General features: G+C 44.0%; 1 protein-coding gene across 2 annotated transcripts; it reads left to right on the top strand.

Moving 5' to 3' along the window:
* Positions 1 to 61,726: 61,726 nt before the first annotated feature.
* Positions 61,727 to 135,590, top strand: LOC137156569 (uncharacterized). 2 transcript variants are annotated; one of them, XM_067553454.1, is made up of 10 exons: positions 61,727 to 61,801; positions 73,885 to 73,934; positions 85,376 to 85,481; positions 86,928 to 87,053; positions 97,679 to 97,794; positions 115,065 to 115,170; positions 130,220 to 130,363; positions 132,426 to 132,556; positions 134,586 to 134,756; positions 135,165 to 135,590. In XM_067553454.1, the coding sequence occupies exons 4-10, from the start codon at positions 86,945 to 86,947 to the stop codon at positions 135,288 to 135,290; spliced, it is 903 nt and encodes a 300-aa protein (XP_067409555.1). In that variant the 5' UTR covers positions 61,727 to 61,801; positions 73,885 to 73,934; positions 85,376 to 85,481; positions 86,928 to 86,944; the 3' UTR covers positions 135,291 to 135,590. The 2 variants fall into 2 exon arrangements, with proteins under 2 accessions (XP_067409555.1, XP_067409556.1); XM_067553455.1 differs by lacking the exons at positions 61,727 to 61,801; positions 73,885 to 73,934; positions 85,376 to 85,481 and having other exon boundaries at positions 86,896 to 87,053.
* Positions 135,591 to 144,179: the final 8,589 nt, after the last annotated feature.

Genomic DNA, 144,179 nt, shown 5'->3' with positions numbered 1-144,179 from the left:
CTTCACCATTTAGCCATGCGCTACCCATCAGACCTATTATTTCATAATCATAACGTTGACCTCCACCTTCTGTCTGCTAAGGACGCTAGCCTTTACTGCCTGCTTGTACATTTTCCCACAAGCACCTTTGAGCTATCTCCCATGCTGACTCTTACACATGGGGGAAGCTAACATCTTGCCACTTAATATTCACCTCTGCCACGATGCATCAGAAAACCACTATCTGCAAATGGCAAAGCAGGTGGCAAGATGGGTTTGCTATTTATTACACCTAACGTTCATTTTTCTTTTACAGCTACTTCATCCTACCATCCCATTCCCTCATCCTTTGCTGTTACTTCCATCTCTTGTGTCTTGTCATAGTCCTACACTGTGAGTTCTCTGGGGCAGTGTCACAGGATTTTGTGCATTCAGGGGGGAGGCAGAAAGGAAGGGCACCCCTGCTTGGCCAATGCGTGGTTGATACACCTTGTCAGACAATCATCAAGATTCTCAGCTAGGTCAAACAAACACAATCAGGGACTCTGGCCCTCTGGGCAGGTCATAGCCAAAGAACAGTGTGTAGTTCCTCACCTCCTGGTTGGAGTAAACAATAGCAAATAGAGGTATCAGCCACCTGGGAGGGGCAGAGCAAATGAACTGTCTATAGCCAGGATCTCTGGCATTTATGCCCATCTGCCAGCACAGGGTGGAAGGTAGAGGAACCCAGGCTCACCCTACTCCATCAGGTTGCAACCCAGGGCCCTGTGGATTCAAGTACTGGCTCCCAATACATTCCCTGGGTCACTTCCAACCCTTAAGTTCACTTTGAGCTTGTCCTCCCCAGGCAGCAGCTTGACTTCCCCATCAGTCTCCACAGCTGGTGTGGCCTCTGTAGCATAGTCAGGGATACCCGCCTCAGTCGCCTGGAAGGCTGACCATTTCTCAGCAGGAGCCGAAAGCACAGGTCCATCCTCCTCCTCAATCATCCCACACTGAACTGACCAGATTCCTTTTATCTGCTCCCACCACCTGAAGCATGTGCAGCAGAGGTGAAGGGGCATGGCCTGTTGGGACCAAAGTGACTGGTTAACTCCCGTTTGACCAGTGCAGGATTGACACACCCCATCACAAGCAGGGATGGAGTTATTTATATATTTGCACACCACTTATCATAACAGGGCCCTGATCTTTGCTTGGGACCTCCATGCACTAGCACAATATATATTCTAAAGGATTCAGGATCCATTATTATTAATTAATATTATTATGTCCCCCCAAAAAAACCTCCATTACATTTAGGCTTTGATACAATTGCCAAATCTAATTCCATTTTCAAAAGCTGGTATTAATTACCTAAAGCCACCTTTCTGTTCACTCCAATAAACATCTTTACCATTGCTACCTGATCATGTTATGGCTTCATTCTGTGTTTCATCTCGAAACCTCCAGTCTGAGATGAAATAATGAGAGAGAACGGCCCTTTATTGCCTGCTCTAATATTAAATATTGATTAAAAATGCTGTGAAGAATAATAAAAAATGTGCTTGGGAAAGAGAAGTCAATTAGATCAGCTTTAAAGCTTTGATCTGAATTTTATCAAACTAATTTCATGAGTTTTTCTTGACACTCTGTTACAATTAAATATAGACCAAGAGCCTGGTTCAGTTTTACATTACCTTGTTATTTCCAAACTGTTGAGCTAACTATCGTCCCATGTTACACAGCAATGAAGCGATCATTTATAGGGATGACTGCTGAACTGACCAAGCCGGTTCTACTGGTACCCTAAAGGCAGAGCTGAAATTCACATTTGCTGCTTTCTTAAAATTACATTGTATTACAAGCTACTGTTCTGCTTTTTAATTCTCCCCGTTTGTGTTATCAGAATAACAGCATTTACCACGTCAGAATCGGTTTAGCCCATTCTATATAACTATTGTGGCTAAGCAGACTCTGTGTTATATCCATCCACTGTTCTTATGTTATAAGGTAGAATGGAAAGGGACTGATCAATTTTCACAATATCCTTCATAATTTTAAACATCAGTAGTCTCATATAGACAGGTTTTACACAGATGTAACTCCAATAATTCAATGGAATTATACCAGTGTGAGATCAGGATCAGGTCCCAAATCCTTGCTAACTTCTTTAACAGGTTAAATAATCCCAGTTTTAACAACCTTTTATCAGTAGTAAATCTTGCCCATCAACTCTTGTAAAGTGGCTTCATTTTCAAATGAATTAGCAAGATTTCAGTTTGACAATCTGCAAAGAAAAAAATGGCTGATTTTCAACATATCATCATGAAACAGTAACAAGAAAAATATGTAGATTCAGTTGGCCTGATTCTCAGTTACACAAAGTCTCCTTTACATGACTATGGCAGTGTGAAAAGACCTTAAAATGAGAGTAAGTGTAAATTGTGACCATTTTAAGCACCTGTACACAGATTGCCACTAGAGACTGGGCATAAAGGGGCCATAACATAAATGAGAACCAGACCTCAAAAGTTCAAAAAAAGCTTGCATTGCTGCAAAATTAGTTTGGTTACAAATGCTGGGTGGCAGAGGCAGCAATAAAGCAGTCAGGGCGAGAAGCATGTGCCTCATGAAACTATTTGACAATTCCAATAAATGATGATAAATGATGGTGTGGAATAGCAGGTCCCTAAGCTGCTGCTTTCAAAGATAGGTTTTTAAGGATAATTTTCCCTGAGCTTCATACTTGGAGAAGAGGTGTTTTGACTGAATGCCATTCTTGACAAAAAATAATGTTGTTATTACCTCATTAAGGGTGAGAATTTAAATGTATTCAGCTTTTAAGCAAAATATACCTCCCTGGTGGCAATTTTTTCTCTTCTTTATGTAAGAGTGTTTTTGTGATCCAAGGTATATCTGTAATAAGCTAGCTTGGAAGGCTTTTCTCATTACTGCATTATGAAGTTTGTTAAGGTATCTAGTCTAATAATAGCATAATTGGCAAACCATTCCAAACTACCTCAAACAGAGGATGGACTGGCAAAGCTTTCTTTACAATGGGTTATGCAAGTGTAATCTATTTGTACAACAACAAGGATAACCAGTCTTCTCCGCTCCTTTCCATTCTTTTATGTCATGTCATAAACATTTATTTCTTTAAGATAGCTGTCATCATATCCTGCAAGATATGAAGAATGAGCCCTAAATGTGTAGCTATAAAAGCAACTCACATGAGCTGGTGAGAGGTAATGTAGTTCAGTGGATAGAGCAATAGGGTAACGTCTAGAACACGTGGCTGCCAGCCACCTGCTGTGTGACCTTGGGCAAATCAGTTCACCTCTGGTTTCCCTCCTACCCTTTTTCTGATTTATTTATTCAGATTGTAAATTCTTTGAGATGGGGATTGCTATTTAAACAGTGTACAGCACCTAGCACAATGGGGCCCAAATCGTAGTTGGAGCCACTTAGTGCTACTGTAATATCAATAATAAATTAATCACAAGTAATGCCATTGAATGTACATATAGATAATAATAGGGAGGGGGGTAAACTAAATCTGAGGTTTCAAAATTGTCATCACTACAAAATGCACATATCCCATTTTACTGGTGATCAGTGAAACAATAATGCCATTGCTGGATGAAAGAAAGAGAAAATTAAACAAGTTTCTGCATGGACTACATGCTGAAATTAGCTCTAACCTGATCATTTCTTTTCTCTGCAGTAGCATATACACCAATCCTTCATGACAGAGCTATGACTGTGGGGACTGAAGTAATTTTTATTTATCAGCCACAGCCATCCCATAGGAAAGGGCCCTCTTTATAATATTTCTGCCAGAAAAAATATTTCTGATGTAGAACTCATCATAATAGACACTTCCTTTTCTCCTTCAGTGTGTCCATTAGTGAGTCAGTAGAGAATAGTAAAACAGCTGTCACCATTAAAAAGTAAACATTTACTCCAGCACACCCCAATTACTTTGTTATATTTAGAACAGGAAAGAACTACATTCTTTTGGATACCTTTGAACAGTAATGGTGGGTAAAAGCTGACTTTTTAATGACTAATACTGCATCAAAAACAACATACACAGGAAGGGAAATAATTAAGCTGCATAAATCAAGATCAATTTAGGGTATGAAAATAAAACTTACATCTTCCATTATTAGCTTTAATTTTTATCACATACCAAAAAACTACATTAAAATAGCATCAAGTCAACACTCAAAGTCAACACTCAAAAGTTAGAAAATGTCAGAATTAAGATTGCCTTTGAAACTTCATAAAATGAATTGCATGTGGGTGAGATGAGAGAGATTCTGCCTGCTCCCAAGTATGTTGCAGAAGGATACCACTTAAATCTGGAGAATAACAATTTCCATGTGAATCTGCATGCTTTCTTGTAGAAATATTCCTATCTTTCTCCATCATGGGTCTCTCTCTCTCTCTTTCCTCTCCCATTACCTATGGCTTAATTATAAAGTATAATGTAGAGTATGAAATAGTTTGGAAGAGATATCCTTCTTGTGGCGTACTGTAAATGTGTTAAAATTTTGATATATCACTTTAATTCTCAGGGGTTTTCCTGGTCCTGACTGCAGACAGGGGACTCTGTAGGGTTTAGAGTCAATCTGGAGACAGCCAGGCAAGAGTAAGGTGAGTTGTGCGTTTCTGTTTTAGGGAGCAGCTTGCTTTGTCTCCCTCTGATTTGGGGTTCTGTATATTATCATTCTGAATCCTAAGAAATAAAATAGTGGTACATTGCAAACTTCCAGCAAGAGTATTTTATGTTTTATCTAACTTCTCTGTTTGTATTCTGGGAAATATAACACTGCTCAGAATATCTTCTTTTGCCAAGGTTCTTCCTTTGAATAGCCAAGCTAACATATTTAGGGTGGGAGATTTTTAATGCAGTGGACCCCAGAGAATCATTCCTCTTCATAAGAAGTAGAGGAAGAAAGTGCTAATGTTGCTACGGATGTTGAAAACAGCAGTCTGCAAGGCCAGTTTGGCATTCCTGTGTTTTTATTTCCCACGATGTCGTCATCAGAACAAGGTGGGTGGGAGAGGAGAAGCATATAATAAATGTTTTGACCTGACCTGCAATATGGCATCCCTCCCTAGGTATTTGTACTGTTCTATAAAGCTGTAAAAAGATGCTTTTGTGTTCCTAGCAATTTCAAAAAGATGTACTTGCAGGCGTCCTTTCATCTGTGTGATCCAGTCAAACAACTCCGAGTACATAGCCTACTCTCCTTAATGAAAACCAGTCTGTTTAGATACTGACATCACATTTTATAGGTCTGGCTTTTAGCGAATTAAAGGTGTTTTGCTGCATACAGAAATAATTTTCTTTCTTTCTGACGAAGTGACAGTCCCCTAGTTTTACCTTGTTCGTCTATGGACCATGATGAGTTTGTCATGTTATGTGCTCTTAACAGCACATGGTATTGTTCCAACTAGCTCTGTAGGGATATGTGGTCTTGGTATATAGCTGTTAGCTCTAGGAAATAGTATATTTATTGCTGATCATTTTTGTTTCCTTTTTGGCTCTTGATTCCATCTTGTGAGAAATATTGCAAGCAGAGATAGGCCTAAATCAAATCCCAGATCTCAGGAGCTCTGAATTTTGAAGGGTTCAAATTGTGGCTTGGGCTCATCTTTTCCAAATGTTAATCCTTGCCTCTGTTGTTTGGATGTAATGGAATTTGAAAGGAGGTCTCCTTTAACAGGATGGGCCAGATGCAGTGATGATGTAAGTGATGGTGTAAACTACATATCAGGCTTACTTTGGATCAGTGGGTGTGAAAAATGAGTACAGTTCAGTACCACCTGGTATTCTGTGTCAGCCAGATTCAGCCCTTGCACAAACAGGTTCAACAGCTCATACCAGGACTAACTTTGGCCCTGGCAGCATTGGGGACAGAGTGGGACTGAGGCAAACAAGGCTCTCTATTTTAATTTTCATCCTCCCGCTACATGATTTTCATGCTACACGCTCCATTTTGCCTCAGTGGGGCCAGTTTCTGATCTCAGTTACACCACAGTTAAATGTGGACTAACTCATTGCTTTAATATAATTGTTCCAGATTTATACTGGTGTAACTGAGAACAGAATCTGGTACCACTGGTGTGTAAATTACACTAATTTTGTATACCCTCTGAATCCCAAATCAGTTCATTTTGTATTACTGCACCTCTTGTGACAAATTTACACTTACCAATTACATTATCATTTACATCACTGTTGAATTTGGCTTATGGACTTCCATGGAAAGATGCACACACTGTCTCCAAGTTACATGTGGCTGAATTTGGCCATAATGTCCTTCATTGTCTGCCAAATCAATAACTGGGTCAGTGAGTTTGGAACCGCAAGGTACTTACTCTTGGTAAACATTGTGTATCACACTATGAAGGATTCATATACGTATTCTTGTCCATGGTACTACATCCAGACTGATTATCCAGACATCGATAACATCAAGAGAGCAGATTTTGCAGAGGTATCTCTGGTGACGCATTTTGGAGATCTGTAACTCTTTCCTGTGGAAGAAATGCTCCCTAGACCACTGCCTTGCAGAACACTTGATGTATTCCACTACAGTGCAATCAGGCTACTTTTGCTTTTGTGGATAATGAATCTGTATCTCTTTAACTCCAGGTGTATTTCATGTGTTGCTTTGATGGAGCTGGCTTTTATCAAGATGTTGTCTAAGTAAGGAAAAAGATATGCATCCCATGATCTTACAGTCACTCCTACTACTCAGAAGATCTTGGTAAATAACCTCTGTGCTGTTGTGGGACCATAGGGAAAAGTCTAGTGTAGAAATTGTATGCAAACTAGCCATTCTTCCTGTGCAAGTTTGTTTTGAATGTGTATGTTTGTGTCAGTAAGAGTTCTCAGAAGCATGTACCACGCAGGAATCAGAGTTAAAGGATGAATGTCTTCATCCTGATCCTAGACGGGTTTTTGCACTTATTAAAGACAATCACACATTCATAGAGAGTAGTGACAAGCTACTGTTTTCTGACCAAGCGTGCCTCACATTCCCCCCACCACCTCTTGAAGTGACAGTGTCTCGCACATCCCCACTCTCACCCCATAGTGACAAGACACAACCTCTATTTTCAAGGTCCTCTTATTTCATTGTCCAGGCAAATACAACATTTCAAAATCGAACTATAAATTGCACCCAACACGAAAATGATCCCAAACTGTAAGAGGACACTAAGGAAATGGGCTACACAGCAAGGTGAGACAAGGTGGGTGAGCTAATATCTTGTATTGGACCAACTTTGTTGGTGAAAGAGGCAAGCTTACCCCTCACCCCTCTAGCTCTCTAATATTCCGGGACTAACACAGTTACAATACTGCAAATAAAATACAAGGTTCTTTTTCCAGTGCTTATTACATCTTGCCATTGCTGCTTTTGCATAGTACAATTACTGGTTGCATAGTAACCTAATTTCAAAATGGAACAAATTATCAGAATTAAACAGAAGGGAACAATAGGTCATATTAAACCATTAAATTAATGCAGATACAATGGAAGAGTTAAAGGCAAGAACAGTACATCAGTCATCCATAGGTATTTACAACAGAAAAACATAGTCCCTGAGGAACCTGCTGGTGGTAATTGAAGACTGTGGAAACAAGTGAATCAGCAAAGCCTGACAATCCCTATCCATGTATTTGAGAGATAATGCTGGGGTTAAGATAATCCACTTGGGAAAAAAGTCATGACTGAGGTAGATCTGACCTAATACCTCCTTGTTATTTACTAACTGTATCCCAGTTTTCAGTGTTATCTAGGCAGATGTCATAGCACTGAAAACCTCTAAAGCTTCTCAGACAAACAATAACGCCAAAGAATTATGATAAAAAATTTCAAAATGAACAATGAACCTAGTTAAACAATAAACAATACTAATGGGAAAGGAAAATGCATGCTGCTGTATTTTAAGTGAAAGTTTTGTGCTTTTAGGAATCTCTTCATTGCGGACTTTCTCTCTCTCCTTTTTTTTTTTTTTTTAATGATTCTTCTTAGCCTGGGTTACAATAGCAACTTAATGGCAAAAGCCTGCACATCTGTGGTAGCCTTTTGCTACACTGCAGCCCTGCCCGTACTGGCCACTAACATGGCAATATAAAGGAAGAAAGTTGGGAAAGGTCATTCCTCTTATTTTCCTTATCCATTCTTAGTTCACTTCTCATTCAGTGGAATACCGTGTTTGTTCTCCTGCACAAAACTAATGGTCAAATTAAGTAGAAGTGAGATTTTTCCCTGAAAAAAAAAAACCACGTTGTGTTGTTCCAGGCTTATTGTGCTGCACGATTCCATGCCAAGTCTCCTCCCTTTAAAACAAGAATGTACTTTTTTCTAAACGCCAGCCCTTCAAACTCACGCTGCTCACTGGAGCTGCAGGCACCACTGAAAAAATCAAGCCGTTCAAGCAACTACCATTTTTAAGCTTTGAAAATATTGGCCCGTTGCCTCAAACGCCAGAAATACCCAGATGATGCTCACAGCCCACACAGTTAAAAGTGATGAGAACCCAGCAGGTCCCATGGAAAACACCCGCAGCTGCTGGGCATCGAGTGCTTTTGAAATCCTGGTCCCAACAATACCTTAAGTACCATCCACATCATTCCCTAGCTATCCACATGCCGGGAGGAAATCAGTTCCTGTATGAGGAGCAGCTGGCAAAAGCTAAGCCCAAGGAAAGACAGAGCTGTTGTCAGTGGGTAGAGGGAGATGCTTTGAAGAACTAGCCAACATCATTCCATCATTGTCAACAGAGAACAGATGCCCCACCACCCTCACAGTGGTACACCATCTAGGATCTTTCTTAGATTCCTTTTTGATATGAGACACCCAAATAGCTACTACAGAAAAGATCCTGCCCTGCACCTTTAGCTGGCCAGACACCGTTGTCCCATTCTGCCTGACGCAGACCTGGAGTTGGTGATGCCCAGGTTTGTGACATGCAGGCTCATTTACTGCAACTCATTGTACCTGGAAATGAATCCACAGATATTGAAGTTACTGTGGCTGCTGCAGAAGCCTCGTCACCATACTGAAAAATGCAGACCAGCGTAAGCACATCTATCTATGTAAGGTACTTGTACAGACCCTGTCATGGTAGTAGCTGAGCAGCTCATAATCTTTAAAGTATTTATCCTCACAACACCCCTGTGAGGTAGGAAAATACAATCACCCTCATTGGACAGATAGGGAAATTAGGCACAGAGAAACTAAGTGACCTTTCCAAGGAAACACATGAAGTCTGTGGTGAAGAAGGGAACTGAACCTCAGTCTTCAAACCCCAGGCTATCCCCATTAACCATTGAACCGTCCTTCTTCTCCCAGTAGATTCTTTCCTCTTGGTGCACTTTGGCACTCCACTTTGCTGACCCTCAACTACTATATCACAAGTAAAGTCCTAGGGTACACATTTTTTAAAGCGCTTAAGTAATTTCATTTTCAAAAGTGACTTGTGCACTCAGGAGTCTAAATTTAATTGAAAGTCAATGGGACCTAGGCTGCTATGTCACATGGGACTTAAGCCTCTTAAGTTACGTAGGCACATTTGAAAATTTTACGCATAGTCTTGGTCTTTCAAGCTCTCCATGGGCTGGGAGTGATTTACCTCAGAGACTGACTCTCTCTCCACAACCGCCAGAGGAGGCCCTGGCCCACAAGAGCAATGAAACCTCACAACAGTCAGAGCAAAAAAACCCATAGAATTACAATTATTTTTATCAACCAAACTTGTAATCTAGTCAAAGAACAATGTCAAGTTTAATTTGACAGAACCTATTTTCCATGAAACCATTCTGACTGGCATTAATTATATTTCATCCTTTAATTCTTTATTGATCAATTCCTATATCAGCTTTTTAATTATTTTACCTGGGATCAAAATTAGACTATAATTCCCCAGGTTATCCCATTTATTCTTTACAACCTTCAAAAAGCAGATTTTTATAAATAGGTCCAAGATTACCTGAATGTCAGAATTGCCTGGATGAGTATACAACAATCTTAGTCCAAATTTGCAAGTGAATGTCAAAAACTTAGAAAAGCAGGTAGACCTAATATCTAATACCATTTTGTACACAAGTAATGTCAAAATAGACAACTCACAGCACATTAAAAAAATATGGAAAGCAGAATTCCACGGTACTATAAAAGATGTCTTTTGGATAAATGTGCTCCAGAATTCACACACCACCATCGCCTTACTATCATGGAATGAATTCAAATGGAAAGTAAACACATTCTACAACATCAGCAAAATAAACTCAAATACCCAAAGCCCTTGCTAGAGGGAATAAGGACAAGTGGATCATAACACATACATTTTCAGAGAGTGTGCACAGAACCAAACATTTTAGTCATACATTCATGAAAGCCTACAAAAAACGCTTTGACATACACTTAAGTAAAAAAAGCCAGTGTGTTATCTTCTGGCAGACTCTCCCCCAAAATCTACAACACAAATGAAAAGATGTATTCTGAGTATTAACAATAACAGCAGGAAAAATATATCACCACAAGAGAAAATCATGCTATTACAAGCTGGCAAAACAAAGTAAGTTTAAGAGAAAAACAAAACAGATTTGAAAAGCATTGGGCTCTGATCAATGATAACTTGCAAGAAACAAAAACAAAATTTAATGACCTTGAGCTGCAGCTACACTGTCCTCTATCTAGAAAGAAATTAATCTCCCATAACACCTGCCTGCCATGTACCTACATGTTTATAAAAACTCTACATCAGCTTCTTATAGATGCATTCATTTATAACAATATTTCACCAAATAGCTGTGTATAAGAAATCTGCATCAGTTGCCTCTGTACATTCTTATGTGGAAACAGAGTATCTGTATTCTTATCTGCATATAAGCCTGTGTCCTTACCTGGGTATTTTATGTGTATATATTTACCTGTAAGTAAAAGGATGTACAAACAAAAAGAAGTAAATAAGTTATAATAAGTGTTGGAAAATCACAGGCTAGACAAATTCAGTATTTGATTTTTCACACTATTTATCTTAAAATAGCTCACTGAGGTTCAGGGCTCAAGATATCAGAACACACAAGCATATACTTGGAGTTGTGCTAGTTGAAACAAAGTGCAAACTAGTGGAGCTATGTCACCATTTTTAAAGTTCAGGACCCATTAAAGCACTATGGTAGATTAATTCACTCAGGATCAAAAGGAGAGCTAGGAAGTCTTGAAACCTTAATTAAGAGAGACAAAAGGTGATCAAACAACTGAGAATGGTCAGGAGATTCTTTTGAGCCTCCAAAGCAAGGCTAAATATATTAATGTGACATTACAAAGGGATTTCTGAAATCAATACCTCTGCACAGAAATCAATGGCTATTCTGTATTATTAACACAAATATTGAGTTTCTTCAAAGAAGTGACGAAAACAAATGTTCCCTGCACAAAAGAGGAAGATGAGAAAAATATATTGTCTTTCTTCTATAAATATCTTCCTTATAAATGTTTGCTATGAGTCACACCCATAATCAACCAGGTTGAGTCACAACCAAACAAACAAGCAAACAGAAAACTAACCAAGCGTGGCAAGGGAAACTTCTTTCTCTACATGCTCTTGAAGGCTCTGATTTTAGGCAAGCATCCTTAGTCAGGAAAGCAGTGAAGAATGTACTTAATTTTTCACACACACTTAAATACCATGGAAATCCATGAATCAGATAATTAGCAGCACAAGCATTCTGATAGGCACGTGGAATCAGGGGAGCAAAAGTGTGGCTGCTACTTGCACCCACAAAAGGGAGACTTTTTTGAAAGTTAACTCAATAGACTGATTTAGTCTGCACATTCAATTATAGAGCAGCATAGCCAAAATTTTCAAACCTAGATGCCTAAAGTTAGGCTCCTGAAATTATAATTAGGCACCTAAATAAACTAGAATGCATAAAAAATCATATTAAAAACAAATCAGTTCAGTCTTCTGTATATTTTTTTAATTTTATATTTAAAAATACTCAAGGAAATGTTTCCTTTGATGCAGGTTGCCCTTAAATTTATATTCCTATTCCCTTTCTCTATCTTTCTTACAATTGTCATTCCTTTGAGAAATTCTCTGCATGTAGAAATGACAAGACTTTTCTCCTGATCTTTTCAACTGCTGTCAATAAATAAAAATATTAACATGTATATGGGGGGAAAACACCCTTCAGAAGATCCCAAACAAACTGAAGTGTTGAAATCCTGTTTCCACTGAAGTCAAAAGCAAAACTCCCACTGACCTCCAGGGGTAAAGATTTCACCCAAGATGAACAAAGATACTGGAATGCAAAACATGAGTCCAGTTATTTTCTGCTGTACTTTATGCTTTTTCCACTTATTTTTTGGGGAAAATATTATGACGCCCTTCTAGGATTTCCTGGGCCGGATCCTCTGCTGGTGTAAATTAGCATAGCTCCATTGAAGTCACTGGAGCTCTGTCAGTTACACCAGCTGAAGAACTGGTTCCCCTAAGCATACAAAGGCCTTATGTAGCAGTGAGGTTCCTTCTGGTTGGGAGAGCTGGAAATGGCTACTAATATCTGCTAGTCACCAGCAGAGACATTCACTTTCCAGCCCTTCTTCCTTGGCACCCACAGACCAACCAAGCTCAGGTCAAGACCCATACTGACGTGTTTATATAACAGTGTGCTGCATGGACACTATGGACCTGCAAGCTACTCCCACTTTTCTCTGCTTTACTAAATAAGGGTAGGATGTTCAGAGCTACCTAGGGGATTATGATTGCCAATTCCTATTAATTTTTAATAGTGACTGGGAGTCCAAAAGAAAAGTGAGCATACAATCCCCTAGGTGGCTTTGAAAATCTCAACACAAATTTTTAGACTAATAGTCCTTTGAAATGTTTATTCCTCTTATGCTGTTAGTGTTCAGAATGTCTATTAGAAAATATCTTGCTTTCCAGATGTTGACACTTTTAGTAAGATTTATGTCTGCTTAAATATGACACACAGAGTCTTTTGAACTGTGTATTTATCAGTGTGCTGTCAAATACCTAATCTTTAGCAAGTGATCTGTTCACCTTGAAAAAAAGTATCACTCTTCATATTTAATCAATCTTTTGAAAGATATTAATCATCTGAGAGCCCCACAACAGCTCCACTGATATAGTAACTGTCAGAAACATTCTGTACCTCTGGAAAATACTCTCTAACCTATCTCTGCTACATGTTTCTTTTATTCAAATTGATATAAAAGGAAGCTCAATCACAGGATCTCATCACCAGCTGGCAGAATGTTAGCAGTGAGGTAACTTATGACTTTCAATAACCTTAACAATCATTCAGCTTACTGTTAATAGAAAGGTACTATGTTTTTCTTTTTAAAGACTAGTGTTTCATAGTAAAACATAATCTCACCTTTCAGAAACTATACATTGTTATTATTGCTATTTTATACCTGTATATATATATATCTGTTAAAATATATATTTATTAAAAATGGTGAAAAACCTTTGATCTAAAAAATAAAATGTAAAAATCTCCTTTAATTAATATACACAGAAGCCTAAAGATCCAGCAATGCAATGTTCTATATGTGATAAGAGAAAAATCATTTCAAAATAATGTTCATTGATATGTCACAAAAGGCCACTCCATTTTCCGATACAATTTGTGCTGAACTGTAATCCTAGCTTGAAGAGCTACTCCTGCTGTCCATGAAAGTCAATGGAAGTTTTGCTGTTGACTTCAATGGGGATTTGAGCAGACCCTAATGTAAATTACAAGTTCAAACACTTTCAAAATCCTATCAGATAAAAAATAATTTTGCCCAATATTTTCAGGATCAGCTTGTTCCAAATATTTTAGAGTTCTAATGCAACACACCCTATGTATCTAGTAAAGCCCAATCCATCAGCTGGAGCATCCAAAAAAATTCCACTGATTTCAGTGGGATTTATGCATGTTTAAGGCCTTAATTTAGCAAAGCTCTTCAAAATGTGCTTAAGACCCCGATCCAGAAAAAGGTTTATTCGCGTGCTTAACTTTAATGTTAGTCTCATTGTTGGGACTAAGATCCTGCCTCTGGCCCACTGAAGTCAAAAGCAAAGGCCCATTGACTCCAGGGCAGCAGGATCAGGCTTTAAATGCTACATGGTTAAGCTCCTTCGTCAGATCAAATTATTTATTGAAAATTAGCAATACACATGACGCCCATGGTCAATGTTATCCCCACCAATGGCAGAAAAAATTAACACATCAACATTTTTGTTAATAATGTCCATTAAAGACCCCAGCTCTGCAACCCTTGCTTATGCGATTCACTATTTCTCACACAATTAGTCCTTTTGACTTCAGTGAAACAACTCACATGAGTAAGGGATACAAAATCGAGCCCAAGGTGATCACTAGAAATAATGGATTTTTTTGCTTTTGGTTTTTAAAATGAGAGAATTCTGCCTTTGCCTTCATTTGCATATTGCTGTGAGATTAGGGCAATTACTCATGGAGTAATTACAAAAAGAGTACCATATTTCATTTTGGTGCAATAGTAATATCCTGCATCTAAACTGCTGGTTTTAAATGGCTGATACGGTTAGTAATAAACCTGGCCATTACAAAATAACTAAAGAAAATACTTTAAATGTGAAAAATGATCATTTTAAAAAAACCCTGTTATTGAAAGGTTCTCACTGATGCCAGTGGCTTTTGCAAAATATTTTAAATGATAGATATTAAGACATTCTGATTTGTTCCACTGGTGGATGCAATCTAGCATCAGTATATTTTCAATAATTATATCTTTTTCAGCTTTGAGGACAATAGAATTAACTGTTCTTCAGCAGTTACTAATGATACAGCTTAGCAGAGTTAAAGAACAAATGTGAAAGATGAGACGGAAACAGAATGTAACAATCTTGTATATGGTATGGTCTTGCAAAAGGACTGAATGTGTTTTAGACAACTGTTGCAAAAATTAATTGAGTCCATATTCACCTGTTCTAAATCTGATTCTCTTCTTCTACTATACTACCAAATGCTCTTTTGCGCAAAGGAAGTGTATATATACATATAACCGTTAAAAACAGACAACTGTTCCTGAAAGAAAGTAGGTGGTTTACAATGAATTCTTAGCTGTTGCCATAAACAGACTTATCAATAACATGATAAAAAACAGATGTATTACCATTACAGGTTTTGAAAACTCATCATAAAAATATGTTTAAAAAATAGCGAACAAATGCTATGAGGATAAGCATTTGAGAATCCAGGCACTAGAAATACAGACTGCATAGTCAACCAAAGATCTGATCTTTGATTTCAGCAGGAATTTTGCCTTAGAAAAAGCTGCAGAATGAGGGCCAAATATATCTAATAAAACATAGGCATGCATTTAACATCACTTTGCTTTCACAATCTGAACACTTTTTAATGTATGTTACTGAAAAAAATTATATATATTGAAGCCCGTGGCCTGCCCCTTCCCCATAGGTATATACTCCCCACATTGCAAAGGGCATGTTGCACCACATTGGCAGACGCCCTCCCTCCCCAAATTCCACACAGCCCTACATGGTTTAAGAGCTCCCAGAATCCTTCACAACTTATGTCAAAGATCTAAAAACGAATATGACTTTGAGTATGTTAAGCTTCTGTTGCTTATAGAATGGAAATGCATGACTTTTCTGTGATCTACCTTTTCAACCTGCTTAAAGTTATTTCTGTGGTTGTGACTGACTAGTGACCAGATAGGAAATGTAAAAAATCAGAATGGGGGCGGAGGGTAATAGGTGCCAAAGACAAAGCCCTGAATATCAGGACTGTTCCTACAAAATTGGAACATGTGGTCACCCTATGATTGACTCTGACTACTGGAAGAACAAGTTATAAAGTTGTAATGGAAACCACAAGAGAAGAATAAGTGGATAAATATATTATAAAAGGAAAAAACAGTGAAAGGCAGACATGACAGAATATGACATTTAACAATGATTTGTTTTGAACCCATGTTAAAGTAGTTTAAAGCTGTTTTTATTTTTTGTAGCTGGAAATATGGAGAATAATGGAAATGTAACTGTCTATATTTGGTGCTGATTGATTGATCCTAAATAACCTAGTTAAAACCGCAAATTGTAATATGGGAAAAACACCTTAGCTTTAAAGATCCATTGAAACTGTCATAATTCAGAACAAGATGAGCGACAGACTGTTGCCCCAGAACTGGTGAGTAATTAATAAATAATCAAAATAACCCATTATTTATAGGCTCCTCCATTGTGTGAGTGTGTGGCGGGGGAACAATCTGGCCCATAGTATTTCGACTTTGCCCTCATTTCTCCAGATCACATGCTATTTTCTATAGTTTGCAGATCAAGGTTCTTATGCAAGGAACCACTTTTGTGTCATAAGTTGCTGTGGGAGACATTCGTTTGAAAAGCGGATTGGGAGCAGGTTTTGACACAAATTGCTATACGTTTCTGTGGGTGCAAGCCTTGGGTGTATAAAGCACAGTCAGTCATGAGACACGCTGAGAGAATTTTCCACAATCTCCATAACAAAATGACAGGGATCTTAAAGTCTGTAAGGTAAAAACAAGGTTTACACTAGTTCACTCTTTATAGTTTAGTCTAACTAAATTCAGTGAAGACATACATTGCTGATATTTAACTATATATTATTTAACTTGCCCATAAAATGATAAATTAAGCATATAACCACAGGGAGGAAGCTTGAGTTAATATACTATTTCTCTCTATTACAACAAATTTTTCTTTTATGGTGTGCTATATACATTGATCAACTGAAATACCAGTTTATTGGGGTATTTTAAGATAGATATTACTCGTGTCTATGACTGACTTTTTGTTAAGAATGTAATAATCATGTTCTATTTAGAAGTGACTCTCCTTGCTAAAGATGATCTTGGTGTGAGGGCAGCAATATAGCAATGCAATTCCAAAACATTGCATTATCATAAAGTATGACACAGCTGTCTGTAGACATAAAATAAACATTCACAAGCTCAAACAAATAATTACAACCATTACCAGAGTGCAGTAAAAACACCTTACCAATAAGAATTAGATTGCAACCATTATGCAAATAATATATACAGGTTATTTGAAAGTATCTATTTAACCCTGGTTCCTTAGTCTTGTTTGCCCTCTAAATCCTTAAATAATCCCATTTCATGTTCACAAGTATTCCACTGTATCTTGAACAGCAGCTGACCAAATATGAAGAATGTTTTTGATTAATTATGAACATTAATTTATTGCTGAAGAAATTGATCTATGCTTAGAAAGCAATTGCTACTTGTGGAGCAGTATTAGAATTGCTCATGAAACCATAGAGACACAAAAGAGCTACATGTACACAACACACTGACACATTCTGCTTGCTTTACTCACACAAGTGGTCCAATTGAAGCAAATGGGCCAAATGCAGAGATGGAAGTGCAAAACAGGTGTAATTTAATCATTTTCAAGGGTGTGAATACAAATGATGATTCATAGTGGCCAGATCCTATAAGATGCTGAGTGCCCACAATCCCCAGAAAGAGTCGGATCCTACTGCCACTGAAGTCAACGTTAAAACTCCTATTAACCACAAGGATGCAGGATGGGACCCAGTGTGAACAGGCATTGAATATATGCAGCACTTTACAGGAGGTGCAACATTGGTCCCTGTATGCCTACGCTGCCCTGTGCCCGCTGACATGGGCTCACAGGGCTCGGGCTAAGGGGCTGTTTAAGTGCAGTGTAGACATTCAGGCTCAGGCTGCAGCATGGTCTCCCACCTCACAGGGTGACCCCCCTCCCACCTCACAGGGTACTAGAGTCCAGGCTCCAGCCCCAGCCTGAACATCTACAAGGAAATAAACAACCCCAGGAGCCAGAGACCCACAAGACTGAGTCAGCTAGCATGGGGCAGTTGTGGATTTTTAATTGCAGTGTAAACATACCCTAAAACAGGTGTCAATCCAAAGAAAAGAAGGTGGGTGGGCCAGAATAATGTAAAGGAGAAGGTAGGAGAACTATAGAATCCAGCTTGCAGAGAATGGTAGGAAAGTTACTGACTGATACTGAAGATAGCACTTGTGACAGGAGGGCAGCTAAACACAAAGAAAACAGACCAGGCAGCTGTTGAGGTCACGGCACATAAAAAATCCTATATGGGTCACACATCCAGGTCTGATCCTGCACCCATTGAAGTCAAGAGCAAACCACTCCCCTTGGTACCAGTGGAAGCAAGAATAAGCCATAACTCCAGGCCTTCGTCAGTGCCTATGCAGTATTTTTAACACGTCAAATAATATCTTTTCAAAGATAGTTAATTTGGGTCACCAACCTGGACACCACGATCGGCTTCAACAATGGATCTCTACAGAAAACTATTTACAAGAAATCCACTGACCACCATTCTTACCTCCACACATCCAGTAACCACCCCAGACACATCAAGTAATCTGTTATCTGCACACAGGCACTCAAGATACCACATAATATGCTCCCAAGAGAAAATCCAGGATACACCCATCAACACACATAAAACTGCTTTTACCAAAGAAGGAACTCCACCAGAGAAGTAGATCGGATCATGGAATGGGCAAATCAAATATCCTGAGAGAATCTACTTCAACACAGGGGAAAAAAAACCAAAAAACCACCAGCTGGAACCATATGGGGTATCATCAAACAAATCACAATGCATACTTGATGAGGAACACATCCTGAAAGAAATATTTCCCAAACCCTCCCTTCTGGCCTTCACCCAGCTTCGCCAAGATCATCATCTGAAGCAAGCTTCCCGCAGAATGGGACATACTAACTCAAAGCAGCACCAGACCCTGCCAGGACAACAGATGTAAAACCTGAAGACATATCTCCACTGCTGCAATGATCAATAGTACCCACAACACACCTTTCAAGATCCATGGGTCCTACACAGCCCTATCACAATATGTGGCATGTCTCATCTACTGCATCAAATGCTGCAACAACAACCGTGTGGGCGAAACCAGACAATCACTACGCCTACAATGAACTCATACAGAAAAATGATAGACAAAAATACTCTCTCACCCATGGACAAGCACTTTTCACAGAGCGATCACTCCATATCTGACCTCTCAGTCCTCATCCTCAAAGGTCTTGACAGAACAAAGAGCAACAGTCTCAAATTGCGGTGGGGGAGATCTAGGTTGGACATTCGGAAAAGGTTTTTCACTCGGAGGGTGGTGAAGCACTGGAATGGGTTACCTAGAGAGGTGGTGGAATCTCCATCTTTAGAGGTTTTTAAGCTGCGGCTTGACAAAACCCTTGCTGGGATTATTTAGCTGAGGTTAGTCCTGCTTTGAGCAGGGAGTTGGACTAGATGACCTTCTGAGGTCCCTTCCAACTCCATGATTCTATGAAAGGAAACCTGCTCAACACCTTCAAAAGACAAGCCTGGGAATTTAAATTTGTAACTCTGCTAGACATACAAAACTATGGACTTAACAGAGACACTGGTTATATGGCTCATTTAAACAATTTGTAACACACCCTGCTGCCTACTAACCTTCCTTTGTCCTATGACTGAAGAGGTGTTAATTGCCCACTTCATTTTAAGAGGTCTCCTACAACATGTGTGAGCCCCCTAGGCTCAACAATCTATCCCACCATGTATTTAGCTTGACATTCTGGGTACCTTCTCCAGACCTGAAGAAGAGCTCTGTGAAGCTCGAAAGCTTGTCCATTCCACCAAAAGAAATTGATCCAATAAAAGATATTACCTCATCCACCTTGTTAATTTGGGTAACATTTCTTTACGATTATAAAATTGGAACCATTCTACATCATGTCAAACATGGAATATACTGAAAAAGTATTAATTATATGTGAGAGAGCGAGAGAGAGATGTCTATCCTGAGCTTTACATATAGTACCTTTAGATTCTTTAAAGTGTCATTGAAATAATGTGAAACAGACTGAAGTGAAGAGAAAATCAGATTTCAAATGTCTTTGAAATACCTGACTTTCCCAGTACTTATTGTTGTACGTATATATATGATGTGTGTATATGTCCATCTGTCTATATATGTACACTTGATATAAAACATATCATTTATATAGGTATAATGTTGATATATAAATAAAAACTAGAAACTGAATATATAAAAATGAAATATGGCTTCAATTCAGCAAAACATTTAAGCCTGTGAACTCTGAACAAGTATTTCCAGATAGTGATGTATATCTTCTTTCTTTAAAGAGACACATTAATTAATCTTATCAGGCCACAAATTGATGTTTATTCATAAAACCATTTAAAATGAATTACTAATATAGTTTATTTTCAGTAATTCCAGGAATAGCTATAACAGTGACAATAAGTACCAGGGAGAGCCAGGTATTTTACATTTTAATTCTCATATTTTTTCTTAACTTCAATCTATTTGTTTAAAGCGGCATTGCAAAAACATGAATCCATTTAAATAGTAAGTGCGAGACAGATATTCATATCCTTTGCTCCTTTATTTGATTAGAAATATGTACAGACCAGTGAGATGCACAGTGTATTATTTTGATTCTTTAGACAGGGCTATCAACCTCACTGACATGATTTCACATCTTTGGGGATTGTATCTAACCTCTGTCTATAAGAGGGTATGTATGTAACATCCATTAGAATAGTTTGTGTGCAACCTAACGTATAAAGAGGAAAGTATGCTCCCATGTGTGAGAAAACAGTAAAGCAACTATTTTTAACTCAGCTTCAAATATGTTTTTAAATTGTTCATATTTTGAGGTGTTTTCTAATGTGACTATATTTAAGTTTTACTTAGTGAACTCAGATGAGAAATTCTTTTGGTGTTGTATTGAATATACACAGTATAAAAACTAATAAAGTTACATTTCTCAGTAAACTAAGTGCTTCTCTCGTATGATTAATTTTAGACATCATGATTTATGTGTTTAAACATAAATTTTGGTGAGGACCAGCATATTACTTTGGCAAATTACATTTGTGCATACATACATATAACACCATCAAATAAGCTGTTGCTATTCTTAATGCTAATCACTTAATATAGCTTTGTAAAAACCTCTTTAATGCTGAACAGAAAATCCTCACAGCAGTATTTTAATGTGAATATCTGCTTATGGTCAATATACTTTAAATGCCGTTACACATATAAAGTGCTGAATGTTATATATAATATATAAATTGAATACAAGTATCTCAGAACGTATGAGAAAACAGCTCTACACACAACTGACATACATGAATACAAAGCTGATACACGTTAAAATTATACTGAAAAATAGCTCCTATATACTGTAGCCACCGCTTGAAGATAGTAAAATGTATTGTATGCATAATGTTTCTCTAAACAAAAGCTCATTGTTGTAATTTTTGTTTTGTCTCTGATAATTACATGGAAATGATTTGTGAACCTTTAGAACTTCCTAAACAAATTTAAAAAATGAACAGTATGAAGATTTGATGCTAGCTTTACTTACAAAATTTTGGCCAAATAAAAAATTGTTGTGCATACGTTTAAAAAGGAAGTACATAGAGAGGTTCCTTAGATCAAATGGAGCACCAATCCTGGCTCCTGGGGCCGGACGGTACTCCTGTAATAAATGTACAGCACAGTCCCACCCTTTCCCAGACCCCGCTGAGGAGACATTCTTTGGCATCTTCATGGGAGGAAGGGACGGGGCTAGGAATGAGGGATACATGCTGAGAGCTTCACTTCACCCCCTTCAAGCCTCAGGCACTATCTAGGAAAGATAAAACAGCCTAGGCTGTGTCACCTTTCCCCCATGACGAGGATACCATTGTAAGGAGAGCAGTCATGGTCTAGGGAATTCCCTGGTAGCAGGGCCCTATTGGAGCCTTGTTAACTGTAGGTGGCAGTGGGGAGGATATTGGAGGTAGAGAGCCAGGGCAAAGGCACAGAGACTCAATGCAGATGGGTATTAGTCTCCTGTAGATCCCTTGGGATCTGCACAGATCCAGGAAGCTCCACATGGCTCAACATTTCACAGGGGTCAGGTAGACCAACTAAATGCCACAAAATGATCCCGACTGAGCTTTGCTCCCCTGCTCCCCTCTCCTGTAGGGTCTACCATGGCAGAGGGCAACATGGTCCCCTTACGCACGTGAGTTGGCCTTTACCTTTGAAATCAGTGGGGATACTTGTACAAGTAATAATTAATCATATGAGTAAAATGTACAGAATCTGCACATGGGGATTAGGTGCCCAAATACCTTTGAGGATTTCGGCCTTAATGACTCAAGATACTACCCACTGGAACTCAACAGAAGCATTTACATGAGCAAAGGCTACTTGGATGAGAAAGAGTTTGGCCCCATATTAGTAAATTTCAAGATATTTCAAGAATCAAGAGTACTTGTTGCTCAGTCCTTCTTGCACTGAAGTCTGGGAAAACTGCTATTGATTTCATTGGGAACAGGTTTGGGAGGAGAGAAAGCAGTGTGGTTTTCAAAATTGAAGTAAAACAAAAGGGCAGAGGGCCAGTTCCTCAGATGGTGTAAACCAAAAGGGCAGAGGGCCAGTTCCTCAGATGGTGTAAAACAGTAAATGGAACTAGGCCAATGTACACCAGCTGGATCTGGCCCAGAGACTGAAATACTCCAGATAAAATCCTGGCCCCATTGAACCTGGTAGGAGTTTTGCCATTGAGTTAAATGAGGTTAGGATTTTACTCTCTGTTATTCCCAAAAAGCAAGTTAAAAGTCTTTAGATAATACCTCCAAATATTGTTACATTAACCTGACATTTTTAAACCTGTACAGATCATCTTCATTTACATACAATCACTACAGTGTATTATTGCCTGTGGTTTATTTATAGAGAACAAAGTCTGGGAGTGCCCCTCCTATTCCCTGCTAATCTTGTTGATCATTCAGTAATTTCCTAGCCAGAGAATTTATTCCCCACCTTCTCTATCTTGCTCTATTTCTGTGCTATGTATTGTTATTTACCAAATATATTATCACTGAATATTTACCCCAGTCCTCAGTTTAAAGAGAGGTAGTGCCTCGAGTTGAGACTCTGTCATGACTGTGCCTTCTGCACATTGTATCCATCACCACAGAACTGAAAAAAAAATGTTGTTGTTTTTTAAAGAATCAGAGACAAGTATTTGAACCCTATGAAGGCAAGGGCTGAGCTCACTTCTATATAGAGTACTATGCCCCTCTTTTTTCTGGATTTCAGTGCCTATATACTGTGGGAAAAAACACCATGTAAATATGAGTGAGGGGGGAAAGGTTTCAAAAATAAAGGTACAACCCCTATCTTTTTACCCTTGGGAGTAATCCCACTAAAGTGAATGGGGTTATTCACATGAGTAATGGAAGCAGCATTTGACTCCAAGGGGCAGCTTTATTCATCCCACAATTTAAGTCTTAAGTAAATGTAAAATAGTATGTGTACCCTTTAGCAGACATCACAAGACATTTTCTTAAGTTCAAATGCAGCAAGAAGGTAACCTATAATTTACTTTGTATTTGCTAAATTGCATGCTGAAAACAAATTACTTAAATATTACTCTAAATATACACACAAGTTCCACAGGTATAGACGAGAAACAGCAACTAGATCCTTGACTGTTTTGAACCACTGCGTTAATTGGTGTTTGTATCGCCTTATTTTCTCACTGATTGCTCATAGTTTCAGCTGCTTACAGCGTTCTGCAACTGCAGAATTGCTATGATTGGAAAACATAAGCACAGAGCAATGCTCAACTACGAATTTCCCCTTCTTAGTACAATAATAAAACGAGGCTCGCAGAGATAATATGGCTTCTCTGTTTCAAGTAGCCATTGAAGACTTGCAGGAAATTGACATGAAAATTTGAAACTCTTTAGATATTGACACTGTTATAATGTTCTGAATCAAAACGATCCTGACAGCGAATGTTTTGCACAATGATTCTTGCCACACAAGTTTCAGACCAATATCGACTTTCTATATACGGTTCTCAGCTGGGCCTATTCTGTGGCTAAAACAAAATCTTTTCTGTGTGTATTTAATCATATCAGAGTTGTTATTACAGAGGATTAAACAGGCATGCTTTCAAACTCTTCAACAAGAGAACACAAGCTGCTGTCTAGTATTATTCAGCTTGTATGTTAGCTAATAAGACAGGTCCCTGAAGAGTGTTTCCCTTGTTTTACAGTGACATCTATCAGCCAGTGCTGGGGAATCCCAACTTCACTCGCTCGTGTTCAGCACCACGGCGTGTGAACAGCTCCCCTCTGCACACTGGGGCAGCTTTACATTGCTCTGGTGAAAGATAGAAGAAGAAATGTCTGACTGTGGGGGGAAAAAAAGTTGAAAAATACCGGAGCTAAGCTGATAAGCACCTCATCCTAGCAGCCTGGGCTCTAGCAACTCTTCGTGCCCCGGCCACACAACAGAATCACCTTGATACATTCAAATGAAAGAGGAGTGGCAGACTGTAAATTACAGGTGTTACGGAACATGACAAGGTGGCGAGAGGAAAACAAATCCGGTTAACCCCCACATTTCACATGGAGTGGCTGGATTCTAAAGGCTCCGGGAGATCTGATTTGTATCCAAGAGAGTGTTGTCATGTGCAACCATGGTAATACCAGGGCTGGGGAGAAATCTTGCCTCCTCTCCGTGATAAGGCAATCAACGGATTGCAGCGATGATGCCAATCTGAGTTGAACAGAAAGGACCGAAATAGCCATGTCGCCCTAAGCAAGATAGGTATCTGATCTGTCAAGCCACCAGAGCCCAGCGAGGCAGAGCGCTGTCCGGGCCAGCCTGGCAGACTTTGATTTGCACCCGGGCTCCTCTTTATTTCTCCTTCGTGGCCCGAGGGCTAAAGCTCTGCTCAGCCAAACTGGCCACAGACCAAACCTGAGCAGCGCACTCAGGCTTTGGCTGCCCTGACCCTCCAGAGACCCCCCGTTACTTCTAGGAGGAGAGGCCTTTACCATGGACAGCTCCCCAGCTCCAGGCAGCCTGACACTTCACAGCATCTCCTGCCCACCCCCACCCCAGCTGCCGTCGACTTGCCAAGCCCAGGCTCGGCCCAGAGATCCCACACCCCGGCGGAACACGAGTGGGACTGAGAAAGTTTCCCCCTTTCTTCCCACGCCGCTCTCTGCTGCCCAGTCTGCCACACAGCCAAGGGAGGGAGGGAGGGAAGGGGCCAGCCCCGCCGCGGGCTCACTTACCACATCCCCGGCACAGCGCCCGGCTGACCTCCCGCTTCGGCTGGCGGCCGCTCTCCAGGGGCGGCCAGGACGCCTGGAAGAGCCCGGCGCCGGCCTCCAGCGGCTCCATGAAGAAGAGGTAGCGGCTCTGCTCCTTCGGCCGGCCGCAGGCGGAGCCGGGCTGGCCCCGCAGCCGGAGCAGCGAGTCCTTCCGCAGCCCGCCGCCCTTCGCCGCCCACACCTGGTGCACCCGCACCCGCGCCACCCAGGGCGGGGGCGCCGGGCTGGGGCCGGCCGGCGGGGGGGAGGCGGAGGAGGAGGAGGCGGAGGAGGAAGGCAGCGGGCCGGGGGTGGGCGGCGGCGGCTGCCCGGCTTCGGCCAGCCCTGCCCCGGCCGCCGCCTCCAGCTCCAGCACCTTGCCCTCGATCACCACCGCGGCGCGGCGGGCCAGCTCCTGCACCGGCGCCGGGGCACACGGCGGGGCCGCCGCCGCCAGGGCCGAGGTGCCCAGCAGCAGCAGCAGCAGCAGCAGCCGCGGCAGGAGGGGCGGCGGGCGGCGGGGGCGGCAGGAGCCGGCGGCGGGGGGCTGCTGCTGCCGGCGCATGGCGGCCGGCGGGGGGCGGCGAGCGCGGGCAGGCGAGGCCGGGGAGCTGCTCCGGAGGCTGCCCGAGCCCGGCGCTGCCGCATGGAGCTGGGGAGCGCGGGGAGGGACCGGGGGGGGGGGGGTTGTGTGAGGAGGGGGGGGTGGTTGTGTGATGAGGAGTGGTGGGGGGGGGGCCCGCCGCCGCCGCCGGCGCTCAGGGCTCCGCCAGCCCCTCTGCCAGCCAGGCTGCGGCGGCCGGGGCTGAGGGGGGCCCCCGGGAGGCGGGGTCGGGCGGCTCAGAGGCGCCGGCGGCAGCCGCGCGCGGCCATGTGTGTCGTCCCCCCACCCCCGCCCCCCCGGCCTCGCGCTGTTTACCTCGCGCGCGGGCTGGCAGCGCGCCCCCTGCGCCCCTGCGCCCGGCCCCTGCCCCTGCCCCTGCCCCTGCCGGGCTGGCAGCGCTGAGCGCGGGAAGGGGGGGAGGTGCCTCCCCGGCCGGGGTCCGCCGCCCCCTGCCGCCCGCCCCGCTGCGCGTGGCAGCGCGTGTGTGTGTGAGTGGGGGGGGGGGCCTGGTCCTCCTCCTCCTCCTCCTCCTCCTCCTCCCAGCCGGACCCTCCCCCCCGCTCCCCCGCTGCGCGAGGGAGTGTGTGACGGGGCGTGTGAATGGAGGGGGGGTCCTCCCCCTGTCAGCGGGCGTGTGTGTGTGTGTGTGTGTGTGTGTGTGTGTGTGTGTGTGTGTGTGTGTGTGTGTGTGTATCCTCCTGCTGTCACCTGTCCCCGTGTGTGTGTGTGTGTGTGTGTGTGTGTGTAGGGGTATCCTCCTCCTGTCACCTGTCCCCGTGTGTGTGTGTGTGTGTGTGTGTGTAGGGGTATCCTCCTGCTGTCACCTGTCCCCGTGTGTGTGTGTGTGTGTGTGTGTGTGTAGGGGTATCCTCCTCCAGTCACCTGTCCCCGTGTGTGGGTGTATAAGGTATCCTCCTCCTGTCACACTGACCCCTTCCTCCTCACTGTGTGTGTGTGTGGGGGGGAGTGAATCCCCATTCTGTCACCCCTCTCCTCACTGTGTGTGTGGGGGGAGTGTTATTTCCGACCTCTCTCTCTGCTCCTGGCTCCTCACTGTGTGTGTGTGGGGGGGGGGGGTGAATCTCCTCACTGTGTGTGTGTGTGTGGGGGGGGGGGTGAATCTCCTCACTGTGTGTGTGTGTGTGGAGGGGTGAATCTGCTCACTGTGTGTGTGTGTGTGTGGAGGGGTGAATCTGCTCACTGTGTGTGTGTGTGTGGAGGGGTGAATCTGCTCACTGTGTGTGTGTGTGGGGGGGTATCCCCTTTCTATCACCCTGCCTCTTGCTCCTCGCTCTGTGTGTGCATGTAGAGGGGTATATCCCCTTCGTGTCACCCTGCCCCTTCACTCCTGCTCTGTGTGTGCATTAGGGGCATGTGAGGGGCTGCACCAGGCCCTTTGAGGCCCCCAGCTGGAGGCCAGAAGGGGGGAGAAGGACTGGAAGGCTGCAAAACTGCACTGGCAAAGAGGCCTGGGAGAGACCCTGCTCGAGCTGTGAACAGACTGAGAAGCCTGAGGTAAGGGTGAAGAGAAAGGGGCTACATGGGAAGTGGCCCAGGGAATAGCAGTAGCAATGGGGTTAAAGGAAGCAGCACCAAAGGGGCTGAGAACAGAGCCCAGAGACAGGGCTGCAGATACCAACCAGGGCACGTTTCTTACTCTGGAAGGAGTTTGTTTGTTCGTTCACATGTTGACACTGTGTGACCTGGCCAGAGGCCTCTGAAGACCCACCTGACGAGTTTAACAGCCGACAGGGGGCTGGGAGCAGAGCGAGAAAGTGTGTGTGCAGGTTCACACCCAACCAAAAGGAGGTGCTCACGAGGGTGAGTGTCTCCCATCACAGGGGGTTATCCCCTTACTGTCACCCTGCCCCTCCATTCCTCACAGTGTGTGTGTTTGTGTGGATATCCCTTTCCCCCTTTCCTGTCATCACGCCCCTTCGCTCCTCACTGTGTGTGTGCATCTGTGGGTTATCCCCTGCCTGTCACCCTGCCCCTTCACTCCTCACTCTGTGTGTGTGTGTGTGTGTGTGTGTGTGAGTGCACACGTGCATCTATGGGGTATCCCCTCTTGAGCGATAACGAGGCACATCTGTAAGGTTTGCTCTGCCTGGAGGGGGACAGAGGGGGGCTTAAAAGGAAAAACCTGCCACAGAAAGGGGAGGTGAACAGAAGGGCTGATCCACCTCAGAGACCACTGACCACAGAAAAAATCAGCCAAGAGGGAGACAGTTGCAGGCTGCACTTTCCCCAAAGCTGCACGGACCAGCTGCAAAGCAGGACACCACAAGAGGAGGGTCTGGGGACCCTAATAAAAGACAATAGACCTGTTTATAGACCAAGCCCAAAGAGCTGAATCCAGAAAGAGTGTCTGAAGGCCAGGCCACCTTTGCCCTTCTTTGCTTTCAACTGGATTCTCCTCTGTCTCCTCTGTCCTCTGTCTGTTTGTTTTATTTAGAGAATCCCTCCTATGCTATAGACTATGGGGAAGGACATTATAAATGACTTGAAGTGAGGGCTGGAGAGGACTCGGGGAAACCCCTATTGCCCACAAGTGGTGGAGAACGTGGGCATAACTACGCCTGATACAGGGGTTTAAAAAAAAAAGTCTTAGATGGGATAGATCTCTGCTGCTCCATGCAAGAAGGGACCGGATTGGTGATATAAGTGATTAGTGAAGAAGCAACAGCAGCTAGCTGCTCAGCAACAGCAGTTCCGGCATCAATTACCGCAACAGTGGACCACCCACCAGCAAGTTCAGACTACACAACAACAACAGCTGCTGAGGGAACTGATAGCCCAGCATCAAGCGTTTCAAAAAGAAATGATACAACAGAAAGTGCCAACCTTACACCCCCAAGGAGTCCCAGCAGGTCACGCTTCTGCTAAGTGGGTTTCCCACCAGTATCAGTAAAGCTAACCAAAATGGGGATGGATGATGACCCTGAAGCCTTTTTAGTTATATTTGAAAGGATGGCACTAGCAGCCCAGTGGCCCCCAGAACAATAGGCTTTTATTCTGGCCCCATACATGACGGGTCCTGCACAGGCAGTCTATCATAATCTGGATCTGGAATGTGCAAAAGACTACAAACAAGTATAGCCATTTTGGACTATTTGGGTATTTCCAGAGAGACTCGCTGTCAATGGTTGAGAGCCAAGAGTTACCTCCCAGGGGGTGAGACCCTGAATCATAGCAGAAAGGTTGAGGGAACATTGTAGGAAGGGGCTCCACCTGGAGAAATGATCAAGGGCCCAAGTGGCCAAGGCCATTGTGACAGAATGGTTTATCAAGATATTACCTGTGAAAGGCAGGGGGTGGGTACTACGGCACTGCCCGGGACCTTTATGAAAGGTGGTGAGGATAACGGAGGACTTTCTAGAAGCCAAAGGAGAATACCCCAAAGCATTGGCCAGGCAGGGGATGGAATGGTGAGAGACCTGGGAGGATGAACCAGAATTAGTAACAATCTCTCTGAGAGGCCTGACCCCAAAGGAGTCCTCCCAGATGGTCAGATCATCTCTGAGGCTAGTCCAAAGGGGGTACTGGGGCTGGGCACAGATACACTGCCACCAGTGGGACTGCCAGGCACCTCCAACAACTGAAGCAGGACTCACAGGCCAGCGTCCAGCTATTACCCCACAACTGGGCTCACCCCCACTTAGGAAAGGTGCCAGTGGTACCAACCTTTTAACGTGCTATTCCTGTGGGCAGATAGCACACCTAAAGGGGGGAGTGCCGTCTTATGGACTGGATGGCAGAAACCTGGGCATGGAAAAAACTTCCCCTAAGTTGATGGTACTGGTGATGGTCCAAGGGACCATCCTGGCTGGGAAGACCACCTGCAGTACTTAAAGGAGGTGCTAAAAGCCTTCCAAGATGCGGGACTTATGACCAACCCTGCAAAATATAGGTTAGTCATAGATGAAGTAACTTGTTTGGGGTACTGCATAGGAGGCATCCTTATGAAATCAGTGGTCAACAAGGTACAGACCCTGAGAGCGTGCCCAATCCCCCAGATGAAGAGGCAAGTGAGGCATTTTCTCAGCCTGGCAGGATAAACTGGAGGTTTATCCCCGGTTTCACCTCAAGTGCAGCCTCTCTGACAGACCTCATAAAAGGCAACAACTCTAAAACGATCCCATGGGATGAAAAATGCAAAGAAGCTTTCAGTGAACTGAAAGCATTGCTATGCCGGGCACCCATGCTCTTCAGCCCCTATTTTTCCCAGGAGTTCATACTACACACAAACACCTCAGACTTCAGTGTTGGTGCCATACTCTCACAAGACTTTGGAGAAGAACAGCCAGTCCTACATTTAAGTAGGAAGCTATTTTCTAGAGAAAAGGCTTACTCAATTACTGAAACGGAGACATTAGCAATTAAATGGACCATGGATGATTCTTCAGGTATTACCTGTGGAGTAGCCCCTTCTCCCTGACCATGCTCTCCTACGCTGGATCCACACCATGAAAGACACAAACCTACATATAATGCAATGGTTCCTTGTGCTACAACCCTGTAGCTTCAGAGTACAACACTGAGTGGGAAAAGAACCGTTCTAATGCTGATTTCTTTGTACGGGAGATCGGGGATGGAGATAAGCTGCCCCAGAATGGCCTTTCCAACTTGAGGGATGGTGTATGGGAAGGAGCACACTCTTATGCTGGTGGAGAAGAGACAAATGAGTTCTTTTGGCTCTGTTCAGCACTAACAAGGTGCACTTGTAGGGCTTGCTCTGGCTGGAAGGGCAGGGGTGGGGTGGCTAAAAAGGGAACACCTGCCCCAGGAAGGTATGGTTAATAGGAGGAGGGCTGCTCTACCACAGAGATGGCTGACCACTGAAAGAGATCAGCCAAGAGGGAGACAATCGCAGGTCTCACTGCCCCCAAAGCTGCATGGACCAGGCAGGATGCTCCAAGAAGAGGGGTTTGAGGTAGACCCTAACAAGAGACAATAGGCCAAGCCCAAAGAGCTGAATACAGAAAGACTGCCTGAGGGCCAGGCCACCTTTGCTTTTTATTTTTTCCTTTCACTTTCATTCTCCTCTGTCATAAGGGAAGGGAAGAGAGGAAAGGACCTTTCTTTTGTCTGTTTGTTTTACTTAGACAACCCCTCCTATGCTATGAACTGGGGCAGAGGGGAGGACATTATAAATGACTTGAAGTGGGGTCTGGAGGGAACTTGGGGAAGCCTCTTTCCTCCTGTCATCCTACCCCATTACTCCTCACTGCCTGAGTGTGTGTGAGATATATCCCATTCTTGTTACCCTGCCCCTTTACTCTGTGTGTGTGGGGCGGAGGGGAGGGGTAATTGCTTTCATGTCACCCTGCACCTGTATTTTATGTGGCATAGGGAGCGATGGTTGTAGTTGTTTGCCTAGTATGTACCATTATAAGATCCTGTTTTCAAGTGTTTAAAACTTTGCAAAACTTTGTCTGAGTTTGAAAAATTTGAAACCTTGTCTGAGTTGAAAATTTACACATTGCCTGTCTGCCTCAGGCTGCATTAGTTTGGAAAGTTCCAGCCACTTCCATGAGTGAGTTTAGGGACAAATATGTTAATTTGCATATGTTAAATTTCTTACTACCATTTTGTTGAGATGCTTTAGCACCTCCTTGCTTTGGAGAAGGGCTGGCATTTGTCAGAGGTTGGTGGGTGGGTTGCCCTGGTGTCAGGGATGTTTGTTTTGCTTTTCCCAAGAAAAATGGCCCAAATTTGGCTAAGTTATGAGCCTCTGCATGCCTCTCAGTTCACATGTGCTCAGAGATTTGTTAGAGTTTGGCAGCTAAATTAACCAAAGATTCATCTGCAGTGAGCATGCTCAATCCCCCACAACTCCTACCTGTTGACGAGATGGCACATTACCCATCCACACAAAGTGGCTGAATATGCACCCTCTCAGGGTTCCAGGGGCTCAGCAGAAGAGAAATGTCCTCAGAAGCCAATGCACTGAATAGGGGGAAGCCTGAATAGGAGAAGAGGTAGGAGGTAGTTCAGGGAGTAGCAAGAGAGTGAGAGAGTTTGGTTCTGGCTGATCCAAACAGGAGCCCTTAGCTGGAACCCAGTGGAGTGAGGGGCCTGGTTCCTCTACTTTTACTCCAGACAGGAGCTTCTGGAAGAGGAAGCTCCTAAACCGAGGGCTGATTAATGCCTGAGGGGTTCTCAAACTTTTTTTTTCTGAGACCTCCTTTGAAAATATTTCAGGCTGTGATGACCCGCCAAAAAAGTGACGAACCCCCATGCCATGCCACCCTTACTTCTCCACTACTGCTGGGGGCGGCGCTGCCTTCAGAGCACCCGGTCAGCAGCTGCTGCTCTCTGGCCACCCATCTCTGCAGGGTCCTGGCTGTCAGCCATGCACAGCCTGTGTAGGGACTGACAGCTCGTGATGCCCCCAGAATAACCTTATGGCCCCTTGAGGGGTCCTGAACCCCAGTTTGAGAACCCCTGCACAGCTAGAGCCACATAACTTCTGATTCCCCACCATCCTGAAGGGGACAGAGACTACTGAGGACCCGGCAACGAGAGCTCAGGTCATAACGAATGACTAATGCAGACTTGGGTGTGGTGACATAAAGGAGATGGAGCCAGGTGCAACTTCCTATCTTGCTACGGGGGGGCAGGGGAGAGGGGTGCTAACAGACAAAGGTTCCATATTACTGTACCCAATTGACTCTCTTGGCTTTAATCTCTGTGTTTAGATTTTTTTAATGTAAAATAGGGGTGAGAATGACAGGACCACATCTCACAGGGGTGTTGTGATGTTTAATTCATTACTGTTTGTCATGGATGAAGATGCTATAATGAGAACCCTGTAGAAAAGCCCAGGAGGGAATTCTATGCCCAATATTGTGTTTGGATGTTATACAGTAAATAATGCATGTGGTCACACACTGCACCACGAGGCTAAAAAGAAATATGGAATAGCTACCCATTCAGTGAGCACTGTCTATCCTATGCACTGAAAGAGACAGGGGTCCTATGGAAAATATGCATATGATCATGTAGTTAAAGACTGTTGCATAATGCAGCTACACATGAGGCCAAATTAAGGTTTCGCAGGCAATCTTAATTCTGGCATTTTCTAACCAGTGGATGTTTGATTTTGCAACCTTAATATTCTTTTAAAGTAGGGGTGTTTTTTTAAAAAATAAATATTTTTAAGTAATGTGGGGGAGGAGGGGAAAGAGTGTCGTCTCATCCTTTCTCTGTCACTCTTCTCCACTGTTGCAGAGCAAGATCTGTACCAAAAATTCACTGTGACTCTGCCTCTGCAGACCTTGCTGTCTGCGTTTGAAAAGGTGGAAATCCTTAATACACAGTCTATAATACTGAAGCTCCCTGCAGGGCACTCTAGCAGGGGGTGCTTGAATAACACCTTCCCTCTGGGTATCTTTAAAAAGAGGAGCTAAGCCTCACAGTACACCCCAAGGTGCTTGTATAGGGGATACAGTGTCCATTGCCACTTGTCTACAAAGAGTAGGGGAGCTGCCACTAATTCTCCCCCAATTTGGTTCTCTTTGAAGAACTTCAGTGTGCAAACAATGCCATTATTATGGGTGGAACTTAATAATATGCAAAAGGCAGTCTACATCCCTCCATAGCCCATCCAGTTCTTTTAGGAGCTGCCATCTTGCCCTCCTGTCTCATTGTCTTTGCTCTTTTCTGCTTCCCCTGCTTTCAGCCGTTGCCTTTGTGCCTCGGAGGCTCTCCAGGAATGTCATACATGGAGCTGTACAAAACTTGGCAGCTGTGCACAGAACACAGGAGGTGGCTGGGTGAGGGAGGATGACAGCATGGAGGCCATGTGTACATTATGGTGAATTGACATGGAGGTAGTGGGAGGGTGGATGATGCAGGGAGAAGCAGCATAAGGGGACATAGAGGGCTAGACAAGGACTGACATGGTCATATGCATACACGTAGGGTATGTCTATGCGGCAATCGTGGGCTGTGATTGCTGCTCATGCAGACATACCTGAGTTAGCTTTATTCTAACTAGCTCAGATAGTGGATCAGCAAAGACACAGCAGCATGGGCTTCAGTGAGGACTGCACAAGCCAACCAGTGGGTGTCTAGCCTGTATACAGCCTGCTGCAACTTCACTGTTCCGGTACCTGAGCTGCCTACATTAAAGGTAGCGTGGGTGTATCTACACATGCTGCAATCACACCCCGTGACAGCTGTGTAGACATACCCTTAAATGCCTCTACACACACTTCTTATAGTATAAGTGCAGGACATAATCATAGAATCAGAATCATGAATCATGTTATGGGAGAGGAGGGGGGGGGAGCTTTTAGGAGGAGCGAAACAACCTCATCTGTGGAGCCAGCTCCTTGTCAACCATTATTGTGCTACAGACAGAGAAGCAGAAATGCAATCAAGTTGATTGCAAGTCCTTACTTTGCTCAGCCAATTAAATGACCCATAATATCAGGGATAAAAAATAGCACGCACACATGCGATGTGGCTGATACTCATCCTGAAAAAAACCTTTCCATTTCATGACTTTTAAAAAATATACATATAACTGCATTCTTATCAGAGTAACAGTACTTATTAAAGTAACAGTTTTGCATTTAACAACTTAATTTCTAGAAGCAGGGCAACTTGATTATTTAGCGCAATAGAAGTAAAACTGTCTATAAATATGCATCCAGACAGAAATCCAAATACCCTGAGCAGTCTAAAGTGCAACTACATTAGATATTGTTTGACTTCATTCCCCTGATGCAAGAGGATGTAGTTGAGGTTGAGCACACTTGAAGTAATATTTACTCAATGTAAACATGTTATTTATTTTCTTACAGGTTGAATGCAATTAAGAGAAATAGACTAAGACATAGCTCATAGATCAAATCTGTTAAATATGTCGTAAAAATTTCACTAGACAGTAGCTTTGACTAAAGCACTGGGTGAAATCTATGGTCTAATTTTATGTGGTAGATCAGACTAGATATTCACAATGGTCTCTTCTGACCTTAAATGCTGTGAATCTATGACATCATTTATATTTCAGTAGCACCTAGAGATCTCAACCACAAGGTCCGGTTATGATAAGCATAGAGATGGTCAAATTTTTTCAACTATACTTTTTTCCATGGGGAAAATGCCTTTTGGTTGAAACCAAAATGTTTCATGGAAATGTATTCATTTCAATTACAATTTTGTTGAGGGTGTCTCAGGTTCAGAATGGAATTGCTGGAGAGGGACCCACCTCGGAATAGCCAATAGCCCAGTGATTAGAGCACTCACCTGGGAGACCGAGGTTCAAAGTCCCTGCTCTGCTTGTTTCAAAACAGGGACTTGTACCTTACGCTCCCACATCCCAGGTGAGTGCCCTAACCACCAAGCTACTCTGGGGTGGGGCTTTTGCACTTTCTTTTTTCTTTCTGAAAAAAATCAAAACGGTTTATTCTGGTTCCCTATCGGAATAAAAACAAATTTGGAATCTCTCAATTTTTTACCCAAATGGAATAATTTTCTGGCCAGCCCTAGAGATGGCCTGTACACACACAGTAAGAGATAGTTGTTACCCCCTCTCCCAATGGGTTTTCAATCTAAGGAGACAGCACTGGCAAAGGATAACAGAATCACAGAGAAGCGAAGCAACTTGCCCACAGTCGCACAAGCAAGCCAGTGGCAGAGCTGGCAAGAGAATCCCAGGTCTCCCAATTTCTAGACTAATGCCTTACCCACTAGATCACATCACCTCCTCCAAATGCTTTCACATTCTTGCTATCTTTTTATTATTTACACCTGTTGCAAGTAAAACTAATCTATAAAAAGCTCATGGATGATTCTTGCCATTCTCTTCTCTTTCCAAAGCTGAAATTCATCAGTGTTAAACCAGGCTTGTGAAATGTACCCTACACCCAACAGCCTGTGGAATATACCTCTTAGCTGTCCACAGAATTTTAAATGGCCACAGAACAAACTGATAAGATTCTGACTGATTGATAGAAAAGCTGTGAGCTGCAGCAGAGACACTTCTGCTAACTGCCTGCAGACTTGCAGGACAGAACTGCTTTGTTTCCACTTTCTTCACATTTAGAAGGTCGTCTTCACAACCATGAAGAGTAGGGCTTTTTGTTTAAAAAAACCCAAACAGACTTGAATTCTGCAGAAAACAATGACACTCAACCTGAGGAGTAGGAATCTTTCCCAACTGAGTAGAGTTTCTCACCTTGATGCTAGATATTGGCTCAGTTAATATTTTTTTGAACTGGACACATAGACTGTCAGACTTCCCACAGTGAAGTTAGTGGGAGCTTTGCTGGAGTAAGGACTTCAGGATTGAGCACAGATTTGTTCAGGGCTGGACTCAGCCCATGCTGAGTAAGGGGCAGTATATAGCTGCACTGCCCTAGGGACTGAACTGTGACTCTGAACTGTGGGGGGTGTATGTGGGGTTGGCCCTTTTTCTTCTGTATGATGGCTAAGCTGTGCTGGCCAGAACTTTGGGGAAGGTGGAGGGCTCCACCCATTTCCCACCCTTCTGCCCAATCACTTGCTATCCTCTTGTGCTGGATGCAGACTAGTAGATGGGCAGTGACTGATATCTTCAGATCCTGCACAGGGAGGAAGTGGCTAGCCCACATTAGTAGGATAAGGGAGCTCCCTGTGTTCTCTCCTTCCCCTGTATGGTCCCATGATACCCGAGCCCTTAGCAAGTAAGAAGAAATGAATAATCTTTGAAATCTGCTGAGAATTCCAGTTTCCTAAATGACTCCATGATTTGAACAGCACACCACAATGAGGTCTGATTCACTCGGAAATCTGATTGGTGAGGGCCTATTTCAGGACAGCACAGCTTGCCTGTTATTTTCTGCTTTGTAGAAAATAACATTCTAAAACTTTCCTTTATGCCACATTGCCTTTCATGTGCCAAGCATACTGCCCCAGCAACTCACGTGGTGCTGATCTAAATTCCCTGGAATTGTCCCTGATCTTACACCCAGGTAGAAATGTGGCTTTAATACCAGCAGTGTTGCAGACCTCAAAGTCGTGTGTATTCCATTTCCAGCCTTTTCATTTATTTTAACAACTGCACTCTTGTTTCTGCTTTAGGATGTCAAGATGCAATGCATGAAGTTTTCCTTTGATATAAGTATGTGCTCCTCATTTTCCTATATTTTTCTCAATCTAATATGTGTTAAAAATGTATGTAAATGACCTCCATGTTTCCAGCATGTGGTCACTAATTCAATACTGAGTACCACCAACCTCATGTTTCAGTAAGTATTTTATTATTATATTTTCAGGCCCAATTTAGCAAGGCACTTACTGTGCTTCATTTTCAGTACGTGGTTAAATCCAGCCTTATTCAGCAAAGCACTGAGAATAGGCTTAAGTCCTAAGCCTGTGCTTCAAATTAAGCAAATGCTTAAGTGCTTTGCTGATTCAGAGCCTTAGTCCATCAGATCATTCAGATTCAGAGCCTTAGTCCATCAAATCATAGGACTGGAAGGGACCTTGAGAGGTCTTCTAGTCCAGTCCTCTGCACTCAAGGAAGGACCAAGCATTATCTAGACCATCCCTGACGGGTGTCTGTCCAACCTGCTCTGAAAAATCTCCAATGACTGAGACTCCACCAATTTATCCCAGTCCTTAACTATGCTGAACCATGTGAGCAACATGTTTGCACTGCCTCATTGGTTCTTCAGACCCCATTTTAGATCATAGTAAAAGAGTATTAGGTATAACATTGTGTGACATTCTTCACTCTGTAGTTTGTACCAATATTTGAAAAAGTTTCCAATGTGTTGCACGTGACTGCTTTTAAAGAGTTAAAAAGTTAATGTTTTGAAGGTTGACGTTAAATGTGTTAACTATGCTACAGACATGAGGTTCAATAACTATGGTTACTGATGACCTATATTATGTCATGATGACAGAATGCTGTTTTCCATAGGAACTATGATGACACAGTGTAGCAGACATACAGGTTACCATGACACTAGAGGACCTCAGAAGAGGTGACCCATGTGACTTTGTCTCCCTCTAGTGCCTAGACCAGACTGTTTATGGATTTACTATTGACCCTGAGCTAATAGACTTGGCCCTTTAGCTCAAGCAGCAGACACCTGTGCTTTCAGAACCAGCTGTTTAGGGTTCAGTGGCCTATGTGTGCATTCGGTGCAAGGAGCTCCTGGCCCTCAGAGACCAAGTACGGGCTGTGGAGACCAGAGTGGCTGGACTGGAGGAGCTAAGGGAGACAGTGAGGTACATAGTAAAATATGGTGCTGTGGAAACGTGGTTTCTAAAGCATCTGTTCTGCTCTGATTTTTAATGCAGAGTCCAGGTGTGCTCAGGAGAGCTGATGCCCCTATAGATCCCCTCACCCTTTCCTGGTGGACTGACTGGATGCTCTATGGCCATTAAACACACGGCTGACAGGGAGGATATGCAATGTGGATGACCCTATGAACATTAACGCCCTACAGATGGGTTTGGGCCTCTGTCTGAGAGGGGTGTTCTGAATGAGGCCGTTAGGGGAGGCTGAGCTGTTCTTGAAGTTGGATGCAAGATGTGTCAAGTATCATGTAAAGGCACTGAAATAAAAAAATGACTTCAATCTCAGGCAATCGTCTTGGAAACAGAAACCAATATACCCTCCCAAGCAACGAGCTCAGCAGGAGGTGATGAGAAGGACCTTTCTCCACCTGGGGCGCTCTGCAGAGGGGTGGGAACAGGCCTCGTATTGCTCAGTTCTTCATCCATAGGCAAGAAACTAACCTACTTGCCTCCCTGTCCCGGTGGGCAGAAGGAGGATCCGTCTCACGTCCTCTCTGGAGCTCAGAAGCTCTTCATGGGGGACAGTACATCTCAATGCTGACAGTTATACACAGGGAGAGTTATCCACAATGAGATGGATTTACTAGAAAACCTGGGCCATTAACTTTTAAGATCAGCAGGCTCCCTGTGCCACCAACCAAAGTGTAGCAAGCAAGACACAAACTGTTCTCCAGCGTGCCACCTCCACTCCACTCAGCAGTTCCCCATCTCAGCTTCATCACCTTCACCATCACCCCGAGCCCACTAGTATCTACCATCATCTTGGAAAATTAATATGCAGGCTCACGGAGCACCTGAGCAGAGTGTTTACTACCTCAGACTGGGGACAAGGGCAGCAGGCATGTCTCGATCACTTTGCATCTCTCACGGTTTGCTGCCTCCCCTCACTCAGAGGGGAGACCAGTGTCTGATTGATTGCAGTCCACCTGGGAAGCCTGGCCTACAGAGTGGAATGGGAGCATGAAGCACATCAACTACAGCTCCAAGGAAGCACCGTGGGGCATTTCAGAATCAAAATATTTTGGGTTTCAGGTGTAACATTTTGGATTTAAATTTTTTCATTAAAAAATATCAACTTTTTTGGTGGGGGGAGGATGTGGAAATACATTTTCTAGTGCGAGCATTTCCAATAGTAGCACACTCCAACCTCTATGGGCTAGTCACTATTGGGGAACAAACCTGTCAGCACGGGTTACAAGATCATCATTGCAACAAGGAAGCACAACTGATAATCAGTTACCTCCTTAACCTGCAAAATATTAAATACTTCAGACAGAGTGGAAACAAAAGATGGGTCTTTTTTCCTGAACACAACATGTTTTAATTGGCACATTTGAAAAAGTTCAGTCAAATCACCATGTTATATTTAGAACACATCACACCAGAATTTTTTTCTCTCTTTTAGAAGTCTGATGTTTTTTTCTAAACATTCTCTGCAATTAATTAAAACCATTTATTCTTCTTAAGATTTGTTTACTGTATTTAACACTCACTTCCTGTCAACTAGCTGAGGATATTTGACTGCAAATAAATTGTACTTTGTATGCAGCTATCCGACGCACAATCCAGTCATGCATTTAGCCTTCAGCCTGCCAGAACTTAATTTGTTTTTAAAAGCAGAACAATTCTGAAGTAATCTAAAAAAACCTAAACATAAAAGGGCAGATATCTGTTTTAAAATGTGCAAAGCGGCCTTAGTGTAAATGAGAAACAGGCTCAGAGCTTGTAACTCTAAAAAAAGATGTTTTAAGGAATGAGTGAGCAATTCTTAAATGAGCCAAATTAATGTGCATCTGGACAGCATAAGGCCTATGCATCACTGAAGTCCATTCCTTCAGTGTGTTTTAGATCAAGCCCTTAAGATTTACATAGTGCATAGGCGTTGTGTTGGTTCTCTGCACAGAAGTGAATTTCACACTATAAGAGAGCAAATAAAAAGTACCCTAGCTGCTATGAAATGAGAAGCAATTAATAAGTGACGTGGGAAAAAAAATCACAACTAACATTTCTACATTTAGTTGTCCAGATTTACAGTGTGTCATTTTGTTGTTCTGCTTTTCTAAGCTGTTCTAAGAATTTTTAGTCTCCGATCATAGTAGTGCTAGGCATACATATAATCAGAAGTGTTCAAGCTGAATGGTCTAGTGGTTTAAGCATAGATTTAGAAATCAGAACTGAGTTCTCAACTAAACTGCCACTGTTGTCTTCAATGAGCTTAAACACAAAAAGGAAGCTTACAAGAAGTGGAAGCTTGGTCAGATGACCAGGGAGGAGTATAAATATATTGCTCGAGCATGCAGGAGTGAAATCAGGAAGGCCAAATCACAACTGGAGTTGCAGCCAGCAAGGGATGTAAAGGGTAACAAGAAGGGTTTCTACAGGTATGTTAGTAACAAGAAGAAGGTCAGGGAAAGTGAGGGCCCCTTACAGAATGGGGGAGACAACTAGTGACAGATGTGGATAAAGTTGAAGTACTCCATGCTTTTTTTGTCTCTGTCTTCACAGACAAGGTCAGCTCCCAGACTACTGCACTGGGCAGTACAGCATGGGGCGGAGGTGAGCAGCCCTCAGTGCTGAAAGAACAGGTTCAGGACTATTTAGAAAGGCTGGACATGCACAAGTCTATGGGGTCGGAATCCAAGAGTGCTGAGGGAGATGGCTGATGTGATTGCAGAGCCATTGGTCATTATCTTTGAAAACTTGTGGGGACTGGGGGAGGCCCCAGGTGACTGGAAAAAGGCAAATGCAGTGCCCATCTTGAAAAAAGGGAAGAAGGAGGATCCGGGGAACTACAGGCCACGGTCAGCCTCACTTCAGTCCCTGGAAAAATCATGGAGCAGGTCTTCAAAGAATCCATTTTAAGGCACTTGGAAGAGAGGAAGGTGATCAGGAACAGTCAGCATGGATTCACCAAGAGCAAGTCATGCCGGACCAACCTGATTGCTTTCTATGATGAAGTGACTGACTCTGTGGATGTGGGGAAAGTGGTGGACGTGATATACCTTGACTTTAGCAAACCTTTTGATACAGTCTCCCACAGTATTCTTATCAGCAAGTTAAAGAAGCATGGGTTGGATGAATGGACTATAAAGTGGATAGAAAGCTAGCTAGAACATCGGTCCCAATGGGTAGTGGTAAACAGATTGATGTCTAGTTGGGAGCCGGTAATAAACGGAGTGCCCCAAGGGGTCAGTGCTGGGGGCTGGTTTTGTTCAACATCTTCATTAATGATCTGGGGGATGGGGTGGATTGCACCATCAGCAAGTTTACAGATGACACTAAGATTGGGGGAGTGGTAGATATGCTGAAGGGCAGGACTAGAATACAGAGTGACCTAGACAAATTGGAGGATTGGGCCAAAAGAAATCTGATGAGGTTCAACAAGGACAAGTGCAGAGTCCTGCACTTAGGATGGAAGAATCCCATGCATTGCTACAGACTCAGACCGACTGGCTAGGCAGCAGTTCTGCAGAAAAGGACCTGGGGTTTACAGTGGACCAAAAGCTGGATATGAGTCAGCAGTGTGCCCTTATTGCCAAGAAGGCTAATGGCATATTGGGCTGCATTAGTAGAAGCACTGCCAGCAGATCGAGGGAAGTGATTATTCCCCTGTATGGAAGAGGTAAGAGATTGTATTTCCAGGTTCTAAGGGGATAGTGCACAGAGTTGGGTGGGTGGGGAACTGTAAAAGAATATAAATATTCCTCAGCAGCATCCTTGTAAGCATTGTTTGATTTAAATGTGGGTGTGTTTTTATAGCACTGGTTGGCCAACAGTGGTATTATATGTATATGTGTTTATACTCCTGTTGATTTGTTGCACCTATCAGTAATCTCTCAGTGGTGACTTTGCTACATGTCCTGAGCGAGGGCCGGTGCGGCAGAGCAGACCACAAACAGCAAGTCCTCATCTGGTCCCTGGTTTCCCTTTTGCTCTAGGTGGGTAGCAAGCTGTACCAGTTCTATACCTGGTGCATATTACATCTCCTGGTGTGTTGGCACAGCTGTATCAAGTCTCTGCTTACTCTCCCTCTTTGCCAACCTGTGTTGGAAGGGGTATAACAGCCCTTGTAGATCTTGCTCTCCTCTTCCCCCCATCACCTGGGATCTAAGTAAACAAAGGGCTGCCTTTTCCCCTACTGCCACTGCATGGGAATGTAGCCAGGGCTACAATCTGTCCTTAGTGCTTACAAATTATTTTTAACTGATTCCATTAACTCAGACGTGTCAAAACAGTTAAATATGATCTCCCTAAACGTATCTGTCAAGCACAAGACCAGAGTGACCACTTAATCAGCCCTGCCAGACATTTGAATTCAGCTCCAGCATAATGAGTTCAGAAGTACAAACCAGGCTGATCTTTCAGCAGAACCAGTTTAGAAAAATGTCTCTGCACTTAGTCCAGGTGCTACCTCGCTTTGCACAGGACACTTACTGAAACATGAGGCTTTCATAATGTTACTGTGTCACGTTGACATTTGGAAATTAATTAACTACAGATGCTGTAGAAATATGCTGCATGAGTAATATTTTTATTTATATGGAAAACTGAATTGATAAGGTATCAGATAGGAATGTAATTTACTTTTTGCTGGAAACCTCTCTTGTTTCCCTTGACATTTCAGGCAATTCCCCCACCCCCGTACACACAAAATAGCAACAAATACAATATTTGGATATAAACCTTGATCATTAGTTATGTCTCCATACCATGTTGACATATAGTTCAGATGTATTTAAGCTTATTTCCTCTGCACTGTTTTGATTCTTTCATGCCATAAACAATAAAATGTTTCCCCAAAGAGGAGAAATAATTTGCCTGGAAAGCAATTGCATTAAGTAAAACATTTTCTCTGGCTGATACTTGTTTTCTTTCCCACTTTGATACAATTATCCCCGCAGCTGCCAGGAAAGATTTAAGATAGTGAGTTTACTGGTGTAAATTCACGGATTTGAATGCACTTACAACACAGTCAATCAGAAGTATGTGAGAGGGAAATTAGGCCCACTGTCTCATTTTGCTCTCACTCTGTTTAGCACGGGGGGCTCAGAATGTGACTCGGCTCCGCAAACAGACTGCTGTGCACCGAAGGGAAAGGTGTTTTAGTGCAACAGGGCAGTTTGGAATCCTGAGAATTAAGCCTTCTGCTGATCTGACAGTCCAGTGGGGACTCTGAATGGCTTGAGACGTTGATTCCTGAAGATGACTGCTTTTTACTGTCACGGAGCCTTGCTTCCTGCAAACTAGCAGGTGAATATTTCATGTGCGGGTGATGGAGAAAAAGTACATTTCTGCAAAGCCATGTCCCATGTGCCCTGCCATGTTCTAGCTGTGGTGAGAACCAGTATTTCTTTTTCAAGGTTCGTGGAGATTGCTGCCATCTTCATCTGGAGTGCTGGCAACCAGTGTTGACACTCAGTGAGTTAGTGTGCACCCATCGGCTCTGGAAGAGAGCAGGAGTTTGGTGCCAGCATTGTATAATATGGAAGGAAGATTTTCACAGTACGTAATGTATAATAGTTATCTGATATAGATACCCTCTTAACAGTCCTATAGGCACATTCATAGAATCATAGAGGGATTGCAAGGAACAACTAGTCTAACCTCCTGCCAAGATCCAAGATTTGTTGGATCTAAACCATCCAAGACAGATGGCTATCCCATCACCCTTTTGAAAACCTACAGTGAAGCAGCTTCCAGGACTTCCCTATGTAGTCTATTCCATTGTCCTACTGTCCAACCAGTATCAGGTGGAGTGCCCCAGGGGTTGGTCCTGGGTTCGGTTTTGTTCAACATCTTCATTAATGATCTGGGGGATGGGGTGGATTGCACCATCAGCAAGTTTGCAAATGACACTAAGCTGGGGGGAGTGGTAGATACGCTGGAGGGTAGGGATAGGATACAGAGTGACCTAGACAATTTAGAGGATTGGGCCAAAATAAATCTGATGAGATTCAACAAGAACAAGTGCAGAGTCCTGCACTTAGGATGGACGAATCCCATGCACAGCTACAGACTGGGGACCGACTAACTAGGCAGCAGATTGGCAGAAAAGGACCTGGGGGTTACAGAAGACAAGAAGCTGGACTTGAGTTAACCATGTGCCCTTGTTGCCAAGAAGGCTAATGGCATATTGGGCTGCATTAGTAGGAGCATTGCCAGCAGATCGAGAGAAGTGATTATTCCCCTCTATTCAGACTGGTGAGGCCACATTTGGAGTATTGTGTCCAGTTTTGGACCTCCCCACTACAGGAAGGAGGAGGACAAATTAGAGAGAGTCCAGCGGAGGGCAGTGAAAGTGATTAGGGGGCTGGAACGCATGACTTATGAGGAGAGGCTAAGGGAACTGGGCTTGTTTAGTCTGCAGAAGAGAAGAGAGAGGAGGGATTTGACAGCGGCCTCCAATTATCTGAAGGAGGTTCCAGGGAGGATTATGCTAGGATGTTCTCAGTGGTGGCAGATGACAGAACTAGGAGCAATGGTCTCAAGTTGCAATGGGGAAGATGTAGGTTGGATATTAGGGAAAAACATTTCACTTGGAGGGTGGTGAATCACTGGAATGGGTCACCTAGGGAGGTGGTGGCATCTCCATCCTTGGAGGTTTTTAAGGTCCAGCTTGACAAAATCCTGGCTGGGATGATTTAGTTGGGGTTGGTCCTTCTTTGGGCAGGAGGCTGGACTAGATGACTTCCTGAGGTCCCTTCCAATTCTAATATTCTATGATTCTATGATTCTTACAGTTAGGAAGTTTATCCTGAGTTTTAGTCTAAATCTGCTATGTTATACTTTGAACCTCTTTCCTCTTGTTCTCTTTTGCCACAGAGGACAGAAGAACATTTCTCCCTCTTTTTTATGGTAGCCTTTCAAGTATTTGAAGACCGCTATCATGTCCCTCCTTAATCTCCTTCTCTTTTCCATACTAAACATACCCAGTTCCTTCAACCTTTGCTCATATGGCTTGCATTCCATCTCATTGATCATCTTTGTCATTCACTTCTGGATCCTTTCTAGTCTTTCTACATCCTTTCTACACTCTGGTGACAAATTTGGACACAGTACTCTAGCTGATGCCTAACCAGTGCCGAGCAGAACAGTATTGTTACCTCTTGTGACTTGCATGCTATGCCTTTATTAATGCAACCTAAAATTGCATTTGCTTTTCTTGCAACAGCAACACATTATTGACTCATGTTGAGGTTGTGATCCACCACAACTCCCAGATCTGTGGTCCACCATTCTGTATTTGTGCATTTGGTTTCTCTTCCCTAAGTAAAGCACCTTACATTTGTCTCTGTTGAATTTAATTTTGTCGTCTAGAGCCCAGTTCTCCAGTTTATCAAGATCCCTTTGAATTTTAGTTCTATCCTCCAAAGTGTTGCCCCCCCCCCCCCAAAGCATTATATTGTCTGCAAATTTGATCAGTACACTCTTTATTCCTATATCCAAATAAAGATGTTAAATAACATCGGACCCAGAACAGATCCCCGTGGAACCCCACTTGAGGCTTCCCTCTAATCTGACATAGTTATGTTAATAGTTACTGTTTGTGGTTGTTTAACCAATTATGTATCCGCTTAATGGCAGTTCTGCCAAGCCCACATTTCCCCAGCTTACTCATCAGAATATCATGTGGGACTGTGTCAAAAGCCATGCTAAAGTCCAGATATATTATGTCCACTACATTCCCCCCCTCCACCAAACCAGTTACCCTGTCAAAGAAGGAAATCAAGCTGGTTTGGCATGACTTGTTCTTGGTAAATCCATGCTGGCTGCTAGTATTCACAAATTGAATGTTTTATATGTTGCTCTAACAGCTTCCCACATATCGAGGTCAGGCTGACTGATCAACAGTTCTCTGGCTCCTCCTTTTTAAAGATGGGGCACTACGTTAGCCCTTCAGTCTTCCGAGACCTCTCCTGTCATCCATGAGTTTGCAAATATTATTGTCAGTTGCTCCAAGTTTTTTTCAGCTAATTCCATTAGCACCTGGGGTGAATAGCATCAGGCCCCAGTGACATTCAAATTAGTCAGAAGATCTCTGATGTGTTCTTTACTTATCCTGATCTGCATCCCTTCTCCTTTGTCTATGGTAACTTCATTAGTAGTCCAGTCACATGTTATCTTTTGTAAGAAGACTGAAGCAAAGTAGGCATTGAGCAACTCTGCCTTTCTATCATCTTCTGTTACCAGCTCACCTTCTCCACTGAGCAGCAGGCCCGCACTGGTGCAATTCCTAAGTCACATGCCCCCTCTTCCATTTCCTCTATGTATCCCTTTTGGTTTATAGATAGCTAAAAAGCTCCTTGTGCAGTCACATTGGCCTCCTATGGCTCTTATCTTTCCTCTGCATAGGAATAGTTTGATGTTGATCCTCTAGTACTACATCTTTAGGAACTGCCAGCCCCCTTAGACTCCTTTTTCCTCCTCACTGGTCTCTCCATAGGACCTTGCCCACTATTTCTCTAAGTTGGTTGAAATCTGCCTTTCTGAAGTCCAGTGTTCATGTTTTGCTGTTCTCACATCCTCCTTTCCTTAGGATCTTGAATTCTGTCAGATCACAATTGTTTCCTCCCAAGTTTCCAACCACCTCCAGGTTTGCAACTTATTCATCCCTGCTGGTCAACACCAGATCCAAAATGGATGACCCTATAGTTGTTTCCTCAACTTTCTGTTGTCCCCTACACATGCTAAGAACTTGCAGGACGTATGTTTTGCTGTAATAGTCTTCCAACAGATATCAGGGAAGCTAAAGTCGCCTATTAATGCTAGCTCATGTGTGTTAGCTTATCTTGTTACCTGCTTGTAGAATACCTCATTCACTTCCTCTGCTTGATTTGGTGGTCACATTGACCAACAAAACGGGCAAGGTGGAGCCCTGAGGAACCCCACAAGAGAAAACCCTCAAAACAGAAGAGAAATTGCTCAAGCTACTCTCCTAGATCCCTCAGGGGCAGGAATGAAGCAACTGAAGGGTAGTTGTGTCTCCTCCTGCTTAAATTCTCCGCCTCATCCCTGGAGCAGGTTAGAGCAGCAAAAGGGTGGCTCTAATATGTGCCAGCTGGTGGACAGTCCATAAGGGCTGAAGAAAGCTGGAGGGCATCACACTCCTGTCGTTACTCCTCTCCAACCCTGACATATTCCTCACTGCCTCTGACATGCCCTCCTATTCTGGGAGCTGCAGGAAATGTGATGTAAGAGCTGCTGGGGAGTCTCCCACACTGAGGATATGCTCATCCAAGGACTTACAGGTAGTCTCTGCTCCCTTTGCACTCCTCAAGTGGTGCAAAGGAAGTATGGGCCAGATTCTTGGCCCTGCCATAGAGTATTGTTATTTAAAACAGGCTTGAAACCACTTATCAGTAATACATAAATCTAAAAGTAAATTTTTACAAAGTACACAGAAAGCCCTGACAATTTATTTCAGTCCCCATAAGTTTAAGTTGTTTGTCACTCATGAGTTTGTGATTATCCAGTACATGGTCTGCAGATTAGACATATAATGGCTTTTGAAGAGACATTTCACTCACTTGATTGAAATACATGCAAGGAATAAAAATGTCCATTCCCTGCGTAACTTCCCACTGAAATCCATGCTTTAGGTTTAGGATGAGACACATGGAAGTCTTAGTCTCTATTGCTTGGGGAAAGGGAATAAGAAAATGATTTAGGGCTCAAGCCTGCTAACACCTAGGTCCAGATCCTCAATGCTATTGAGGCTCCTAACTCCCATTGATTTCAGCAGAAGTTAGGAGCCTATGTATCTTTTGGGGATCTGGGCCTTACTTACCTAGATAGCCCTTACTTATGAATGGTCCAATTAGACTAATCATGTGGATAAGAGCTACTTGTGAGTTCAGTTTGCAGAATCTGCTCTTTGCTCTGGAAACAGTTTTTTCTGGACTTTCCAAGTTATTTAATATTCTTGTCCCAGGACGTGCCTTTTATAGTAAAATGATGAAAGAATCAATTCTACAATTTACTAGGGCTGGATGGAAAATCATCAAAAGATTATGTTTGAAAACATCATTTTGATGAAACTGCAGTGTTTTTCTGAAATCCTGTCTATTGACAATTTCACTTAGAAAAAAACATTGGATGGAGGGGGAACTTTTGAAAATGTTAGTGTCCCATTTCAACATTTTTATTCACTTTTTCATTTCAAAATGACTTGTTTAAAAAAAATTATATACATTTTTTTTAATGAAGGGTCAAAATCTAAATGAAAGTTTTCAATTGACCTGAAACACATTTTGTTAAATTGTTTTGTGAAAAATTTTGAAATTTCACCTTTGTCCTAATCTGGAATGAAAACAATTTTGAAATGTCAAACTTTCACAGGACAGAATCTGTTTTCTAAATAACTCTACACTGTACAGACCTAAAACCAGAGAGATTCAGCTTTTTGCAGGGTGCACGTGAGGTGAAATTCACCCCTGTGCAGAGGACCAACACAAGTTAAGTCTCACTTAAACTCTCATCAAGACTTAAGTGGAGCACAATCTTTATGCAGGTCCTCTGCATAAGGGCAAATTTAACTCTTGCATGCTGTATATACAAGGCACTATGAAATTCAAATAGAAGCAGTACTGACATGCAATAAATAGCCAGGCCGCACACCAAAACAGCACATTAGCAGAGAGGGCAGCTGTTTTCTGCAGTATGATTTGATTATTTTTCTTGGTGATGACAAGGGGGCAGGTCCACATTATCTGGATCTGACAACTTTGATTTGCATGATCACTTTTTGAGGGGGAAGACGGGGAATTGCAGGGATTGCATTTTCTTTCAGATTAAAAGTATGAAATGTGCCCATTTTTAGTACCTTCTGAAATTTGTTTATTTGAGCAAATGCCACTGTCTGGCATAGCTGTGCCAAATGACACTAATCAATGTTTACACAGGTTGTCGTGGAAAGAACAGAAGCTTAATTATTGTAATTACTGGACTATAAGTACATAAAATCAAAGCCTAAAACGTTGTTATGCAAAATTACATTGATTGGTGTGTGTTTGTCCCCACAAAATCTTTGAGTTAGGGTTCATAGACTGTCCATCGCACCAACAGACCCACAACAAGCCAGGAAATAACTAGCTAAGTCTTTCAATATCCCTTCTATACTCCACCCTTTTCAGCCTCAGTTGCCTTCTTTCCCTCAAAACACCTATGTCCAGCCAGACTTCAGAGTCTGCCACAAACTGCTGTCAGGATTGCAAAAACTGACACACTTCCCAGTTTATGAACGTCCTGTTTCACTGAACTCTGCAAGGGAGGCTGTCAGCAGGAAGTGGCAGTAGCTGATTAGCAGAATGTAGTGTTGGTCAACATTTTTGCAATTTTGACATTTCCGATGAAATCTCAAATTTTGAAATGAGAAACAATTGAGGGTTGGGGGTTTTTTTGGCAATGAGTGCTTTTCCTGCTCTCCCTGCCCCCTCCTGGCCCAGTTAGTTCTGAACCAATCAATATTTTATGAAATGTTGAAAAATTGAGATTTAAACAATGGCAAAACAAAACAAAAATGTTGTCCCCTTTCTTCCAACCAGCTTCAGTACAAGGATTTTGGGAGGTGGGGTCAGCCCAGCATTGGCTAACTCATTGGAAGGCTGCGTGTAGGAAGCAGGTGCTATTAGCAGCAGAACTTGAGCGGAGAGGCGAGCAGGCAGCACATGGAACCAAAGAAATGAGGATGAAGAGGAGAGGTGAGAATGGATGTGTGAGTCTTAGAGCTGCTCAGATTATTGGAATGCTAGAAGCAATCCTGATGGATTACTTGACAGAGATCAGGTGAGGGGACCAGAGCAATTTATCACATCTCTGTAACTTATCACATAGACATCACCACCTCGTGTGGTGTGTGTTTATTATAAAGGCATTACTAGTGACCCCTCAATCATAAAAACATAGGGCTGGAAGGGTCCTCGAGAGGTCACCAAGTCCAGCCTCCTGCACTGAGGCAAAACCAAATAAACCTAGATCATCCCTGACAATGTTTGTCCAACCTCTTCTTAAAATCCTCCAATGATGGGGATTCCACAACCTTCGCTGGAAGCCTGTTCCAGAGCTCAACTACCCTGAGAGTTAGAAAGTTTTCCCTAATATCTAACCTAAATCTCCCTTGCTGCAGATTAAGCCCCTTACTACTCTTCCTACCTTCAGTGGATATTGAAAACAGTTGATCACTGCCCTTAATATATTTATCAGGTCTCTTATCCACCCTCCCCCCCGCCCCAGTCTTTGCAAGACTAAACATGTCTAGTTTTTCACCCTTTCTTTATATGCCAGGTTTTCTAAACTTTGATCTCTTGTGTTGCTCTCCTCTGGACTCTCTCCAATTTGCCCACATCTGTCCTAAAGCGATGGTGCTCAGGACTGGAGATAGTACTCCAACTAAGGCCTCACCAACCCCAAGTAGAGTGGGACAATTACCTCCTGTGTCTTAAATTTGACATTCTAATTAATACACTCCAGAATATTAGCCTTTCTTTTTGCAACTGCATCACATTGTTGACTCATTCAATTTGTGATCCACTATCACCCCAGATCCTTTTCAGAAGTACTACCACCTAGCCAGTTATTCCTCATTTTGCAGTTGTGCATTTGATTTTTCCTTCCTAAGTGTAGTTATTTTGCACTGAAATCAAGAGTAATCTGTTTCACACACATAAAAATTAATTTAGTCATACCATTTGGAACAATAAGCCTCCAGAGGACAACTGAATTTTTTTTTAAAGTAAAATATTTGCTAATTTTTGTGGAAGACAGTTAAAATACTCTCTTTCTGAAACAGGACTTAGATTTCTTCAAATGTCTCTCTCCTGTCAGCATAGAGCAGTGACAGGGGAGATCTTACAGCAGCCCAGCCCCTTCTGAGCCTCATTAACTCTTTCCAGGCTAGTGTGGGGATGAACACCCCTTCCCATAACCATATACTTTGGTACTGCATAAATTGGTTGGCATCATAACTCAAAACAGGACTATAAAACCTAGGTCAAGATGACATGCCAGAGACAGACAAGCACAGCATCTGTCCAGGAAAATTGTACCTCTGCAGTCTATTAGAGATCTCTGAGATTGTCAGTGAAGTAGTAGACAAAGGTGAATATGTAGATAGACTTTATTTGGACTTTCAAAAAGCCTTTGACAAAGTTCCTTACAAGAAGTTATTAAAAAAAGTAAGTAGTCATGAGGTGAGAAGTAAAGTACTGTCATGGATCAGAAACTGGCTAAGAGAAAATAAGGGGCAGGAATAAATTATCAGTTTTTAACATGGCAAAAAGTGAACAATGAGGTGGCACAGGCTGTGCACTAGGACCAGGTTAGTAATTATGGAGAGGCTAGTTATAGCTCATTATTAAGGATTACTTGAGTTTTGCACTTAAAGCAGAGATTCAATCTCATCGTTATGGACAAAGAATGCAGCATCTCCTCCCCAAAACTACAGCACTTTTTCTTTAGGCTTGAAATGAACATCCTGAAAACTTACAAGTAAATCCAATAACTGATTTATGCATCAAAATTAATTTCTAAAATGGGATCTTTCACCCTGTGCCAAATTTTTTTGTCCGGACTAATCTCAGTAATGAAATAGCACAGACTCTTCAAACTCATCTGGCAATGCAAAATAGCCGTAAACGAAGCTGAACTGGCCAGTGTGTTCCAGTTGCTTTGCACTGCTGCAGTGGGGCAGAAAGAAGCCACTGCCTCCTGGTGAATATGATCCAACAAGTTAACATTTAAAAAAAATGTTTTTGCATCAGGCCATGTCTGTATGCGTATAGCGCTGCAGGTGCTGCAGCTGTACCAATACAGCTGCACCACATCTGGTGACGTTGCTCTATGCCAATGGGAAAGAGCTCTCTTGTTGGCATTAAAAAACCCACTTCCATGAGCAGCAGAAGCTACGTTGGCGGGAGAAGCTCTCCCGTCAACATAGTGCACGTGAGTGCTTATGTTGGTATAACTTATGTCGCTTGGGGTTGGGGTGGAATAGTCACACCTCTAAGTGACATACATTTTGCCAACGCAGGCAGTAGTGTAAACATAGCTTCAGAAACAGAATCTCTGGGTTTCTTGTTCATGAATGAAATCACTAATAATTTAAAAAATCTAAGGGACAAGAGAAAAACTTAAGGTAGTTCCTAATGTTGAGAGTACGTTAGGGTAAAAAATATTACAGAGGGAGCTGCGATAATACCAAATACAAGCATTCCAGATCCAAGAAATGTAGATCTAAGGTTACATTTACAAGAAATCCAGACATGTTAAGATACGCACAATGGAGCCTTACCCTCAACTAGGGCTGTTATTAACACACACAAGAACGAAATGACGTAAGTGTGCAAGAAAATACTAAAATGACAGTAACACTCTAAAATGACCAGATGAAAAGGTGGCAAAATTACCTCAGACCCAAGACAATTTGCTTTGTTAAAAACCAATCTAAAGTAGAGGAAGGAAAAAATCAGAAATAGACCCCTCTATCGTTAAAGCAAAGGCACAAGATTGTCATATTTGCAAATACATTGTTTGTAAGGAAATGGTGGTTTGGAAGAACAATTTGGCTTTGTAATAATCCCTCTGTGATCTAAATGAGTCATTGAGAGCTCCCATTTTTATGTCTTGCCTTAGCCATCAAAAACAAGTTTTTTTTTGTTTTCATCACTAGAATATGCCAACAAACACTGGAATTTGCTAGCATTGTTGGCTGGTATATATAGCATATTTTTGTGCCATGACAAATCTGCAGCTGCTGTTTGAATACATATGGAAGCAAATGTTGGTGATGTGTTTTATAGTTCTGCAAGCTCATATCCTCTTTTCTGAACCACTTCATTCTGAATGAATTTCCCTGGAGCAAAGTCTCAGCCAAGTGCAGTATTTACATAATAAGGCGGGTGTGAATGCCCGCTGGAGGCTTCTTCTGAAGTTGTTAAAGGTGGATGGCTACCTTATTGGTTGATGCAGAGATAAAATTGGGGAAGCTTTATAATCAGAGCAGCTGCATGCAAATGCAAACAAAGTTATCAAGGGCTAATTTGTACAATGGTGGAGCAGCGCATCCATCCTCTTAGAATTTTATTTAAAGCCATGCACATGATTTCTTTATTCGTGTATTACAATTCACCCAAAAAATGGGGTTTTCATATCCTTTGACTTTCTCAGTGCTCCCTGCTTTGGATCTAAGGCCTGGACAACACTTAAAATTTAGGTTCACATACCTACATCACTGAGAGGTGTGAAAAATCCACCCCTTTTGAGCACTGTAGCTATGCCGACCTAAACCCCATCATAGCTGCAGCTAGCTCAATGGAAGAATGCTTCTGGTGATCTAGCTACTGTGGCTCAATGAGGTAGTGTTCCTAAACTGATGGAAAAGCTCCATCTATCAGTATAAGCTGTGCCCACATGACAGGGTTATGCTGACATAAATATATGGTGCTCTAGCTATGCCAGTATAATACCTGTATTGTAAACATACTGTGATGGAATGCACCCCTGTATTCGCAGCCTACGCACTATTGTAATCTTTGTACAAGGCATGCCTGTGAGGGGTCATTTAAAAACTCAGCTTGCTGATCAGCAATACCATGGTAAAATGCATGTAGCAACATTCTGAGTAAAGTTATGAATATAAGCTGGAATCATGACTGAAGTCTGTTTTTCCAGATACTTCTGGGGCGTGGCTAAACCAGTTTCTCAAAGAGAAAGGGCAAGCTGACTCTCCAGCCGGGTGTCAGCAAGGCTGATGGGCCGTCACCCACAAGTGGCCCTTCTTTGGCAAGAAAGGGGTGCAGAGACAAAGATTTGCATTTTTGCCAAGAAACAGCATGAGTTCTCCTTCCTCCACTCCATTGCCTCCATTTCTTGTTTCTCAGCTGAAAATGTTTTCCAAAGAGGGGCAAACACCCCAAGACACCCCTCCTCTCTCTCCCTGTCCATCTCACTCTTTGCACTCGCGAAGACAGAGGAAGTGGCCGCTGGATTCTGGGGGAAGGGTCCTGATCTGAAAGTTTGGTCAGTCATGCTGTCGATAGCATGTGGTGGAAAACTTTGCTTTGAATCTAATAGCTTGTTAAACTAGACACTACACCGCATTTTTATCTTTATTTTCTTCTGACTTTTTTATACCTCATTGCTTGTGCTCACTTAAAATCTGTCTTTATAGTAAATAAACTTGTTTTATTTAATCCAGTGCATTTAAGTTAGTGCCTGGGTAACTCCATTTAGGGTGACAAGTGGTGTGTATATTATTCCCATAAAGGAATAATGGACTTAGTGTATTTGGACTGCCCAGGAAAGGGCTGGGCAGAAGAGGACATACATTTCTGGAGGGAAATCTGGGACTGGGAGTGTGTTGGGGTCACCCTGCAGTATAACCCAGGCTGGGGAGAGCTAAGTGTGGCTGGCAGGCTGCTATTACACACACACAGGGTGTGGCTTCCATGCTGGAAGGCTGTTTATGAGAGGCCCAGCTGGGAGCTCCTTCAGCAAGGCATTGCCAGGCACCCAAGGGTGCAGGGCACAGGTGACAGCCCCGACACTGGTCTGGATTGCACCCCAGTATATCACGTATATACTAAAGATTTGATTCTTGCATGTGACAAGACTTGAGCCTAACCAGGGACGTGCACAAAGGGGGAAAAGCAGGGGCACAGGCCTCACCCCCCCAATAATCATCAGGGGCACAGAACAACTCTGGCAGCGATGGCGGCAGGTGGGGCAGGGGATAGCGAGCTCCTGGTCGGGGCCAGAGCGGGGGGGGGAGGGGAGGGACAAGCAAGCTCCTGCTGGTGTGGGGGAGGCCCCACCCCACCCAAAGGGATCAAAGTTACATTTCTGTGCATGCCCCTGGGTGTAACGTACATTTGCAACCGCTTTACTGACAAATCACACTGCCAGAGCAGTGTAAAGAGCCTTAGGCTATGTCTACACTACAGAACTTATAGTGGCACAGCTGTATCGCTGCATCTGCGCTGTTGTAAGTTCTCCTCCGTAGCCACGCTATGCTGACAGGAGAGAGCTCTGCTGCCGGCATAATTAAACCACCCCCAACTAGCCTCAGTAGCTATAGTATCCCCCGGCCGACACAGCTCTGTCTATTCCAGTGCATTTGTCAGTGAAACTTGTCAGTCGGGGGGGGGAAAGGGGGGGTGTCTTTTTCACATCCCTGATGGACAAAAGTGCTCGTGTAGACAAAGCCGAAGTCTACATGAGAATCAGACCCTGAGTGTATTTTTATTTTAGGCATGAATCACTATTTTATTATTGTGCAAACAAATCCATCCCTTTATTTATAGTAGCAAAGAGCACTTGGGCTGATTCATTATACATACTATTGTCTGAAAATGCAGATTGACAACAATAAAACATAATATTTCCACTTACAAAGAGCATAAGGGCTGCTACGTGTATATTTCTGTAGTTGTTACTAAAACATTTTTATTCTCTGTAAGTTTCCTAACCAATGACTAAGATAAATATCCCTGTTTTTTCATTTGATTTACACCAGAGTCATTTGACATAATGAAAACATCCCACCTAGTGCAAGAGAACCACTAGGATTCTCTGCCTGCTGTGATATAGGGAAAGCCAGACACTTCAGTCAAAGGCCTATAGGATCAGCAAGTGGCTTCTGTGAGCCTTTTTAATATTTTATCATAAAATGTAATTATATTAAAACTAGTAATTTTGTATCTAGAATAGTATTAATAATTAAGAACCTGCTGCTTTTTAAATAGTGTATAAGCTGCATGTTAATAAAAGACAGAAATCAAAAAAATGGAGAGAGAAAAATCATTCCTTTTATTTTGCTGTTTAAAATTGTTTGTTAGGAGCCGTAGGACCCTTTGACCTTTTATAGCGCATCTGTCAGGGGCTGAGCTCAGTGCCAGCTGTAAGCTCAACCTTAATTTGGCCCCCTTTCTAAATGATTTGTCAGCATATGACTTAAGCTTATATGAGCGTTAAATATAAATCTTGGATGCCTTGCAGCCAGTGGGACTATTCATGTGCTTAACTTTAAGCGTGTGCTTAAGTGTGGCATTGGACTGGCACTGAAAGCTAAACTCATCTCATGATTAGGGGCATCATGAATTCCACATTTCTCATGCCTGTTTGTGTAACAGGGTGGCTTGCCCCTGGGAAGGAGAACCTGGGGCTAAGCCAGCCCTGACTACAGGTGGAGCCACAATGGGTGATTGAATGAGGTGATTTAATATAAAAGGCAGCAGGAAGCTGCAATGGGATGCCTAGTTGAGGGAGAAAGTGTGTAGGGAAGCAGGGTCAGAGCTCCAGGCAGACAGGGCCGGGGTGTGGTAGTTTCAGGCAGAGCTGCTTATGATGTTGGATTTTTTGCTGAGGACTGTTTGGACTATTTTGTGATTAAGGACTTGGAACTTTGTGTGAACCTTGTCTGACATAAACCGACCTGAGAAAGGGGTGCTGTAAACCACAACAGAGACCATCTGGAGTGCTGAAGGGGCTATTAGAGCATGGTGAGTGTAAAATAACCTCTGGCCATGAAGGGGTGCTGGATAAGTGACCACACCAATACAGATCGCTTTGAAAATCTGAGGGTAAAACCTTGGCCCTGTTGGAAGTTAATTGCACAACTCCCCTTGGTCTCAGTAGGGCAGGATTTCACCCCATTGCATTAAACATTTGGGACAGGCTGTGAATGGGTAGGACAGCAATGGCTGAGCGGTGTGCCACGGGAGCTTTGGAAGAGGTTCGCCAAGCTGGACTGCATGGAAAGCTGGCAGCAAGCAGAAGCTTAAGGACAAAATGGCAGCAATAGCGAGGACCAAACCTATGGCCATGTGGTTAGCAGGCAGGTCTTCCACCCCTCCAGGCAAACCCAGAGATAATGACAGTGGGAGAATGCAGCTGGATTGCAAAGGATTGGCTCTGATCTAGCAACCCTTATAGGTCACTGTTATCACTGACTATGGAAGGACCACGGTTATTTTGGGTGCAAGGCAATTCTTGTGACCTTTAGCTGAATTTTTAAACAGCCTTTCCATGACTTGCTCTCTTCACCAGGACCGGCATGGGCCATTCCCTAAAAACTAACATAGTAAAGGGGCCTCATTCATGTTCATTTTCACGGCAGTGGCAGCTGAGAAAAACTCTTAACTGAGTGGTTTTGCAGCCTGCAAACTGGACAGCTAATGAGATCTTCTAGTATAATTCTAAGCAGTAACTGGCAGTACTAACTGCAGTAATCCTTTATTGCTCGTGGGAACACAAGTGCTGTCCGTGTGTCTGTCTCCTGGCTCCTTTCACCCTTTCCTTCATTGTGCCCCTCTGAAAGGCCTGGCACATTTCAGAGCAAACTCATGCTCTTACTTTTCTTATTGTTCAGTAGCATTCTATCCAGTATTACACAGTGGGGAGATAGTGGGTAGGACGCTGGTCTGGGACTTGGGAGACCTGGGTTCTTATTTATGGCTCACCCACAGGCAAGTCGTCTATTTCCCTCCTACCCTTTGTCCATCCTGCTTCATTAGATTGTAAGCTCTTTGCTGCTGGGACTGTCTTTGCGTTCAGCACAATGACACTCTGTTCTCAGCTGGGGCCTCTAGACTCTACTTTCACAATAATATTTCTGTACAGTATCCTTACTAAGGCTTCGTTAGACTTTACCCAATAAAAAGAATCACAAAACTGTTAAACCAAAATCCCTGTTATTCTACAGACCCCAGGCACAACAGTGCTGGCGGCATGATTGCCTCACTGAAATGCTTTTCCAGGGAATAATACACGGCTTGATGGCTTGGTTCTACTAGGAAACATCCTATTAAAAACAGCATCCCATTCACTTCAAGGGGTCTTAGATACTTATTCAAAATGTTTGCAGAGGAAAACGCTCCCCACAGCACCGTAACAATGCATGAATGTTTCCATCTTGTCTGCAGTAATTGTCAATTTGCATTTCAGCTTGGCAAAACAGCAGCAAGAAGCCAGGCCTAACAGACAGGCGGATAAGCGAGTTGGCCTAAGGGACCTCTTCCAGTTCTAACTTTTGTTCCCTCACAAAACATTTTCATTTTTGTGGAGTTACACAGGGAAAACATGATTTCTCCACAAGACAGCAAACACTTAACAGCCTAAGTTAAGGTAATATTCTCACCCAACACAACGCCAGTCTCCAGGCACTGTTATGACAACAGCAAAGAACCCCAGAGAGAATCTCTTCCTTCTCACATGGAACAAGGAACTTTTAAGAAGAGCAGAATTACCCTTAAAGCTGCTCAGGCTCACTGCAGAGCTTCTCTGCCTAGTATCTTCCCCAGCCTCTCCACCTCCACTTGGCCTAACTTCTGGCTACACTTTTAAAGACACAATACATATATCCTGACATGGACGGACTGTGAAACACACCAGCAACAAGGCATGAAACACCTTCTCCATCACACTCACTTTCTCAGCCCTGCATTGTTTGCTGCACCCCTTCCTCTCCCTCAGTCTTTTCACCTCAGATTCACTCCACACGAGGGTGACCAGATAGCAAGTGGGAAAAATCGGAATGGGCTGGGAGGGCAGTAGGCTTCTGTGCAAGACAAAGCCCCGAATATTGGGACCGTCCCTATGAAATCGGGACCTGCAGGCTCCACACCTGCCCTCCTTCTCTCTTCTTGCCTGTCCCCTTCACCTACCTTCCTTTCAATGTCTCCTCTCCTCTTTCCATTTAGCTGATCCCCACCTCAGGCATCCCCCTGCCTCCAGAACTAAAACGACTCTTGCTACCATCAGATTGCTTGCTCTGCTTGTGTGTTATATCCTGTCCTCTGCCCTATGTCTGACTTGTCTGGTTAGATGGCAAGATCTTTGGAGCAGGGACCATCTACTACTCTGTGTTTGCACAGCACCTAGCGCAATGGGGGCCCGTTCTCAGTTAGTCCTTAGGCACTACCATAATAAATACAATGAATAATTTACTCATTTAATGACAGCTAGAATACTGATGTAATGAAATTACAATCTTAGCAACTCCACATAGCATAGACCAGAAAAAAGAAAAAAACAGCTGGTATCCTTAACTTAAACAAAAACCAATAAAAACCCCACAAAGAAGTTTGCAATATGTGCTTATGGTATGCCTGTCAGTCAAATCAGATGCACGACATCATACAAGGCACCAAACCTCCCCCTCCCCAAATATCACTGAAACTTACACTTGCGTACCCCATTTCACATGGCTACTCAGCGTAATAAGGTATATAGCAAAACAGGATTGTGATGTGTCAGCTCTCCGCTGTATGCAGCAAGGAGGAATATTGCTGAGTTGACAGTGTGTGTTAGAGAGGGCCCTTGAGTTGAAGACATCCCAGTTGCTTGCCATCAACCAAGGTGGGTGAGGCCAGAACATCACAGAAGCCTGTGGCTTGAACTCAGCCTTGCATGGCAGAGGTAGGTAAGGCCAGGATGTCCCAGATGCCTCTTCATTTAGGCGCAGATGGGTAAGAAATGGACATCCTAGAGACCTGTGGACATCCTAAAGACCTGTGGCTTGACATTCGCCCTGCTGGGCAGAAGGGGGTGAAACGTAGCTGGGGATACGCAGAGCTGTGAGCCACTGTTCTCGCTTTTGCTGAAGCAGAGAGGTTCAAGGCGCTCCTAGCCCAGACCTCACCTAGCAGGTAACAGTCAGTGAACTCCAGCCTCTGAACTCTTCAGAGATGCATAGCTCCTATCACTGTGCGTTCACAGAAGAAATAAAGTTGTCTGCTCTATTAGTCAGTATATCACAGTTTATTAATTTAACTGGGGTAACTACACCCTTCCCCTCAAACACAACAATGGATTGGTTTGTAGTCAAAGTCAAACAAGTTTATTAACAAAAGAGCATGGATTAAGTGACACCAAGTACAAGAGAGAAAGGTAGAGATGGTTACAAGCAAATAAAGGTGAAAACATGCATCTAGGAGTCTAAAACTTAACCGAGTAAGATCCGGTCTTTATTCAAGATGCTTTCTCTCACCCCCAGTCTCCTTCATAGACTTTAGTGGCCAGGATGCATGAGAGAGATCAAATTGCATGGTTTCTTTGTCACCCCAGGTGAAGGATAAAGACAGAGTCTCTCTCTGCTCCTTACATTCCCAAAGTACGGTTCCCAACTTTGAAACGCAAAAAAATCTGGCATCCACACACCAGGGCCAGGCAAGCCCAACACAACCCCAGCCACAAAGCAACTCCAAACTCCCCCTCTTCAGCAACCACTTATAGTATCTAGAGAGAGAACACATATAGATAAGATTGATAACATCATTTTCTTACCTTGGTCATATTTCTCCAAGCTTCTTTATTTGTATCCATCTCCAATGAGATTATTTTTTCCTCAATGTGCATTGATTCTATATTTTAGCTATATACTTGAATGTGATCGTTTTGGAATGTTATACGTAAAGAAAATCCATTGAGTCTATTTCTTGAATTAGTATTTGCCGTTTGATTTTGCCGTTTCCAGCCATTTCTTATTTTTAATGACAGCATCATAGGGTTACCACCTGGTTGCTATTTGACTGGCCTGGCTGGGTTTTTTTTATGGATTTGCCAGTTGCCAGAAAAATAATTTAATCTGCATTTTTTTTTACATGGGTCTAAAGACTTGCATTATTATTATCATCATACACTGGGATATCTAATGTTAAAAGTTTGTGTGTCCAGCTAACGATGCTTCAGTGTTCCCACTTCCGCAGTTTAAGCGATAACAGATCAAAACTGTTGAAAATACAGCAGCTGTCTGCTTTGGGCTGACGAGAGGAATCACCTAGGTGTTGAAGTGGACAAAAGTGAGTTTTGCGTTAGATGCAACCTCAGCTATTCCTGTCAGGAATTCAGGGATGTCTTTCTCTTACATATCAGGAAAGCCTCCTATGTCTCTCCGGAATGCATATCAATTCTCTCCCTTGAGTTCAGGCTCAGGAAACCCCTGCTGGTTTATCTTGATGGCTTTGGCTTTGTTTACGGCTAATATGTAGATTCAGATAAACCCTCATTCCTTTGCCAAGGACAGACTTGTTTATCACCTGTACCTAGGCTAGGCTTTCTGGCCTTAACTATATTCTAGTAATATTGCACAGAGGGAATTCATACGTTTACATATAACGTGAACACATGCATTTTACAATTCATACGATTTATAATTTATAATACAATTAATAACCACTTCAAAGGCATATTTTGTACACATATTATTGCAATAGTGTATAGGGTGTGAATGCAGGGATAAAGCCAGAACATCACACTCGCCTGTTGGTTTTGTAAACTGCAGGGCCAGAAGTCTCAGAAGGGTGGAGCTGTCTGCTCTCTTTGTAGGGGTGAAAGGGGAAAGCCTTTTGCTGACCCCTTATTCCATCGACTGAATTTTGTTTTAGTTGGAACTGTGTAAGTCACAATAAATAATTATTATTATTGGGCGTCAGAATGATGAGGTTATATGTTGGGTGAGGTATATGTTGGGCATTGGACTCTGCTTTGTCAATGAAATTCAGGCTCAACAGGAAAACTGTTTGATTTTTGGAACCCATGTGTCTTTTCCCAAGGAGCTAGGAGGCCCAGATTTGCTGTGGGTTTCCCACCTGAGGATTCTGGGTCCTGTATGGAATGGCCATGTGTAGCTGACTTCCTACTGAAACCAGACTGGACCAGCGACGATGCCGAGCTGAGACTGGGTGAGACTTTGGGGGCATTTCTGTTGTTATTACAGAGTCGTGGGCTTTTGAGGTCTCAAGGGAGCGAGTGCTCGTTGCTGCATGACTGGCTGGTTGCTCGTTTCTTTGTTATCCCTGTTTCCCCTCCCTTTGCCTTTTGCCCTTGCTTTCTGCATTTCCCTTTCTTTTATTTAATCCTTTCTGGGCATGTAAATGTCATTTACCCATACCTGTGGGTCCTTGGTTTACTGTGTGTAAATATCCTAGCACTCAGAGGGGTTGTCTGTTAGTTTATGCACCTGGCCACTAGATGGCGGTACCGTGTCAAAGAACCCAGAGCCTATTGGTCTTAAGGTGGCAGGAGGAAGACGGGGCTGTATAATTCTTGGGGGGTCAGGGCTGGATCAGAAGGGAGCTACCCACCCTATAGGAAAGGGAAAGTTGGTTGATAATCTCTAATAAACCGGAGGGGAAAAAACTATTGGGGGAAACCAATTTGCTCCGTATTTGAAGTAAAATATGTGCAGCCTGTTCGTTATTCACGAGAAGGGCCCTCCATGCCGCTCTCTGGTCGGGAAAGTGGCCTGGAAGCAGGAGTCATCGTAACATGATGCTCCTGGTGGGGTCATCGGCCGGGGGACGGACCCTAGATTGCTGGGTCTGAAACCAGAGCAGTAAATACCCCCCTGCTGGGGCAGGCTCAGCAACCTCTGTTGGTGGCCCAGACCCCACGCGGGGAAGACTGAGCGGCTTGCAGGACCTGTGCAGCCGTTTGAAGGCCCCTAAACGTTGTGAGGGCTATATGAAGGAGCTCTAGTGTTACTGAGAACCAGGCCCCGAAACTCAGCCCCTCCTCTTATATCCTCCTCCTCGTGGACCGACTCTTGCTGCTGTTTTTTAATAACTTTTCTGGATGCTCAGAAATCAGCTGGGAGCCTCACAAATAAGTGCCCGCAGCTCCCAGGAGCTCACAGTACTCAGTAAGGCGCAGTGATTCTCCCTCCAGAACTGGTCCGTGGGGTTTTAGCCCACTCATTTCCTCCATGGCCGCCCTGTATTTCCAGCAAAAGGGACGGGCAGCGCAGCTCTGTCATGGGCCAGGCGATGTTCCCAGTGATGAGAGATGTCACTATGGAAGGAGGTAGAGGGCCTCCTGGGTCAAGGCCCCGTTGTGCTAGGTGCTGTACACGCACATACAGAGAGAGAGTCCCAGGCCCTAAGAGGTTACAACCCAAGGGGACGCCTGCACTGCCATCAGAGGTGTGAGGGCAGCACCTGGAGGCATACCCAGGCTGACTTTGGTACTGGGCGCTCACTCCGGTGCCTAGCCCATGCTGCCCTGGCATCATCGCTGGCAGTACCTGAGCTAACTGGATTAACAGTGGCTCTCCAGGTGCTGCATTTACGCCTCTGACCGCAGGGTAGACCTACCCTCAGAAGCCCATGCAGGGAGTGAGGGGTTGCTTTACGCCCCCTTCCTCTCCTACCTGAGTGCACAGGGCATGAGTGTCTCGTACTTTAAATAATTTATGCCTATCATCCCCAGGATCCTTTTTGAGTAGAAATGTTGTCCTCTTTCCAAAGCTGGGATTATGTCCCCCTTCGCAGCCTGCTGAAATAGCACACACCTGCCAAGGCCTGCAGCGTACATCTGCTGCATTTATTAACCCTTTTAAAAATTAAGTTGAACATAAGTGCTTGCTAAGAGCATTATCGTTGCCTGTGTTCTCTTTACTCACTCAGACTAGGGGGAAAAATCCTTCCCCTCCAGCCATTCATAAGCAAACGAGCCAAAAGCAAGGAGGGAGTGTATAAATATAGTCACAAGTGAGCAGTGTTAGAATTCCATCCACTTTAGAGTTGAATAAATGGCACTTATCAAGCCCCCAGCTGCAGCCTGGAAGGGAAGAAGAAGGCTTGCAAGAGGGAGATTATATCAGCTGGAAGGGGCATGAGACAGGCTGGCGTCCAAATAGGTACTGCTCACAGAGCTGCAGTGGGAAACATTCGAGAGGATCCACTCCCCTTTGCTCACTGCACTGCTCCACGCACAGCAAACCTCTCTAGTTTAACGGGGCTAACTGCACTCCTCCCCACTGCAGCCTCTAGCGCTACGAGATCAGTGCGCAATGTTTGCAAGCACACGCAATATTTTAAGGCCAGAAGGGACCATTGCGACCATCTAGTCTGAGCTCCTGCATAGTGCAGGCCATACAGCTTTGCACAGGAACTCCTGCATCAAGCCCCACCTTGTGAGAGACAGTTTTGTGATAACAGGTTGCACTGGGTTCTCTGGGGAGAACGGCAGGGATCTTTGGGGAACGCTGTGGCTTTTGGAGGGAATCTTGTACGGATTGGGAGACTCCCCTGACTGTTTACAAATTAACCACTTTGTTCTGGATCCTCAAAAGTGTTCAGGTGCTTAACTCCCACTGAAATCAAGACCTTTCAGGAGCTGGGCCCTGGGGACAACTAATCCCCCGTTGTGCAAAGCCCGGTCAATGAGCCAGCTGAAGTTTCTCCGGGTGAGAGGGAATCCTTGGCTGGTGTTGAGAAGATGTAGGCAGCTCTATATCACACCTGCTTCACAGCTCCTGGCACGGAGGTAGTAACAGGGGCATGGCTAGGGAAAAGTAGTGTGGCTGGAGCCCCATTGTGGCTGGCATTGTGGCCCCTTGGCTCAGTTGCCCTGTGGTTACTGTATGTGGCACCCGAGGCTGACTGACTCCTCAAGCAAGCCTAAGATTGGGGAACCCCAAAGATTGAGCATCCTCTGCCTCAAGCCCTTTCTCCCCAGCTGCAAGCCGAACTCAGCCGCAAACTGAGGATTGAACCCTTGGTTTCGCTCTGTTTTCCTGATTGCTGGACTATTATAAAACCAACACAGAACGTAGTTCGCAAACTCCGACCGTGCCATCACTCTGCAACACGGAGGATGCCATGGCCCGAGACTCCAAAATGGCCATTTTCCTTTTGGTAATTAATACATAAATAGCCCTTCGCTGGCTTCTATGATCCTGGGCTTCAACCAGACACCCGGATCTAAACACCTTAAACTTGCATGGGCTGTTAAAGCCCAGTTTGGACCCAGGTACAAATCAAGCAAACGGCCCCAAACCAGCACGCCAGAGCCAAACACCCTGAACGTTAGGGTTTTTCAGATCCCTGACCTAGATTCAAATTTCGCATCTTGAGCCGAACTTTAATACATACGAGACTCCTTCTGGAAAGCTTCAGCTTGGGAATCGGAGCGAAACATCGTTTAATTCCCATGCCACCTGGTTTAGTCAATCATCCCGACTGGGTGAACTAGATTGCCCCATGGTCACCGTCTGCCCCGGCCCCACCACCTTCCTTCCCTCCGCTCAACCCTGAAAATCTCACTGTTTATCGAGGAGCCAGGCCATAAAACACAGCCCTATGGTTCACCTGCACAGTCCTCCTGGGCAGGATTTGTTATTTATTTGGTGCCCTGATGTGTGCAAGCGGCTTAGGGTATCCTATTGGTTGTGCCTTGGTTAACACTGTTGCTGCAGCTGCTGCTGTAATAGGGTGGCCCTTTCTCAGAAACTATAGGCTTGAGTTCCCACAGCTCAGCCCCCAGGCTAGTTAATGAGCCCAGTGAGACTGTGGCAGAATTTCCTAATTTGGCTTGTCCCCCAGACTGGCTACAAGGAGCCAACCGATCTGCATTTAATCTCAGGTGCAGGGCACTAGCCGCTCAGTGCTTATGCTCACAGATGTGACCTCGTCTGTGACGGTATTTGTTCTCAGCTCTGCTCCTGCCTTGTTCCTGTCCGGCTCTAGGCTTGCTCCCTTGTCTGGCTTCTGATGCCAATCCTGGGCTTGTCTCTGATTCCTGACCCTTAGTTCTGACTCTAGGTTCTGTTTATGGCTCTAACCACTAGGTCAAACTGCCCATGCCCTAGTTGCTGGTACCCATGAAATTTGCCAGCATCTCATAATGTTTCTGAGTGGGCTCCTGTCAAGCTTATTAAACTAAATATGCTCGAGTGTGATCAGTAGTGGCCTGGGAGACCTCTGAGGAGCAAGGAGGGTGCTATTCCTTCTAAGCATGCATTCTTCCCAAGACTCCAATGTGATTTGAGAAGGCCTGGTGCTGCTAGATGGCTATTGGTGGTTCGTTAGAGGATGCTCTCCCCTCTGTGTCTTAGCAGAACTTTTGTTAATATTGTCAGTCAAATAGTAGTTGTTCATTATCATTGGTCTTAATTAGCTGCCTATGAGATGTCCCAGTGAAGCAAATTTGCTGACAAAGCTCACTCTGATCACACGGCGTGTGCCTGTAACAGAGTGATAGGAGTCACCTCTTGCTCCAAGTGGTGGAATCATGCTGGCTAATTACTGCTGCTTCGTTAGGGCAGCTGTGGCTCATTAGACTCTACCCTGCATAGAAGGACATTCTGCTGTAGGTGACTTGCAAATTCAAATGATAATTATCCCAAATGTACACAGCCATTGGACTTGATTAAACAATGGATTAATAGGTTCCCCTCAAATTTTGCAGAATTGTTTTGACATTGAAAGGTGGCAGTTCTGTGAAATAGGTTATCTGAAGTGCTTTTCTTCTCGCTGGTACAGAAGCAAACTTATCAAACTCTCCCATGCTGAGGTTGCACTCATTTCTCCCTCAGTGCAACAGGCAACCAAAGCTGCTGATTTCCTCTGATTGATCATTGAGCCCATGTGACTTAACACAGAAATGAAAGTTGATATGTGCAATTGTCTGTGTCAAGTGCCAGGATATGTAAAAAGCAATACCTCTGAGAAAGTGGGCCGGATCCTCAGCTGGTAGAGAAGTTGATGGAGCTATGGCAAATCATATCAGTTGAGGATGTGGCCCTGTGTGGTCTACATTAACTTCCTTTTCTTACCTAGCTTTTCCACTGGACTGGGTGCAGGCTCTCTAGCACTCGTGTCAGGATGAAAGCATCCTGCAAAGTGGCGGAGCTAATCTAGAAAATCAAATTTCCAAATCATTGCCATCAAAGAGGCGAGAGACGGACTATTCCTAGCAGGTCCATTGCAGAAAGCAGGGCTTGTCTGGGATTTGAACCCTGGACAGGTATGAATCCAAATGACAGGAATTTGTGGGCTAAGGTACTGGAAGGTATCCTAAGTACAGAAGGTTGAAGATGGTGCAGTGCTTGCACAGTTGATCTGACTTTCACCTAGCAAATATTGTGCCAGAAATGACACAAACTTGGAGCTCAATCAGCTTAACACAGAACACAATGGAGGATCTCTAGATCTGCTAGAAGAACCTGCAGTGATAAATGTATTAGAACCTCAAGCCCAGGTTAAGCTCCCAGGTACACCTGCTGTGTCCACAGCTACACCAGATGCAGAGACAAGGCTTAAAAAGAAAACACCCGCTTCAAGGTAAAATGTTGACAATGAGGCAATATGTCTATGATAGTTTAAGGCCTTCCATAACAAACTATTATCAGCCCAGTCTGAACTCAGTCACTTAATACACGGCCAGTCCTTACTGTCCCACAAAGACTGCTATAGAGGGCCTTGTTGCTTACACCTGGATTTGGCAAACACTACTGCCTCAGTACACACCATAGTTGTGTAATTATGCATTTTAATTCAGTGATTTCCAACTCAGAGGCCCCAGCACTATTGCTAGAGTAAGGAAGGATAACCTAGTACATAGGACCGTGGATTAGGATTTAAGAGACCTGGGTTCAAATCCTGACTTTACTACATCCATCTTGTTGGACCGTGAACAAATCACTTAATCCACCCTATGTCTTAGTCTCCCTTTGTAAAATGTGGCTGGTCCTTACCTGTTATTGACTATGAGGTGTTCAGGCACTATGGTCATGAGGGCCTTATAAGTAGGTAGACAGACAGGAAGTCTGGTGCTGAGGGATGGCAGGAAGTTTAATTTGTTAGTGGAGTAGTGAAAAGGAAATCTGATAAAAGATGGACCACTAAAAACCCTTAACTTGCCAAGGTTAGGATGCCTAATGAATAGAACGGAGGAAGAAATCTGAAAATGCTATAATGCCATCTTACAAATCAATAAGTATCCCTGCCCTGGAATACTGGGTTCTGATTACCCTCTCTCAGGTAGAGGGGAGTTCAGAGACGGCAATGAAAATTAGCAGAGGCTTCAGCATAAAGAGGGATTGCAAAATTTTAGTTTGGGGAGATGAATAAGAGAAGATATAATAAAGAGAGATATGATAATAATGGTATAGAGAAGATAAAACAAGTGTTCATGTTTCCCTTTCTCATCATACAAGAACAAGGGTCTATTCACTGAAATTGAGAGATAGCAAATGTAAAGACAGTAAATTTAAAGCTGGTAAAAGGAAATAACTTCTTACACCATGCACAATTAACCTGTGGAACTCATTGCCAAGAGATAGCATTGATGGCAAGAATTTATTAGAACCAAGAAAGCATTAGCCATTTACATAGTCAAAAAGAGCATCAAGAATTGTATTGGTGGGGAGTGAAAAATCGTGTAGAGGGGATATTATCCCTCGGACTTCAGCAGAGCAGAAACCAGCTATGCCTAGGTGTGCTCTCCTTAAGAAACAATCTGAAGCTTACATCTGAAATAAATGGATGCAATCAAGGATCCCCCTGCTCTGTCCTGGGGCCGGGCTATTTAAACAGGAAGAGGATGCTGATTAGGAGAGAGAGAGCCTAGAATGGAATGAAATGCTGCAGGCTGCTCTGAGATTGGAGGCGATTAGCAATTTGACAATTAGATTTGTTTGCTAAGATTAGGACCTCTGAACCAGGACCACTGAACCAGGGCCCTGAATTAAGGGCCTTATGAACTTTCTTAAGATTGCAATCATGGCTCCTTCCCTGAGACCTTTAAAAGGATATATTTAATTTAGCTTCCCCTTCCTTGGATCCTTTACACCAACCTTTCAACTTGGGAGATTGGGAAGGGGCTTCTTCTCTGGGCAAATTATTTTAGAAAGTCTAACAGTTTGTTGTACTGTCCTCCAAAGCAGCTAGTTGTGGACACTGTCAGGGACAAGATATTGGGCGAGAGAGCCCCATCAACTGGTCTGATCCAGTTTGGCAAGTCCTAGGTTCCTATTTACTGTGTCATTAGACATGATTCTTAGTGTAAACATACTAAAAATGAAGTCACTCAGTAAATACAATGCTGAAACTCTGTTCAGAGTATGAGACAAATCCATCATGCTGGACAAGTGCACATTATTATAGAACTAGGGGCCAGAGCCTGATCTCAGTTACACCACTATCAATCCAGAGTAACTTCATTAAAATGAAGGGAAATCTATTAGATTCACACGAGGGTTGCAGAGATCAAAATCTTGCCCTAAGCACCTGTCTGCAGCAGAGCACAGAAAGGAAGTATCTAGTTAGGGACTCCATCTGTGCTAAGTTGTAGGATGAGCCATTGAATTATTCTTGCTTTTGTTTCTCACCTCCTTAGTGTTCTGTTATTCTTCTTGCTGTGAATCTTCCATCTGCTGTTTTATAGCCTAAGGTGGCAGATGCAACACATCATAGGGTAGCCAGGCTCATGGTCTATACAAGCTGTCAAAAAAGAGTTAAAGCGATTGGCCTTTGGCACCATAAGATACAGTTTGAGAGGATATGGGATACCTTATTGGCTTCAGAAGTTTTGACTTCCCGAGGTGAAGTACAGAGTTGGCATCATTCAATCTCCACTATGCTCATGGCAATTGGAAGTTTCCTGTTAATAAAAGAGCAACTGTACCATATTCATCTTCAAAAAGCTAGGCATTGGAATTGATTTTTTCCAGATACAGTGATCGTGGCTTGTATTTTGTCTGCTGGAACGTAGGCTTGTTCAGGTTTTGTTTGTATCTGGGAAGGAGCTTGAAAAGTTCTACACCAAACACTGTAAATACAGTATAGGTCTGATTCTCATTTATACTACTGTGTACCCGGTGCATTGCCAGAGTGGTGAAAAGGAGTCAGAGGGTACCTCTACATTGCAATCAGGAGGTGTGATTACAGCATGTGTAGACATACCCAAGCTAGCTTTGATCTAGCTAAATCTAGCTGTCTGCATGTGCTGCAATCATGCTGCCTGATTGCAATGTAGACACACTCTTCATGTAAGTGAGATTTCAGGCCACAGTGTTTATCTATCATCTGCTGATTCTAATAACTGGTGCCTTAAAGAAATTGTTTTTCAGCATTAATGAACACTTTGAAAAGCAGATAAATGGATCCCTCATTCTCAAAGTAACAATATTAAAGAAACACTATCCAGGTTGGTAGGTCCCACGTTTTAACTGCTTGACATTTCAGAGTTTAAGCTAGGATAAAATCCAGTAAATAATCAAAGCTGGGGATCATATTGGGGGTGGGGGAAGTAAGGAAGGGACACATTTGACTTGAATCTTCATAATAAGAATGTCTTGTACCACTCTGGATATTTGGAAAACAATCAGACTGCCTTTAAAGTGTCTCAAGATGGGCATCCAAAATCACCAGACACCTTGAAAAATATGAGCAACACATCTCGAAGAACAACAGTTACTGGTAAGTAACCTTGTTTTATATATCTTAACAAATCAGAAAATTCTTTTTAATCATAACAAATGCAAAACAAGAAAATTGAACTTCTGGGATCTAACGAGCATGGAAGACCCAGAGAAATAATTAAGGGAAAGGGTCTGACACATTGGTTCTTTATTAGTGCAAAAAGGACAAGTAGCAGTATTTAGTTTGCTAAAGCACTTCCAATCCTTGTTGGACAAATAATGGTGCATTGTGGAGGGCCTTATCCCTTCTGTAATATTAAAATGAAAATAAATATATTTGTGGGCTTGTTTAATTTTGTGTCTGACCCTTGTGATCCAAGTTGCGGTGACATCTGTGTTGTCAGTGATGCATCAGGTAAAATTCTCAGACTGCCTAAGAACCAGATCCTATGAAGCCTAACTTGCTTGAAATCCTGGGACTTGGGATCATAAGTCTCACTGACTTTCAGCTAGCCTTCAACTCCTAAGTCCCTTGGGCATTTTGAAATTCTTTCCCACCAGCTCCCCAATTTCTGATCATGCATCACTGCTACTGCTGGTACCTCTGCTTCTTATTTAGATTAGCCACACTTCACGTGTGCCGTGTGCATTGATGGTGAGAGCTGATGACTTTAAAATGATCACAAATCTTCAGGAATGTTGGTGTTCTCAGCAGGAGCTGCTGGGAGCTGAGCACGAGTGAAAACATGGCTGTTTCCTTTAGGTGGTATATGTAGCCTTTGATTAATTTTGACTGAAAATTGCACAGATCATTGATAACAGCTTCTTTACTCAGCAGCCATGTAAATGTATTATGAAGAATGAGATTGGTGGGTCAGATATAAAAACATGAAAACTTTACAGAACTGCCAAATAATTCCAAACATAAGCGTTATGCAGTGTTGTTGTAGCTGTGTCAATCCCAGGATATGAAAGAGACAAGGTGGGTGAGGTAATATCTTTTATTGGACCAGCTTCTGCTGCTGAGAGAGACAGATTTTCAGGCTCCACAGAGCTTGACCTCTAGCACAGTGGTTCTCAACCAGGGGTACATGCGTACCCCTGGGCATACACAGAGGTCTTCCAGGAGCTACATCAACTCACCTAGATATTTGCCTGGTTTTACAACAGGCTACATAAAAAGCGCTAGTGAAGTCAGTACAAACTAAAATTTCATACAGACAGTGACTTGTTTATACTGCTCTATACACTATACACCGAAATGTAAGCAAGTAGTTTTTAAGTGAGGTGAAACTTGGGGGTATGCAAGACAAATCAGACTCCTGAAAGGGGTACCGTTGTCTGGAAAGGCTGAAAGCCACTGCTGTAGTAGATAGAGCATCATAAGTGGTAGGTGGCGACCCAGGCTTCCGCCATCCTGTCACCCCGATGTGCCCCCTAGAGATTGGATATACACCCTGTTTTATATATTCCCCCCTAATACATCCACATGTGTCCTGTGACCATATTTAGATTGCCTCCCAGATCTTGGTCCATGTGTGGCATTCCAGGAAACCAGAAGTGGGGTTCTGATGATGGACATAAACCATTTGGATTAGAACATTGCCCAGTATTTCCAACAAGTCAATGAGGTTAACCTCATGGTTACACATAACAAAAGTCCCCTAGAAATATGTTGTTTCTGTTCTTCTGTGGTTTGCTTGTTTTTTACAAGGTACATATTGCAAAAAGCCCCTGTAACATTATAATCTACGTCAAACACTTATGTTAACTGCTACTTAAACCTCATGCAAACTGTCAGCCCTTACTAGACGTCAGACTTGTTGCAAAGCCTATCTTAAACATTAATCTGAATATTTATGCTTCCCCTACTTGCATTACAGCTGAATAGGTTTCCTTATCAATCTTTTTAGCATTTCTTAGCATGCAAACTATAGCCTGCTTATAAATACATACCTCCCAAGATCAGGTCAAGGAACAAAAGTCAACAGTGCTGAACTCTTAAAAAATCTGGCCGTTAAATGCAGGTCAAATAACACAAGCTATAGAGAATAGAACACTCAAGCTTTCCCTTTTCCACTTCCTTCTAACTTTGTCAGACCAATTCCTTTAACACTGAAATTGTCTTTGCTTGGCCTCAGCCTGGGGGTGACTTGTTTGTTTTGGAAATTTGAACTGCGTGAGCTGTATGTGCTTAAAAAGCAGTCCTTCCCCGTATTATACGACTGTATAGTTCTCCTCTCTGAAATTGTTCTATTACTATGGTCATATGACAATGTTTAAAGTGCCACAGCAAGGTATATGCAGTTTGGGCAGTTGGATCAGAAGTTCCAGATTAGTAGATTTCATTGTTTTGGCAAATGTCATACAGAAAACTACATTCAAAGAGCTCTCTTTGCAAAGGGAGGCACTTGAACTTCAGGACATTCCTGCTCAAATTTAACTTTTCTTCATGTGCACGTCCTACACTGGAGGAAGTGTGCGCTACATCTCTGAATAGGAGCGGTAAAAGCAGTTTATGAATATATAGTCCCCCAGCTCCCCCGGCAGCATTTGTCTGCAGCCGCCAGGGCTGTGGCAATTGCCGCTGGTGAGCTGCACCTTCCCCATAATCCATGCAACCCCAATCCAGGCCTAGTCCATCCCCTGGACCAAGTATTCCCAGCCCATCTCTGGCAGGTGTTGGTCTAACCTGTTCTCAGCCTGAAGCAAATCAGAATGAGTTTACAAACAGTTTATTTCATCTCCTTTGGATAGCTAGTCACAAGTCTCACCCGGTCTGCAGTATAATTGCCCTTTGTTTGTTTAAGCTGGCTCGGTCTCTTTAACGTTAGCTGTGCGATATGTCAGATGGCTTGCTGCCGCTCTCTCAGTGATTTGTGAAGCCAAACATTCTGGTTGTCAGCGCATCACAGAAGTAGCTAAGCTTGGATGCATCAGGAACTGTGATTAAGAATCTCTCTGGTCAGAGTCGTTTGTTTTCATAACAAATGCAATTAATACTTTGTCTTAGTCTGTCACATTGTTAAGACGCAGACTTAAAAAGAAAAAGGTTAGTTGCCACTTCACGGAATACTATTTCACAAGCAAGTTATGAACAAATCTATTTTAAAATGTACCAATAGATTGATCTTGCAGCTTTATATATTTACCAAAGTTAAGATCCCTTCTATTTAATATAACCACTTCCAAGTTTGCTACAGGGTTCCGATCTTCGACTTCCCTATAGGTCATGATCCTGAAATCAGATCCATGATGTTTAGATGCCTGCTCAGCTTTGAAAATGAGTCTCAGTTTACGATCGATCTTACATAGATGCTGATTTTTCTATCTATAATTGGGGAAGTTTATTTAACAAGTGAGGCTCAACTCCCTGTTCAGCCACAATGGGGGGGAAAAGGGCAAGATGTCTAGATGCGCTACTGGGTTCCTTGTAACACACAAGCAAGTAAGCGGAGGGGAAGGGTAACTAACACTGCCTGGTTTTTTTCCCAAAGACGGTTGCAGAAGATGAGATCATCTGTGAGACAATGCCTGGTAAAGGAGTGATTAGAACTTGCAAGTCTTGTTCGAATGCAACATCCTGTTTATACCTTTAGAAACGCTGTCCTGTCTTTCCAGTTCCAGAGAAAACCTGCAGAAAACGATAGACCTGTACAAGTCAAATTCTGGTAAATAGGCCCCACCCTTGACATCTAATCCAAAATGTTCTGTGATCATAAAGCTTCATACAAAAGTGGGTGGAACTTTACTGAAGAGGACAAATGGGCTGGCTTAACACTTGAGAGCTTATTTCAAAATAAATAACGGAGATTTTCTAAGGCACAGATGAGCCTTAAATGCCCAACTCCCATTGAAAGGTAGTGGGAACTGCCTTCAGTGCCTTTAAAAGTCTCCTCTTAAATATCTTCTGTAGAGTGCAGGGAAATGTCTTTTTGAGGAACACAGTTTGATTTTTAACACCTGATTCCCAGCTGAACGCAGCAGGGGATGTGTTTCAGAAAAGCATTTTTTTTCTTTCCGACCTTTCAGCATTGAGTCACCAGGAGGTAACAGTTTCACATCAACTAGGGGATAAAGATCTGTGGCCCCAGCAGAACAAAGGAAAGGTTAGAACAGCAGATGCCTTGTGACGTCCTTTCTTCAGATCTATAAATAGTGGGGCTCTCTAAAAAGGCCAGAAGCACTCTCCTAGGAGTTGCAAAAATACTGGGAGGTCCTGCTCAAGGCACCCAGAACTGTGAGCCACTGCGTTTTCACTCTACCTCAGCCAGGGAGCTTTGAGAACGTTGCTGTTGCTGAGTTATGTATCAGGCCCCTGCCACACCAGCCTGTCTGCCTTGCCAGCAAACTCCTCAGGACTCTGTTACCAGCAAGGCAAAGTTTAGACTGGCAATCCATGAACCTGAGTTCCCTAGAGACGTCTCTCATAGAAATTAGCTTCGCTGCCTCCAAAGAGACAGAGGCTCTGTTAGGTTAGCTGAAGAGTCATACTTCACTTTAATACACAGCACTGAGATGGCTTGGTAATAAAACAATAAGTTTATTAACAAAGACCAGAGATGTAAGTGATATTAAATAAGAGGAAAAGAGGCAGGTGTGGGTACAAACAAATCAAAATGTTTTCTAGTGACAAACTTAAACTTAGAAAGTTGCAATCTGACTAAGCAGATATATATATGTAACAACCCAGAGCAGACTGGAGATGGCTCAAAACAGAGAAGAATCTCAGTGCTGCTGACTGCATTAAATATGTACTTTTCTCTTATAAGTGTGAGAACTGAGTATATATGGTAATATAGGCAACTAATTAAGATGCTTTTAATTAACCAATTTCCCATATCATAGCTCTATAGATGTTGGTTGACTTAGCTAATGTACAGACTTGAGATTTTTTCTACATTTATAAACTTATCGATACAAAATAAATATTATGGTTAAACTTACAGGATAGACAATAAAGATGACTAAGCAATAGAGGTGGGTGGGAAATGGCTTTTCTGTTCCACAAGAATTCTTGAGATGTTGGGGGGGGGGGGGGGGGGAATTTCCCTGTCTCAAATTATGACAAAGTTGCGGTCTTGAATTCCTGCAAACCAATAATCCGGAAAAAAAATTGGATTGGGTCAATAGAAACATTTCATTTCAATAATGTTGCCTTTTGATTTTGACTTTAATTTTGTAATTTATTTTTAGCATAATTTAACTAAAATACCAAAATGATCAGTAGTTGTGAACCAAAAAAGAATGAAACTTTTTGTTTAGAAAATGTCAAAATTGGACTTAAAAAAAAAATTCAAATTGGGAGAAACAGACCCTTAGCTGTGAATAGTTTTGGTTTCAACACATTAGCATTTTCTGATGAAAAGTTCTTCATTAGGAAAATTCCCAGCAAGCTCTCCTAAGCAATAGTACTGTCATGCCTGAGAGGACAGCGTGGGTTAGTGGCTAGGTCACTTTAACAGGAAGACAAGAAAACTAAGTTCTATTCTTGGCTCTGCCACTGACTTACTGTATGACCTTGGGCAAGTTACCTCACCTCTCTGAGCCTCTGTTTCCTCTCCAACCCTTTGTCTGTCAGCTCTTTGTAGGCTGTAAGCTCTTTAGAACAGGGACATCTCTCACTGTTTGTGCTAGGTGCTGTACAGTGGGACCCTAACCTGTGCTGGAGTCTCTGGGTGCCACTGCAGTATTTAATACAAAATATGCAACGTTTATCAAGGACCAATAAGGCAATGAATTATCACAAAAAATCTTGTCACGCAATGGAACTTATTCTAAGCTGTTATGGATATTTAATTTCAATATAAAACCATGGAGCCTTCATATAAACTCTTCATCAATTTGCTAATAAACCTTGATTTCAAAACCAGTTTACAAAATGGGTCAACATTTTGGAAGAAAAAAATCATGAATGTCACCTTTGTCAATGAGATTTCACTTTTTAAATTGTTTTGACCAGCTCTGCTGCTGTCAATTGAATTCAAAATGACCTCACAAGTAGGTATATTCAAAGCTACACCTTTCCATTCACACCCTTCCTAACGCATCACAGACACTAACTCCCAAATATGCAACTAAGTGACTTAAAGCCACCGGAGCTCTAGGCAAGCCCAGATGTTCAGACTTTCCGGGAAGTTTTAAACGTCAGATAATTGAGCCATCACTCAAAAGAAAAGACATGGGCAAGAATCTGCGCTACTTATCAGGTAAAAGGGACATGGAGGTGGATTCTCCAGTTTAGCGCCGCAATTAGTAATGACTGGTTCTTGAGATAAGAGGGGAGTTCTGTTCAGGTCAGGCTTCATTGAAGGTGGTATTTACAGCTGAGTTATTCTTCTGGATGTCATAAGCAGGCCCCATTATGGCTTTTCTACATGGGGGAAAAAGCCAGCAGCTGCTGTTGTGCACTAGCCTGTCTGCACTAACGTCCCATGTGGACACTCTTATTGCGCACTAAGAGTGTCTTTGTGCATGTTAGCGTATTGCACTTTGGAAAAGTGCTAAGCTAAAGCATCTGAGGTCATTTCAGCAATCGCGGTCTCACCTCCCTCTGCAGCCTACTGAGAACTCAATATCAGGACCTTGCTATACTTCCTCTCCATGTGGCATCAGGGCCGCTTCAGTATCCCTACCACATTAAAGAAATCCTGAGCCACTAAGTCATAGTAGAGGTTGAGATTTTCAGAGTAACTATGGCATTTAGCCATGTAACTCCCATTAATTCCAAAGGGAATTGTGTGGCCTTGGAAGAATCAATGGGAGTGAATAGAGAAATACTCACTGTAGCTCTGGGGTGGAAGAGTATTGTGTCACTTTACACAGAAACCCAAAGCCAACGTGTTCAGACTTGGGGGCCAAAAGTTAAGCACCTAAATCCACAGTTAGGTATCTAAATAAAAGCAACCTAATACCTAGAACTGCTGAGTGCTTGCAGGGCCCCTTCACTTAATCAGGAACAGCAGGTGCTTGGCACTTCTGAAGATCAAGCCACTTGTATTTTGCTGTCTAACTGTAGCATCCAAGTCTGTTTTAGCCCAGGTCTTTTCCAGGGTGGGATTTTCATGAGCACTCCATGTTGGCGCGACTCAGTTTCCTTGGTAGTCAGTGGTAAAACTCCTATTGACTTCCTTGGGAGCAGTTAGATAATGCTGAGCACTTTTGAAAACTCCACCCAAGATTTCTAGTTTAAATTTAAAGAAAATAATTACCTCAGACATGTGTTAGGATTAGTTAGCAGGCTGTCTGTTAACACCTGTTGCCTTTCTAATCTCACTGGTCAATAAATCCAAGAAGTTCTTATGCATTTGAAACTGCAAAAGTAACTTTACTTTTGTATCTCTCTCTGTCTCAATGTTTAGGTAAATGTATTGTACGGCATCAAAAGATGTGTGTTCTCTAGTACAAATTGCTAACTAGCCCAGTATGAAAGTTATCAAAGTCATATGGTTAAAACGCTTTTCAGAGAGAGAGAGAGAGAGAGAATGGCAGTCTGGGCAATGGATAATGCACTGAACGTCAGGAGTCAGGGGATCTGGATTCAACTCCCAGCTCTTTCATTGACCTGTTGTGTGATCTTGGGCAAGTCACTTCTCCTCTCCGAGCCTCTGTTTTCCTTTCCCACTCTTTGTCTGTGTTGTCTGTGTAGATTGTCAGCCCTGCAGAGAATGTGACTTACTATATAGGCCTTGTCTACGCTAGGAGAGTTTTGCTGGTACAGTTAAACTGGTGTGAATGCAGTTATAATGGCATAGAAGTGCTTCTATCAATCAGTACAGCCTTGTCTAGATTACAAACAACTTGCTGATAACAGCTATACCGGTGTAATTGTACTGGTACACCCTCCTAGTGAAGATATCGCTTGTGCTGGCAGAAGGGTCCTTTTGCTGGCATAGCTTTTAGTGGTTTCCTGAACAAAATAAGCGATGGGGTCAAAATCACTTTTTTGCCAGCATCATTGTATCTAAACTAGGTCTTTTGCTGGCATAACTATGTCAGTGAGTGTGTATGATTCTTTTACACTCCTAACTGACATAGATCTGCCAGCAAAACTTCTAAGTGTAGACTATAGTTTATGCTAATCCCCCCCAATTGGCATTAGATATGCCAGTTACACTGGTATCACTTCATGTGCATTAGGGCTCTTACTGCTATGCTATCTTGGTAAAAATAAATCATAACTATAACTAGCATAGCTACTTCAGTAAAACATTTACGTGAAGACCAGATGTGCTTGTTCAGTGCCCAGCACAGCTGGGTTTGTATCTTAACTGAGACCTTTGTGCGCTTCTGTAACATACAGAATAGTGAGAGCAAGTCCTACTGGAGTGCTTCAAATACATTGTCTTTACATGCAAACGGTGGATAGATTCAATCACTGAACAATGAGGCAAGCATTTCACGATCTGAGCCGTAGATCGCTTTATTAATCTTTGAACGAAAAGTAAGAAAATGTTACATATTGGACATCCCCTCACCCTCTCAGTATCTACAGCAAAATGAATGCTGGTAAATATTCCAGGGAAGCAGCCTGTCATCTGTGCATGATGTCAGCTGGCGGAATCCTGCCGGAGTGTATCTGCACGCAGCAGGCAACTGGGCAAGCCCATTTGCTGCATGGAAATCATATTTTTTAACCCAATATTCCTTTAAAACTGCAGCAATTACAGGCGGATTCCTTCCTTACTCCGGTTTAGCATGTAATCACAAGCTTAGCTCAGCAACTTTTCTGTCAGCAGTGGTGGCAGGCACAGCAAAATAACAGATTTTCTATAACATAATTTAAAAAGGCTTTTGCTTACCGGTGTCATTGATTGGAGGAAAAGAGGACTTGTATTAAAGGATTTATAAGTGAGTCCTAATCCTGCATGCTGCTCTTTAAATACTCAGGTTTCATTATTTCCCTCTTTGTCGAACAAGATGTTTAATCTCGAGAGACTTTAAAACAATAGTTCAGGAAAATAATCAGTTTGACTGTTTGTTTTCAGATACAGACCAGCATTCCCAATTTGAATGGGATTCTAAAAATATTACTTCCCTTCCAAATAAACAAATTGGGAGCAACATCTCTCTCATTTAACGTGGGCACATTGATTGAATGCTCTGCAGAACGGACAGAGAGAGGATTTGTTATTGAAATAAGTAAAGATGGAGGAGTTACAAGGAGAAAACAAATGAGTGGGAAATGTGGGGAATCAAGTGACTGACATATTGCTGTGCTGCTGTATTTCATAAAGAGGCAGCCACTGGAGGTGCTCCAATGATAGTAATTTTTCCTGAAAAGCAGTTACCTAGTTAATAAAACCTCAAAACCTCCTTATTAAAAGGAGAAACATGAATATTTAAAGTACGTGGCATTATTGAGCTATGTGAGGTCATTACAGATAGACACGGCGAGATCATTGTAAGCTCTGTTCATGTCTTGAAAATGGAATAATCAAGAGAAATTCACTTATGAGTTAAGAGTACTTCAGTGTCTCAAAGATGTATTTTTCTGGTGACTTTTGGGACTTCATCTTTGCTGCCACTGGGGGGGGTCTCATGTAACCCAAAAGATCAAGGAGTGTCACACTTAGAACCTTCAAGCCTGTAAGTTGCCCCATAAACGCAGTTTCTCCTTTTTGTCAGAGGACAGTCTCTCTCTTCCGTATAGTTTTAAAGACTGCAAAGCATCTAGCTCTCAAACATCTAATCATTTGTGTAATCAGAGGAAATGCCCTGCAAGACTACTTGATATGACATAGTGAGCAGCCCTCCTATGAAGACCCAGGCATCAGTTCAGCAAGCTCCTTAAATATACCTAACTTCAAGATGTGAGTAGTTCCACTGAACTCTCATGCTTCGTTATTGGAGGAGCACGTGGCAGTAGCGTGCTGCATTGGGAACAATCCTGAAAGTTGCTCCACTCCTGTACCTCCCATTAACTGATCAGTCCTTCTCAAGACCCAGCTATAAATCAGCTGTTCTTCTTTTGCATTATATATTGATGGGGCCAGTCTAGGAAAACTAGAATGTCTGGACAGGAGGTGAATTCTACCAGAGACAGGGAAATCACCCCAATACTGCCATCCCTGTGGTGACACTGTTTTAACAAGGGGCTCCCCAGAGCCTCTGAGTGTCCCCTCTAGCACCGCCCTGTTCATTTGTGTCTAGCAAGGAAAAGAGATCAATCTAGTCGTGCAAAAAGCGAAACCTTCCTCAGGGCAAATAGAGCTAAAAGTCACCAGCATTTTCTCCATTCAGCTCATATTACTGACCTTATAACACTTCAGCCAAGTATATGGACAAATAAATCTAAGGGAGGCTGCTATGTGTTCTGCTGCTACCAACAGGAAATGCAAAATCCTCCCCAGAGAGAGAAAGATCATTTCATTCTTCTGTAATTTGGGTGACTTTCTTCTATCTGCAGTACTAAACGTACATCAGATGTATTTACTGTGCAGGAGTTTGCCGCAACGACTGAGTTTTTGGAGATATTCAAACCCATTAAGATGCTGCAACCTATTGCAAATGAGTCTTCGGAGGTTAAAAGTCAATTTATCTTGATCTTGCCGTCTCTTCAAAGCAGAGAGAGGAGGGGTAATGAGGACAAATGGGATCTGAGTAACAGTCTATATTCCCTTCTATCCACTGAGTCAATCATGTCACTGGGCTGGCAGAAAGGGGACTGAGTGACAGCGTGGGGAGAAAAGGTACAAGGAAGAAAGTGCCGGCGGTGGCCTGGGCAGAATTTTTAATGGTAAAACAGTAAAGAGACAGCAGCTTATGGACACACTGAGAATAGCACAGACAAGTGACACAAGGTAACTCCCAGCTAAGTGGTGAGATCATGCCGTTGTTGAAAAGTAGCCTGAAAGAGGCAGCAGGACAGATGTTCCAGATGCTTTGCGTAGTTCTGCCAATATAAATGGGCCACTACGCTGACTTAACTACCAGGAGAGGATTGCCTTCGTGCAGGGAAATCCTCTTGTAATCTAGAATCGGCTTAACCACACTTGGCTCACAGTTGCCAGCCCAGTGGGTGTATGGCATGGCTAGGGTGGGGTTACTGGGTCCATGTCAGACCTTCTGTTTCCCCACTAACGCTCTTGTTGCTAGGAGAGTCACCAGCATGATTCATTGTCATAATGGCAACTTTCAAGGTCTGAATAGGAAATTCCACTCACTTCAGCCCCAGTTCCTGCTCCAGAGCCACCAAGCTAGCCAGATGAACAGGAGAAGATCTGGAAGAAGGGCAGAAGAAAGACACCAGGGCAAGTTTCCATCACTCGGGTGAAACCTCAGCAGTGAAACCCCGACAGAGAAGCTGCTCCCAAGCGACTGTTGGGATGTCATTGTATTGCACTCAGGAAGTCACCACATAATGCCTTTTGACAGTGCTTAATTTGTGCCAGGGCTGAGCCCCGGCACCTATCGGGCTTGGCATGCCAGTGATGAATGTAAAAAAATTGCTTGACTCCCAGCACCTCTTTCATTACAAATTAAGCACTATAATAGGCTAACACTCCCTGTTGTTAAAGCCCCCAGGTCAATACAAGTGTTTAGAGATGAGCCATTATTGGCTAACGTAGGCAGCTTCCCTTTTTGAACATCCCATTCTCAGGCGCCTGTCTCTCCCCAGGCATTGTACAGGGAGCCTCGGTGCCTAACTCAAGGTTTGTGGATTCCACTGGGTGGTTAGGTGCCTAGGAGTTAGGCCTTAGTCCCAGATTTTTAAATATATTTAGGCACTTAACTCCCATTAAAATTAATGGGGCCTAAGTGTCTTTAAAAATCTGGCCTTAAGTCTGTAGGTCGGGGCCTGTTTTTTTCTGCTGACCCTAAGATTTCTACAGGAGCCTGTCTACCTACCCAGCATCTGAGCTCTTACTGTCCTTTATGAGGACCAAGCTATTACCTGATCCCTAAGCCCACATCAGCAGGTGCAAGGCAGCTGATTAGTCACAGGAGAAGGTTATGCCAAGCTCCTCTTGAAAGGACAGCCAACCTGTGACCTCCACCAATGGAGCACCAACCACACATCTGTAGCTGCTTTCCTCTGATGGAACCATGAGGGAATGCACTGCTGCAAACACTCTCTGTTTTCTTCATGTAGCTGACCCTGATAGCACGGGGCCACAAAAGGTGAATTAAGCTGTATGTGTTATCGCTCTACAATTTAGAAATAATTTTCTGCCTTTTGGATTCCTTAGCACACATCTCTTCATCAGGCATTCAGGGAGTGGAAATTTCTGGACAAGCTTAGTTCTTGGATCCCATACTAGCTGTGCCACTCCTGAGAAGTTTGTAATTTAGTTGGGATTGTTCTTCTAATGCAAACAATGGAGGCATAGGCACCAACAGCTGTTCTAAAAGAAGAAGTACTAATACCCCTGAGAGATTGTTGGGACAGTCCAACCATGACAAGATTCAAAAGACTTTCCTATTACTGATGCCTCATCACATTCTGGCTGTGCTCATCACTATAACTCACAATGACTTCTTCCCTAGAAAGGAATCACTGGGACAGAAATTCTTGCTAGAGTTCTCTGGAGCACACAACTAAATAACATCTTTGAGTGAGAGCCTCTGCAACCTCTGCAGGAGCATTACTATTTGTGTTATTCATTACAAGTGTTGGAATTGGGAGATCATTAAGAGGCAGCCCCTCATCTGCCTTCCGTCTACAATCTGTCACTTGCTTTCTGGTGCGGGGAGTGGAAAGGAAATGAACAGTTATGTTGCATCCCAAGCTCCAGTTGGCTTTACAGGGTGTGTGATCCAGTCCTGGTTGAAGGGAGCAAAATTTTTCAAATTAAACTTTTTTTCCACAGAAAAAGTGTTTGGCTTTGGACTGAGTGAAACATTGCCATGTTTTTGTATAGAATTCACTAAATTGCTTCAAGAAAAACAATCAAATTGTTTTATTCTGACATTTTGAAAATAAAGATTTTGAATGTGTGATTCAAAACCATTAAAACTTTTACTTTTGTCATTCACTGAAAAACTCAAAAAAGTTTCATTCGATGTTGACCTGAAACTAGTTTTGTTTTGTTTTATTTCCCTCCTACAGGTCCAGCAAACCAAAAAAATCAGTTAATTTGCACAGCTGTAGCCTGAGTCAAAGACATACCAGGTACATTAAAAGAGCAATCAAGAGATTAAGGACCCAATTTTTCTCCCACTGAAGTTGAGCCAGTTGACATGGACTTCAGTGGAGGTAGAATCTATACTCAGCTGGTATAAACTGGCATCGTTCCATTGATTTCCACTGAGCTGTGCTCGTTTACACCAGCTCAGGAGATGGCAGAGAGTGTTTAAGGCTGGGATTTTCAAAGGAGCCTATGGGATTTAAGTACTCAATTTATATTGAAAAATCAATGGAATTTGGGCACCTAACTTCCTTAGGCTCCTTTAAATGCCAGCCTAAATTTTTTCACTAACACGTTGTAAGGACATGCCGCTAGCACACTCTTTATATTATACACATAAACAAATTAAACGAGAGCTTGAGACCCAGAGCTATTTGATTTGCAAGTGCTTATAGCACAACATTCTTGTCTGGTTTATGAATCACAGAATAAGAAAAGGAAGATATCATCTGGTCAAGAGTGTAACTGCATACAGCTCGAAGCGGCTTTGGTTGGTTAATTAACATCCCTGATTAATTTAAATGATTGTGGACTTTGAGGAAGTGTATTATGCATCTATTGCCCAAATCCAATTGAAATCAATTACAAAACTCTGTGTGGCATTAGTGATTGAGATCAGTAGCAGTTATTGTTTTAATAGCTACCCAAGGATTGCTATAGCTGACTCTTAGCAAAAATGGTGAGGGTTGGTAGTGTCGGGCACAAGACAGAATTCCCCTGGACTACTTAATCTGCAGTTTGCTGTTGTGAGAAGGTTCTGGAAGATTTGCCTCTCTTCACTGTTATTTTCATTTACTTTGCAGCAACCTTCTTAACGTTAATGTTGCCTCTCGAGTTGCTTTGCATCTGTTTTCCCCCCACATGTCCCTTCATGAGAGAGGTGGTCTATCTAGGTACTTATATGGCCCTCTGTCACCAATGACTCTGAGTACCTCACTAACGTTAATTAATGCATCTTCACAATAACCCATTCTTATGTTGAGTCCTTGGAAAGCACTTGTTATTCAGAGAGAAAGCAGCACGGAACACAGAGAGATGCAAACTCATGAAAAGGCTTTATTGAACTACACTAAAACCAGCCAGGACGGCTGAGCTATCCCCTAATAGTCTAACTCTATTGCTATGGCAACACACTAAACTCTGTTGCTACGGCAACCTAGGCAATAAGGCAAGACACAAAATACACAACACCATTAGGTCGGAAAATGCGTTTATCCCCATTTTAAAGAAGAGGGACTAAGGCACAGATTATTAAATGACTTGTCCATGGTCACATAGGAAGTGTGTGGCAGAATTAGAATTTCCAGCAAACCGAAAAATGCATCGTTTACAATGTTCTGGGCCCATGCCTTCATCACAAAACCATCCTTCCTCTCCCGTAGATTTCGGTGCCTGGGATGTCTGGAGTTCTGTTTCTGGCTCTAAACCAGCCTCCAACATGATGAGCGCTTTTCTAATTTTGGTCATTTATTTTGGCATCTAAGTGACACCTGAGTTCTTTTGCAAGTTTAGCCACAAATGTATGTGTGGAACATTTTCCCCCGCCCCCTCCACCAAATCTGGCCTCTAGATGATAAGCAATTTGGGGCTGGGACCATCTGCTATTTCTCTGCTCCGTGAAGTACCCAGCACACCTGTTGTGACATAGCAAGTTCAAGAGAGACAAGGAGGGTGAGGTAATATCTTGTATTGGACCAACTTCTGTCGGTGAGAGAGACACGCTTTCAAGGTGACTGAAAGAGCTCTGTGTAAGCAAGTCTCTTTCCCCAGCAGAAGTTGGTCCAACAAAAGGTATTACCTCACCCCCCTTGTCTTTCCAATATCCTGGGACCAGCATAGCTGCCACAACACTGAATAGTACATGCAGTACAGTTCCCATCCAACCTCCCCCACCCATGCTGGTGGCTGTGGGAGGAAGAAGGGAGAGCTCAGGAAGCTTTCACTGACATGTTTTCTCTTTCCCTCCCCCTGCACAATCCTAGCCAGAGTCTTGGCAACGTCAATCCAATGGAGAAGCAGAGAGCTGTTTTTCCTGGATACCACACTCCCCGTCTGTCACACAGACTCAAGAGAGACAGTGAGAGGAAGGTAAGAGCCTTCTTTGCCTTTCCTTCATTTTCTCATTTCACTTGTTCACCAGTTTTGATTTGGGATCCTGTGGCCTTTCTAAGTAATGCTAATTCTTTTCTTCCTGGGTGTTTTTCAGCACTTGCTTAGTCTATTAACATAGAGACATTTTCTAGTGAAATGATTGTATACTGGCTCCATGTCACACCTTCGGGCTAGTGTCCACACACAAATTGCACCCATTTGCTAAATCAGTTTCTTAATTGATTTAGTTAACACAGTGTGCCCCCCTTGTTTAACCTCATAAATCAGTTTCAGTGTGACTGATCTTGATTTAGCTTAATTCAATAACAAATGGAATTAAAGAGCCTGTATCCACACAAGGGGCTTGTAGTGACTTAACTAAATCAGTTTAGAAATTGATTTACTTCAACTGGTGCAATTTCAACATGTAAACCAGCCCTCCGTTGCAAATCCAAACTAAATTGCATCGACTTCAGTGTTAGCTGCTTGTGTTCAGAATTTCTGAAAATCCAGCCATTTATTTAGTCTCCCAAAACCATATTTAGGCCTAACTTTAGGCACCCCGTTTTTTAAAATCTTGGATACACAATTTTTGTTAATTTGAGGACGCATCTTCACTTTTCAGCCCTGGTAGTTGTTAGAGCTACAAAGGTTTAAAAAAAAAAATCCAGTAAATTTTTTTCTGACCAGTTTAAAATGCAATAGGAAAACTGCCCAAGCAACAATAAATAGCCCCATGTATCATCATTACAGAATTAACAACCATAGTTCTGAAAAAGGTCAAACCAAGAAAACGACTTTAATCAGCTCCTGTGGTTAATTTATATTCCAAATGTCATTTCATCAATATCATCTGAATAATATTTGAAATCAGAATAATTTTAATACATTTTACAGGAGAAAAGATGCCTTTGACACTTTGTCTTCCTTTTTTTCCCCCTAGTTATAAATTATTTCATCTGATCTGGATATTAAAAAATTGCATACGTGACATACAGTGTGTGTCTTTAAAAAGTTTCTTTTAATCTTTTTACCATCATGCAAAGCATTAATGATATGAGAAGGCATTCCTTGTGCTTAGAAGGGAAATAGCACTCATTTTATTATTAAAATGATTTATTATTTATACTAAATGAAACCTATAGGCCTTACACAGCTCAGCACCAAGTTGTGCTAAAAAAAGACAAGACATAGCAGGTGATTGAAACAAACAAATGGATTGAGTTGGAGTTTATCAATTTTTCTTTGAAGCTATAAAAAACCAAAACTTGCCATTTGTTTTAGCATTTTCTCACCTCTAACAGCTGATTTCATTTCAAGAATTACTTTTCTAAAACCACTGCTACACAGCATAGATTTCCAGTCTTTAAATAAATACAATTTTTCTTTTCAATATTCATGTCCCAGGATGAAACAGTTTCTTGTCTTCAAATGGTATTTCAGATTGCAAGGTTGGGACTATGGGTGTCTATGCAAGTTATTTCCACAACAATGAAGGGCAAATGCTTATAGACCTGACAGATCCTTCTCAGGCAAACTGGATTACAGCACATGCGGAGGCCTGCAAAAGTAAGATGATTTTTTTTAAGCTTGATTCTGCAAAGTGCTAAATGCCTCCTGTGAAGGGCTGACCTGCCAATGTCTTTTGCTCGCAGTCCAATCTTTGCCCACCCAACATGAGAGATCACACAAAGTAGATCGTACAGATTTTCATGACATGATTTCTCTTCTTTTTTCTTTGATATTTTACTGCTGTGCAAAGCACCAAAGTTCACAATGTTGACATTGTTGCTGTCATCATTAGGCTTCAGTAGTAACATTCTCAGAGATGAAAGAAGGCATTTCACACTTCAGTTATTTCAGGATGTCTGAAGACTCAGGAAAACAGCACTGCATCAGTTTCTACTTGGTTCATGTTTCCAAGGTTATATTTCCTACTACATGAACTAGAGATTTTTTTTTTCAATTAAAGTTTAGATTTTGGAGTACAAGATGGGAACTCCCTTCCAAAAATACCAGCTCGTTGAACCACCATGAGCCACTTCAATTCAACCCCTGAATAATACTTAGCACTTTTACAGTGCATTATGTCTTTTTAAAAAATGTACAGACATTGACTTATGTTTACATCACCCCTGAGTTAGATAAATATTATAGAACCATTTTATAGATGGAGAAACAGAGACACAGAGGAGAACTGACTTGCCAGAGTCCCCCTAGTGAGTCAGTGGCAGAGTCAGATATTTCTGACTTCTGGCCTATTGTTCAGTGACCTTCCTGTAGATATCTTTACTCAAAATGGTACCAAACAAAGATATACAGATTTTGCTTTCAGGGGACAGTAATGGGGAGAAATGAGGAAGATTACTTTCAAAGACATGGGCTTTTATAGATATGTCAGTGGGAAAAGATAAAGGTGAGAAAAAAGCTCTACAGAGTGTGTGCCCGTAGAGGACCCGATTCAGCATGGTACTTAAGCATGTGGCTAGTTTTAAGCACTTTGATTTCAGTAGCGTTACTCACATACTTAAAGTTAGGCATATGCTCAGGTACCTAGCTAATGCTGATTTGGGGCCTAATAAATGAACAGGGAGATGAAACAAACGATGGTTCCAAAATGGCTAAGCCACTTTCCCAACTTTTGAAAAGTCCATTTTTGTTTGATTTGCTGTGTGCTGTTTAGATAGTACATTGCCACGCTCGGATAAAACATGAGAATGATGGTCTCTCTCAATATTCTGTGTCAATGTCATTATTTGAGTCATCACAGAGTTCCAGATTCGTTGCCTCAGCATTTTACAAATGCTGCTCTTACCGTAAAAACACCATGCCTTTTAAGAAAGGTCAATATGTATTTCATTTCAATCAAACTAGCTCATATTAAATTTGTTAGTCTTTAAAGTGCCACAGATCTCTTGTTGTTTTAGCTCTTAAGGGAAAGTCAAGACCTTCATAAAGAACATCCCAGAGTACTTTGTTATACAAATATCCCCATGCATATTTGTGTGGGACACCTTCATTACAGACAGGCTGTGCATTGGATTTCACAGAAAATCCAATAAAACTGGGTACATTTTTAAAAAATTGTATTTACATTTTTTCACGGGCTTTTTAAAAGCCATTTTATGGGGCCAGACTGACCCACAGTCTGCCCTACTAGTATTTATATTATCCAGGGACTACAGAATGGGGATCAGAGCGTATCTTGCTGGGCAAGGCCCAGGAGGCAACTGTAGTGATGTGACTCCCATGATGAACCACGTGGCCTGATTAGAGAGGAGACCCTGTTGCATCCTGGGAGATGTAGTCTGTCCAGAAGCACCCAAACTACAATTCCCCTGAAGCAACATGACATCATAGGAAGATGCAATTTAATGTCAAATGGATACAAAATGAAATATTTCGTTTCAGCTCTCCCAATGGCAAATTGGAAATTTTTAATTTTTGTGGAAACTGCACTTACTGTTGAAAACTCATTTTTGATGGAAAATTATTTACCAGCTCCCACACCTTTGGGATGCCATTTATCTCTTAACAGTGCGGGGTAAGGGGTCATGTCCCAGTGAAATGGTAGCATCTGTAAAACTGAAGCTTTAGTTTGAAAACCAAATATGCCTCTGGAAGACGCCCATCCAGATGTGATCTAAATGCGAATATATGGGATGCTAAGTCTACTGCGGCCAGACAGCTTGAAACAAAAGCTGTGAGAGGCGTGCATGTTGCTCATTCATCTCAATGGGGGTGCTTCTGAAGGACAATTTAAATAACGTTTTGTTTTAGAGGCATGGGGTGAGGGAAGGGGAGTGGGGCAGGAGACCCATGGAATCTACAGAGGCAATTTACTTGCTTCTGAAATGGATGCATAGCCTAGTGGTTTTCAACCTGAATTTAGCTTCCTAGTGCCTCTGTGAGGTAGTGTTGTTGTAGCCGGGTTGGTCCCAGGTCATTAGAGAGACAAGGTGCGTGAGGCAATATCTTTTATTGGACTAACTTCTGTTGGTAAAAGGGACAAACTTTCAAGCTACACAGAGCTCTTCTTCAGGTAAGCTGAAAGCGTGTCCTTTTTAGCAACAGAAATTGGTCTAATACAAGATATTACCTCACCCACCTTGTCCCTGTATTGTTCCCATTTTACAGAAGGGAACTGAGGCACCACAAGATTATGTGATAGGCTCAATTTGCCACAAAAAGTCACACACACCTGAGAAGTGCACCCACTGATGGGCTCCGAAGTGATGTAGGTGCCTTTGAAAACCCCATCCCAGATCCCCAGAGACTCTGTCCAGCGCTTTTAACACAAGGCCAGACCTCCCCTCAAATATTATTAATTTAGTTAACAAAGTCTTTCTTACAGTTTGCTGTGGAAGCCAGAATCTCAGCCTCAGGGTGGAAGAAATCTCTTTTATTTTTCTCCTGTGACTTCTTTGGCCATATTAGGACCAGCAAAGATGGGTTCTAGATCTTGCAGGTTCTAGGCCCGCTCATGGGAAGAAGTGGCCATTGGGAAGGGATGCCCTTAAGAGGAATAAAACAAATGAAAAGATAGGTTGTGTTGGGTGCAGATTATCCGGGGTCCTAAAAGAGACTGCAGTGGTCTCCATGGAGACAGATAATACCATGCCTGTACACTCACTTCAGTATGTGTTTTCAGTAATTAAGGAACTAACATTTTGTTTTGATGTGCATTTGTATTTATTTAGCAATGTTTATCCCTTAATACCCTTAATTTGCTTGAGTTAGCAAAGCAATTTGCTACCCATTACTCAAATGGTGCTTGTCTGTTCCAGCTCCAGATGCACTTCTGCACTAAAGAACATGCTGCTGTGCAAATCCCCAAAATACCAACTGCTGCTGTGAATAGTGTGGGTTTGGAGACGGGCTGACAAATATGCCACTCCACAGTCCTTCTGCAGCTAGTTTCCTGGGGGGAAGGGGGCCTGAAACAGCAAGACAATTGATGTCCTTGGCGAGCAGTGAATTTGTCACTTCCTCAAAGCAATAAAAAAAAAAAAACCTCAGTGAAGAAAATAATTGCCACTGTCCTTTTCAATCATTCAGATGAGAGACTTGCTTCAATTTACATTTGCCTCCTTCTCTTTGTCACTCAGATGCTCCTAGGGGAGTAACTGGCAAGCAGCCAGTTTGGATCTACTGAGGTTTTTTGTCCCACAGGGACCCAGGGTCCATCCCAAGAACTTGAGAAGCTCCCCTGACTGACAGCACAGAGCATGCTCTCATCTAGTCCATGTCAGGCAGCTTCGTGACTGACAGCACGAGAACTGGAAAAATGTCACCTACCTGGGCGGAGCAGTTGTCGTTGTGGAAGGATGTGGGGTGTGTTTGCAGAGGGCAAAAGTCATCGCCCATTGTGGAAGGCAGGATTCTGGGCCGCTGGATGCAGCTCTGACAGCGAGAGGCTGCAGCTCACAGCGCACTCTGGTTTCTGTGTGGCGTGACGCTTGAATACAAATAAATAATGGTTCAGTGCCCGCTCCCATCGCTGTAATGCAAAGAGCGGCACACTAACCAGGCCTACGTAGGAACTGGGATGGTTTGAGGTTGTGTTGACTCCTGTCCGTCTGCAGGTCATAGACCGTCCGCAATGGGGTATCGTGCCCCTTTAAGAGTGGATGGGGCTGGAGGTTCCAGGGGGCTGGAATGAACATGGGCTCAGGAAATGGCCTGGCAGGGGAAGAGAGGGAGCAGCCTCAGGGAATTAGGAGTTGGATGGGAGGTGGAACCACAGCACGTTGTTCCTTTAAGAGCCCAGGATCAGGAGCTCCGTCGTGTAGGCTGGGGCGGGGCTCCCCTCTCTTCCAGCCAATCAGAAGGCGCTCTCTGGAGGAGCGCAATATATAGACAGCTTTCTCCCTCAAGTCAGAACCAGGGAGACACTGACGGGAGGAGGGAGCCGGAGGCAGAGGGCTGAGCTTCAATCAGAACGGCAGGGACTGATGGCTTTGGGTGGAGCGGACTCCCAGAGGAAGAATTCTGCTTGTGTGTGACGGGGCTCCCTGCTCACCGCAGGTGGCGCCCGCTCCTGGTCATTCTGGGGATTAGCCCTGCGCAGCCAACGCCCCTTCCTACGGTGACACTCCACCATGCCCTGTCTCTCTCTCGCACCAGGAACTGCAGCCTCCTCTTTGTGAGTCAGCCCTCTGGCCAGGTCACTCCCCCGTCAGGGGCACCAAAGCCCTTCCACACAACTGGTCTCAGGTAGTCTTCTCCGGCACTACCCTGATGGTGCCACTTCCCCAGTGGCTGGCATGGGAACCTGGGCCCATCCACTGCCCTGGGATCCAGTCCAGGGATCCTGTACCTTGCACCTGTGGTCCACTTTTGCTCAGATCCTGTTGCTCCTTCCTACAGTTGCTGGTTGTCCCGCCTGGGTGCATCAGCTCAAACGCCCTTCTCCCAGGGAGTGGCTGCAGCCTACTTCCCTGCAGCCCCTCTCTGTCGCCAGCTTCCTGGCTGTATAAGCCCAGCCCAGCTCCTCCTTCATCAGCAAATTAGGCCTTAGCATGCCCTGGATTTCCTCCAGGTGCAGCCTATAAATTAACTGGCCTAATTCACCCCTTCAGGCCTTGTGTGAGGTAGACACCCCATCACAATGGGGCAGAAGAATGCAGGCTGAGTGTGAACTACAGGGTAATCATTATGGACTTATTTTGGGGACTCCCTGCGGATTGTTTGAACCATTTTGTTATTACAGACTCTGGGGATTGTCTGAACCTTTTCTGTTGCTAAACTAGAGGTGGGTGGGGGTGCTGTTAGCCACAAGAGAGACTGTATGGAGTGCGTAAGTGGCCAAAAGGAGGGGGCTAATAGGGGCAGGGTGCCTGCAAAGCGACCCCTGGTCAGGAGGTGTTGCTCAATAATCAACCACCGCGGTGCACTCTTTATCTAATGTGGAATTCTGCTGATTTTCTTCCTAGAGCGAAACAAATAGCAAATCAGCCCAAGAGCATTCTTTAAAAGCAACTCAAATGTGATTCCACAGCTTAGCTGAACCTAAAACAAATGAAAACACAAGTTCTTGGTAGCCTCGTAACCACGTAGAAGCCTATTCTCCCTGAATGTGCATCTTCAACTCTTGCTGCGTCTGTGAACGGAGGGAAAAACATGGCACATCCTCCCCCACCTTTCTTTTTTGACTGGGATCACGACACTGTAAATGTTCATAGCTGGTAAGGTAATTGGATGTAATTTCTCCACATCAACAAGGAAATTACTAAAGGAGGGAATGCCTTCTGCTTAAAAAACTTGCAAAGGAAGCTTGCGATCTCAGGTTAATGCAGTTTTCTTGCTTGAAGCTTTTTGGGCAAATTCTTTTGAAATGGCTGAAAGTGAAGTAAATACAGTAATGTCTCAGGGTCTACTCCAGACCCACGTGCATAAAGTTAGGCATGTGCGTAAGTACCTCACTGAATAAAGAGGGCCTCACAACTGGAGTTTTACAGAATCACGCTTCAGCTTAGAGCTTTACTCTTAAATTCACATTCCAGACTGACAAGTTTTTGGAATAACTTGCAGGTACAACACGGTGTTATAAGCATTAAATCCATCACAGTCTTATTCTCCACAATACAGACATACCTAAATACACATTTCAAACCATCAGATAGCAAGGATGGAGCTCAAAAGAGGCAGTGAAGGGAAATCCCGAGGTCTTGTCTATGTTATTGTTTATCTTACACAGCAGTGACATTAGGAAGTTAAAATAATCTCTCTAAGAGGGAAATATTATAAGGATTTTCCATGTAACAAATACATTGTGAGTTTGTATGTGGGTGGGACGGTTGTTTTATTTTTTGCTTTCTTTATCAAGTATTTGCTTCTGACAGTGTGAGAAGTGAAAACATTTTTATCTAAAAAGGATTTAGCGATTGAAAGAAAATTAGGCTTCTCGGCTACCTAATAGCACAACATGAAGTAGATGCATGACATCATTAAAGCTTGTTTGTGTTGTACCTCATATATCAACTAATAGCAAAGATGTGTTGAAGAAGTACAAGCTACTTATGATATTATCCTTTTTCTTTTCCCAACTGGTAATACAAGGATATTCCTTTGTATCCAAACTTGAAACTCATAGAGAAATTCAGGGGTGTTACTCATGTGAAGTTAAATCAAAGAAAAGTCCTAGGTGGAACTTTCAAAACCAAACCTGCTGACTTTCCAACAGCTCTCTCAATAGGAACCCCAAACAAATCAAATCCTAGTTTGTGGGATCTTGAAATCAAATGCTTCAGAGACTACCATTCCTCGGTTTTGAGTGGAATGAGGAAGAACATGATTTATCAGTATTTTTTTTTCAAATGATGCATCATGCCCCTGGTATTAGAATTGGTTTTCTATATTTACTAGAACTGGTTGAAAATGTTTGAAATTTGACCAAATTTTTCACAGACCTTTCCCAAATCTTGACAAAAAAAGGGATTAAAATTGTAACAAAAAATTTTGACCAAGTTTTCAACCGGTGGTATGGGGGTATAGCTGTTTGGAAAATGTGTTTGTCCCTGTGACAATTTTTGATAAACAAATATGTTTTGTGTTCATTAAAATTTTCCTTCAAACATTTTGAGTTTTTGTTTAAAAAAATAAAAAAAACCCAGAACTGAAATTTTTCAGCTTTTGGCCAAAACTTTCTGGTTTATGGTTGGCAAAAACTGGGGTGAGGGTGGGGGAATCAATTTTTTAATTCAATTTTTTCATGAAAACCTGAAACATGTAATAAAAATGGACATTTTCTATGGAAATTTCTGTTTGGATGAGAAAGTCATCTTCCATCAAAAACATTTGGAACAAAAAATTTTAACTAGATGGAGCTAGTGCATAAATGCTAAGTAGCATGACGTCTTCTTAAATTGATCTGCTTTGGAAAATTCTATTTTTCCTGAAGGAAACAAGTGCTTTTTCAAAAGGAATGGAAGGTTTTTCAGTGGAACTTACACAGCACAAAATCTCTGTAAGGATAGGAAGTGTTCAGGGCACAAAGACAGCAGATGGTGTTCTCACACAATCCCTGCTCATGAGAGGAGAGGGGTAGAGAAAGCAGTCTCGGTTCATATGGCTTGATGATGTAAATCAGTGGTTTTATGTCATTGTCTCTGCTTTCTAGTGATGCACTTCTATGGTATCAAATGAAAAGTAGCTGAACCAGTAAGCAGTGAAGGTTATAAAAGGTCTTGTGTACCTCTGACCATAATGAAACGGCACAGCCATGTCAGGAGAAAAGTCACCTCTTCAACAGATTTGTTTAATACAAATATCATGAACAGTTCTTCAACTAGCAAGAAATGTATCTTAATCAAAAAAATCTGCTCGCCCGCAGAATGTGAGCTGTACTTCTAACAAGCAAAGCTGCTAATCAGACAGAATTGTATTTCTATAACTCTTCACTGAAAAGGGCTCAAGTTTGGTTGAGTGGCACTCCTGCCAACCCTACCCTAGAAAACAAGCAAATACCAAGTTATATGATGACTCGTAACTTTGCTCATGCAGCATGCTTCCAGGGACAGAGATAGACTACACAATGTCATGAGGAAGTTACTTCTGCTGCGTGCATACTGCGTGCAATGTGTTCATGTCCCTGTATGGATGGATAACACCCTGGTTAGGGTGTTAGCCTATGATTTGAGTCCCCTGCTTTGCCACTGACTCTCTGTGTGATCTTGGGCAAGTCACTTAGCCTCTGTGTCGCAGTTCCCCACCTGAACCATGGGCTAATAGCACTTCCCTACTTCAGCAGGGATATTGTGAGGATAAATACATTGAAGATTGTGAGGTGCTAAGATACTCTGGTGAGGGGGACTGAACAAGTTCCTAAGATAAGGTACACATATAATGCAAAACACTAACTTCAGCCCCAGCTGCTGCTGCAGGTGAACTGCAAATGAACTGCTAATGAACGTGAGCTTGGAGTACACACCGGCCAGTGTGTAGAGGCCAGCAGTTATTGGCGCGACTGAATTCTTAATTCCCAGTGCATGCACGAAAGACCTGCGCGCGTCAGGAGAAGGTGCTTGTGAAGATCCCACCCTGAAGGGATACCTATAGATCTTGCAGGAAAAATCTGCTTTTAATGTTGTCACAGATAGGGTTGTAACTGGAATTTGTTTCCCTTCTCTGAACTGATGACAAAGATGTCTGTCTCCCTATGCCCATAGGTTCTCCTAGAGCACTACCAGACCAATAAGGTAGCTCTCCAGATTCTAGGATTTTTTTTCAGGTGTCTCTGCTGCAATATTTGTGAAGATTGCAGCTCATGGGACTAAAAATGGGGAAATACTTGACACTTTCATTACTGCTGCTGTGGCTGCTACTATTCTAGTGGTCACCAAAACAAGCAACAAACCAGTGTGCTGCCAACATTTTAACAAAGAGGTCCCATAAATTCCTCCCCTAATCCTGTAACAAGCCCTATTCATCAGAGGTACCTGAGCCTACAAAGAGGAGGGGTGAGCATGGTGAGCAACTCTTCATTTGTTTTCCCATTCAAACCACAGTGCTGTCTCAGACCCATGGCCAAAGAGGAGGTACCATCACTTACTGAAAACCACATCACAGGGACTTTGCTGGACAGATTTACACTTTGTTCTTGGCTATATGTGCTGGCTATTTAGCAAAGTACTCAGCTTGTGCAATAAGAAATGTGTCTGAGCTAAAGAGGTTGCAAGGGGTCCTGGGAGAATACCCAAGATTTGGTGTAAACTAGAGCTCTTGGGAAGTCTAGTTATGAGCTAACGGATGAGTACTCTCTGCCATGGATGATTTGGCAGCATCTGCACGGCAGGTGGACATCATTAACAAGGAAATCACCCCAGACCTTCTTTGATTTAGCAACAACATTTTAACAAGGGGGCTGCCTGGCATCCCCAAAGGCCCCTTCCAGAGGGTCCAGAGCTTTTGCACTATGGGATATTCCAGAAATCAAGGCCAAGATTTTCGAAAGTGACTAGCAATTTGGGGTGCATTCGTTTTTAGGTACCCAACTTGAGGATAAACCGAGGCTGATTTTCACCAAGGGTTGAGCCACCTGCCCTCTGAATGTCAGGCCTTATAACGTGTTTCAAGTCAGGCACCCCAAAGCTGAGGCACCTAAAAATACTCGTTGCTTTTGAAAATCTTGGCTTTGTCTTTTGGGGGACACCTGGTCACCGCAGGAAGGCCTGGGGTCAATTCTGCCCTTCAGAGCCAGTTCAGGCAATACCTTCAACTCACTGGTTTTCCTTCCCAAAAGTTCTGAGATTGTAGAAGGTAAAGCTAGATAGAAGGCAGCCGGGTCCTGCTGAGTGATTGCCATGTGGGTTTTTTGCTTTCCAAGTATATTCAGTTTCACAGAGGAAGATTTTTAAGAGGCCTCCCAGGGTCTAAATTTCTGTCAGCACTTTTGACATACTGTTTTAGATGGGCAGAATTCAGCAATAAAACTGGCAGCACGATTCCTGCGGGTGGAAGAGAAGTCAACATCTGTCTTTCCTAGCTTGCTCTTTTCAACACGGTCCTGCACAGGATTTTTTTATTTTTTTTTTGTACTAGAAAGCTCTCAAGCAAATAATAGGTAAAGCTTCAGTGACTCAGAACTGCCTCTTAAAACTGATGCTTGAACAAGTCATTTTCTTCTTGCAGCTGAGTCGGAAATTTTCTGGCCTCGACATTCTGACCAAATTGTCCATAGTGCTGACAGGTTAGATTTGTTGCTAAAAAACCATTTACCATCCAGGCGGTTGCCATGGAAACTCTAATGTTGTCCTTTGACATTTAAGAGTTTTCTGGTTGTGAGAGTTGCTCTTCTTCACAGCAGAGGTGGCAGGGTGGAGAATCGGATGGATTCTTGTCATCCAAAGCCTTACCTCTAGGAGTCAGTACGTGGAAGAGAGAGCACTGAGCATCGGCTTATCTCTGCTCCCGTCCAAATCAAAGGGGATTTTTAACACTGACTCATCACAACAGTTTCTCTCTTTTTATTACTGTATGCAAAAAAGATTGTGTTCCTCTTTGTGCAACTCCTCATGTCTTCTTCCTCAGCAAGTATTCTCTTCCTTCATTTTCTTACACTCGCTCTCAAAAATCCTCTAATAAAAACATTGAACACAGAAAAATGGTGGCTTTGAGCTCCTAATGTAGCATTTCCCCTTTGGTTGCAGACTGTTCTGAAACCCTGTATGTTCTCCTTCCTTCCTTCTGCCCAGTGACGGTCCCAGAGGTGCAGAGATGCTGGAGCCGATTCCTCATGCTGCAGCCAGATGAGAAGGGAAACATGTCCCGAGCTCGGCTTGCCAGCGTGACAGATGCATTTGGCCGGAAGGTAAAGTAACAACTGAGAACAAACATCAAATCCATTCCTCAGTCTCTGGGAAGCTGCCTCTGGTAGGAGGCTACCCAAACTCTAGCGTGAACTTTGGAAAACTTTGGGACTTCACCCCGTTCCCTTAGCTGGCAAAGGTAGGGAGAGGTCAAGGAAGCAGACCTTATGTGAGTGTCCTCTCCCCTTTCCATTGACCATGGGCTATCGTACCAGCTGCCTTGCGCTATGCCCGTGAGCCAAATGGAGGAGGATTCTATTCCCTATGCAAAGTCTTTGTACTTAGGTTTCCTACAGGGGACCAGGACTGGACTCTTAGGCCCCCGTTGTTCATGGGGATCTGCTATTAGGACCTCTCTGTGTCCTATTGACCTCCACATAGTCTAGAGATCCACATGCTAGGAGCAGGATGGGGACCCTGGGAACCAATTCAGCAAGACACATAAGTATGTGTTTAACTTTAAGCACACATTGAAGTGCTTTGCTGCATCAGGGTCTTAATGAGGAGCAGCCGCAAGAAGCGGATGTTGCTAATATTTGAACTGCGGCTGCTCCAGCAGGATCCCTTTGTGTGTGACCTGCTGAAGAGGACTTGGCCCATCTACTCACAGCCAAGAAAGGAAGAGGCTTTAGGGTGGGATTTTCCAAAGGGCCGAGCACTTTTGTGGCCTGCCTCAGTTCTGACTGACGTCCCTGGGAGTTGTGGCATTGACATCAATGGGGACAGAGTTTGGCCAGGACCAAGCACTTGGCAAAGCTCACCCAGAGTGTTCGGGTTGATTAGAAGACAATGACATGTGACTCAGTGTGCGGTGGTGAGATTGGAAACCACAGAACACCTCAACTCCAATGGGAGGCAGTATGCATAAGAAGAGACTGTGGACATAATATTTTAAAGGGTTGCTATTGAGATCACTTTAGTTTTTCAGTTTGGCCAAGAAGTCACTCCAGGCAAAGGATGAAATCAACATTTTAAAAAACTATTACTTTTACCTCTGTTAAAAAATCATTTTTTTAAATTGACCAGCGGCTGGGTGTTCTCAATAGTAGCTTCTATAGAGAACAACAGGAGTTTCCGGGTACTGAGCATTTCTGGAAATCTGGCCATTTACTGGGGGAGACGGGCGCTGAGCTTTTTTGAAAAATCAAGCCCAGAAATTCAGTTAAATGGATCCAAACAAAGGCAGTTTGCAAAATCTGCTCGTTGTTTAAGAAGATAGCATCTCCTGATGGTGTGCATTTCTCATTAGTGCTGATTCATTTCGTCTAGATATATTACAAGCGAAAAAAAGCTTTAATTGCAACCACCATTTTGGTGGTGGTGGGGGTAATTTTATTTTACATTGTTAAAAGAGAAAGATTTGCCTCTGGAACACTTACTTCTCATTGTTCTGCTGCTAATAAGGAGGCAAGCTTTATATTTCACGACAATAAATTGAAATCCTTATCCCCTGATGTGTCTTTAATAGTGTTTTGGAAACCAATCCAGTTTTTAATTGGAGTCTCAGGAATTCACAATTGCTTCGTTGTCAGCGGAGCCAAGCAGTTGTCTTTTTCTAGAGAGAAAGAGAAGACCCATGATAATGAGTGGCCTAGGGCGGCTGCACAAAGAAGAAAATGGATGGAGTTTCGCAGGAGCCGCTTGTGATGAAGTCGTGATATACTGCTCTGTTTCTGAGGTCATCTCCAAGAGCGGCACTGCGGAGAAATTCATTGAAAGTCTTGGCAATGAGCTCCTTGGAAAGGATCAGAAGAATTTTGATGAGATACATCACGCCGCTGTGGCCTGGGGTGCCTCCGCTGTGCCCTATCCCTGCTTTCCCCTTCTCTCAGGGCTCTTAAGACAAAACTCCAACCAGTCTCACTCAACACTCGCGGCCCTCAGGGGCTGGTTCCTTTATGAACAAAAAGTTCCAAAAGAGCAACAAATCTTCCACCTCAAGCCAGATGCAGCCCCTCGTCTCTTCCTGCGATCTGAGCAGGCAGCTCCCTTCTTCAAGGGTCCGCTTTCCCTGCATCTTCACTCGGCAGATCTGCCCTCTCCGAACTCCCCTGACCCTTTCTGTCCCAGGAGCAGCCCGCCCCCTTAACTGCCTCAGTGGGGGACACCTGCTCTGTCGCAGAGGCGCTGCACCTGTTTCAGTCACGGGGGGGCCAGCCGCCCTGTGACAGGATATTTAATATAACTAAATATCTATATCTGCCATATGTTTCTAAATTGAGGCAGTGTTGCCTCATTCTCCTGAGCTCTGGCCTTGGACTCAGGAGACTTGGGTTCTATTATTGGCTTGCTGGATGACCTTGGGCGAGCCCCACTTTGTGCCTCAGTTTTCCCACCTGTGAAATGGGTGGAATGATACTGATCTCCTTTGTGAAGCCTTTTGTTGGCGCTGCCTCCTCCTTATGCTGGTACAGTGGGATTTTCAAACGGGCTCAGCACTGGCCTAGCTCTTCTCCCAGTGTAGTCACTGGGGGCAGAGCTCACTCAATGGGAGTTTTAACACTGACTTCAGTGGAAGCAGAGTAGCCCAGTGCGGAGCACTTGTGAAATTCCCACCCAAACTGACATTTTACGCCAATAGCAAAGCAAGCAATGGCAGCTAGGAGGCGCTTCTGTTCTTCTAGATCAGTGGTTCCCAACCTCTTTAGCTCAAGGGCCATAGAAATCGTTTTTACAACCCTGAAGGGCCTCCAGTCTCCACCAGCAGGGCCCCCCACCCCCACTGCAGCCAGAGGGAAGGAGTTCAGCGAGGAGGCTGCCTCCCTCCTTGCTGATCTCCCACCCCCCTGGCTGCAGCAGGGAAACCACATGTGTCCTGTAGCCCTGTGCACTCCACCTGGGTACCTGGGCAGGGGCTCCCTTCTGCAGCCAGGGGACAGGAGATCAGTGCTCGCCTCCCTCTGGCTCCTGCAGGGACCCCAGCGTCTAGGGACCCAGGCAGAGCGCTTTGCTGTGCTCCATGCTGCAGTCGGGGAGGGCAGCGCTGATCTCCCATCCCCTTGACTGCAGCAGGGAGCCTGCACCAGTCTTGTAGCCCCGCAGCAACACGCTCCGTCTGGGTCCTTAGACAGCGGCTCCCTTTTGCAGCCAGTGGGAAGGCAGCGGCGGCCCACTTTGAAAGACCCCGCGTGCCACTTTTGGCCCCTGGGTTGGGAACCACTGTGCTAGATGTAGCTCAAATGTTTGGCAGCGGTGAACAGAGGAATTTAATTGCCAATGCACGGTTCAGGTAGCAGAAGCGTCTCTAACGTGATGTATATTGATAATAGAGTTGAGCACGCTCCAGCTTCTCCCCTCCTTCCCTAATCACATTCTCCAAGCCCCTCAGAGCCCTACTTTCACTAGAAAAACTCTTGGCCACTACTACCAGGGGCAGTGTCTGAATAGTTAAGGTGCTGACAACGCTCCTGAAAGTTGGGGGTGTGCATCTCCCTTGATCTCACACTGAAAGGCCAATTCCAGTTCACCCAGCTGCAAACTGGGTACCTGATCCAGCCGCTTAGGGCAGTCGAAGGTGGTCAGGCATGATTCTACCCACTGCCTAATGTACCATGGGCTATGAAACACATGAGCTTTAGCTGCATCAGCCCAATGAACCATTGGTTCGGGGGAACTTTGCCTATTACCAGGGAATAATCACTGGTTGGAGCATCTGTTCACTGCTACAGTAGACCAGCTGCCGTCATTTTAACTGCTGCCACTTGGCAAGAATGGGCACGGGAATTTCTGGTATGCCAAAACCTTAGGTGGGGTATTAGGGAAGCAGGGATGGTGTAGCAGAAGTGGTAGTTTTCCCATTAGCCTAAACAGGTCAGCATGGATATGCTGAGCCAGGAAAGGTGATGGTCAAATTGTTTGCTCTCTATCCTCTATCTATGCCTCTAATCCTATGTCTCATAGCATGTAATTTGCTCTCATTTATATTAAAGTAGCACCTGGATACCCCCAGAAAGATTGGCCTGTATTGTGTGTGGCAGTGTACAACTACCTAGTGAGAGAGTCTCTCTCCCAAGGAGCTTGCACCCTAAATGGACAAGATAAAGGATGGAAAGGGAAACGGAAGTGGAGTAGCTTGCACCAGGTCAAGCAGTGAAGCAAACAGAACCCAGAATCTAATAGGCTACGGTGCCTCCCCATCTTTTCTGTTAGACTACACCAAATTAACGTAAGTCGCAAGTTGTGCACAAACCTTTCTTGCTGCCAGTGCACAGGAAATAGAATTGGTTTGCTTATTTCAGTGCTAACGTTGTGCTGAAATGTTGCTGTCCGCAAAGCAGATGTTGGCAGCAGGATGCAGTGGCATGCATTAAATTTGGGTCTAAACAGAGTGCCCTCCTTCGTAGTGAAGAAACAGTTACACAAACACTTTTTTAAAAAAGGGGGCCTGATGTTAGTTTATTTATGCCCCTGTATAAAGTGTCTGGATTGTCATATGTGCTGAGCAATCAGCATCGGGCACGCACGTAATGGGAGCAGACGGTTCTGGGCACTTTCGAAAATCATTCCACTTATTTAGGTGTCCAAATGCGAACTCAGGAAAATCTTGGCCTCGTTATTCATATAGCACCAGGGACGTACATATTGTTTCACAAACGTGTTGGAAGACAAAGTCCCAGATCCAAGGAACTAGAATGACTCAGAGACATTTGTATTTAGTTTAATGGATTGCCTTTTGTGAATTCATTGTATTAGCCAACTTGGAACAAGGTACTGATTGAAATAGAACAAAATCCTCATTTAAAAAAAAGGAATAGCATATATACCAGGAATATGAACTGTGAGCAATCTAGCTAGACTGCTTCGTTATAATTTAATACCCACTTCTTGGTGCTTCCTAGCTTTAGTTAACACATTTAACATAGTGCTTCTAAATTAGCTGCATTTTCACTAAGCTAGGGAGCATTTTGTTTGTTTAAATTTGGTTCTAGTACACCCTCCTGTGGCCAAACAGACATATGCATGTAAATATAGCCCATAACTACAGCAATAATTGAAAACAGGGCTTTAAAGTTAATGTAACCAAAAGGATGCATCAGTTATAAGGGAAATCAAACAAGAGCTGGCTTCTGCCCAAGTGGGCGTGGTGTTCTTATAAGAGAAATAGAAAGAGTACTCTTATTCCATGATTAAAGCTTAAACCAGCTTCCACTAAATACCTATTTTGGCCTCCCATAACTTTGTCTTCTCTTCTTGAGTCTAACTTTTGCTTTGTATCTCTGTGGTTTAAAAACAATTTGTCCTGACCTCTTCAAACTTTCCATATGATTCAATCTGACTGAAACCGCATGCTTTTAAGAAAATCAGTTGTAATTCAGCAAAATGATTAACTATTTTGCATATGTTTTTAGGTCCAAATCCTCTCTTTTGCTATTTGATGTTGGTGAGGAAAGGATCAGGCACTATATATGAGTGTATGTTACCTTGTCTCAGCCTGATTCAACTTAGAAAGGATCTAAGGGTCATTCTGAAGCCAGAGATCCCCAGAGGCTGCCTCCTGGGTCTGCCCTGACAGACACTTTGAACAGACAGATCACTACAATTCTGTCACCCTTAGGTTTTAGATGGTGTGTATATATTTGCTTGCTTTAACCTGTAAATAACACTCATTTCTTTATCCTAGTTAATAAAACCTTGAGATAGTTTTTTGCAGTGTCTCGGGTTCATGCAGGATCGTTCTGTTGCCCAGATCCTCTGCACCCTCACACCACTCAGAGACCTTAGCTTTGTGCTCCCTCCAGTGAGGTGTATTTACAGGTTGCTTGCCCGCCACCTTCTATGTACAAACAGTCCAACTTGACAGCCTCAGGGGACCTTGCAAGCTCAGCCACCAACCAAATGGCACTCACTCTACTCTGTAGCTTCTCCCTTTCTGGCTTTTCCCCCCTGCACTGCCTTCCTGTGAGCCTTTGATAGCCCCCATCTAACGAGCCCAGCAGCTGCTCCCTATTGGCCCACTAAATGCAGGCTTACTCAGCTGGCTCCAATTCTCCTTTATTAGTTGGGCTCAAGTGACAGAGGACTGGCTCAACTTTTTTTTTTGCCTAGCACCCTGTCCTAACAGGATTGGCTGCAGATGATGTCTTTGGTGTAGGATCTAGAGTTCTACCTGATCTGGGGTAAGTGGGACTGGAAGCAACCTAAATGTGGTGTGCTTTTTTTGGTGTGAGTGACCATTTATCACTAAGTCCAGTTTCCTGGGTGGCAGGACAGACTGGAGAGTGTAAGGGAACTGTCTGTGACTCCATGGTCAGACTGGTATGGTGATCCAGGAGTTCATATTTGTTACTGGCTTGGTGAAATTTAATTATAGAACACACCACCGGTTTGGGGTGTCTGCTCTGTTTTTGACAGTCTGCCTCGAGTACAGTCGTGAGCCACTCTAGACAGCGTGACAGCCATACCTTGGGATTCTGAAATCTAGTTTTCCTCTTAACCATGTTTCTTGTATGCAAATGATCTCAGGTTTAGTATCCTTGTCATGGATATTTTTCTTTAGTTCCTGTCCATGGGCTACTAGGCTAGGTACATTTCAACAGCAAATATTGGTACCATTCTATTTATCCTTCAGTATTTCCTTCACTTAAAAAAACATGGAGTAGTCCTACTGATAAGTTGCTATTTTTTCTGCTGTTTTAACTAGAATTTTCTTTTTCTGTTTTTTTCCCCTCTGTGATGTTCAGTTTATTACTTCAGCCACAAATGATATAAACCTCTCTTTGTCTATACGTAGTATGGCTTCTCCTGTTTTCCCTGTATCACTCATTACCTTCTTTGATTTATTCTGTTGTATGTTTTTCTCCTGAGTGCGTTTCTGTGCCTCTTCCCTTTTTGGTCTTATATGTCTCATAGTAGCTTCCACATAGAAGATAAGATATGATATTTGTAACTTTTGGGCTTTTGTATCTCTTGGGTTTGCTTTACAAACCTCCTTATGCGCACAGTTTGCTATACAGCCTCCATATGAGCCCTGTGCTTTCCTTCACTGTTGCTAGACTTCATTTGTGTCCCTTCCAACCAGTTGTCATAGGAGTGTTCCCTTGCACATTTACTGCATCTAATTTTCCCTTTACATATATTTACCACATGTCTAAACCTTTGGCATCTTGTAGCAACTCACCAGGGATGGGGCATATGGTTTTATCCAAAAAATTGGTATATTATCGTTACTCTATCTGGAAGGGTTTCCCCTTTAAATGCAACTATCACAGCTGATGATAGGAGGGGGGAAAAAGCTCTTTCGGGAAATCAGCTGCTTAGCATACAGTAGTTTGCCATCCCTTATGCCTTCATTTTCAGTCATTTGGATTGTCACCCCCTACACAACTCCTTTTGTCTGCATCAGATACTTAGGCAGTTGGCAGCTTACTTTCAGTTTTCCTAACAAATTTAATCTTTAATAGTTTCCCCACTTGTTGTTCCATGAGTCCCTCACTCTTCAGAGCTCAAACAGCCAAAAGATGCAGTTTCTTCTTGTCAGGTATTTTTATTCCCTTCTCCCAGAGTTCAAGATGATGAGATGAGTTCATGAGCCCTATCTCCTCTTCATGGAGCATTATGGGGGAAGCAATCAACAACATCTTTTGTTCTCTGACTTCCACAATGGTTCATCTGGTGTCCAAGAGCTTTCTTTTGTCAGACAGGAGATACCATCTACGGTAGCAAACTAATATTTCACCGTTGGTAGTGTTTCTCTCCTGACAGTGGGGTTTACAGTTACAGAGAAAACACTTAAATATACCGTATAATGTGGGATATAGATATTAGAAGTGAGATTAATACCCACAGCAACACACAAGCATTTCATAGAGTCTAATCACTAAACACATTCTAATAAGACTAATACCTATCTTGAGCAAAATTAACATACAGGTGACTTGGTCTGGTCTCCAGCTACGTGGTTGTCAGCTCTTAGCTAATGCCTCCAACCTGGGCAAGAGGTGACATCTGGCCAGCCACTGTCACAATGGCATCTATAGGCAAGGCAGAGAAGCAGGAAGGGGAGGGGGAGTTTGTACATTAATTACGAAGAACCTAAACTATTTTGAAATTGAGGTAAAGAAACTTAATATAGAGTCTAGCGGCATTGAGATTCCAATGCAGTACAACTCTGCATCTTTGAGAATATATAATGTATAAAACCGCTGTGGAAAACTGGAGACTAAGGATTTGACAGAGATAGTTGAAGATGCAACAAGCCCATATATTATATGTGGAGACATAAACAGCCATAGCAGATTGTGGGGAAATGGAAAATATTATAAGAATGGCAAATATCTAGAACAATTCATTGATTAAAATAATGTAGTAATACTGATGGTACACGAACTAGATTTAATGCAGCCAGTGGAAATCTCTCTAGTCTAGACCTCAGAATTATTCAAATAGTATAGCAAGCAAATGCAGCCAGGAAACTGATAAAACAGGAGGGAATGGGAAGTGATTACTTCCCAGTACTTATAGTATATCAAAGTAAAGGCAATGTTGAGGATGGAGGAAGGCTCCTTACTTGGAGTATGACCACAGCAAACTGGGAACTGTTTAGAAGCAAATGTAATGAAAACTTTAGTGAACAATATATAAGTGATGACATTGTGGAGTTTAGTAGCAGTATAACTAAGATATTCATGATGGCAGCAAAGTTAGCTATCCCTAAAATATCAAGTCACCTGAAAGGTTTTACACATGTGCTATGGTGTAATGAGGAGTGTAAAAAAGCAATTAAAGAAAGGTACAAGGCATATAAGTAAGTGAAATGTACAGTGAGTAGTCAGGACTTAAGGAAATATAAAATAAACAAGTCAATTACACAAGGGGCTATTAAAAAGGCAAAAAAAGAAAGTTAGGGAAAGTACTTTGGGAAAATAAATAAAGATGTTGTAACATCAGAGGTACATAGGCAGATTAGGAAAATGAGTGGAGTAAGTGCAATTCTCTACCAGGCCTCATTGTAGAAGGCCAAACAAGAGAGAAAAACAAAACAAAACACACAAATGAAGAGAAAAGCGGAAGCCCAAGCAGAAATATTCCACAACATTAGTAGTGATGACAATCAGAGTATAGAAATCCATGTGAGGGGAAAAATAATATTAAAGAGAACCATGAGAACTGAAAGAAGTGGGAGGAAGATAAGGATACAAAATTAAACAAAAGTTTCTGTAGGAGGGAACTTCAAAAAGCTACAGATAAAAGCACAAAGTCTTCACCAGGCAAGGGTGGTGTGTGTAATGACATGCTAAAACATCTGGATGGAGGGAGTCTGAAAATATTTCTAAAACGATACAACAGTATATGGGGAGCAAGTGAGTTTCCAGTGGAGTGGAAATATGCAGCTATAGTCCCAGTTTGGAAACCAGGGAAGCTGCGAACAAGATCTAATGCAAGCAGGCCAGTTGCCCTTATATCATGTATGGGCAAAGCCATAGGAAGAATGGTGACTGAAGGATTAACAACATATCTAGAGGGAATATAGACAGCATGCAAAATGGGTTCAGGAGGGGAAGAAGTACAATTGACCATATAGTAAGAGTAGCAATGAAGGCACAAAAAAAGTATGAGAAACAAAGAATACATGATAGTAGCTTTCCTAGATATTAAAAAAGTTTATTATACATTACGGAGAGAGTGCGTATTGTGTAAACAGTGTCCATGGGCATAAAAGGAAGAATATATAGGTGGATAAAGGATTTCTTAAGTAAAAGAACTATGCAAGTCAGAATAGGGAAAGCCTACTCTAGCCTATATACAATCACAAATGGCACTTTGCAGGGGAGTGTCATCAGCCCTACCTTACTCAACGTAATGATAGACAATCTCCCGAAAGGGATGAGTGCAGGAATAGGCATATCCTTGTTTGCAGATGGAACTTGTGCCATATGGGCTAAAAGCAGAAACTAGAAAATAGCTGAGAAGCGTGTTAATGAAGCAGTTAGGAAAAGAGTGGAATGGGGGTAATGGGAGGCTTTAAATTGTCAATTTTCAAAGGAATAATGATCACTACAAGGAAAATGAAAAAAGGTAGTAAACTCTCTCTCCAGTGAAAATAGATCTAGTTAAAAGCTACAAATTCCTGGGTGTAACATTCGATAGCAAATTAACATGGAAGCATCACACTGAAAATATTGTAGACAAATGTAAAGGTACATTTGTTCCACGTGAAGATATACCTGGGGCATGGATAGGAAAAGCAATGGGAATGCTCTATAAACATTAATAAGACCAAACATTGAATCAGAGCTGGTGCCAGACATAAGTAGACTAAGCAGTTGCTTAGGGCCTCGCGGGGACTCCCTATTAATGATTAGTATGTGTTGAAGGGATGGAAGAGCAAAAAAACCTTCCTGCTTAGGACCCCCAGTGGGCTAACTCCAGTACTGCATAGAGTACAGATGCCAAGCGTTTAATTCAGCATCAAAAACGAACCTAAGGAAGCTAGACTCAATGCAAGCCCAGGCATTACGCTTTGCATGAGGTGCCTTCATCGCCACACCTTTGTGTGTAATGCAGATACCTGCTGGTACAGTGCCTCTGGTATCAAGAATGAAGTTACTAGACTTAACCTTTTGGGCAAAAATTCACAGGAAACAGGGAAGATGTGGAAACACCGAACAATATATGAAGAATGCTGGAAAGTTAGTGGACAACATGGGAGGGGGAGAATCAAAAATGCTTACGTCAAAAGGATTAAACTGCGGGCAGAGGAACTGAGAAAAAAGAAAGACCTAAAAGAAATTAGCGGAGATAGCCAGAGGAAAATGCATTATGTGTGGAAAATCATGCCCCTGGATCTAAGTGTGGAATTATATAATGAAATGAAAAGGAAAGCTAAATGTATTAAATGTGTCAGATCAATACATATGTGATCAATGGAGCAAACATTGCCAAATATTTATGCGTGGGTCTAAAGATAAAAAAAAAAAACAGGGAGAGTTAGAACAGCATTTTGTGTCCCAACTCTCGGAATAAAGAAATCCATAAGACTATCAAATTTTGTAGCCATTATGAGGGCGGAACTAGCAGGGATAATGTTGGTGTTATATTGGACATGTAACCTATATCCATTGTCATCTTGTCAGATTCACCGTCAGGACTACTGGCTGTCAAAAATGGAAGTTCAGGTAGCAGAAATGATGTCATTAATGCAGTATTATTACTAATAACAGAACTGGCATGGGTGGGAGTAAACACAGAGATAGCGTGGATCCCAGTGCCTGTTGGGGTAGCAGGAAACGAAGTGGCTGACACAGTGAAATAATTGACATAGCGATCCCTCTCAGTAAACAGGAATTTAAAAATCTAGTTAAAAATTAACCGAGAGAGGAGTGGCAGGAAGTCATTGGAAACAAATGGTTGCACATAACACAAAACTAGAGACTAAACTAACAAGCAGGTTGCACATAACACAAAACTAGAGACTAAACTAACAAGCAGGCTTCTGTCTAAAGACACTTAGCTCTCCCGAAGTTCTGTCCAGAGCTTTCAGCCATGCCTGCTTGAGATCCCACTTTCATGAAGCAAGTTCACTGTCCATTTACTTCCCAGGTGAGGGATGCCGTGATGTCTTCGTTGTCCCCCAAATATAGCAGAGCAAACTTTTGACGTGCACGACTAGGTAGGGTTTTTGCTGATGTTTTTGCTTATTCCTGTCCCTTTTCTCTCTTCGAAGTTTTCCACAATCCTGCGTTAGCATTCGGTTCCGACTGGTGATAGAGCCCCATTGTACAACACACAATACTTAATTTATATGCAAACAGCCAGATAGATGAACGTGTCATGTCTGGGCGAGAACTTGTTGGCCTCCAGTCCCTAGACACAGCCTTTAAGAACATATTGTTTCAGTGTATACACGTCACTCTTTAGCCAACATCCGTACCGTCTGCTCATACCAGACTTAAGAGATCCCTGTAACCCCAATGCACCCCCCTCTGTGCCCCTTCCCAGTTGGTAGTAAGAGGTTCTTGGGTCACATACACATGGGTCTAGCGAAATGCACATGCATCAGTGTTTTCAAGATCAGGGCTTTAGACAGTTACCTAAAAGTGGCCTGACTTTCAGAGATGCTGAGCATACACAGTTCCCGCTGAAGTTCCCAGAATATGGATTTAGGGGCTGAACTGTAGCACCGAAGTTTGAACAGGAAATATAATTTTGCATCATCTTTTGCCCACAATACTGAACATAGGATGAGTGGAGCGCTCTGGCTAGCCCAGTGTCTTTTCTCCAGGGCCAGCTGCTTCGGAAGAAGGTTCAAGAAACTGTGCAGTAGCGGATATGGGATAACCTCTCCCCACTAAAAATGTCTACCTAACCCCCAAAAATCAGAGGTTGGCTCATGCCCTGAAACTTAAAGGTTTTTATCCCTTCCCAATCATTCCCCCTACCCTCTCAATTTACTGGTGTAACTCTGGGTAATCTTGTTAGCTATATAAATCCTTTTTGACCCCACCTCAGGTTTGAGCCTCAGTTATATCTCATGGTATTGAATTTTACCAGCTGATTTTGTGCTGTGTGAAAGAAGCATTTCATTTGAATTTGCTATCCTTCAGTTTCACGGAGCATCCCGTGTTGATGTGTTATGAGAAGGGGTGAATAGATGATCCCTGCACCATACCATTTATTACTTTGTACCCTTGTAGCATGAGGCGCATGGGGAAGGAGCCCTTTTTTTTTTGAGAAATGAACATTGTACTGTTCCAAAATTAAAGTGCTCACATGACAATTAGCCATAAATCAAAGGAAGGCCCCAAATTTCATGGCTTTCAAAAATCATTCACGAAAGAGTTGCTGGAGTTGCTGAATAGCTACAGCTCCTAAGTCATGTCTCATACTTGTATGATTCTGTCTGATAGAATAGAAAATCATTTAACAGACCCTTTTACTATGAACTTTCCTTGCTGTACAAATATTTCATTGTGGTATTGTTTCCACCACTCAGATCATGGCGGAAATATCACGTGACCGGACTGTTGCCTAGCACAGATGTTTTATTTGTGGTTCACGGGCACTGACAATCTGTTAGGAAGGAGATACATTTTTATGCTAGAATCATGATAAAGGAAACCAGACCAGAAGACCAGTTCCTAGGGTTAAAGGAGTATTGTGTCCAGAAATCAAAGTATGCAGGTGGGCAATGAGTGGTGATGACTCACAATACCAGACTAAGACCCTGATTCAGCAAGGTGCTTAAGCATGCACCTATCTTTAAGCACATGGGTCATCCCTGATCTTCATCCCGCTGAAGTCAACGGGAGCATAATCAAAGTCATATACTGTAAACATTGCAAATGAGCAGACAACATCTGCCTCTGGCCCTTGCTCTTTGCTGTCCAGCTGTGTCTGTACCTATCATCACTGCTGAATTTGCCGCCAGGTTACCATCTCCACTTCCCAGCTGTTCTGTGCAGGCTTGTAAAGAACCGATGGGTCTGGGACCTGATGCCGTTTCTGTACGCAGCCAGATAGTGTGTGCTCATTTGGGGTAGCTCAGCGGATCACATTAATTAGAGCTGGGAAAAACCTATTACCTGCACATGGTTGGATTCATTTCTGATAGATTCCGTGTTAGTTTGAAAACGGGGACAATATCACATGACTGGACAGTTGCCTAGCACAGGTGATTTGTTTGTGATTCATTAAAACTAGCAAGTCAAGTGCGACAGGGAAAAATAGATCTGTCTATTGGCAAGGTAATGAATTTTTGGGCTAGATTTGTGACAAAGGTAAGAGCCCCCATTTTGAAAGGGGCATTACCCTTTCAGTGCAATACAAAAGCGTCAAGGCTGGAAAAGATGTACAACATGCAAAACAACCACTCTTAGCATATATTATTCTATATCTAAATAAAACCGCTAGTGTTGTATTGACAATTTATTCCCCATCCTTTAATGAGATTCTTTCCAAAGTGCTCTTTCTATATTGCATCATATATGAAGCAAGCATAGATTAGCAGCATGTCTTAATCATGGTCACTGAGAGAAGGTATTACACAGAACTGCACAAAAACAAAAAACGAGTGAATTTCAAACATTAAAAACTTCCAATGATTGTAATTTTAGAAAGCAAATATAAAACTGAAAGTGAGACTCAATCTTCTGCTCTGCTTACAGTACAGCTTTGCTAAAACATTATAGAGAGAAAACGCATATTTGCAGTTACGTTACTGATGGCCATGCATTATCATCATATATATAACCCAGGCTTTCCTGGTGTAACTCTCTGTTCTCTACACAGAGCTTTATGAAACTACCCTGCTTCTGGGTCTATTAGCTCAAGCAATGGTGGTGTGGTTTTTGATCTAGAGGTATGCAGTTCAATCCTAGCTATTGGCACCCACACAGCAGCATCGCATTACACAGGGGTTGTACTATTCCTCTTCCACTATGTCAGATACACAAGTAATAAAGTCTTATTAAACATTCTGCATGGTGACCAAAATCATTTGTGGTGGCAGAATATTGTACACCCTTATACACGAAAACCACCTTATAAAACAAAGCATTTTTACCTATTAATGAAAGCAATGGCTCCAGGAGAAAAACGCAGTGTGCAGTCACAATTTCACATGTTTTAACTACTCCGTGTTATTAATGGGTATGATACAGCATCACAGAAGTACTGTCCATATTAACTCCACTGAAAACAAATTGCCAGATTCTCAGCTAATATAAATCGATCGAGTGACTTAATAAAGCTCTACTGATTTACATCTGAATCTGGCCCTAGATTTTTTTTCTGAGGACATTTGGTTCTCTTTTCTTTGTACCTACTGCAGCCACTTTTTTTCCTCTCTTCCACCCTCTGGGATGAAACACGCGGTTTGCAGGCTGGATAACCAAGGTGCTTCACTCGCTCTTCCTCCTCACTTAATCATAATGACAGAAGAAGGGCAAGAGGTGAAAAGCTGAAACTGTTTTATTCTTCAGCAGGAAGCTCTGTCAAAGCAGCACGGAGCAGATCTGTTGAAGTGTCTGTCTTAGATTCCGCACTTGGATGAAACACCGCTTCTATACTGAGCATATACTTATGCTCAGAAAATCATGGGGGAAAACCAGGCAGATGAATTAGTGTTCATAATTTAAGATTTATTATTCGAATGGCAGTCATGACTACGCGCCCCAGCCAAGACAAATACAAATATTTCTGACAAAAACTCTCAGGAGAGCTAATGAAAGCAACACACAATACTCCAGGCTGTGGTTATGAACACACTATGATGCCCTGTGATGGGGTATACAGACCCTATGTTGCAACAGCCACCCAAGGGTTAATGGACAGCGTTTGCTCTTTCTCCACCTGTGGCTAGTTATTTGACCAGCAACAGTTGGGCTGAAAGGTGGCAGCTCAGGCCCCACTGACTGTGGTTACTAGGATCCCCCAGGAGGACTTTGCATTGGCTGCAAACTGGGAGGTAGAAGCAGAAGAAGCTAGAAATGCCAAGCACTGGAAGCACTTGGTCCCTGGAGGTAGATGAAGGTAGGAAGAGGCCTGGGGAAGTAGTAAGGATGCTGGGGGAGTGGATTTTAGCTGCTTGATCTCTAGGCATGAACCTCTGAGGGTGGGTCTGGGTTCCCTTACCTGCCTCCAAGGAAGGGGATGTAAAGCCCTCCTGATGCAAGAGGGTAGGGACAACTGAGCCCAGTGTGCGGCTGAAGATGTCACCTAAGGTGGTTGTGCCTGTTGGCCTCTATCCCCCTGGGGAGGGCAGAGGAGGGGTGGAACTATAGGCCTGGAGGGCTGAGTTGTGAGAAGGTGTGAGCCACCACTGCAGCCTTGGGGTGCCGGAGTCTAAGAAGGTGCTGCAGCCGGGGGGCACTGTTTGGTGAGTGATCCTCTTTGTGCTCTCTGCTCTGCATAGCCCAACTCTGAAGAGTAACTTAGGAAATATAAAGAGGGATAAAGCTGGGCTTGACTTTCTGGGGTGCTGAGCACCCCCAGCTCCAGCTGACTTCAGCTGGAGTTCTCAGTGCCTCTGAAAATCTGGCCCAGCTGGGATTCCTCTGTCTCAAGCGAGGTTTATGGCCCTGCAGCTCGTGATGCTCAAACTGGGGTGTACGTTGGAGAATTGCTATAACTGTAGTGCACGCGTCAGCCTCCGTTTATCCAGGTGACCTGTAAGTGCTTCGTGCATTTAGCAGCAAACCCTAGTGTTAAACAGCACACTCCCGCCTTCACAGAGAGATTATTATAAGCTGATGTCTCTGGAGGCCATTAGATACTCAGAGGCACCAAAATTAGCAGGGGTAGTTTTGTAGTTAATCTGGAACCTAAAATCAGGGGCAATCCCTTTTGCACAAAGCAGTGTGTGCACACCTATCACCGAGGAAGAGAGGCTGTGTATCCAGGAATTGGCTCTCCAAGAGGCTATAGCAATTCGAGGCAACAGCTAAGGAGGAGATTTTAAAAATCCATGTTGATCTGAAGGCTGGGCCTTTTAAAGTAGGCAGAATGTAAATCCCCACACTGGCATTTCTCCAGAAGAGGGTGAACACTAACATTCAGACTAGGGCTCAAGTTACCACGGTCTCATTAACGACAAGTTACCGGTCTTGGGTGCAGGTAAAGATCTGCACATAAGGAGCTGTTTGCAGTGCATAGCCACTTTTATCGGTCCTACAAAACCTATGAATAACATTGCATATCCTTGACTACCAGCTACTGGTAAATCTATCGGCATATATACGGCCATCTCTTTTTGTACCGCATTCTTGTCTCAATCAGTGCTTCTGTTTTATGCGTTGGCCACAACATGGCCCCTTCCACGCAGAACAGTGGCCTGCTAAGAGGACACTGCTTTGCAAGGAGGCTTCTTAATTAGCTACCACATTCTGGGTTTTCCTTGCAGGCTTCCTATCCGAGAACTATCTGGGCCCAAAGCTGCTTGGTTTATAAAATCTGATAGTTAGAGAAGGCGGTGGCACTGTGGCTCCAGGTGCACAGTGAAGTAGCTACACAAAAGTGCAGCCTTCCTAATGTCTGCACTTGGACTCTTTTTCACGGCTGCTCTTCTGCCAGCTCACCCCTAGTGATTTGTTTTTGAAGATTCAGGCAGTGAGTCTGAGAGTTTGGTAGGAGACCGTCAGAAAATGCAGGGAGGCACCAGTCCTAGAAGATCCTCTAGCAAATGTGAAGGATCCCTGGAGCCTAAGGATAGAGACGAAAGGAAGAGAGGGAGGTTGGATTAGATTGGAAAACGCAAGTTAGATTAGAGGGGGGAGGCTTGCTTCTCTTCTGTGTTCCTACCTGCAGCTTGTTGGCTAACGCGATGTATTTATTTCAGTTGCTGGATCAAATTCCTCTTGTAGATGAAGACCGGATCACATTCCAATCCTACTGTAGTGCTGTGTCCTGGCTGTCTAAGAGCCTTCTGGAAACCAGACTTAAAGGTAACACAAAGGTGTTTTAATGTCTTCTAACACATCTGCACCTAGTATTATCTGACTTCACAGCAGTGCAACTCGAATACACTGGACAGAAATGTCTGTGGTAGAATGCTTTGTTTGGTGACAAGTCACATGTAATGAAGACACAGGCTGTCCACCCACAGGCAGAAGCGTTTTTGTATTCACATCATATTATTATACTCAGTTGGTTTCCCTAAAATTGAGATAAGGTTTATCATATTCAATGCTTGGTCCGAGACCTGCTGAAGTCCGGCATTGAGCTGGACTAGATCAGGAGCCAGTGCCCAGAATCCTCCTCCCTGCTTCTGTTGTGGGCCAGATCTTCCGCTGGCACAAATCAGCATAGCTCCATTGACGTTAATGGCACTACATCAGTTTACACCAGCTGTGGGTCTGGCCCTATTACTATGTCTAGAATTGATTTGGTCCTGGCTGCTTTATTCCTAACCTTAAATCACCTTCCTACCTGCCTGACCTTCTGGCTAGTTTAATAGCTACCAAGTAGTATGCTTTTTAAAGGGATTTTTGGTAGTTAAAAAATATAAAGGAGGGTGAGGCGGTTATGTTAGATCGTCATGTGGGGGAGAGGGTAAATCAGCTTCAGTGACTTGACTCCGATCCTTAGCTAGGGAAGATGAGTGTAACTCCAGTTACTTATTTCTAAGAAGGATGTCTTTCTAAAACATTCCAGAGAAAGTGTCCAAAATCAGGTTCCATTGACAACGTCCCTGGCAAGCCCTTTGTTCACGAGGCAGCGTCTTCCCTGGTCGACATTGACTGTTAGTTCTAGTGGGACCCTTGCAGGAAGTCGTCGTGCTACGAACCAGTTGGGCCAAACTTGCAGAAGTGCTCAGCATCTATTTAGGCACCCGGATGAGATGGCAGACTTTCCAGAGAGCTCCGCAACCAGCGCTTCCTATTTAGAGCAATGCAGAATACCCTTCCCCCTCCCCTCCCGCCCCCACAAAGCCCCACTGAGAACAAGGGGAAGTGCTGGGCGCTGAGCACTGTTGAAAACCTGACCCCAAATTCAGAGTCCTTTCTGCTGGAGGCGACTCACGGCATTCACTCTTGCGCTAAAGGCCGGTTTGTTGATGCGCGCCGCTATCGTCTCTGTGCCATTTGAATTCTGTTGGGATGTCAGAACGGAGACTGGCATCCTATGAAGTACGAATGCTGGGGAGGCACGGCCCTGCCTGTCCTCGGCTAAAGGCGAAGGATCTGGTGGGATATCAGTCAGCACGGAGGAAGCCCTAGCGTGGGTGTGGTTACTCTGATGCTCTGCGTGAGCAGTAGAAGACACCAAGAGTTAAGCTCTGGTAGCGAAGGGCTGGATGGGAATTTGCTGGGAGGTTGAGGCTGTTATCCTTTGAGGGACTGCGAAGCTGCTTCACCCACCCACTGCTACTACTGAGCAGTGAAGGACCCTGCTGGGTGCACTTGCTGTTTAATGAGTCATGCACTGAATTAAGTGGTCGGGGTAGGTGGCCTTATTTCTTTGTTTCAAGAACAGCTTGAATTCCTTTTATGCTGTGCATAATTATAAAATCTGTACAGCTGCAGCAAGGAAAACCGTACATCTTCCGTGCCTGGTCCCCCTCCAACTCCACCCGGGCCCAGGCCTGCCTGTTCTATTTATTTGTGAGCCAAGTTGTGTCTTGGTTTTTATGACACTGCTGGTGAGACGGTGCTTTTGTCACAGTGTGTCCTAGCGCTGCAGATAGTCTGAGGCCATAAACACACTTCCCAAAGGGGAGCGCATGTTGCCTCTGCTGGGATTCCATCTGCAGGTCCCGCTTACAGCTTCCTGGTCCAGTGGTCAGCTTTGTGACCTCCTGGAAAGAGGAATGGCCGTGTTATCCAAGCAAATCGCATGGAATCACTTCTAGCACCGCTACTGTTTAGGTTCTTCTCCTTTTTTAATAGGAGATCAGTTCCTTTCCCATTAATCATGGAACGAAGGCCCGTGCCGGATGGGTGCGCTGAGGTTAAAGCGTGCCCTCCGGCATTATGGGGCAGGGTGGAAGACAGGCAGAAAAGTCTGACTTGGAGTCTGGGCAGTTTCCGCAGCATTGTCCAGTCAGAGAAGTGGTTCTCAACCCACGGCCCGATCAGCACACCGCTGTGGCCCATGTGACGTCCTCAGGGTCATACAGGTCGTGTGGGTCACATCCACACACTATATACACAACACATGCAGCTGTATATGTGGCCCACAAGTTGAGAACCACGGAATTAGAGACTTTACAGCCCTTGCAGAGAGTGCTGGCACAAGGCGCCGGAGGACTACAGCATTCTTGGAAAGATCCAGTCAAAGACAGCAGACTTGGCATCCGTACAGGGGTGGACTGGCTAAGCTGCCAACCGAGCTGTCCTGTGGTACCACGTGCGCAGGGCACTGTAATAGTGGCTCAGCAAAGGAGTCCAAGCCATCAGCAGCTGGGCTTGAGGCTCCAGGCAAGATCATGACGAAGTTCAGCATCACTAGGTATAGGGTAGCCCTCTCCGATTGAACCCTACAACACACTGGGCGAGTCGTCTGCGGCAGGGATTGAACCTGGCACTTCAACATGAGCTTTTACTGTCTAAGCAAAAAGACCCAGCTCTGTTAGCCATGGCTAAAGCAGGCCCAGCCACCATTAAAGGGGAGAGAGCATCACACTGGGTAGGTTACAGTCCCACAGACTCTGGTCCATGGCCACCTCCACCCTCCCTTGCTTTTAGGAGGGAAAAGAAGACACCACCCAGGCTCATCTACCCCACCCCTTCAGTGTAGACTGGCCTGTTTTCCTCCCTTGTTCGCGTACAGCTGTAGCCCTTAGAAAGAGGGTGAGAAGGAAAGTGGTCTTGCTTTTCCAAAAAGGCCAACCTGGAGTTGAAGTTGACTGGGGGGTTGCCCCACCCGGGGTGGCTAGAATCCCAGGAGGGAAATCTGCCTTGTGAGTGGGAAACCTTCTTTCTAGCTGAACTGTGCATGGAGATCCAACAATGGCCATGGGACTGCGTGATATACAGGTGAGCCATAGAGCACTGGTGTCATCTAAGAGAGAAGACGTGCGCCAGAAACCTACATCATCATTTGAAGTGTATTGTATTCGGAAAAATAAAATGTCAGCTGGCGGGGAGTTGAGGTGCATCCATAAGGCATTGTGCATGTTAATCAGACAGCTGTGTCAGCAGGGACCTTAGGAAAATGCCATGAAGTCAACAAATAATGAAAGCTGCCTGAAGGCTTGAAGCAACTCTTTTTTTTTTTTAGTCCCAGCTGAGCACATCCAATTGGAGAACTAAGAGACCCATGTAAACGCTGTCTGGTGTGTGTGTGTTTGTTTTAAAAGGTGTGTCTTCTATTACTGTGGTGGGTTTGGTTTGAACTAAGATATTTGTCACAGTTCAGGGCATGGTTCCTGCACTGGCGTGGTTCCTTGAGGGCATCCACTCCAGGCTCCCAGCTCTTCAGACATCCCCGCTCTGGGGTACAGACCTGTCTCTCTCCCCTGCTGAGTGGGTTTTTTTCCAGGATGCACAGTTCCCTGCCTACGGTGAGATCTCCAGCAAGCCATACGCCTCTAAGCATGCCAGCACCTGTGCTTTGCTTTCTATTCAAAGGCTCTGAATAGCGTCATTGCCAGCAGTCACCGGTTACCACGTGACTCTTTAAGAATAAATAGCTTTGCTTATCAAGTGAAAGCATTAGAGAGAAAACGTATTTTAAAAACAATGAAAGTTCCTGTGCATATGCTAAAAAACTTACTCACGGTCCACTCTCCGTCTTATGGGGTGGCAGTAGGCTAGATTCCTTCCACCACCTCCCAGCAAGGAGTGGGGGAGCCCCTGGGACAGAACACTCTGTCCATGTGGTGGACCAGAAAGAAGGCCCTGACTCAGTTTAAACTTAGACTATTTATCTAAAAGTCCTTTCTGTGTCTGTGGGTCGCTGGAGAATCCACCTTGAACCGGTATACACGAGCTACTCCAGATATACGTGATATATTTCCAAAGGTGGAACAACCCGAGTGACTTTGCCTAATCCCCCTCTCTGTTCTTAGTTCCTGGAGGCATTGCGGTCACTGGCCCCCCGCTGATACATAAACTTACTGCAGTAAGATATTACAGGAAATTGCCCTATCTGTCTGAATATTTGAACAAGAAGGCTGGCGAAGTTCAGTAATAGCAGGACTCTTCACTACAAGAAGTGAGTGTCCTAGGGAGAGGTGGACTTCACTTCCCAATGGTGAAATAACCTAGCTGGGTAGCAAACCAAACTGATCATGTTAACCCGTAGATTATTGCCACGTCTCTGCTACTCTTGCCTATAGAGGTGTGACCTGCTCCATTCTTCCCAGTGAGCTCAGATGTTCAATGACCAGTTAGAATGTCCACGTGAACTATTTCACTGCTGATCCGAGCACAGAACAGAGATGAGCTGTGGTATGAAGAACTGCCCAGTTTACTGTGAATGGGGTCGTGACCCGTCCATGCCTAGGGTAGCCACCTGAAAATGCCAAGGTCAGGGCAGGCTGTAAAAGGAGAGCAGATTCTCCCAACACTGGTGGGTGACACTGAAGTCAGACTTCCCAACCAGCCACAACCAGTACTTCTGATTCCCCACACTAGTTATCAAGAAGCCAAAATAGAAACACACGCAGCCCCCTTTACTGCATTTCAGTCTCCGGCTCCCAATCAGCCACTAGGTCCAGCAAAGAGACCAGTTACTAATGCCTTGGCAAGAGCTGGCACCTGGTCTGCCAGCATCACACCCTCCCCATGCCCTTAACGAGAGCTCTAGGGTTCGTGTGTAGGCATGTTATTGCTAGTTGATCATTTCTCAAATCAAATCATACCTCTCTGTAGGCAGGCTGGTGCCTGTAACTGGGAAACTATAAATCTTATTGGATTAGTGGGACTGAGAGATACAAGAAACATGTTGGATAACATTATGCTCAGGCATCATTTAACTGTAGGCATAAATCAATCGCCTACCTTACTTGAGTGAAGTCAAAACAAAATTAGTGCTTAATTAGCAAGGACTGAAGTAAGAACTGGTGAAAGGCTTTGCTGAAATGCCTAGTAGGATTAACTGCCTGAAATGAAAAGTCTAACAATACCATTTTTGAAGTCCAGAGTTCATTTGATTAATTAAGCAATTACAACACGCAGAGCATTTCCCGTACTTTAATGGCCAGATGGGGAAAGCTGATAGCCTGACTTGTGGTTTTTTTCCCCTTTTACCGTGGGCCATTAACCCCAGCTGCTCTTCAAACCATGCTTTGCTGGAATTACTATTGCTGTTAAACCTCTTTGTTTAAAAAATAAACATTAAGACTCTTATTTTCTTTCCTGCATGAGAGCATGTAAGTAAAATGGTTTCCATTTTTTTTTTATGAGTTTGTTGTTGCCTGGGATGTCTATTGAATAAAAGCTGCCATGCGCAACTCCTTTCTCGCTACACAGCATTCTCTGTGAGATTGTCATTTTCCCCTCACTCCAATTACAATTGTGAATACTAATTTTTCCTCCGTGAATAGGTTTCCCTCCTGTTATTTCTAGACTATGCAACAACTCAGAGTGGTGGGGTATGTAGCCGAGAATAAAAGTTAAGTATATTTAGGAGAGAGAGGTGAAATATCAGTATTAATTATGTTGTAACACAGGGTCTACTGGTCTCAGGCATGTTTGATAGTCAGCCTTAGACCTGAAACAGGCTGGCATGACTAGTTGACCAAAAGGTAACCCTGTACCACTAAAGTTCCATTTTACAGTAAAAGATGTGTTAAGTGCTGGTGTTCCAGAAACTATGCAGCAATAGGTAGCGGTATATTTTCCAGTGCGCCAGTGAATACTGCAAGATGTCTAATAGTAAGGCTTTGATACTGTCTCACATGACCTTCTCTTGAACAAGCTAGAGAAATATAGCCTAGACAACATAAGATGGGTGCACAAATGGTTGGAAAAGTGTACTTAGAGAGTAGTTATCAGGGGTTCACAATCAAGCTGGAAGAGCATGTCAAGTGGAATCCCACAGAGACCTGTCCTGGGCCTGGTTCTATTGAATATCTTCATAAATGATTTGAATAATGGCATAGGCACTCACTTTCAAAGTTTGTGGCTGAGACCAAGCTGGGAGGGGTTGGAAGCACTTTGAAGGACAGGATTAGAATTCAAAATGATCTGGACAAACTGGGGAAATGGTCTGAAGTAAATTGGATGGAATTCTATAAGGACAAATGCAAAGTGCTTCACTTAGGAAGGAACAATCAGTTGCACAAGAACAAAATGGGAAAGGACTGTCTAGGAGGGATTACTGCAGAAAGGGATCTGAAGTTTCAAGTGGATCACAAGCTAAATATGGGTCAATAATATAATACTGTCCAAAAAAAAAAAAAGCAAACATCCTTCTGGCATGCATTAGAAGGAATGTTGTAAGCAAGACACAGAAATAATTCTTCCATTTTACTCAGCACTGATAAGGCCTCCTCTGGAGTATTATCTCCCATTCTGGGCACCATACGTTGAGAAAGATGTGGACAAATTGGAAAAAGTCCAGAGGAGAGCAACAAAAATGATTGAAGGTCTAGAAACAATGACCTCTGAGGAAAGATTGAAAAAATTGGGTTTGCTTAGTCTGGCAAAGAAAAGATTGAGAGGGGGCACGATGATAGTCTTCAGTACATAAAAGGTTGATATAAAGAAGAGGATGATAAACTGTTCTCTTTATCCACTGAGGATGGGACATGACGTAAGGAGCTTACATTGCAGCGGGGAAGATTTAGGTGAGACGTTTGGAGAAGCTTCGTAACTGTAAGTGTAGTTAAGCCCTGGAACAAATTGCCTAGGGGGATTGTGGAATATCTGTCATTGGAGGATTTTGAAAACAGGTTAGACAAACACCTCTCAGGGATGGTCCAGATAATACTTAGTCCTGCCTCGGTGCAGGGGACTAGACTAGATGACCTCTCGAGGTCCCTTCCAGTCCTACATTGCTATGATTTGGGGGGATTCTGTAATACCTTCATGTTGCTATGGTAACTCCTTGGCATAGATCTTAATGTGAGCAAGGGGAACTGAGGAGATAGCCAATGGGACACCCCTAAATTAGTGGGGTGTGGAACTACAGATAAGAGAAAAGGGGTTGGAACACATCTATATATACATGAGCACAGCATAACTCAGGATGAAAAGGTATTGCCTGGCCTGTGCGCGGGGGGGACGGGACACACGGGGAGGCGCCAAGTTGACAACCATGGGTGGCGGTGGTGGTGAGGAAGATAACGACTGGCACTTCATGGTCCCCTCGCAGGAGCTGTGAGAGGCTCCAGTCAGAAGGCTAAATGCTTTGCATTCTCTCTCTATCGGCTATCGTATTTCAGTGTTTGTGGGACTGTGTCTCTGCTTAGTGGATTTGTTAGTAAAGGGAATTGAGATAAATGGCAGTTATTTCTCCTGTGCTTCTAGGGTCTCTCGTTCCAATGATACTGATGATGATATTCCTGATGCTGCAGCCCTCAGGACACTGACCCTTTATTGACCACTGCAGTCTAAAAGGTTAATCAGGAATCAATATTAATTAATCAAACACCAATCCATCAATAAAGCCACAGAAAGCAGGTCTAGGTTGACCCTCTACCCTTGAAACATTGAGTACCGGAGGCAAGATAAGCTACATATCAACTCTTCCTGCTTCCATGACTGATGAATAGCGTTTTGGACCCTAAGGGCTAAATTTTCAACTATGATCTAGACCCACAACAGAATGTAGTTCTCATTTAAACACCTAAACCCCAGGCAGACTTCCCAGACAGCTCAGCGGTGTTGGATGCGGAGCATTGGAAAGACACTGGTCCTTATTTAGGCACCTAAATGGGGACTGAGTTCTCTTGACAGCCTAGCTCAATTGGCCAGAATCAACCCTTCCTTCTCCCTCCCACAAAAGTCAATGGGACTTACAATTGACTTCCAGGGGGTTACGTTCAGGTATTAAGCTTTTAAAGGCATCTGATCATCAGATAGTGCTTACCCTATCCATCTGTCCCTGCTACTCCATGAGAAGCTGCTCTGGGCACGCGTATTGAGAAGTCTCATCTGAAGTATTGTGAACTGCCAGAGAGGTTTTGCCTATCTATTAGTGCATGGAGTGACCATCTGCAACGTCTCCAACTAGGTGAAATATTTAGATGGCCCCTGTAACCATAGTAGGTGAGGGCCTCACAATCTGTTAATGTGTGTGAATGTTAATCGGTGTGGGAGGGAAATGCAGTCTCCATTTTCTACCTGGAGAAGCAAGGCGCAGACAGACGGGAGGGCTCACCTACATAGTGCGATAGTCTGCCCCGGTGGGGTGTGAACTTCAGTCAGCACCAGTGTGTCACACACGACCTGGCCTATGTGGACGCTGGTGCCATGCATGAAAAGTTCCCTACTGTGCTTTAACGTAGTACTGTGCAAAACGGGACTACGTGAACACAGCCTAGGGAATGGGCACAAGTAGACAAGTCTTTGCTGATTTCCTGGAAGTTAGGAGCCTGGACCGGTTTGTGGCTCTGAGCCTACGTGACTTGTGTAACTTCACAGGCTACCACCCTAACCACTGAGCAATCCTCCTTTTCTGGATGAAAGCCTGGAAGTCAATGGGAGTTGGTGCCGGTTTCACTGGGGCCAGGATTTCACTGGGGCCTGGAAACCTCTTCACAGAATCCTAGAAGATGAGGGTTGGAAGGGACCTCAGGAGGTCAGCTAGTCCAAAGCCATGCACTCTTTGTACCTGTTTTTGGGAAGAGGAGATGCTGAAGGTGGCTTCAAAGATTCAAGCGTAGACTTGAACTATTTGGTTATTGACTCCTTTTATTCCATAGCACTGTACTAACTGAAAGGACTAACAGGATCTGGTAGGACTAACATAGCTCCTGTTAGTTCTCTGGCTGCTTCAGCCAGGCGCAGACTAAATCACGCAGCTGCACCATTACCTGCAAAGTGACCTGAATATTGCTCTCCACGAGACGAGTCCTAGTCTGTAGCCAAGTGGAGACAAGTCAGAATAACCAGGTTATTTTCAATTCACAGCTCTGCTAGTCAAGACTCTCCCAATGCTACAGGAGATTTCTTTGCCTCTTGCATGATCACAGCATAAGATTTTGAAAGATCTGTGCACTGCAAGCAGGCGTGCTGAAGACCTCCGCCCGTCACACGCTAGCCATCTTTCCTCTCACTTCATCTGATGCAAAGATTGCAGAACTGTGATCTGGGCCCCACTTATTCTGTGTTTCCACAGGCACAAAATTCACCCGTCCCACAGAACTGTGATCCGGTAGCTAACTCTTTGGTGTTTTCTCTTTATTTTAAGTCCTGATGGTTGTGGTGAAAACCTTAAAAATGTGAACCAAAAAGAAATGGATGCACTACCGCTGCTTGAGTCTGCAGATGCCTGGACCTCGAGCTCTGAGAGCTGGGAATTAGCCCAGTCATCTCAGTGGGTGGACGAATCTGAAACCTAACTTCAGGGTAGGAGTTTTAAAGCATTTCAGTCTGATTCTCATTTACACTGAGGCTCCTTTTACACTCCAGAAGTGTAGAAAGGTCTCAAAGTGGGCACATGAGAATCAAGCTTTCAGAGATGGCTTATCCCTGCTCTCCTTGATGGCAATGGCAGGAATCCCATTAATTTCTCTCGGAGCAGGCTAAAGTCCCCAATTTCCCCCTGCCAAATCCTCCAGCGGGCCCCTGATGGTTTCTAATGATGCCATTGGGTATGGTCAGTGGAAAAATTGCCAATAGAAAATGTGGTAACAGAATAAACTGGCTTTAGCCTCAAAATAACGTGCTGATTGCTTTACTCCTCTTCCTTGAAGCTGCCAGAGATCCTCCAGCCTGTTGCACAGCCTGGGGGGGCTTTGGCCAACATTTAGGTCTTATTTCCTGCAGAGTACGCAGGGCTTTGCCTGTAGCCCCCGCGCTAGATCAATCAAAGCAGTGCTCCTGGACATTGATGGTAACACTGATTAGGCTTCTCTTTATTCACTGAAGTGCAACAGGAGTGGTGGGGAGATGTACCTCTATGCTGTCCTGGTGGGCCCACCTCTGGGGGTAGTTCAGTCCCCGTGCCCATTCTATTCTTGCCATCTCTGCCTTCCAGTAAGGAGCCAAATAGCCATGGCTCTTGTGATGCAGACATTTCTCTATAAGGAGGCTGTGGACAGAGCCTTAGACAGGGGCTTGGGAACCCTGGGTTCTGTTCGCACTCTGTCACTGGCCCGTTGGGTGACTTTGGGCACATCAGTTTGCCTCTCTGGGCCTCAGTTTCCCCATCTGTACAATGGGGGTAATGATACTGACTTTGTTGGCAAGGTGCTTTGCAATCTGATGAAAAGATTATCTAGGTAGGATTAAGTATTAGATTGAAATCGCCAATATTTTACATAAGCCACTGAAAAATCCATCGGATGGTGACGACTTTCAATCACCACCAATTATGGGCTGGATATGAATCAGTGATTTAGATGGGAAAGGCTCTGTATTCCGTTACCAACCTCTTAAGTGATCCTGTCCCTACTTATCTGAGACTCTTTGAAGTAATTGGTTGTCACCCATCCTTCCTCTCCTCAATTTAGACAGCGTTGTGTGCATTTAATCATTTATGCTGTAGAATATTCTATCATGCTTTCCTGTTTGACAATATTGATCTGCAAAGTGTTGTATGGGTTTCTTCCCTCTAATGCAGTACTTCTTAGGTATTTATCCCTTACTTTCAACTGCAGGAACCTTTAATTGACCTTAAACTATTCCTGTATTTGTCTCCTATTCTTGGAATGGCCACCTCATTTCTTATAAATTTGGACTTTGCTTTGTGAGCCTGCAATTTTTGAGGTTTTAATGGAAAGGAAATAATCCACAGCTCTCCTGTTCCTCTCTAGATATGCTTACTGAAAAGGGAAGAGGAATACAGAAAGCGTGACTCACTCATAAGTAGAATTTCTCTAAATAGAAATGCTTTAAAAAATTTACCATGTAGATGCAACAGCTGTTTAAGCTTGCCTAATGTTGTTGGAAAATTAAATTAGTATCAATATAGCCAAACTGCAAAACAACAACAGTGTATTTTCCTGTTCGTCGTTTTGAGGAATGACACTGGCGAGGAATAAGTGGGATATGAAATGATGTACGCCTCTCCAACGCACAGAAAGAATGCAGGCTGGTCAATGCAGTCACAGCTGCATGTTTTGCTCAGTACACTGGCACACGCTCTGGTGTTCTCCTGCAGTTAGCAAACACGAAAAAGCTTTGAGAGTAGATCAGTAAAGACACGTCCCCCTCAAAAATAAGTTTGGTGATGGAAAGAATCTTGTGCCCACATACTGGCCTACAACCTCTTCACAGAACACAGAGGTGACCAGAAATGTCACAGAGATGCATCTTTCCATGGCACTATTCTAAAAAAAAATTATTCCATGACTTAGATCCAACTGGTTTTATTCTGAAAAAGCAAATATGTTCATTGGGGGTGGCCCTGCTTTGAGCAGGGGTTGGAACTAGATGACCTCCTGAGGTCCCTTCCAACCCTCCTCTTGTAGGACTCTATGATTCTCATTGGAATGGTCCTACCGGGCATGGCTGGCCTTTTCATGTGAGACGACCGGCGTTAGGAGCCCCCAGCTCCCAATGAAGTTACGTGGAAGTTTCTCCTCTCAAGACCTTAGGCTGCTCTGCGTACAGCTGCTTTTAAGGGAGGATGGGTAGCGCAAAGAAGAGTCCTTGTCGGGTGGCATGCTCGTTGTGCTGGTCCTACCGCTGATTCAGCAGATCCTACACCTACATCTACTTAGCATCTCGGCGCAAACCACGCAGCCCGCGTCGCCAGCCTTGGGCCAGCAGGAGGCGAGCTAGCAGTCTAAAACCAGCTGTGCTGGCAGCACTTTGCTAGTGTGGCTTGAGCGCTTTGAGCCCACCTCCTTCTCTAGGCGTCAGTGCTCGAGCCCCAACGTCAAAGCACTGTCTGCAGTGCACAGCGAGCTTTCGAGAGCTAGCGTGAGCCCTGCTAGCCTGCTCGCTCCCCTACGCTGTGTAGACATGCCCTTCAGGCCCTGACTCAGGCTGGAACCGAAGCAATCAACTTTAGTCCCACTGACTTCATACCAGTGACTATACACCCCCTGTCTGATTTCTGTTTCATGCATCTGACCAAGTGGGTTGCAGCCCACGAAAGCTCATGCCTGCAGAAATGTGTTAGTCTATAAAGTGCTACAGGACTCTCCTTGTCTTTTCCCATTGACTTCAGTTACTTTTCGTGCTAAGAGTTAGGCAGGGAGTTAAAAGAGGCAGATTTTCAAAGGTCTTTAGGTGCCTAAAGATGCCAATTGGCATCTAGTGGGGTTTTCAGACATGCCGAAACAGCTTAGGTGCCTAATCTGTGGAAGTTCTATTGCTTAAGTGCTTTTGAAAACCCCATTTGGCATCTCTCTGCATCTTCTGGGCCTAAATACCTCTGAAAACCTGGCCCTAAAGTGCTTCGCTGAATTGGTGCCCGTGCGCTCAGAACCTTTCGGGGTCAAGACCCCTATGGAGGATGATATAATTTTTCCTAAATAGAGGATAAAAAAAACCCTAAAAAAGTACATCCACTTCCACAGAGCAGTGTTTTTGCTACCGTCTAATTGTTCTAAAACAAAATCCAATTACTGACAAGGTTTTGGCCACATCTGGCTGTTCAACCTGCTGATTTTTTTTTAATCCATTTTAACACACAAGTACCAAGTCTTTCATTTTAAAAATCAATAAATTAGCCTCATTACGCTCCAATTTCCTGGCTGCATACAAACAGTGCAATTATACTAAACAAACAGGATAGAGCATCTGTGATTTCATCGAACGCCTCAGAAAAACAATGATGCACAGCTAAAGATTTGCCGATTTCCCAGATGTCCCTCAGCAAGGGAGACTGAGGTCAGATATTAGGAAATCCTTTCTAACTGTAAGGGCAGTTTAAGCTCTGGACTAGGTTTGCGAGGGAGGTTGTGGGATCCCCATCACTGTCGGTTCTTAAAAACAGGCTGGACAATCACCTGTCAGGGATGGGCTAATTCAGTGGTTCCCAAGCTTTTTGGCTCGAGGGCCACAGATATCATTTTTACAGGAGCCACCTTTTAGCTGCCATCCAATGGGGCTGCACGTTCTTTAGGATCCCGCCGAGCAGCCCCTCAGCTCCTTTACCTCGGCAGAACCACGCTGATTTACACGAGCCGAGGGTCTGACCCTGGGTCTAGGTTCAAACCCTAGGGGCCTTCCATCTGGGAGAGCTGCAGGAAGTGAAATGGCGGATGGAAATACACCGGTTGTGGCGCAGGGAATTTGATCTCCAGGAGATTACAGTAAAGGTCTGTCTGTTTCAATCTCCTTCGCTGTGTCTGTTAGCTGCTTCTGTGGCTGGTACCAAACTGGTGACGCAACACGTCGTTCACGCTGCTGATCCTATCGTTACATAAAGGCATTTTGCTGAAAACTGAGTCTACAGCAAAGTCCACTCAGATCTAGTATTATTATTTATTGTTTATATTACTGTGGTGCCGACGCCCCAGTCATAGACTAGCACCCCATTCTGCTAAGCTCTGTACAAACACAGGTCAAAGGTGTTTGCGATCGAAGTAAAATATTCCCCCTGTATTCCTGATCTCTTTATATAGGCATTACACGCACAGCTATTCCACCGCTCATTACCTGGGACAGATGTATCGCCAGTGCAGAGTCAGCGCTAACAAAAATGGTTTAATCTAAGACAGGTGTGACTTCATTGATCCAAGAAAAATGCTGGTCTATGAGATCAGTTTAATAATGGAGCCAAATTCAGTCTGGCAGGCAAACCATTTGCCTGCAGGAGTTACAATGAATAAACCCGGTACTTTGATTTGAAGGGAATCACGAGTGAGACGGTAACATTAGTCCCCTGCAGTGGGCAGGGTGTATTAGAAAAGATGCGGTTTATAGTCATGGCAAGGCAGTTCTGTTCTAGTTGATCAGTCGGTCATGTGTTTGTATTGCAGTAGCAGTCAGAGGACCCGTAGACACCCGGTGTCGATTGTGGTAGGTGCGGCCTTGACATGTTTGCAATCTTAATGGACAGGACAAACGGGAGGGGGAAAAGAAATGATTTGCCCAAGCTCACACAGTTGCAGTCCTGAGTTGCAATCCAGGGCCCTATCCACTGGACCATCCTGCCTGTCTTTTTTCTCTTTCTAAAATCAAAAGGTCAGGCTTAGTAAGCTGTAACACCTGCAGACCAATGGGCTGCCTGAGAGGCTGCATTTGGCTCCATTATCAAACGGATCTCATACACTGGCTTTTTCCCCAGAGATTTTGAGTCATTCACCAAATAAATTATTCACCGCAGATTATTTTCTTGTCCTGAGACTAGGTAAGTGCAAATATGCATTTATATAACAGAAATGTGTGGATAATCTTAAACCACAGCATTCACTACTGAGAATGCTATTATGGGCTCTCTTCATTTCATCCCTTACTGAAATGCAGCCACCTCTGGAGGGGTTTTTATCAGCCATTATAACAGCACCATCAACACTCATCGTTTTAGGACAGGAAGAAAACACCATATCCAGCTGAAAGCACAAGGTAACTTAGTTAAGAAAAATGCAGTGACTCGGGATATTTAGCCAGGATTCCTGGGCTAACTTCCCCTGCTTCTGAGGAGAGTGGGATGAGTTATGAATGGCCAGAAGCATGCCGTCTCTTTAGATTGTCTGCTCACAGGAGAGCCAGGCACACTGGAACAGCGAGGGAACTGTAAGACAATTTGGGAACATCAGAAATATCTCTCAGAAATAAGAGAAACGTTGATACTGGCCGCTTTCCTGGGTACCGTGCCTTCTGCTCAAACTATCTCTCCCGTCTGGCAAGAATTAGCCTCCGCCCATCTCATGGCAGCTACAGAGGCAGATAAACTAACTTTACATAGCACCATGTCAAGCTTTTAATAGTTTAAGCCAATCAGAATGTAATAGACAGATTTCTTCTGATCCTTCTTGTTCAGGGTTATTTCAGACCATAACATCTGGCACCCTTGGCAAAGAACAGCTGCAGACTCTGCTGCATGAACTGTACCCCAGAGACGACCCAAAAACCATTGATGAACATGCCACTCTTTACTCCAGTGAAGTGGATAAAAGCAATCAAGGTAATTTGGCAGCTGTTTAATTAATTCTTTGCCATGTTTGGGAGGGAATACGTCATGCTTATGAGGAACTGTTGGCTTGCTAACTTCTGCAGGAGCTGCCTACTTTCAGAGAATGAGAGAAATGGGACGGCAGAGGAAGCTGGAAGAAAATATCTACTTTTCTATCTGGGGGAGGAGAGTAGCACGGTGCTGTTTGGGGACCCTGCCAATATCCAGTTTTGAAAGGAACAGAGGCAAAAAGAATAGTGTGGTGAGGGGGAATTTGGTACAAGGGTGTGCACAGAAAAGCCATTTGAGGGGGCAGAGGTAAGGTTGCCATCCTGGTCTGCAATAATACAATTCCTGGGGGGGTTCTGCGCCCAAAAAATTAAAAATTAAAAATTCTGGGCACAATATTTTAGGAAACGGTGGGGTTTTTTTGGGGCAAATAGATTCCCCACTAGGCATGTTCATGCAAAACTTTGAGTAATTCATTGTAACGACAATGCAGAAAGGTGTTTGCTGCACCCCTCGGAAGCAGTGCAGAGGCTTGGGTGAGTCAGGGGTAATGGAGGAGCTGATGGAGAGGGAAGGAGCCTGGGAGTGAACCTGGAGTGTTGCTGGGTTTGGGTGGGAGAATTATGAAACAGGGTTTTGGGGAAGAGGGATTGTTAGGGAGTTGGGGAGCCTTCCCCATGCAGACCCTAGCTGACCCCTAGCCTCTCTCATAGACTGATAGACTCCTAGAGAATAAGGTCAGAAGGGACCATTGTGATCATCAACTCTGACCTCCTGCACAATGCGGGCCACAAAATCTCACCCACCCACTCCTGTAATAGACCTCTAACCGTGACTGAGTTACTGAAGTCCTCAAATCATGGTTTAAAGACTTCAAGGTACAGAGAATCCACCAGCAAGTGACCCGTACCCCATGCTGCAGAGGAAGGCGAAAAACCCCCAGGCCTCTGCCGATCTGCCCTGGGGGAAATTCCTTCCTGACCCCAAATATGGCAAAGAGCTAAACCCTGCGCATGTGGGCAAGACTCACCAGCCAGACACCCAGAAAGAATTCTCTGTAGTAACTCAGAGCCCTCCCCATCTAACATCCCATCACAGGACACTGGGCATATTTACCGCTAGTGGTCAAAGATCCGTCAATTGCCGAACTGGGCTGTCCCGTCACGGCATCCCCTCATTCAGTCAGGCACATCTGCCCCCATCCCGTGTGCCCCTGCTCCCCCTACCCTCCTGCAACCTCTCCTCCACCCTCTCCATCAGCTGGCTGCCCTCCTCCGGTGCCACAGCAGCCCCTGGTGGGCAAAAGGTGTAATTGCAGCGCCTCTCCAACAGAATCTACGTTCTGCGGAGAAAAAAGAACCCGGGGGGGACATGAATTCTGCGTATGTGCAGTATTTCCCCAGGAGTATAATACCTGGTTTTATATAACGTAGAACCGCTGTGGTAGTGGTTAGGTAGCTGTGGGTAGAGAAGTGGATATGTACTATTAGATGACTTGATTCCCTTAGGTTTTGTGTCTGTAGGTTGTGTACTTAGCAACTCTAACCACTGACCAATGATGTTTGTAAACTAACTAACAAGCTGAAATCAGTAGGACATTACAAGGTATTCAAAACGAACTTTTGAAAGTGAGAGAACGAGAATGCTGTACTGGGGTCACAGTCACATTTGTAATGTAAAGTAGGTACAACTTATCTGTGGCTGTAAGTGTACGATTCTTTAATAGCAGCAAAGCGGTGCCAAAACTTACTGGTCTTTTTTCTTACAGTGTGATATTGTCATGTTTGGAACTGGAAAGACTGTCGTGTGAATAGTTTTTCATGATATAGTCATATCACTTAGGCTATTACCAGGGAATGAAGGGAAAAAATGAAATCCGAATACTGCACAGTGCAGTGTAATTCCAAGTTTGACTTAGCAAACAATTTTGATCACTGCCAGTGAGTAATGGCTTTTAGATTGCATGGTTTATCCCTGAAATTTGCATACCTCCAGTTGGCGGAGTACAGCTTTGAAGAACAAAACCATCTATCTGTACTCTTAGATTGTGTTCCCATCTGATTAGGTTATATTGATGAAGATCAGTTTGTTGCTTGGGTGCGGACCCTTCCACAACATACGTTGACATCAGTGATGCATTTTCCAATAATACCAGCAAACATCACTCTTAAGGAATTACAGCCACCTTTTCCTACTGTAAGTAGATTTTTAATTTTTCAACACCCATGTGATAGATCAGAGAAGGCATCAAACGAGTTCCACTCTACATGACACTGGTAAGACCTCAGCTAGAGAGTTGTGTCCAGTTTTGGGGCACCACACTTTAAGATGTGGACAAATAGGAGAAAATCCAGATAAGAGCAACAAAAATAAAAGAGGTTTAAAAAACATAGGCTATGAGGAAAGGTTGAAAGAATGGGGTATGTTTTGGCTAGAGAAGAGCAGGCTGAATGGGGACATAACAGTCTTCAAATATGTTAGAAAGAAGACAGTGATCTATTATTCTCCATGTCCACTGAAGGTAGGACAAGAAGTAACTGGCTTCATCTGCACCAATGGAGATTTAGGTTAGCTATTAGGAACAATTTTCTAACTATGAGCATAGTTAAGACCTGGAATAGACTTGGAAGGGAGGTTGTGGAATCCCTATCATTGCAAGCTTTTAAGAACAGGTTAGCCAAACATCTGGCTGGGATGGTCTAGGTTCACTTGGTCCTACTTCAGGATGGGGAGATGGGCTCATTGACCTCTCGAAATCTCTTTTCCAGCCTTGCATTTCTATTATCTCTAAACTCAAGCTATTTAATGCAAAAAAAGTTTAATTTTAAATAAAACTTTAACCCTTCATCTCTGGGGGGAAAAAACCAAAGATTCTTAAAAGTGGCTAGTGATTTTAGGCACCCCGTTTGAGGCAAAAATCAGGGCCAGATTAGATGTGGCAGATTGCCTACTCAAAAAATGGATGCCCCCCAATCACTAGTGACTTTTGAAAACCTTGGTGTCCGTTCATGACTGATGTGGTTTTTCAGCAAAGGCGTTATTAGCTACCAACATCTGCAGAACACCCCACAAGAGGTGGCCTCCTGCGAGTTACTGCCAAAGTAGCCGAAGTAGCCTCTCTTTCATCAGAGACCGTGCAGGGGTCATACATGTGCTCTAGGCCCTGAACCCCAATAGCAACATGAGAGCTTCCGGAGAGAGCATTATTCTCCATCACTGATTTATGGAGGGTTTTCTGGGGCTTGGGGCGTCCTGAGAAAAGTCCACCCTAAAAGGAGCCTGCAGGAGTTAAGCCCCCAACTTCCTGGGTTTCCTTGGGAAATCCCATCTTGAATCCACAGTAGATTCACCGTGCTCTTTCTGTGACTCAGTGAAATTAAAGATCTAGAGAAACATGCTCATCTTGCTGTGAGCCAAGAGGACCCATAGGAGGCTCTGTGGCATACTCCCCTCTTCCCCCACCCTCACAGGGGCTTTGCTGTGGGGAGCCAGTTTTAAGGGTGGGGAGGGAAGCCAGGCCCCAGTGCCAGATCATTTCTGCCAAATTCCTCTGCCCCGCCAAATCCACGGGGCAAATCCAGGCAAGATACAGAGACAGTGAGCAGTAACGCACGTGTGGGCTCCCTCGCCACACACGCCTTACCCCATCACAGGGCTTACAAGGGCATTCACAAGAGGAGAGCGGTCTAGCTCCCGCAGAAGCAATGCTAAGAGCTAGGGATGGTAATCCCAAGAGCAGCCTGCAGTCGATTGGGAAGTGGGGGCCTGTTACAAGATCACCTCACCCTTCTTGGTGCCCCATGCTCCCGCTCCTGCTTCCAGACACTTCCATCTCCTGTTCTTCCATAGGCCAATTTCAGGGTCTCCAAATGAGTTAGCCCACCAGCCAAATCATTAGCCCGGTGCTGGGGTGTATCATAGAACCCCTTGGGAAACCAAGTGCCTGCTGCTCCTGTCCAGTCTCAAAAGAATGACACGTGGGATCTTATCCGTGCCCACGTCGCTGAGCCGCGTGGCCCTTTGCCAGCGCTCCTGGCAGCGGTGACACACCTCGGACTAGCGACCGGAGCCATGCTCCAGTGAAGTCCCAAGGAAAAGAAGAACCCCGTTGACTTCAGTGGGCTTCGGATGAGGCCCTCAAATGCCTTGTAAGGGGTCTGCTAGCTTTATGGCAACCCCTCTCATCTAGGGAGAAGCGGCAAACTCTTTCCCACTCTTTTGGTAGGCATCTGTCAGTTTCAAGGACCGATCAGGGCTGGAGGCCAGGCAGCTCCTGAGGGTTGCGATGGAGCTGTCCACCAGGCGCAGAGACTGGAAGCTCTTAGCAAACAGCCTGGGCTTTGTGGAGAAGGAGTGCGCCCGTCTGGAGCGCGAGCACTGGGATGCAAAGAGCCAGGTAAACACCAAACCCAAAGCTATGCTGTCCCAAGGCAGGAAAAGGCAAGCGCTTAATTTGGATCGTTTCTGTTTTAAATTGTAAGGGCTTCGGGGCAGGGACTGAGTCTCCCTGGAAAGAGTGTGTAGAGAGCCCAGCATAAGGCAGCTCTGACCTGAACTGAGTATTGTTCCTACTGTGCATAATACTACGATTACTAATACCGTCCCAAATAGCCTGCCCGAGCGTGTGGGATCAGCAGTGATTAATAGGGTACACTGGAGATTGTCGTCATGAAATGAGTGGCCGTGTCTATTCGATCCCGTCAGGAGCTTCTCTATGTGGACTTCTATGAGAAACACAGACCCTTGCTGTGACATTTGACAGGGTCAGACACTAACCCTGGCATCTCCTTTTATTTATCTGCAGATCCTGGCAATGTTGCAGATTTGGCAAAAGACTTGTCGGGGAGCCCCCCTTCCTCTCCTCCAGGCAGCACTGAGAGGCAGCGGCAACGCGGACATTTGCAGTGAAGTCTTTTCCTTGAACTTCTGACGTTCCCATGTGGGCAGCGTCCCAGTTAGAGAGAAATGCACACGTCTCGCTTCAAAGATCCGTGGGAATTCGTGGCCATTCTCCCTGGGAAAGCAAACATTGGTGCCCATTAATTTTAATGGGAAAGAACATCCAAATCTCTTTGCGGTGGCTTTGAAAACTGAGCTGTAATTTTTATGTTAAATATGAATTTGCTATCTGATGGACCAGGGGAGTGCCAGCCTTTCTCTCCTGTTCAAATACGGAGAGCCAGGTCTTACCGTACCATCTGTCTGTCACGCCAGTAAAACCATAATCTAGCCCAAAGCGGAAAGTCCTGAATTGTTTTTATTTTCTTCGCAGTCGTTTTAATTTAAAACCTGGTTTGGGGCGGGAGGAGTTGGGGGGATTGTGGGGAGGGGGAAGCATGTTCCCTCAAAGACCTGGGATCCTTCAATATCTTTCTGGCTTGCATGGCTTGATCTACGAAAGGCCCATTGCTGTGGGCAGATGGGAGGATTGTGTTGCTTTGGCAGGCGTGTCAGAATGAGACAAGAGACAACTCTTACCCCACTGTTGAGGGGGACTAGATTACTGATCTCCTCCCTGTGTGAAGTGCCACCTTCCGCTCCTGTTACAAAGTCGCTGTTGCAGTTGCCCAGCTCTGCTCCTAATTGATGAATTGACACTGTTCCAGCCATTAGCTCCACTGGAGGACAAAGGGTGTAATTCACCCCTGTGAAAAGGGCCAGCCCAAAGCTTACCTGGGATTTAAGTGGTGCATAAACTTGAGTGCTTTTAAGTAGGATTTAAATGGGTATAGTCCTGTGCTGACCCTCTGCATATTGAGTGAGTTTCACCCCAGATGTATGACGGTAGTGTTGTGATATCCTAGTAGAGCAACACTCTTTTACATGCAGAAACAGGGAGTTTAATCTCCATCTTTCCAAACCATTCTCGTTATCCTGGTATATATCTTATCTGAATTGTTAGCTTCGGCAGGTGCAGTGCAAATCAGCCAAAGCGCCCGGAAATCCATTCATTATGAAAAACATTGACTGCACTTATACACAATGCAACAAATGTAGCTGATATGCAAATTTGCCAAGTTTAACCCGGTTCTAAGCACTGAATTTAAAAGGAGTGCTGATTCTAGCATCAGGCATACCTGTTACCGGTTTTGTTTAGAAAACTACTGATTGGGTGTAGGTAGTACTATCCATAGGTTCATGTAAATAAAACGCCTTGCAGTGTCTACCTTATATAGTCAAACTACATAGTCTGTTAAACTTGTTGCTTTTCTCATTTAAAAAATTCAACATTTCTGGCCTCAAACCCTATAGAAACACTATTGTAGGGGTCACTATTTGAGGATGTTACTGGGGTATTTTTGAACTGCTGTCTGGGTTGTTCTAAGGTAGAATTATTAGAAAGAGGTCAGTTGGATATATAGTTCTCCCCCCCTCGACTGCCTGTTTAAATCAAGCCCAGAGATCCGATCCCACGAACACTTACCAAGTCTGATGCTTTTTATCCTGATCAGTGCCGTGGTTTCAAATACACTCAGGAGCAAATGTCTGCAGAGTCAAGCCCAGCCTGGTAGCGGTTAACGGTGGTCATCATTTTATGGCTATTTGCTGTCCTATGAGAAAGTTATTCAATCGATTTTTAGGGCCAGAAGGGACCACTACAATTATCCTGTCTGACCGCCCGCACAACACAGACCCTTGCTCTATGGTCCTGATTCAGCAAGCCAGCCCCATTCAGCCAAGCACTCAAGCACATGATTAACTTTACGGATGCGTTTAATGCAATGCACTTACGCACACTGAAGCTCTTTGCCGATGAGGGCCTCTATTATGTGATGCCACTACACAGCACAATGGACACTGAAGATTTGTTTCCTGAGAGATTGCTAATGCTTTTATTTCTCTGCTCTCCTAAGGGTGTTGGTCTCTGCTCAGATCCACATGCTGCATCTCAGCTCCATTGGCATTTGGGGCAAGCAGAAGCGAATCCAAGTATCAGAGCTGAGAATTCATCCCATTTTGCCGAGAGGAGGATACGGCCCTTAATGTTGTGTACTCATCTCAGAGGGGCCCTCAAGGTAAAGATACACACATTTCAAACAACAATAGACAACCTAGGGGGGGGAACCAGTAGAACCCTTTATGCAGAGGGACCTTGCTGCTTTTCCAAAAGCCATTGGTCCGAAGCACAAATGAGTTCTAAAGGGAAAGGGTGTTGTTAGATGTATACTAATGAAATTTTACCACCTATTGAAAATTAGCAGACAAGTGCATGCATGAAAACTACACACACACACACACACACACATGCTGCCTATACATTTCTAGTGATAGTAAAGATAATAGCATCCCTTTCACTGCAACATCAGCACAAAGGTATAGGCCAGTTTTATTTTTCGGCTCTGAAAGGCCAGTTTGCTCTGGTTAGTTCTGCAGTGGCAGACAGCGCGGTATCCTTTCCTCGGGATCATTTGTCATTTCTCCTGCTAGAGAGCTGAATGGAGAAGGGTTTTCTTCTCTGTTTGACAGCTCAGCTCTCAGCAGGGCCTCGGTTTCCAAGGCAGACGCATTGTTTGGTGTTCCAGGGGGCATTATTTGTTCTTGCTTCTTGTCACCAGGTGGTGCTCCTGTGTTAGTCAAATACTGCTGTAACCTGCTTCCAAAGCAGGGTGTCCTTCTGAAAACATGGGCTGCCTGATTTTGTTTCCTATTGTTCTGTTGAATTCCTTTTAATTGCTTGTATTCAGAGAGAGAAACCAGCACAGGATCACAGGGAGATGCAACCCCTAACACAACACCATCCAGGACTGGCTGACCTATCCCCTAATAGTCTAACTCTGTTGCTAAGGCAACAAGCTGAGCTCTGTTGCTACGGCAACCTAGGCAATTAGGCAAGACACAAAATACACAACACCTACCATCTTGGCTACCTGGAGCTGCACTTTTGGGTATAGCAGGGCTGGGGTGTGAGCCCAAGAATGCCCAAAGCCCTTTTTCCTGCGGGCAGAGGAGAGGTTACTGCAGGGCAGTTAGAGACACCTGGACCCAATGAAGGGCTACTCCAGGTGTACTTAACCCTGCCTTCCCTAGAGGGCAGGGGGAGAGCAAAAGAGGAGGAAGCTGCCAGAAGGTTTGTGGCAACTGGAGGAGAAACGTTCCCTGCGCTAGGAGACGGTGCTTCCCTGCAGCCAGAGGAACAGAGAAGGGGAGACCCCTTGGCCCCAGCCGGCAGGAGGGAGCCACAGCAAGGTACCTCCCTGGGGAGACGGGGTAGCCAGTGACTCTCTGGCCCACTACAAGGGGCAGAAGCGTGAGACCCACTGGGGGGAAGCCAGCCGCTTGCCACACCACCTATGCAAGGTCCACGGCCAGGGACCCGGCATTCATATAAACTGCCGTGTTAGCGGGACAGGAGGGCGGCACAGCTAAAATAAATACAAGACAGGAAATACGAAAGCAACCCAGGATCTGTGGCTGTGTGCGCACAGCCGGTCTCTGTTGTGTGATGTGTGCTCCATCCCATAAGCCGATTGCTTAGACTGAAATGCACTTCCCCATATAAAGCCAGTAGTGCAGACTGGGTGAGTAGGTGCAGCTCGTCCTGTCAGCCCAGAGTCCGGGTTCAAGCGGACGCCCAGCCTCTCCACACCTGCTCCTGCAGCCTGGGATAGCAGCCACAGCCGCCCGCACTGGCTGTACAGGGCACTGCAGCCACAAAGCCTCTGTGAATGCCGATCTACGGCCCCCTCCCCTGGCCTGCCTCCAAAGTGACTGGGGGGGGTCTAGGCGTGGGCCCCTGGTGTCATCCATATGCAGGGGTTCGATGGTGCAGCTGGCTGTGCACGGCTCCCCTGCAGACTGTCCTGTTGAAGTCGATAGGAATGCCATCCCCGGAGGTTTACACCTTCCGCCTCAGAAGCAGTAATGGTGAGATTTTTCCAAAGCACCTACAGCGACTTAGGTGCATAAATCCCATAGGAAGTCAATAGGACCTGGGCTCCTAAGTCACTTGGGACCTTTTGACAATTCCACCCACCAACTCCTGGGCCGGGGGCATTGCTGGGTGTAATTAGATCGGAGCTGCTGCGTCTAGCTCAGATTGGTGGGAACCGAATTCGTTCATATTTGACAGACCTTTGGCGGCGTCTGTGAAGCCGTGTGCTGGCTGTGTGTCCATTTCATAGCGGACAATTACCCAGGTCACCAAAGCCACCCACCCCTCCTGTTGCACGGAGGAGCTATTCAGCATAAAAGCGTCTGTGCTCCAAGCTGTGTGGCAGGGGCCATCTTTATGTTCTGTGTTTGTGTAGCGCCTAGCACAAGGGGGTCCTATTCCGTGACTCCTAGGCACACAATAACGTTAGTGAATTCATTAATTAAAATGCAGACTCAGGATTTTTCAGTCGAATCACTTGTTTGTCGAAGCGACACATATTCCCAGCGCCAAAATTCAGTGGAACTGCAGGGAATTTTGCTACACACGCACCAGATATTTCTCTTTCCTAGGCAATGTACTGTACTTCAAAAGGAACAGAGAGGCTGGGTCACTCACAAAGCAGCGTTCAACCACAGGCAGCAGCCGTTGGGCTGCACTTATCAAGCTTTTCCACTGGGGGGAAATGAAGTCAAAGATTGTGGGCTTGATTCTCACGTACACTAAACAAAGCCTCAATTCCACTGCTCCGGCAGCGTAAGGGACAGCCTTTTCACGCTGCCAGAGTGGGGAATCAGGACTTGAGCATCCATGAGACTTAGGCCTGTAACTAGACTGACATCGCGCAAGGACTCGGCGTAAGGATTGTTTTGCTGAGCACGTGCAGCGAGGAGAAGGGGCGGACCGACCGAGGCGCTCTGCCATCTTGGTTACACAGGGTTGGTGCAATGGGATGTATAGACCCCGTCCTACCACAGCCGCTAAGGCATTACCAGGCAGGTTAGCCATCTCCTCTTGCAGCTAATTGCACCTGCCCGGACTCTCAAAAGGTGCAGCTAATTGCAGAGCCGTCAACAGCTGCAGATGGGAGGGGTGGGGAGGGAGGTAGCAGCCAGGCAGAGCGGCTGGGCCCTACTGAGAGGACCAGTAAGGACCTTCTCAACAGCAGATGTCAGGAAGCTGCGAAGGTGTCGGGATCCCAAAGAGGGACTGGAGGATACAGCACCGGGAAAGGCCCTGTAGATAGGCCGAGGTGGGAAGCAACAGGGGTTTGTAAGAGCAGGTCTTAGTTGTTTAAACAGTGGGTCCCTGGGCTGGGCCTGGAGGACAGGCAGGGCCTGGGTTCCCCTGCTATCCCCAGAGAAGGGGATAGGAGAGATTCCTTGGGGAAGAAGGGGCGAGGACTACAGTGTGGCATGTAGCATCACTGGACTCTTTGCTTGCTGGGCCCTTTGTTACGCTGGAAGGGGTGAAATTATGCATCACCTGGCTGGAGCTGTGAGAAGAGGATGAGTATTGGGAAACTGAGGCAGAGTTGCTGCACCATCACTCCTGGCTCTAGGAGGGCACGCTGGCCCTTGAGTGACCCAGGTCAGTTGAATTTTTGTTCTAGGTACAGCTCTGTACTGCACCACCCCAGGAGGAGCACGAGGATGCTCTGGGTCTTGGAGGCGCCCCAAGTCACAGCTCCTTCCCAGCTTCCTCCTTGCCCCTGGCCTATCTCCACATCAAATTACAGCCCTGCCCCCCATGTCATCTCAGGGGTGTTGGGTGGGCTGGGGCCAAGGCTCTGCCCATCCCCCCGGACCACTCCCGCTTACCTGCTCCAGGGAGCGTGGGAGAAGGCCTTCCCACTCTCTTCCCCCTGTGAGTCCATGTAGTGCAAGGACATTTAAAAAACATCTTTCTTAGGTGTCCCCCAGCTCTGAGGGAATGTAATTTTACCCCTTCTATTGCTAAGGCTCTCTGGCAGAGGACCCATTGCTTGCAGTAACGAGACATAGCCAAGTGAGCCGACGTGATCACTTAAACCTGTCTCAGCTTCCGCCAATCAATCAGCCTGACATGGGGTTTGCAGTGGCAAAGAGGGTCTGGTTCTGTTGTGGAAGGATCCAGAATCAACTGAGTTTTCAACTGACCTAAAAAGCAAAAAGTGTAACTAAAGCGAGCCAATAAAAATCTATGAGAGAGAGAGAGAGAGATCTATGAGCTTTAAAGAATGGTTCAACCTATATGTTTTTGACTAAGGATATTCTGAAGTTTAGAGAATCTTGTGCACAGAATAGGACAGAATTTATTTTCAGAGACAATTGTGCAGTTTTTTGTTTTGTCAAACACTCCCTGCCTGAATTTCAGGCATTTCTGAGTCTCACATCTGTCTGCACTGTATGTTTTCAATGGACGCACAAACACAAGTTATACTGCTAGATGAGAGAGTTTATTTTCAAATTCACAAGTTCTCCTCTACTGCCAAATTTACCCAAATTTCAGCTGAATCCCAAAATGTTATGATATTAATTGTAAACTGATACCTTCTCTTCAATGACATTCTGCTGTAAAACCTAATGATGCGAATCTGACCTAGCAGTATATATAATTCCCTAATTTTAATTGTTAAATAATGAACTTTTTGAACTCCAAAAAACAGCCTTCTAAACTTCAAAAATTTGGAGGAATTGTGAAAAATAAATTAATTACCTTTAAATCTTAGAAAGTTCTCTTGGGACTTTAGCTGGAAGGGGAGGAGATCATTTTCTCTCTGTTCAAAAGCTATTAGCAAGACAACTTTTAAATGATGTTCCACATTTGAAGAACAAATCAAGTTAGGAACGTGACCCTGACAGCATTCTAGGTTTCTACCCAACATCTGACACAGTGTATGGCTTAGAACGTGTTATATGAACTGCCAGATCAAAGACTCTTGTTGTGTTTAATAACAAGTCAAGAAAATCAGCTTAGCACAGTAACGTTCAAAGGGTGTTCCTGTAGCTAAAAGAGGTAACTCTGCAATGCTCTCTGCTTTCATGTCAGCTGCCCTTAATCAGTCTGTACAAAAACTGTCGATCCTGTAATTTACAAACACAGACATTTATTAATAAACTGGGAGCACAGCGTACAGTTTGGTAATTCTCCTAATTAATTATGGGTGAGCCTCCAAAGCTAGGGGATTGATTCTGTTCAGATAAGCACATAGGTATAACAAGAGTCAATGGCTTGAAGCTAGACAAATTCAGACTGGAAATTAAGAGCAGATTTTTAACAGTGAGGGTAATTAACTATTGGAATAATTTACCAGGTTTACGGTGGATTGTCCGTCACCAGCAATTTTTGTATTTGTCAGATGTTTTTCTAAAAGATATTCCTGTTTGAAGTAGAGCATGAATTCAGGGAAGCTCTGTGGCTTGTGTGATGCAGAATAAATTATCATAATTGTCCCCTGTGGCTTTATAATCCATGGATGCTAAGATGAATCTTTCACTTGTGTAGTAAGGAAGAATAATTCTCTCCAATGCAGGAATGACCTGGTGACAGTCTGTGGCCTGTGTTTATACAAGAGGTCAGACTAGATTATCACAGTGGTCCCTGTGGTGGGTAAATTTATGCCTTGCGTCAAAGGGCAAAGTGGGCTGCCATTTTAGGCAGAGCAGACTTTCTGGTGAAATCTCTCATGCATCCCACTTGTAGTTGGGCCAGAGCCGTGCTATTGCAGAATTATTCCATTTGTGCAAGTGCTCAGTGCACTTTTGGTGCCACTCTGCAGCATGTTATATACGGCTTTGCTTTAGACACTGGATCTGTACCTGCGCCCCTGCCCCGCTCCGTTCCCTCTGTGCTTCTCCACTGGGCTGGAGAACTGCTCTGACAGGTCTGCGGGGCATTCGTCGCAGGGCGGGGGAACCCCCAAATGGCATACTGCCTGGGTAGCTGATGCCATACCCTTGCGCCTCCAGACCTATGGAGGTGTGGCACTAGAGGGCAGCGTGCTCTGGCTATCCCCAGCTGAGGGTGCACGCTCCAGGGGACTGTATTAGGAGGGGTGATTCAGAGCAGGCTGAAAGCCCCCTTTCCCTTCTACGTCCCCAGCCCCCTGTCCTGCAGCAGGTACAGCTTGGTTGGACCCAGGGATCTGCTCCCTCATGTCAAATATACTGAATGTATATGGGGGGAAGCAGCAAAAACAGAGTGTGTGTTGTGTGCTGAAAGCAAAATACTCGGGCCAGGTGGCTGGATTGCACCAGGTGGAGCCGTGGGTTGATTACGTTGTTTTTTTTCAACTCTGGAAACCTGTGTTTAAATCTAGGGTAAAGGTGGTGAGTGGCGGAAGGGCTCGGCGCCCTGAGAACAAGCCTCTCCAAGACGCAAGGCACATACGGAGTTGGCCGGCCCGTCCTGCTGCTCACGCCGTTGTGGCAACACTTCTATTTTTAATGTGCTAGTTCGATCAGAGCTCCGCCGGGTTACGTCTTCTTGGGCTGGCAACCACGCCGCCAGCTGGAAGTGTAGACATGCTGATGCTCTAAGACAACAGCTAGGTATAAAACTCAGCTCCCTTTGGAGCCTCTTCCCAAACGACTTTCCTTTTACAAACTCTGTACCTGAAAATCCTACTGGGGAGAGGGAAATTCTTACCCAAGTTACTGTCAAGTGGCTTGCAAATTCGAGTCTTTGGGAGATTGTGCTGCCGGCAGCACAAATAGAAGCCAGAAGGAATCAAGTGTCAGAGGTCCCCTGCAATGGTAGAAAATTGGTTTTGCTCATCATGCCCAGATGGTCCTAGCAGATGATCCCTGCCGGAAAGCTAAAAAAACTGATAGATCCCTGCCGTTTTGAGCTGGGGGAAATTCCTTCCCAATCCCATATTTAGCAATCACATTAACTGTGTGTATGTGAGCAAGGGAAAACGATTCCTTCCAGTGTCCTCTCCCTTGCATTGGTCAGTGAATTTTG

The sequence above is a fragment of the Emydura macquarii genome, unplaced genomic scaffold (assembly GCF_026122565.2).
Source record: "Emydura macquarii macquarii isolate MOO-44397 ecotype Brisbane River unplaced genomic scaffold, CSIRO-AGI_Emac_v2 contig_1451, whole genome shotgun sequence".
Lineage (NCBI taxonomy): Eukaryota > Metazoa > Chordata > Testudines > Chelidae > Emydura > Emydura macquarii.
Note: the sequence above shows the minus strand (reverse complement) of the source record. Positions and strands in the feature narration are given on the sequence as shown.

Coding starts and splice junctions, on each gene's coding strand:
- LOC137156569 (XM_067553454.1), top strand. CDS start 86,945: ATGGGTGTCTATGCAAGTTATTTCCACAACAATGAAGGGCAAATGCTT. Junction 97,795..115,064: donor CAGATGCATTTGGCCGGAAG/GTAAAGTAACAA, acceptor TATTTATTTCAG/TTGCTGGATCAAATTCCTCT. Junction 134,757..135,164: donor ACTGGGATGCAAAGAGCCAG/GTAAACACCAAA, acceptor ATTTATCTGCAG/ATCCTGGCAATGTTGCAGAT.